Here is a 103,543-nt window from a genome sequence, read left to right as displayed (position 1 = left end):
TGAACACTGTCTAAATAAATGTTTGGCAAGAAAATGTCTTTGTCAGGAAAAAGCCCCCAAACGCTTGTGTATTTTAATGTTTCCACAGTCTCAAGATAATGCACCCTTCCTGTGACAGGCATTACCTTTCAGGAGCTGAGCGTAGACACCAGAGTTTACATTGCAGGGCTGTAAATAGTGCCTCAGACAGCAGTGTTGGGTTTCAGGTGATACCTTTCCACTGCCTGAGGAGTGGCAGAGCGCTTCAGACAGTTTAGGTGGCTGCTGAAATCCTTAAAATATCCTGGGCTGAGCCACTGGAGACAAGTTTTCTTAAGGACTGCAGAATATAAGACAGAAGACAAAACTTTTCCTGCTAACTGGGCCTAATTCTTAAAATGTGAGGAAGTGGTGTTTGCTCCTGAGGCTTGTGAGCCTGGCTGACCTGTAAATGGGAAAGATCCCAAGCATGTGGTGTTGGAGTCAGCTTTTGGTGAGTCTGACAAAATTACATGCATGGAAATACAGTGTATTACCAGTCAAGACCTTGAAGAGGGGTTTCGTTGTGTTCTTTGCTTCTGAAGAGGAAACTCACTCTGTTAAACCTATAGTAATTAGAGTAGTGTTTCCACTGAGTTTCTTAAAATAGTGCAGCACTCTACCATGAATGGAAACCTGCCCTTTGAGCTCTGAATTCCAGAATGGCTGAAAAATTTATGTTTGGGGGCTAAGCCATGGAAAGCTCCTGAAGCTCAGGAAGAGGCCCAGGGTTCCTCATGTCTCTGTACAGACTGGGAAGCACCTGCTTAAGGAACAGCTCTGCCAAGAACGACCTGAGGTTTAAATGAGATGTCAGGATGAGCATGAGCCAACAGTGCACACGCATCTTGAATAAAGCAGATGGTCTGCCGGGCTATACTGAGGGGGATAATGGCCAGGAGAGACAAGGATGGTGTTTCCTTGTGTACTACTTGATGAGTGTACTACTCATCAACATGAGTGGTACCACAGATTCCTGCTACATGTCCACTGTAATGCATCCATTCTAATGGCATGTTTTACATCCTAAATAAATGGGTGAGGAAGAAAGGGAGAATTGCCAAGATGATGTGATATTCTAGTTTCAAGACTCTGCCTTGCTACAGGTAAGACTCGTTTTGCTCCCAGTGCAGTCACGTGTATGTCAGTACCACAGACACAGATTTGCTGCTCAGTTACCCCCCCATAGCATTGAAAACAGTTCAGATTTTGCACTCCAACTTTCTTCTGCTTCATTTCTCACGGCCGTTGAGGCTGTGCCCTTGTAGTGACCTTGGCAATGACTCTTATCACTGTTTCATGCTTTTGTTGGAAGCTGGGTTCTTTCAGAATTCAGGAATGCAGTTTGTAGCTGTACCAACGGGGCCTCAATCATGTCTGTCTCAGATAAAATATAGCTTGAAGACATTTACTGAGTAAGTTCATAAAAGGTTTGCCTTGTCTTTCTGAAACAGCATTAAGTTTCTATCTATAGCTTCCAAAGGAGATTATTGGAAAAGGGGACTAAGACATCAAACCCATTCCCTGAGTATTTGGTCCACTGATTTTTAGTACTGCATGTTCTGCAGAAAAAAGAATATGCCTTCAGTAATTTCTACTTGTGTATATTGGGTACTGAAATAAGTAACATCTCCAATAAGTAAGATCGCTCTTCTTTGCTAGAAGAACTGAAGTTGGAATAAAATGGCAGGAAGCTTATGTGCTGGGTGCTGAACCTGGCCAGAAGAACAACCTGTGCCTGGGACAAACTGGGTGGGGGATGTGAATTTTGAAGAGCTAGGAGCAATGTCAAGCTACTCTTCATTATTCCATCAGCTATTCAATGCCAGTAGCACAGTTTTATATTTGAACCAGTTACAGTCGTGACACATTTGTATATTTAAGTAACCCTTCCTACAGCTTAGGTAGGGATAAAGGATCAGTATTAGAAACAGAGGCAATACTGAACACCTTTACCAACAATCTGGGGATCTTCTAAATCTTGCAGATAGGAAAGAAAAAAAGAAGGATAGGATTGGGACACAATACCTTCTCTGATATCCTCACATAGAAAAAAAATCAAAAAACATTAATGTAAATACATTATAAGAAGCTACTGAGCATAAATACATAGAGTAAGTTATAATAGATTCTAATATACATGGAAAAGAAGTCAAGTGAAAGAAATAAAAGAAGTTAGATAGTTAAAGCATTACAAATAGGATAAGGCATTTTGTCTATTAGAGATTGATTTGCCTCACACTATGTAATTAAAATACTAAAGCTGGTACTGATGAAAGTCTGAGCCCTATGCAAAATGCATTGATGATTTCCATGCAGAGGAAACATGCCAGCAGCAGAAAAAAGTCTCATTCTATTAATTGGCACCCTGGATGGTAGGCCTAGGATTGAGCATTACTTTTATAGCTTGTACCACACCACTCATGCAAACTGCTCAGGAGAGAGCAAAGAGAATGAGTCCCTTCAAGACTTCCCTGCATAAATGGACTTCATCTGCAAAGCCTGTGCTCAGGAAATTTCCACATTAGCACTTGTGATGGTCCCTGTAGCTGTGGCACGTTATCCTGGCAACGTTCAGGGAATCTCCTTGACTCTGTGCAGCTTCTGTTCTGCGCACAGAGATCTTCTCTGTGCAGAGCTGACAACACAGCCACACATATTTAGAATAAACACACTTTGGGCTGCTGCTGGGGATAGTTTGTTAGACATGGTGAGTGCAGAGCTGGGTTCTTGGCCAGCCTGCACCAGGGCCCCTTTGAGCTGAGCAGATACACCCTGAGTTATTCCAGCTGAACGGCTGCTCTGGGGAATGGGGAGAGGAGAGCATACAAGGAACAACATCAAGCTGTCTCGAAGCAAGGATTCACTTCCACAACAAAATAATAACAGCAGGGCTGGAGGCAGCTGCAACAGGGAGGGAGGAAGGTTTTGCCCATTCCTTCCCAAGCCATGTGTTGGGGAGGATGTTTGTACTGTGTGGGGATAGTGAAAGGACAGAGCTACGTCTCAGAGCCTCTCCCACGTAAATCCACACTCAGTAATGGATAGCACTACTTGGACAAAGATTTAAGGAATTTTTAGGAAACCACCTAGCATTAAATCAAAAACATTGTTTCTTGCAGAGAAAGAAAACAGAACACTTGGCACTGTGTTAGGTCAGTGATAGCAGTTCTCACTGTCAGAGTTCCTATTACTCCTTTCATGACAGATTAAAATAATCTGGAAAGAAGCAAACTGAAAGAAAACAATGCAACAGAAATGAAAGCACACTATGGGAGGGCCAGGAACAACAACAACCATGAAAAAAAAAAAACCAGGGAAAGCAGCCCTTTTGTAAACCCCTGTCAGCAGAACAATAACATCTTTGTAACAGCAAAAATAATTTATAGTTTTGAGGGTGCCCTCTAGTGAGTGGGACCCTCGGGTGCTCTGATCTGCTGAGCAGCACTGGTGCATCTCAGGGCTGGCAGGAACAAAACATGCTCTGAAACTCAACCATGCTGTGCTAATTTAAGAGCAAGCACTGGCTGGAGTGACAAGATGGCAGAACCTTCTCTTAACAGCAACATGTCTCAAGAGCCAGCCCTTAATCCTGCATATCACCGGCTTGTCAAATATTTTTTGGATGCATGAACCTCATCAAGATCTTATCAAGATGAGGGCACGAACTCTGTGCTAGCAAGTCCTCATGAAACAACATGCTTTTGTGAACAGATAATGTCTGAACCAGGTGTAGCCCTCTGATCCCAGCTGTAAACATGTCTGTTAAGGCTGATGTACAAAGAGAAGGACACAAAAGAAAGAAAACGGCCCCTAGCCCTTCCAGTAAAAGCAGTTTTATGCAAGGAGGGGTTTTTTTATCTTCAGATCCATACTGCAGAGCAGAGAAAGGACAGTGCAGTTGGGACTGAGCACATGGGGTGTGGCACTTTACCCTAGGCCCACCAGGGGACATGTGCCCACCCTGACAGCCCATCCCACAAAACACAGACTGCATGCTGGCACGTGGCCAACTATATCAGCTACTATCATAAAATTTCCACTTAAAAGAATTTCCAGATTATTTCTTTAACCATTTTAACATGAAAACAATAAAGAAGAACCAGCGAGTTGGCCAAAAGCCACTCATTTTATACCAATTCAACCAAGGGAACTCCTCATTTAAGGAGGTGTAGGAGAAAGAGTCCACCTCTATGTGATGTGCTTTGATATCTTTCTAAATGGCCTGATAATGGAGGAAAAGAAAAAAATGGGAAGTTTTACTACAAGCACATGGAGAGGAGGGCTTTGGTATAAGTGGTGCTGAAGGGATAGATATCTACTTCTAAATCACCAGTGGATCTTCCTCAAGGCTCACTGCTCTGGAACTAATAAAACACTCAGCACCATTCTGCTGGGTAACAATTCAGGAGACAGGCAAGTGAACCAATTCCCTCCCTGCAGGGTGCTCAGGCCTGCTGGTACAGAGCAGACAATTATTTTGCTTTCATAGCTTGAGAAGAGACGAGAGCTGGTCAGTAGCAGATGTTGGTGAAGGTGAGTCTTACAAAGCAATTAAAAGATGTCACCACCTGAGGCTGACTCAGAGCTGCAACAGAAGAGTCCTGCAGTGGGGTAGTGGTGGCAATGTGTCAAATGTGATCAGCCCTCAGCAAAAGTTGGACTTGATGATCCTTGTGATTCCCTTCTAACTCAGAATATCCTGTGATTCTGCAAAAGTGCCCTTAAATTTACTCTTCAGTGGCAGCACCAGCACCACTGTTTCAGCATGAGCTACTCCCTTTCAAGTCTACTTCATATTTGAGATCACTGTTTCAGAGCACTCCTTCCCCACAAGTGGAACAGTGCTGTTTAGCTCTTTCTTCATATTTCATCCAGTTCTCAGACAGCCAGCTCCATCCAGGTTTATCCCATGCATGTTAATGAAACATGTGTGATTCACTGTCCTCTATCCTGACAGGGCTCTTTCCAACTGCAATTGCATTCTGATTAACCAATATTCCCCAGAGAACTTCAGGGACATCAGAATATTTACAAAGTAGTGAATATTTACAAAGTAGTTTCCTTAGACAGAAAGAATAGGCCATGAGTTTACAATATGCAGTTGGAAAAGTCCGCTAAACATCCTTAAGCATGCATTTGCAAGTATGTGCAGAGAAAGCCAAAGCAGAAATCCTTGCAGATAGAGTGGCAGGAGTAAGATTTTTGAGCTCAGAAGGGATTTTTGGGAATTGCTGTGAATTACAACCATGGCTTTGTCTCCACAGACTGGAAGGCTGGGCTCATCAACTCTGCAGAAAAATAATTTTAAAATCACATTAACCTGTATGAAACCAGAGTGGTTGTATCTGCAAACTATTAGCAGTCCATCTCACATAATTTTGGTGTTTGGACAATGCTCTCAGGCATCGGTGGGATTTTTATGGCTATCCTGGGCAGAGCCAGGATGCAGAGCTTGATGATCCTTGTGGGTCCCTTCCAACTCGGGATAGCCTGTGATCCTACAGCCATAGTTAGGCACTGTGCTCAGTACTACTGGTCTTGGGGTTTCAGTAGTTTTGGAAGAACTCGAACAATGAAATCAGATGAGTGTTAGTCCATTAGGTCTTGTGGCCCATTTTCAGCACATTAATCTATGCCATTCTAAATCTTGTGCTAGTATTGGAAATATACATTGAAAATGTAAATTTTTATGAGTTTCTGAATGAAAGGCTTTTAAAAAATACTGATTCTATCACTACTTTTTGAGAAGGTTGTAATTGTTTGGTTTTTGGTGTTTAGAGGTTTTGTTTGTTTCTTTGTTTTTTTCAGAAAGAAGCGTAAGTCTTTACTTGATAACTTGTTTTTGACCAGAACAAAACAAACAAACCAGGAACAAGTCTTTCACCCTTAGCAGACTGTAAGTACATCCATGGAAAAATCGTTCCTGTACTTGGTTGCGATTCTGTCCACAGTACATAGAGGGGAAGTTTTGAGTTCAGAGACCTCTGGAAGAAATAAAACTCTCTTGACAGATCACCTTCAAGTGAAACAAAACATAGCGCCTAAACTCCAACACCAGTTTTAAACTTGTTTGCCCTGAGGAAAACAATGTATTTTCAAAATATACATAGTATGCAGACTGGCTGCCACTTGGAATGGCATCTGATACTTTTAACCCATTGTAACCACACCTGGGGTGCTATAGAGCCCACCTGTAAAAAGCAAATTAATTGCAGTAATTCCCTTTCACAGCAGAAGCTCGGGGAGCTCTAGATTTAGCTGAAACTGGGTGTCAGTCCCCAAAAACTCATTGTGCCCACAAATGGTGAACCCACTCGTGATGTTGGCTGGTGCTGAGGAGCCCACCAGAGCCCCCTGGCCAGACAGGGATTCTCTGGCCTCCTTGGTGGTCTTTCAAAAAGGAAATCCTCAAGCTTGTGCCCATTTTTGTTGGTCCCACAGCATTCAGACAGCCTGGGCAGGGGGTTTAGGCTGCACAAAGAGCTCCGTGAGCCCAGTGTAGTGTGGGGGCCTGCCAAGAAGGGAAAAGAGGGCTCATAAACAAGTTGGATGCAGGACTGGAAAGGATACTAAGTAGGTTTACGGATAAAACAAAGTTGGGAAGAGATGTTGATTCCCTGGAAGGCCTTGCAGACAGACCTCAACAAATTAGAGGGCTGGGCAATCACCAACTGTATGAAGTTTGAAAAGGACAAATGCCAGTTTCTGCACCTGGATCAGAGCAACTCTGAATGTAGAGACAGACTGGGGAACTAGGGAAGGGACCTGGGGGTCCTCACTGATGGGAAGTTGGGTATGAGTCAGCTGTGCCCCGGCAGCCAGGAGGGACAATCCTGTCCGGGGGGCATCAGGCACCAGCCGGGCAAGAGAGAGGATTGTCCTGCTCTGCTCTGCCCTGGGGCAGCCTCACCTCGAGTCCTGGGGACAGTTTTGGGTGCCACAATGTAAAAAAGTATAAAGCTATTAGAGGGGTTACAAAGGAGGGCCACGATGGTGATGAAGGCTCTGGTGGGGAAGCTGTATGAGCAGCAGCTGAGGGCACTTGGTCCGTTCAGCCTCACTGCAGTTGCAGCTTCCTCATGAGGGGCAGACACTGATCTCTTCTCTCTGGTAACCAGCGACAGGACGTGAGGGAATGGACGAAAGCTGTGTCAGGGGAGGTTTAGGAAAAGGTTCTCCACCAAGAGGGTGGTCGGGCTCTAGAACAGGCTCCCCAGCGAAGCGGTCACAGCCGCAAGCCTGACAGAGTTCAAGAAACGTTTGGACAATGCTCTCCGACACATGCTGCGAGCCCTGGGGTGTCCTGTGCTGGGCTAGGAGTTGGGCTCGATGATCCTCGTGGGTCCTTTCCAGCCCAGCATATCCGTGATTCTGAGTTTATAAACAAACTCGAGTCCAAAGCCGGTTTCGCTTTGCCCCGCCGGGACCGCGCCGCCGCTCCGGGCGCACGGAGGTGACGCCTGAGGGGCGGTGGCAGCGGGCGGGGCCGGGCCGGCGCCTCTGCCAACCCCGCCGGGCGCTCGGGACACGGCGGGAAGAGAAATTTTGCGCTGCGGACGAAGCTTTCGCTTCCCTGCGGAGAGAACGAAGCGGCCGCGGTTCCCGAGCGCCCGGGCCGGGATGTGAGGGAGGCGGTGGCGCGGCCGTGACGCGGCGCGGGGCGGGGCGGGCGCGGGTCGTTCCGGCCATGCCGAAGCGCTCCTGCCCCTTCGGGGACGCGGCCCCGCTCCAGCTGAAGACCCGCGTGGGGCTGCGGGAGCTGAGCCGCGGCGTGCGGGGCGAGGAGTACCGGCGGGAGGTGTTCGGTGAGCGGGGCGCGGAGGGGGGAGCGCCGGGCCGGCCGGCCCGCCGGGGGATGTGCCGGCCCGCCGCGGCCCGCGGCCGTGAGGAGCCCGCCCCTAACTCTGCTCTCCTCTCCCGCCGGCAGAGAGGACCCGGCGGCTGCTCTTCAGGGGTGCCCAGGCGTACATGGAGGGCGCGGCGGCCGCCGCCCGAGCGGCGGAGCCGGGACCGGCCGAGGAGGCGCAGGGCGAGGGGCCCCGCTGGAGCGGGCAGCTCCTCATCGGCCACGACGGGAAACTGCGGCGGCGGCCCGCCGACAGGGGTGAGTGCCCGGGCCGTGTCACAGAGCCGCGCAATTCCCTGGGCTGAAGGGAGCCATCGAAGTGCAACTCCTATCCCAGGACACCCCCGACGTTCCCACCATGAGCCTGAGAGCGTTGTCGGAATGATTGTTAAACTCTGGCACTTCCCAGAGTTTAAACCTTACCCACTTCCCTGGGGAGCCTGTTGCAGTGCCAGACCACCCTCTGGGTGAAGAGCCTTTTCCTAATATCCAACCTGAACCTCCTCTGACAACTGGAGGCCATTCCCTCTGTTCCTGTCCCTGGTCACTACAGTGACCAGTGCTGCCCTTTGGCTTCCCCTCCCAAGGAAGTCTGTACTATGATGAGTAGTTTAGTGCTGTATAGTTCTTCTTTATTGACTTTCCTTAAAGGAAGTGTTAGATTTGAGCTGACGGATTTCGGAACTGCCGCGTGTATGTTCTGCTTTAGCATCCCTTTGCATCTTGCCACTGAGCAGAGAAAGAGCCAAGAAAGTTCCAAGCGGCTCTCCCTGTCCCTTCGCATTCCCGAGCGTCCTGCGAAGTGCTGCCACCTGTAGCTGTGCACGGACGCGCCGCGCTCTGCAGCTGCTGGGGCTTGCAGCTGCTTTCTCTGCCTTGCTGTAGAGCTCATCCGTTCTTTACCGTGTCTTTGCCAAGCAGTTCCGCCGGTGGGAGCGTCCAGAGCCTGCTCGTCGTGTGTGCGAACGGCCGATGTGAAGGAGGCGTGTGCGCAGTGTGACCGCTTCGTGTGCCAGAGCTGCAGCAGGCTCTGCAGCTGCTGTAACACCGTTACCTGCTCTTTGTGCTCTGCTGTCGAGTAAGTGCCTTTCGAGTTTGGAAGCTAATTTTAATTACACATGGCCTGATAGCTGGGTGCAGCAGATATCTAGCTCATACACATAAAGGAGTCAAGCTCTTCCCATGCTTTAGCAGCAGTAAAACTGTCTGAAACATGCAAACCAAAATGCCTGTGTATGTGAAGCACTCTAATCGACCATAGTACAGGTCTAGTTCAGCTTCTTACTTAAATGCTGTAGGAGGCAAAAATTTCCTTGCTTTCCCACCAGTAATATAGCATGCTGGCCAGTGCTGAATGCATGCACTTCCAAGGAATCTTAATTTTTTTCCCCTTATTGTTAACAGTTCTGTAGTATAAAGAAATACTGAGTGTGCTGTGTGGGAGTCCCATGGTTTTACTTGATAATGGAATAGTATGCCATTGTTATGTTCCAGAAACAGCAGGCATTCTGACTTTTGTTTCTTCTGGTTTTTTTTTTTTTGTTTTTTTTGTTTCTTTTTTCCCCTAGTTATGCTGATGTGGGAGAGCAAGTTCTCTGCAATGGTTGTTCAGTATTTCAAGTCTGAAACTTGATGAAATAACCCTTGTGGCTAAAACATCCATGAATTTCATGAAGTCTTCTCCTTACAGCTGGTCAAATAATCCTTTTAGCATGTGAATTAGTTATGGAATTTCTATGTTTTATATCTTTATATTGTACTTTTAAATATTGTAGCTAAATAAACATTTATATTTTAAAGCTTTTTAGATTATTTTGAGTCAGCTCTCTCCTTTTCCCTAATTGTGATATGCCTGTCTGGAAGGGACCACTCTGTGCTCTTACCTGGTGTTCCTGATGTGATACAGGATTCAGAATATTCTCTTTGCTTGTGGCTCATGTTAGGACACACTTTTGTGGGATCAGAATAGAAATCAGTTGCTCCTTCTGTGCTTTCAGGTGAGTGTGAATCCATTCTGGACACACAACATTTTCTTTGTGAGCTAACTAGGAAAATCAGCCAGGCCTGAGGGCTTTTCCAAATAAGAGAATTTGCTGATTCTGGTTGAGTTTTTTTTAAGCTATCACAAACATCTTGTGGTTACTGACAGCTTGAATTGTTTTAATCTTTCTGTGGTAACTTTAATAGAAAGAGCAATAGCACACCAGGCTTGGAGCAGAAAATTTTTCTCATTAGTAAATTTTCCAGTACCTTCACTGAAAGGTCTTTTTTGGAAAGCAACTTATCTCTATGAGTTTATCACCCACACTGTAAACTTCATGTTGTTCTGAATACCCACTCGGAAATAGCTCGTGAAGTGGTCTGAAAAATGGTCAGCACTCAGGGGTACCTCTCTGTAAACCAGCTCATTCCTCATTTTCTTTTCAAATCACTGCAGAGGCTTCGTATTATTTGTGCTGCAAGAGTGAAGTAAAGTACTACTGGACAGCCCCTCAAAGTAGTCTTTTTTTACTGATTTTGCTATGTTTCATAAAAAAAGCCACTTTTCATCTGGCAAACCAGCTATGCCTAAGAGAAAACTGCTGATTTGAGTGACAGATTTCAGACTGTAGGATAAAAGAAATAGGTTTGACACGCATAAGAAAAGAAATCCTTGTGGCACAGCTAATGGTCTGTTTCTCAAATTCTTTGCCCTGAACTCCTGAAGCAAAGCCTGCCACTCATGCTTCCCAGTCTTCTCAACTGTAATTGGTATGTTTTGGGAGTAACCTTGTTTTACCTCTTTCCCTCCACTTTAGCCATTTCTATTTGAAGAGATGGAAAGTCCATTGCAGTGCAATTTGAGAGCCTGACTTCTCCCTCGTGGGGACACCTTTATTTGACATTCTGTTGGAGGCATTCTGGGTATTTGCCTGTCAGAATCCTGCAGCTACCCAAAGAGAATGGTAAATGCTTTAGCAAAGGGTGGGGGTGGCTGTTGCTGGAGAGCAGCTCTTCTTCATAGCTGCAATGTCATGGTTTTGGGTGTGTCAGCCACAGTGAGGTGCAGGATGACGTCCTCTCTAGCCTGTGTAGCACTTTGTATAACTATGCAGGCACACTTTAAAAGCACTTTGTGCCCTTCAGGGTTTCCTGAGGGGTGTCACTTCACTCTCAAACATATGTGCCAGCTTAGACTGACCATCTGTGCCAGCCTAGGCATGCTGATGGATCTGGTTAGTTTTCCTGTTCTGCATGTTTTGGAGCCAGTTAAAATGGGAGACTTTACTGGTTCTTACTCCAGTCTTCATTTTGAGCAACTGTGAAATGTGTCTTATCTTCATTCCTATAACAAACAAAAAGTCTCAAGTCGGGTGACTTAGTAGTGAAAGAATTAGTTGGGATGTGCAGGAATTCCATGGCATTATCTGTCTTTTCAAAGCTCTAATAGATGAAGTCAGGATGGTGGCAGATCTGTGGTGCAGTTCCCAGCTGGTATCACAGGGCAGATAAAAATGTTCCCCCTTTGGCAATCATTTTAAACCACAAAGCTGAGTTTTATGGATGGGAAAAACCTGTGGTTTACTGCATTTAGATGTTAGTCTTAGGAAAGAGTTTTAAAACTTGGCTTTGTTTCATTTGAAGCTTTAAGCAGTGAACTAAAGCAATTTTCAGTCAAGCATATTTTCCAAAATGAAACCTTTAAGTATGTGTCTGCTTTTTCTTACTCCCTCCTGAGGGTGAGAGACTGAAAATAATGTTTTGCTTCTAGGCTCTGGGAGAGATGAGACATGTTGTTTACAAATGATTTGTGTTTCAAACTAGTGATAGAAATGTTTTTTTGACTCATTTAGTCACTGCCGTATTTCATAGAAAGCTGTCCTCTGTAAACAATGACATAAATTTCATGGCTTAATGTTCTTATTTGTTATCCTCTAGCTGCTTGAAAGATGGTTGTGCATTAGGATAGATACCCAATGCAGCGTGAAGAGCTGGGAGAAGAAAAGCAGAGGGCTGGAAGAAGGTTAGAGGCTGTGAGGGGAAGGGCAGGAGGAGCACAGAACAGCATGGCCAACCCTTGCATAGGGGAGGTCCTTCATACATGTGAGAAATGGGGTTTAGTGGTTACCACATCTGCTTCTCTGGCTTCAGAAGGTGAGAAAACTGCCTGTGTCTACCAAAAGTCTCAAATATTATTCAGGAAAGATCTTCTTCTAGTCCTGCAGTTCTCAGATAAACAATGGGAGGCAAGACTGGAGAGTGTAAATCTTTATAATGCCTACAGAAAAAGAAAGAAAACCTGTGTGAAGGGAAAAATCTTTGGGTGAGAAATACAAAGGTTTTTCTCTTTGCCTAATTAACTCCTCCTCATGAGGACTTGTCTGTTGCCACTGATCATTGAGCTGTAATAGAGTTACAATACAACACATAGGGTACCCCTAGGACTGTAAATGAGAGCCAGAGAAATTGTCTGGTTTATTAGCTGAGCAGGAAATTTGGTTTAATCCTGTGCTTTTTTGTTGTAATTGCATGTTCTTCCCCTCCCACTCAGTGCAAAGTGTCAAAAATCAAAGTTTTCCTGCTGTTCCAAGGGAAGGAGATCCCCTGAGGAGCCAGCAAATTGATGGGTAAAAATATCCTGCAGTAATGATTTTACAGATGGATGAGAAACTTCTGAGGCCTGTGTATCATTACTGGTGACATATGTCTCAAAGCGCTGACCTTTATGTCCAAAAGGAAGTCAGCTGATCTGATCGGGATAAAACAATTTCTTTTAAGACTAATAACTGAGTCAATTCTAGAAATGTGTGGTTTCATAGACACCAAATATTTAAGGACAGTCTAAGGTGGTAAATTACTGCAGTAGTCTCCAGTATCTCCAGACTGTATTAGAACAAACACACAACATTGTAAAAAAGCTCACTGAAAAGAGCAAATACACTTGAGCTTTCTCCTTCAATAGCATTTGTCCTGTGTACAAAGGAATTCCCAAATACTTTGCAGTTCAGTCCAGAAGTCTGCTTTCTTCCAAGAGAAAAGTGAGCCATTCTACAGGTGATCCAGACAGTGTGAAAATTAAAAATTAAATTAATGTTAGCTCTCCATTCTGTGATTGATGTGTCTTTTGTTTAATACAGCCAGCACCTCAGCCTCTTCCCCTCCTTTTTGTTTTAGTGTCCTACACATTTGGGCCCTGACTTGTAGCCAGTTCATAGGCTTTTTTTTTGTGTTCCTTTCTGAACAGGCGATAGCTAGATGCTCTTGTATTTTTTCTCAGGACAGGGCATAAACTCCAAATAATGCAGGTGAGAGTGAGAGACAATGTCCTTTTTTTCCTTGTGAGGATGGGTAAGGCAATTACGCTTTGCTGCCATCAGCTGTGACACTCAGAAGTGGCAGCAATATGCAAAGAGCTTAAATCTTCTGAATCTTACTTTGAAGAGGTGCAGCCAAGAAGTAGAAATGGAAACAGTTATCTTTGTCCCCAGGTTTGTTGGGCTTGTTTTCATTTGAAAACACTCAACTGGCCTCTGGCTGGATTGGTGAGACAGCAGCAAATGCCAGCACCATGCAAGGAATAAAGACTTCTGTCTTTTATCATGCTCCCTACCAGTCATTAAGTAATGGCTTTGGGTTTTGACAGGATCAAACTGGATTAAAAAATTGAATCCCGGCAAAATTTACCTGTCATTAATCTCCCACATATGGAGTATGTGTACAAACTTGCTTCTACTGCTGCTTTGTAGCTTTTGGTTAGGTGTGATACTGTTTCATCATGGCAAATTCTGCAACTAAAAGCTCTTTGTGCCGTTGTTACCACCCATCTGGATTCCATGAGCACTGATTACCTGGACATGAAGCCTTCTGTGCCTGGGGAAGCTCCAGCTGGGGTAGAGCGTGGCAGAATACCTCCACAGTTTGTTCTGTGTCTGTCAAGCCCTGTCCTCTGTTCTTTGCAGTGCTTTACCATCAATTGTCAGACTAGGCTTAGATCCAGGCTCCTGCAGGAACATGTGGGGCTGTCCAGGGAGAGGGAGGAAAACCTCAAACCAACAGCAGCACTCAGACATGTGCAGAACAAAACTGCTGCAGCAGCACAGTGACTCCAGAGCCCAACCTGGCAGCACAGCCTCGGCTGTGGCAGCTCAGAAGAGGTGAGGACTGTGGGGGGCTGCTCCCAGAGAGCATCCTGCTCCCAGCAAGGCTTTTGAGTGAGGACAGGTAAGGCTGAGAAAGGTCACCTGTATCTGCTCTTTCCTCCACTCTCTTTAGGGTTTTTCAGTACTGGGAAGGTGAAGGTAGCAAAGCTTTGAACTTTTTTTTTGGTGGTGAAGTAGATTGGTTAAGCTATTAAAAGCAGCCAGAAAATGTTAATGACTCTTTAAGAAATAAGTAGGAGCTATGTAATTTAAAGGCAAATACTTGTGGGTAGAAAGTTGGAATAAAATTCTTCCAATTTACTTTTTATTTTACATTATTAAAATTGCAATAGGGTGAAAGCAATCACAGAGCGTTGTATATTTTGATGGCTAATATGCATGCATACACATATATAACTTTTTTGTATAGATACTTCATATTGATAGATATTGAAATACCTTTAGCTTTTGCACTTTGATTGCATTTTGAACTGCTACAATTGTAATACAAGCTTTAATATTTGCTGGTCGTGTGTATTCTGGGCTTTTTTAATTTTGTTTTCTTCCTCTGGGAAAAAACTCAGCTGGAATCAAATTATTTTGTCTTACACTTTTATTAAAAGTTTTTATACTCATGGCTGCGATTTGCATTAAAACCCTGTGATAGATGTTAAGTTACTTATCTCTTACAGAGCTTATTATTGCTTGAACATTTTGTGGTTATAGGATTTACTTTAAATGTTAGGATTTATTTAATTGTATTTTCTTACATTGTCTTTCTCAAGTGTCATAGTTTAAATCATGATCCCCTTCTCATTTATTTGTTCTGTAAGATGCAGATATGTTTTTCTCTTTCTTCTTTCCCTGACAAAGACCCAGTTGAAGGTTTTGAGGGCAGGTGTCCCCTTGATAACCTGCACCAGTACTGTCCTGATCTGGTCTGTACGATTTCTCTTAAACTTGCACTGAATTCCTCCAGCTGCCAGCGGCTCCTTGTGCAGAAGTGCTCTTTAATCTGATTAGAAGCTTAAGATAAAACAAACCCTCCTCCAGCCTTCGCAGCAGAAGTTTCATCTTCAAGTCACAGGGTGGCAGCACGACGTTGGGTTTATGTCTATTATGACCCGAATTCTTGGTTTTTTATGAAGTCCTCACTGCTCAATTGATACTGTAATAACTGGACTGCTGATTTTGAGAGGAAGTGTGTTTTAAAATATTTGCCTCCTAAAGCTGTAGGTCAAATGTTCACAAAACAGATTTTTTTTTTAAATCTCAGATATTTTGTATTGTTCATAAAACATGGCCTGAAATTCCGAACAGACCATTTCACTGCCTGCAAAGACAAGAGCAAAATGTAAATCAGATGCAAAAGCATAAATTGATCCCATTTGTTTCTTTGAATTCTAATGTATCAGTATGACAAATAAGGGTGATTATATGCCAACATGTAAGTTATGTCACACTTTTCTTAAAAAAAACAAAAACAAAAAAAGAAAAACCCAAACCAAAAATTCCCATTACACATTTCTTTGCATTGAATTAACATCCTACTCAAGCTGCTTCTCATAAAAATGTGAAAGAGTACAGTGATGTCCATGCCAAGAGTAGGACTGTGAATCTGGACCAGGAAATGTGCAGTGGGCTGCTGACTGGCAGTGGCACCTGAGGGATGGTCCTGGCAGTGGTGGAAAAAATGGGGAGAGTTGTGCCAGTCTTTGAGCAGAACAGTTTGGGAAATGATGGGCTGGTCAGTGTGACCTCAGTCCACAGGAATGTTACAGTGTGAATCCTCACAAAAGCTGTGTCCAGCTCCACATCCCAGCACAGGAAGGGTGGGAACATAATTGGGAACAGTCACACAGATTCATCAAGGACCTATTACATGTGACCAACCTCGCTGGCTTTTCTGATGAGATGAGATGAGCAGCACTGGAGGAGAGGAGAGAAATGGAGAGGTGTCCTTGCCAGGGGAAAGGCAAACCTTGTCGGGCTGCAGGAACAGGAGGAGCACAGACCCCCCTGTGCCAGAGATCCAGAGCTGCTGCTGCTGCTGCACACGAGGCTTTAGTGGTCCTGGAGACCCTGCAGTGTAGAGAAACCACAGAGGGGAACAAGAAGCCTGGCGACTTCCAGGTTACACATGGGGCACATCTGTGCTCTTCTACCAAAGCACAAGGATTTCATGAGTTTCTGAGGACTGCAAGGCTGTGTGTTGAGGTGTGGTGCTTTTGGACACATTTAGGAGTTTACAGTACTGTTGAAACTCTTCAGCACTCTGAGATCTGCTGCCTTCTTCTGTTCTGAGCATTGATTGCTGCTGCCAGAAATGAGGAACTGCTAAAAGGCTATGAGTATGTCCACTCTTACATCCTGTTTACTCTGCTAGAACTACTGATATGATCAAACTTACTCATATCCTTAGGTGTTTTGGTAGGATGTGCTGTAGAGTGCAGCACTTCACTGAATATTGATTTCTGAACCTAAAGAAATGATTCAATTTTCAACCAAGTAGTTTACATACAGAATTTAATGCACTTTTATGCATTCCATCCCAGTGAGTTTCATTTCATTCATTGGAGCTTGGTTCTCCCACGTTTTCTTGCACTGAGTAATACCTCCCCAAATGAGTAATCTGATTGTTCTCATTTTGCTTTCCATGATAGCAAGATTATTTACTGCCCCAAAACTGATTTTGAAGTATTTTTAAATGCGGTAAAAACAAGCTTAGAAACCTGGGATCAGTTGGGATAACCAGTATAAGGAGTTAAAGTAGAGTAAAATTTAAGGTTGAAAATATGTAGTCAATGTGCAGATATTCATGGTCTCCTCCCAAAAATGTTAAGAAAGCCCATTTGAATATTTCCTTCATAAATTGTTTTCTTTTCTGTTGAGTGGTTTCACTCCAGGTTGTTCTGGAAGTCCTCACTTCTCTAAAAATGAGAGAACTTGGTCTCAGGTGTAGTCACCTGTACTGCTGCTTACAGAGCTGGTTTGAAGAAATTTGTGTACTTAGATGGGTCACAGAAATGCAGGATCTTTCTTGTTCAGCCAGGGCATGGAGTAAAGTGGTATTATAGAAAACCGCTTTTTTCCTGTGACTTTGGATCAGCACTACTGAAGACAAACTTCTATAAGTCCTGAAAATACCTTTTGTTCCTTACGTAGCTCATACTGGAGTGTGCTGTCTTGTTGAGACCAAAAACCAGAAGTTATTGAACATGGAGTTAGGGGGACTTGCTTTCTTCCCTGGTACAAGACTTCACTCTGTTTACTCTGTGCACTCTCCTATGCCCTCCCTGTTGTGTTTGGGACCATTGGCAGAACAGTTTTTCTTACATCTTGCACTGGCTTTGTCCCTTCTGTGCTGTTGCTGCTGATAAGGTGAGAGTCTGTGCACTTCTTTTCCCCTTAGCACTAACAAGTTTCCCATTTGTGAACTGCAGTGCTGTCCTTGTTCTGCTGGAGAAATCATCAGTGCTCGTGATGCTGTCCCTTCATTGCTGCTGCTGCTGCTCCTTGTAATCTACTGCAAAACAACACAACTTGGGGTTCTTTCCTCTTCTTCTTAGTGCCAGACATTGTGGCAAGTGCAGCTTCATGTGCAGGAGTTGTGGCTCTGAGCTGTACCTGAAATGTCTGTGATATTAATTCCATACGTGGTTGCTTCTGCCCAAGTTAAATGAAGACTTCTACCATAAGGAGTGCTGCCAGAAATGAGAGTACCCTTTAAAGTTTAGTAGCATACATCACTTGGACATGAAAACTAGTTCCAACCTTAACACTTGTTCTCTGTATTTTCTCAAGAATTTCAGTTCTTGTGAGGCCTTTAACTTAGAATATTTTCTTAGTTTGCTTAACTCCTGCTACCATCTGTTGTTCAGTAACAACTCGGAGCCAAGGCGGCTGATGGAGATCTGAGTTCTCCTAGATCAGCACTTGGCACACAAGCTTTTTCACAACCCAACAAGCAGTTCCAACAGCTGCATGCATGAATCACTTAAGTTATAGTACCCTGCAGTACCCTGTAAGAATGGGTTTTGACAATCTGGTCAGATGCCACACAAGCAAAAGTGCGATGAACTGAGCTCCTTGGAAGGTGTGAAATAAATTTAAGATTATTATTTTGATACATATTTTAATGCAACACACTCCACAGTTTCATTACTGTTCAGAAAGTTCTTAGACTACCTAGATTGCATGTAAGAGTTTATAATTACTGAAAAAATTCAGTGGGCTGGGGTGTGTGTGTGTTTATTTGTTGTAGCAAACTATTCTGACACATTCCCTGTGGCATTTCATGTTACTGAGAGACAGTTTGCCCCAGCAGTAGGACAGCTTTTCACGTGCTTTCGAGTCAGTCTATATTTAAACCTGTCTCCAGCAGTATTTTATTTCAGTTGTTTTCCTCTGGTTTGCCTAGCTGTGGATGCATTCTTGATTATGATCTGTGTTTATTGAAAATTTGCTGTCACAGAACCATAGAATCATTTAGGTTGTAAAAAACATCAAATCCAACCAATTCACCCAGCACTGCCGAGCCCATCACTAAACCCTGTCCCCAGGTGCCACATCCACACAGCTTTTAAATACCCCCAGAATGATGAGTGACTCCACCATTCCCTGGGCAGCCTGTCCCAGTGTTCACATCCTGCTCTTCCCCAAACGCTGCAGAACATCCTTTCATTCAGAATCTGGCCTTGCCAGGGTACCCCTTAAAGCTTTGCAGGAGGACTGTGAGGATTCCAGGTTGGTTTCATAGCAGGCAGCACCAACACCGAGGGGCCAGTGTCAATGAGCCTGGTGTCACTGGGCAAACGGGGCTGCACAGCTGAGGATCTGCCCCCGTGTGCAATTTGTGTTCTGCTCTAGTGCTGTCATTATTTGTTTAATGATAACCATTGCTTTGGCTGAGTGTTTAACACGAGGCCATTTACAAAGGATTTATGGAGTCCATATGTTTGGATTTCACTTAGCTGCCCAAATAAGGGGGGAGGGAGCAGAATGGAGGTTGATTTTATTTTGAACCTGCATCTGCAGACTAGCTGGAGCCAAGCAGGGTAACTATAGGATGGGACAATATCATCCAGGAATAGGGTGTTAAAACTTCTTGGGCAACTTCCACGGAGCTGCCTGGCAGGAATTCCCCCTCAGTTCCTCTTAGAAGATGAGATCAGTGGGTACCCAGGGGATAATGTGGGCTGGGTGCCAGAGAGGGGAAGCTTTCCCTGGTTCTGCAGTAGGATGGGAAAAAACATGATTAATCTTGAGTTCCAAGAGTTTTATCAATAATGCTGAGTTGGACTGCAAGCCTTTCACGCCTAGGAAAGTGGGTAAATTGGTCTCAGGGTGTCCAGGCTGCAGACTGAGGCAGTGAACTTGAGGATGTGGAAGTAGCTTGGGTTTAGTTTCCCACATTTTAAAGAGTTCTTAAGTGTTTGTAAGAGTTTTAAAGAGAAGATGTAAATATTTTCCATCAGCAATTTTCAGTTAGTGTCTTATCAGGTACTTAACTCTACATTTTTAGAGAACTCTAGATAGGTTAAACTTGATAGTTCATACCGCAAAGCAAAGTGAGATAAAGGGCAGACAAATTTTCTGTTTTGTTTTCCCCAGGTTTTTTATATTTATCAGGTGGAAATTCACACATATTTAGGTATGTCCTGTAACAGAAATGGATGTCAGACAGAAAGGGATAACCAAATATTTTTTAAAGCAATCATTTCCCTTCTAACTCTACTAAAGGAGCCACAGTGTGTGACAAAAGGCACTGGGCACTTATCTCCTCCTCTTATCTGTAGCTGAATTGGTATAAAAAATATCAGTAGGAATAGGAAATCACTTTAAAACTCAATGGGAGACTTGCTCTTTTTTTTGTTTAGGCCAGTATGGCAAAATACACCAGTCAAGAGTCTATATGAAACTTGAGGACATGGATCTGTACGGACACTGTAAGTGTTCTTATGGATTGGGGTCAAATGAAGTCTTCACAGTGACCCAAGGAGCATCCAGCATGAGGAAAATAATTATTTAAAGAGGTATTCTGTCAGTTGATAACACACCCTCTAGAAGGGACTGCAGAAGATAAAGAGACAGGGTAAGGCACAAAGAAAGAATGAAAGAGAGGGAGAAGAGGAAGAAGGACTCCATTGTTCCTTGTCTGCTGGGAATAGATGGGAGAATGATGTCATAAGGCAAAAGGCAAATAAAGAGAACTGGAATTCTGAAAAAAAAAACTTGAAAAAAGGGAAAAGAAACTAAGTAGTGCAGGCTGGTCTCTACAGGTGCCACCCAGCAATCTGCATCCAACCTCCGTACAGCAGGGAACTGAAAGCCCACCTCCATGTGCCAGCTTTTTTCCTGCTCCCAGGAGAGGAGATCTGCTCAGCAGAAGACAGATGGCATTGCCATTGCCTGGGCTCCTGTGGGGGCTTTTTCCAGATGGGGAGTTGGAAGCTTCTTTGTGCTGCTCCAGCCTTCCTGTGCAGCAGCCCTCGGGTGCTTGGGGCTCCACCAGCCTGCGTGCCTGATCCAGTGCTGCTCAGAGAAAACTGCAGCTGAACCCGTTAGGAAAATAAATGGATTTATATCCAGGGTTTTCTTCCTGTTTGAGGTGTCCTTGTTGACTTCTCCTTTCTTGTGAGGAGAGATTATAGAGAGATTGCTAATAAAAGCCAAGTTACTGTCAGTGATCTGAAAAGAAAGTTGACACAACTGTTCTGCACAGGGGAACCCCAGACAGCCCTGTGCCACTCACACACTGACCTCCAGCCAAACTCGGTGCTTTCCTGCACTGATGGGATGCCTCTCCTACCTCAAGCAAGGCACAGTATGAGAGGTTTCTCAAAGTTACCTGAAAAATCGCTGGGCAGTCCAGGAAGCATTGCCCTCATTACAACTCCCTTTGCTGCTTATGGGAATTAAAAAAAAAAAGATCATTTTAAATACCAAGCAGCCACCTTTGATCCCCGCTTCCTTCACACTGAGCAAGTCTCCACAGAAAGTAAAACTTTGGAGAGGTAACCTGATTGTAAGTTTAACAATCAAATAAAGGGAGATACTAAGTTTAATTCCTTTATCTTAGTTACACATTAAATTTATGACCTCACCTGCGTAAATAAGTACATTTTGTTCCGCTTTCTTCTACTTCCTTTCCTCTGCAACTTTCCAATCTGCAGTTGCTCCAAGAGACTTTGTTCTCTCTGCTTTTTACTCATTCTACACTCATTACTGGATGGGCACCAGGTATTCCTGTCTTCCTGTTTAGTTTAATTTCTCCCAGTATCATCAGAATAACAATCAATCACAGCAGCTAAACATATCATATGGAAAACTTACGGTGTGCTGCAACCATCCTAATAATATCACTCCATTTTTTGTTCTGGAAGTTCATTGAAGGGCTAATGTTTTGATCTTTCTGCATATCTATAAAGCCTTTAAAAGTCACTGGAGCAATTTATCAAGTATGTGAGAAAAGTTCATTAGCTATTTAGAAAAAAAAATCACTCAAATGCTCTATGAGCTCCAGCCCTGTGTGTGGGAGAAGGTGCTGGAATTGTTCTCTGAAGTCAGATCTGTGCCCCAGTAAATTAAAATAAAAAGCCAATTTCAGAGTAAGGAGCCTCTAAAGCGCAGCAAGTCCTAATGCAGAGCAGGATCACAGAATCACAGAATAAGCCAAGCTGGAAGGGACCCACAAGGACCATCGAGTCCAGCATGTTTAAGAATGGATTTCGTGTTCATTTAAATCCAATTTCAATGAACTCTCAGGCACTCTGCTGAAGATCACAATCACTACTTTTTGTTCAGATATAGATTTTGTCAGTACCACGCAACTTCCTGGGTAACAGCATCAGTACTGTAAGGACACAGCAGCACAAAGGAATAGATACAGCGAGTTTAACTAAAGATCGCAGCTTTTGGGGAAGGGTCTGTGTGTCCTCTGTGAAGACTTTTCACTCCAGCATAAAAATAATTCTATCTTCTGCAGGGTGAATGTATTAATATGTAGAGAATTTGAGAGACCTTCAGAATCCAGAAAATACAGCAAACGCTGAGTTGCCATTGGTCTTCCTGAAGCAAACTCAAAGCCCCGATGAAATGCAACATTACAGTCAGTTACAGTAACCTGACAAAAGACACGAAGAAAATGTGGAAAACACAGTTACATTTAACACAAAGCCAATCTTTGGGGGGAGGCAAAAAAACCCAGTTACAGGCAAAAAAAACCCCATGTGAAGCAGCACTTCAGCAAACGGGAAACAGAACTGAGCTATGCGCAGGCTGAAAAACCACAGAGGGAAGTAGAGTTTTTACACATGAATACCTTGATTTGGTCTCAAAGAACCCACCACCCTCACAAAACCAGGGTGGCAACCATCAGTTAGAGAAATTTTAAAAAGTGTCAAGCAGGAACTACTGTAACAAATTGCATTTGTTTAAAATGATTTTGGGCAGAGAGCAAGCAGCCATCACCTGATTAGAATGCAGCATATGCTGCAGCAGACAGCGGGCACACGGCTGCACACTCAGCTGCAGGGGGACAATAATCCCGCTCGCTACAGGCACTGTGTGTTCCTTGCGTGTTTCTCCTCGTGGCATTAACCTCCCTGTTATTACAAAAATTGAGCTCAGAGTGGAAGACAAACACTCATTTGCAGCGCTGAAGAAACAACATCCTTTACGTTCGCCTGTTTCTTCAACTGTGTTTTTACCTCTGAATCTCTTCTAGATACAGTGAAATAAACCAGACCTGCTAAATCATCATTTCCCAAACTTCTCAGGCAGATCTGTACAACTTGCACAGGCACTTTCCGTGTGTGGGCCCCTATTCTGCACCTCTGGCTCCTTGGAGTTTGCACTCCCACTGTGGGCTGTGACCTCTGATCTGAGACCACCATCCTACAGCCAGCTACTGGAGATAAAAATCTGTTTTAGCATGTGCTTTCTAAGAAGCAAAGGGTATTTTCTCTGACAAAGATTGAAAAGGCCCCACAAGCACTCAGGAGTATGAAAACACAGTGCTGGTGTACTGAGCACTTCAACACATGGGCACAATCCAAAGCAGCAGAAAACATTTCCCACTAGTTACAGCAAGGACCATGCAATTCAAACAATCCAGGCAAGTTTTTGCCCTCAAACCTCCAAAGACTATCATTATTTGTTTCTCAGGTGGAAAACTGAACGAATTCAAAAAACAGCTAGGACTCGAGGCAAGGATGAGAAGTGGAGAGCACGTGGAGGTCACCTGCTGGAGGAGTGAAGATGCATAACGAAAAATTAAGAAAAAGCTGCTTATTGTACTGGGGGTTTGGGGGGGTAGAGGTCACAGTTTGTGCAAAGTTTTGGAACCTTTGCACAGTTTGTGCAAAAGTTTGGAATGCTATGAACCAGAGTGATATTAATCCACTTCATAGGGAGAACGGCCTGTCATATCCTAATGGGATTCTACTGGATGCTTTAGTTACACCAGGGAATATAAACTGGAATTTGCAGAATTACCTGGCTCCAGCCCATGTCTCAACCCCAAGCAGCACTCAGAGGAGTGTATCTGTTTCAACCACTGCCCAGCTGACCTCAATTCCAGACTGCAGTCACAGGCACACAGAGAACTTATTTATGCGCTCTTGCCAAGAGGCTTTTTCTTGTTTTCCTCCAAGTCCGAATTTACAATGAAGTTCCTGGGCTGTAACACTGATCCACTACTGGTGTTCAGAACCTGGGATGAACCATCTTTGCTGTAATGTGCAGCACCAGAGCAAGATGACATTTTTGAATGTCAGAAGAATAGGGAAGTTTTGGCTGTAGACATTGTTAGAAAAGTTTTGAGGTTTAAAATTAAAGAGCTAAAGAAACATGCAAGATTTAAACAGTCTCAGCATACATGGTATAAAAAGAATCTGAGGTGAATGACACTCAGGTCACAGGTTTTTGCACTAGGATTTTCTGTGCTGAATCAAAATGTAAAGAACACGTTATGTTTGCAGATATACAGCTGTAACAGCCATAACCATTCAATTATGGACAACAAGTAAGGGATTTAGATCACTGGCAAAATGAGGGAATGTGTCCGGAAGATCCAGCATTCAGGTGTGGCCCTCACAGCTCTCAGTTGCTAACAATACTAAGAGTCAGAGATTTATGGCAGGCTTTTTTGAGTTCCATTTTATATAAGGGAATTAAAACAATCCATTAGCAACAACTGGCAGAAATGTAATGAGATGTAATCAGCCTCAACGAAACAACCTGAACCATGCCTGCTCCTGCATTTGACAGAGCAGATTTTCCTGGGGCAGATAAAGGTAACCTTTGCTCAGTAGTGTTGCCTATATTTGGATGCACAAAGCTGTGTTGGCTCAGAACTTGTCAAGACTTGTAGACTTGCAGAAGAGTTTCCTTGGACTTGGTCCCTGGGCTGGCTGGAGATGTAGATGAAGACTTGGAAGCAAAGGAAGGAGAGCAGTTAGATCAGACTTGCTGAACGGGACAGGCTGTCCAGCACCAGTCTCTACAGAGACACAGATCTCTTCTTCCCCTTCCCTCCTTGCATAAACACAGTAAATTGCACTGGGAATTACAGCTTATTCTTTGAACCAAAACACGGGCTGCATGTTTAACGGCTTACCATGGTTGCAACTCTTTTTGCTTATTCCTAAGCACACTGCAGTTGTTCTTGGATGTTCAGATCTCATTCTTTGTGTTCTTGTTTGAAAAAGGACATTCCAGCCTTCTGTAACCACCTCCCAGCTGTGATTAACATTAGTGCCTGGAGAGTGCTAGAGACTGTGCAGCACAGACTGGCCTGAGTGGTGGAACAGAAATACCTTTGCAGATCAGGGCCTTTTGCTGACACCAGGAGGGCAGCAAAACAAGACCAGTCCTCATTCACCTCAAGACAATTTATTCCTGGCACAGGTTGCTTTTCTCTGAACAAGCGTTTTCCAAAATTATCTTTGCATAATGATCAACACAGAGATGAAACAACTGAGGAGGAACAGAACAACCTGAATCCCTCAGTGATGTGCACATCAAACTTGAGAAACTGGAGCAGTTGTTGCATCTCTATAAATTCAGAAGGCTCCTACCACAAGAAATAAGAACCTAACTCATTAAAGCAATTTTATTTAACTATTTAGAGGAAAACTTTCATATCATGAGTAGAAATACTAGAGTTCAATGTTGTTAAAAAGAAGTCAAGATGATGGGCTCTCTGTGCAAGCACAGCAGTGTCTGATGGAGAGGGGAAGAGAGGGCTTTCATAATATAATGCCTTTCAAATAAAAATATTAAATGCTACTTAAATGGAATACATGTCATCATTTTTTATACAGTCAAGAGAATAAAAAAACAAAAAAATAAGCGCAATTTAAAGAACGCAACCTACAATGGAATAACTTTATTTGCAGCAGAGACAGAATAAGACTGCTTTTATGAAAATTACAAAGAAACATGATACAACAAAAATAGGGTGTGGGGAATTTCCCACTAAGATTAAAAATGAAAAACAAAAAAAGAGTTCACTTTTTGAACACCATTATTATTCAAACACATATGAAGTTTCAACCTAGTTTTTTATACATGGGAAACACTGTTAAACTGAATCTTCAAGAGTGAGAAGGCACCATGAACTGTTGGTTGATACCTTTAATGCACACTCAAGAAAGAAGAAATGATCTGGCATGATGCAAAAATTCATTAAGTGTTTATATATATTCATATCTCTTTTCGTAAAAAAAAAAAAAAAAGCGGCAACAAGTCATTACTTCAGTGCCAAATGTACTCGTGTCTGGCTGACTCGCTCATGAGGACGATTTCTCTCTTAGACCTGTGTGGCATTTCTGTACAGTGGTGGAAGTGGGTGATTTTGTGTTGTTGCCTTTCATATTAGATTGGTAAATCAAGCATTTTCTAGGTTCTGAGAAGCCAATCCTATGAAGTATTCCTAGCTTCTATGCAAACGGAATAATTAAATGCACTGTCTAGAATGAAATACTCATCTGTACGGCGTGGCATTCCCACCGGATTCAGTTTGATATGTAATGTCTTGTAGCAGATGTTATAACAAAAATAACTTTTGCTTTTTGATTTACCTCACTGAGGCCATTAATGCTGTTCCTATAGTTGGTTTTCTGGAGTCGGATGACACTTTGCTGTCCAAAATGAGTTTGAACCTTAACCCTCCAGAGTTTGTTCACTTTGTTGCTTATATTATTGCACTAGCTACTAAAGTCTTATATCTTCCTATATAAATCTAATTGATCAGAGTGCAGATTCTGTATTTAGATAATGAACTGTATGAAATAAATAAAATAAGGGGATTTTCTGGTAAGAGTTGCTGATATGTTGAATACCTTAATTATTTTCAAAGTAAACAGTTTTGGTGTATATTCTTAAAAACCTATGGTGATTCAGCATAAAAGCCTTGACATAATACTTAAAGAATGGATTTGTTCTCCTTCTCAAAAATGCATCAAAGAATTGTTTTAAATACAGAATCTGTGAGGCTTCCTACAAATTCATCTAAGTCGTAATACAAACACAGTTTGTAACTTGGTAATATAGAAAGTTCTCTAGTGTCCATTGAAGTAAGGTCCCCAAAATGCAGTCTGTTTTGTTTCTGAATGGCAAAACATTAAGCGGTTCCACTGGCTGAGTAGGAGAACTGAGGAAAATGAGGTCTTCTCTCGTTATCTACACAATCCATGCTGTCATCTGAAAGAGGAAAAAAAAAAACCCATCAGGTAACATTTGCTACCTTTATTTTTATTTTCAGCAAATCAACAATAAAACAATGCATGATAAAGAACTCACTGTGCTAAATTTCTGGCAATTGCTATTTGAGAGCATCAGACATGCTCAGTTATCACAAAAATACAGTATTTTGATGGGACATTAGCCCATGCTCAACTGACTGCTTGCATATACACAGTAAAAATGGAAATGGACATGAGCTAAACATTATTATCAATGATTTCCAGTGGGAATGTGCAGACTTGGAAAAGATAAATAATTTCATTAAACAGGTTTTTCATTTCCAAAACTGGAAAGATGTGAGAAGTTTCACATCAATTTACCAACTTCTTGGTCAAATACATATGGAAAACCCTCAAGTTTAAACTGATACTTTTTCATATGGCCTGAAGAGACCCATCATAGCAAATTATTTCTGGTGGTGTGGAGAACACAGTGGGAAACATTTCGAAAAGCTTTACCTTGGTCAGGAGGAGTGATTGTTATCATCTGTGCTGTAAATTCTTCATCAAAATATCTTGTATCTGTTTCAGATGTAACTTGTGGCTTGAATGGAGGTACAAGCTAAGGAAAGAAAAAAAGTGTCCGTTTACAGATTCTTGCAATGCTGCTTGAAAGAAGTAGAATTTGACATAAACTACAGTGCCTTTTTCTACATTCCTAAAATGCCTAAAAAACACCAGTTCACAAAGAAGGAAGCACATACAGTAAAAAATACTTACTTAGGTATGCACTTACTATTTATGGGCCATTTAAGGCATTTTTCCCTAGGATTTAACTGCACAAAGAAAACTTAGAATCCTAAAATTTCTTCAAGTAATAACATGCTGACCAATGTTTAAAAATAACACATACTAGTTCCCCACATAATTATATGGAAATTGTCAACCTCATCTAGTCAGATTTATGCTTAAGGAGGATAAAATGAGTAAGAAAGATGCTTAGTGATATGAAATTTATCAGCTAACCCCGTGTATCACCACAAAGGTAACATTCACCAAAAAGTTTCAGCTACAGTGCTATTGTGCCCATGCAGCTCACACTGGAGGTCTGACCAACCCAGCAGAATCTAGGCCAAGGCAGCAGCCACACTAAGCTTTAATTAATACTCCTGGTCCCCAAAAACAGTTTGATGTCAACTCTGAATTTCCGAGAACCTGGAGTGCTTACAAAAACCTGAGCCCAGTCAGCAGCGAACATCCTTTTCTTGCTACACCAGGAGCTGCACTCGTTGGGGTTTATTCCTGAGACTCACTTGGGCAGACAGGCTGGAAATCATCCATGTGTACCTAGGCAGGCTCTGGCAAGAGCAGCTCCAGATGGAGCAGAGCAGCCTGACTGGGGCTGGAGGAGGAGCGCGCCTGGGAAGCGGGATGGGGAGCTGGCTGCATACAGATGCACACACTTGGAACATGGACAACTCTGGAGGGCACCGGAGCTGGGATTCAGACCTTGCTCACCTTCTCCTGCACGGGGGGGCAGAGGCAGGATGTGAACAGGGCTCTGAGCCCTCCCAAGCACAGGAACAGTGCCAGGATCCCACTCGCCCACCACCGGGGTTACGCATGGCCATCTTTTAATAGCACACAGCCACACCAGGCAGCAATTTAGGAGCGTGACTGAGGAAGTGTCAAGCTTCCAATCCAAAACTGCAGGGAGAGGTTTAGCAAGGTGGATGGTAAATTGCTCCAACTGGAATTATGCAGTGACCCCAAGACATGCACTTCTGCATTTCTACAAACATGAACGACACTACACTGACAGAAATCGCTACCTGGAAAACATCAGCAAATCTTGAATACACAAAACACCTCCTCCCCACCCCTGACTTTGCCTCCTGCTTGGATGTGAAGAATCATTTGTTTGTCAACTTTCAAGCTCCCTATCACCAGGACGGTCTTTCTGATCTGTTTTGAGAGCACCTAGCAGTGTCCTGTCTTATAAACAGCAATCCAATCAAATGCGTTCATTTTCAATGTAAAGACTGTAAGAAACGTAATGTATACATATGGCAGTGTTCCCACATGCAAAGAAGCATTTACTGTTTAAAATCAATCTTTAAAAATTTAAAGCATAAAAGCTCTGTTTATTATAAAAGAGCACAATTATAGTATATATTCATCATCTTTTTTTCCCAATTACATTCAGAATTCTCTGTGCCCAAGAATGGCTTAAAGCAGCTGGGTACATTACCCTTACAAAAAAATATGAGGTCCTTAGAAGTGGTATTTATGTCCTGCATTTAAAAAGGAAAAGGAAATAGGATATCCCAAAGTCAGGAGTTACTCTGAGCCTTCAAGTCCCCTGAAGCTATTGAAGAGGGAATGCTTTACATTATAATGTTAATAACACCTCTCAATCAAATCACACCAACATATTACATATAAAAGCCCTGTGGAGCAGGGAGATTCTTCCTCATGTAATTCTATCCTCTCTCTCCTTGCAGCAGTTTCTGCCTACTTCCCAAAGCAACCCTGGGTTTGACAGGCTGTGCATGTGTGTGTAGCTCTATCTGTCCTTTTAAGCTAATGGTGGTTTTGGCACTCACAGTGCCCCCAGTTGCTCTGCTTGCTGTGCACAGCTCGGAGTGATTTAGGACTTGGGCACTGCAGCAGCCACCTGAACTGAGCACATTGGAGTGACTCGGAGCAGCAATCCCTAGCCAGCACACATGTGGAATGGGCTAGCGCTGCCTGTATCATTTTCCTTTTTATTTTAGTATCTGTTAAAAGCAATTGGAGACAGATTATGATGCACCCACCAGACATCTTTTCCCCCTAGCTGTCAAATTCTGAGCACTAAAGCTGGAAACAGAGGGGAAGCCGCAAAAAGCTCCAACACTGGCTTTAACAAGCAAATATGTCGCTTTACTGAAAAGCTGTCACTGCAATAGCTCTGCAGTTCAACTGGCAGGGAGGTGCCACCTGTAGCCTCCCACGGCTGCAGACCAGCATTGGTACCCACAGGCTCATGCTGGTTTAAGAGAGAAAAAGGACCAGAAAAAAGCCCCCATGTGATTAAAATCTCTTTGCATATGTTTTGCTTGTGGGTGGGCAAACTACTGCAAATTAAACTGCACCTTCTCTGCACCAGAGACAGACTGCAAGCTTCAAAGTGAGCCTAATAAACATTTTAAATTTGGGGGACAACCCCAGTTATTCAAAGCTCCTTATAATTTAAAGCAAAGCTATGCTTCCAAAAAGTTTAATTACAAAGCAAGCATTCTGGATTACCCAAGCCCGTACTCATACACATAACCCAGCATTACTGGAGATGGTGGGGAACCAAGCTTAGCACACAAACACCTCTCGGCAGCTGACGAAATGCAGCTTCAATCCACGGGACTGCACTTCAGGTAAATGCTGCAAGACCCTCTTTGGACCACCAGAGTATAGGCAGCAACTACTCACAGGCTCTCCATCTGCACAGCATGCCTACCTCAGATGCAAACATTAATGGGACACGAGAAAGGCCAGGATCTAGACTCCTTGGATAGGCCAAGGTCAGGATTAGTCTCAATTAGCACATGGTTTGCTCTAGAAGATGCAAGTATTTGGAATTTCCTGCTAGTTTTCAGAATAATCTGAATCATTACCACTATGGAAGATTTTATGAAGGCTTTTTGAGTCCTATGGCGAAATAAAACATTGCCTCCAGCTTGTGTGATTTCTCTTCTGTTCAGGGAAGTGGTGCTACTATGAAATCACAAATAGCTTTACTCAAAATATTTGAGCCCACTGTCAGCTTTTTACCTTCAACTGCATAAAACCAGCAAACCCTCAAGCATTCAGATTGTCAACTGGGTGAAAATGGGGACAACTTCCTGTTTAGAATAGGAATTCAGATCTGCTTTTCACATTAAACTGATTAAACTCCATGGAACCTTCTCCTGCCCTCATGACTGCATGCAGCTCTCCCCTCAAGGGATGCTTTGAAAGGACTGAGATCTTAATGTCTTATCCACACTTTCAAGGCACAAAAACTTGTTTTATGATTTTTCAGTTCTTTTAGCCACACAGATCTGTGAGGAAGTGAAAGAAGAGAAGGAAACAGAGCCCTCTCTGTAGCTGTATACAGGCACTGGACAATGCTCCCACTGCAATATGGAAACTCAGAATCTGTCAAGTTTCTTACCTGCTCCCACCAACTGGAGGGACAACCAAACTGTATTTAGAGATCAAATGAGATCTGATACCATGAGGGACTGCTGGGGGAAGGAGGGAAATCAGGAAAGGCTGGGATTGTGTGAGATCATGTGGGACCAGTAGATGGGAGCCTTGAATCAGCAGACCCACATTTGGCTGCATTTCATGAGTGTTATGAAAATGTGGTTGTTGAGAATTGAACGTGAGAGGACAACAGCACACCATCCTTAGAGCACAAAGCAGGGCATCCTGGAGGTGTGAAATAGTTACCTGAGAAGGAAGGGGCACTGAGGCACAGACAACTGAGGAAACACATTCTTACACGAAGGGCTGGGCTCTTTGACTTCAGTGGCTCCCACTGAAAAGCCAACAAACCCAGTGGATCACAAAGAAAACCCATGAGAAATACCATGAAGTGCTGACACTTCATAGCAGTCCTTTGCCACACACAAAAAATAGTATTAGGCTTGGATTGATCTAAGAGTCCACACTTGTCTGGACTTGTCTTGAATGCTGACAACATTAGATTGAAAAGGCAGGAAAAATGCAATGGGAAAGAAGAGCCTGTCTTCTACTACTCCCTCTAGGATGTCTGGCTTCAGATGCTCAGGAGCCAGCAGGAACTCTGGGCTTGCAAGGGATGTGTCAGTCAACACAAGAAATGGCAGCAAGAGTTCATAGGAAAAGCCATTTTAAAAGCTTATATACTCTCTAAATTTGGAAGCTATTTTGATTACATCCTATTTATTCAGCCATAAAACCATGTATCTCATTAAGAGATACTCCTATCATTGCAAAGTAAAAATCCAGAAGTAATCTGATTACAGTATATTAAGTTGTTGCTAAAAACAACTACAAACCTTTTCTGTGGAGGGTTTCTGTGTACCTTTAGAGAGCAACAAAATCTGAAACATTTGATACATCCAGAGCTACAATTCACCTTGGGAGAACAGTTGTATAAATACCTTTTTCTCGTATACATCTTGCCAAACAATGCCAGCAAAGAATTTGTGCTGCATGATTTCCTTGGCATCATCAGGACCGCCACCTAACCTGTAGGAGGCAAAATAAGTAATTAAGTGTTTGAGTACAGTTATTTTTTCCAATACAATTTTTATTGCAGTGTACTGAAGAAATTCTGAGTTTATATAATGCATTTGGGAGCAGTTCTAGCATTTGCTGTGTGTTTGGTTTTTTGTGCAAGGCCTATTTTAGGCTTCAACACAGTTCCACTAAAAGATTTAAAAACAGGCTAACAAACAGAATTAGAAAAAATGTCTCTGTTAGACAAAGAAAAAAAAAGGCACAGTTCAAAAACCTGTCCTGTCCTGGGGACCAGAGCAGATCCTGTTAAGTAAAAGGTCTCAGCCACACACCCTTCTCTCTACATTAACATGCAACTACCCCTTAATAGTCTTCTACAGCACAGTGATGCCAGCAGTAAAACCGAATTTGAAGTGAAAGAGAGACAAGGCTTTTTAAGGCAAACTGATTTATGCAACCTGATTTAAATTTCCATTAAAGAAAACAGTTGACAACTGCAGTGATAATATCACAGCATATGCAAATCTTTCCTCTTCCTTGGCTTCAGGAAAGCACAAAGGGTGTTTTATTGACTTGAGGTATATCAAGATAAAGCACTTTTATTCCAAAATAAAACTGTCCACACAGCTTATAGATGCAATCAGTTTAGCTGCAGTGTTGAGCTAACTGATGCTTAAATTTTGCTGTGGAGGTTAAAATGTTCTCTGAAAGACTGAACCACATCTGCAAGCAAAGGCAGGCATTGAGAAAACAAAACAGATACTGGGTAATCAGCAGGAGACTCAGGTAACAAGGTTAAAACAACGCTCAGGTGTTACCATGTTCACCTAGGCTGATCTCTAGGATCTGCCTGTTCTCCCATGCTTGGTGCCACTGGCAAACTGAGATCCTCACCCCATTTCAAGAGCTGGAAGCAATGACTCTACAAGACCCAGGCTAGAGTTATACTGTTACAGACATCAGGGAAAAGGCCTGTTCTCTGGGCCTGAAGCCAAGACCTGGCCAGGCCGCATCCACTGCTGCACAACATCTGGCCCTGAATGTCCTCTGGGCCACCTGTGGTAACTCCATGCCCCAGTTCATGATTATCTGGGGATAGAGGGGAGGGGTTTGGTTCAAAATACCAGAGAAAATATGAAGGCTTTGCTAAAAGCCATTGAAGTGGTATTTTTACAACTTGAGACTGCATGCTCTGGAATGCAGCATGAAAGCACAATACTGTTGGGACAGCACTGGATGACAGTTCAGCGTGGAAAAGTCAAATACTGCAACACTTTGTTCTCAGTGCTCAGTGAGAATGGATCCTGATGCATTCAACCCCTCGGCCATGCCTGAGCACCATCTGCAGACAAGGCAAGCTGGCAGAGGCCACAGCTGTACCAGAGACACTGCAGCACAGGCGTCCGACAGTCCAGGGGCTGTGCTTGCTTCCTTGCCCTCTTCCATTACAGTGCCACAGTGACCTAAGGGGTTTGCTCCTTATCATCCTTTAGGAAATGTGCAGTGGAACAGCTCCCCAGCTTTCCAGCACCTGGGTGACTCTCTCCTCCCCAGGTAAGCTCTAAGACCAACCCAAGTCCACCCTAGAGCCCCAGGGGCCAAACCAAGCTGGATGAGGGCTCTCCCATCTGCCTGGCAGCACTTTCTACAGCTGCAGAGCAGCCTGGAACAGAGACAAACTCCAGGGCAGCCTGGGATCAGAAACAAACTCTGTGAGTAATCATTTCTCGGCTGGCTCCCTCCAGGTGTAGTGGCTTTGCCAAGTCTCTGCCAGACTCCTTGTTGCTTCCACAGCACTATGATGATGGCTGATGATGAGGGTGGAGTCAATCCTCTTTATCCACAGATGTCAACAGACTGCACAGGAGTGCAGCAGTGACTCTGAGCTAAGAAGCACCTGAGTGGTGTTCTGCAGAAGCAGGCAGGAAGGCTGGCTGGCTGCAGCCATGTATGAGTGATTTACAGAATATGTTACCTAATACGAGCCTGTGTTCCATGAAGGGCAAACACATATTCAGGGAAATGCCAAGAAAGACTCCAGATGTTTTACTTACCTTTTAAAAATTACACAATTCCAGTCAAAGTGAATGGTGAAACAACACAAACCTTGTGTTTTGGATATGGATTTATTCCAAAATACAGTTTTGTTTTCCAGAATTATTACGAAAGGTCCGTCTCAAGGACAACACAATTAAATTGGCAACTAGCACAAAAATCATGGTTAAGAACCGGTGAGAATGTAAAGAGCAGCAGGTTTGTCTTTCATATGGACATGCAATAAATGAAGTAAAATGTAGCAGAAATAAGAGCTCTGAAGAGATTCCTGGATAATAAAGTTAAATTCTGCACATTTAAGTCCTCAGATAGAACCAAAAATAGTATATATAGGGCTTGAAAAGCAAAAGCTACAGAAATTTCAGTATAAAAAGGAATAGAACAGAAAGCACAGAGGCCAAAAAGCAGTAAAAAAAAAAAAAAAAAAAAAACAAGAGAAAACATCCCTCAAAACCTAACCAGCAAACAATTCTGGTTATTCATTCAACTTCTATCTACACTTGAGAGACTTTCTTATTTTAGTTAAATCCAAAAGTGAAAATTATTAATAAAGTGCAACATCAATATTAAAATGAAATTATTTTCACATTTTAAATTTTTATGAAACTGCATATTGCTTTTAAGTCCCTTTAAGCGTTTAATGACAAATGTCTGTGCTCCATAAACTGGGGGCAATAAGCTATCATTCCACAGATGTATCATATAGAAATATTTTTTTAAATTTGCTGTACTGTATTTTTAACATATGTATATGAATATAGTCTGTAAACACATAGGAAGATTGCAATTAGTGGATCACATGGAAAATAATGTATCTCTATTTGCCCACGTAGAAATAAACAGTGCTCAGCTGCCAGGTCCATTCCAGCTCTTTAAAAAGAAACCTGCACACTTCTAGTTTTCAGCCCTGTCTTCACATGATTTCTCTGAGTCAGCCCTGCCCCCAAACCTGATTCTACAATGGCACAAACATCCCCACCAGGCTCAAGAACAGCCCAGCAAAGACTGTTGGTGTTCACCAGCTCCAAGCACACAGACTCTTATTTCTCCTTCTCTGATACAGTCAAGATGGGACACCAGTAGCTTATTTTACTCCAGCCCTTACCTTCAGAGGCTTCTAATAGCCACAGGGAGGATTTGGGAGCTGTGTCCACATCAATTTCCTGTGACTGGCACTATCAGCACAGAGAAGCTGTCTTTGGCTTTGAGAACAGCAAGATCTGAATATTCCAGATTTGGAAGGAAAAGGCCAAATTCTTCCCAAAGCCCTGTACCCAGAGTCTTTGGGTGTTTTCCTGCTCAGAGATTAAAACTTTTGGAAAGCCTAATGCAGCTAAGTCCCAGCTCTTTGCTGAGCTTTACTTCCCCACTTCTTCATTAACCACATGCATGTGACACAAACATGGTAGATCCAAAAAGCACTGAAAATGCTCCCACTTTGCAACACCAGTAATCGAGAGGAGTCATGTCTGAGGTTGGTGAAGCTTGGGAAGTCTCTAAAATAGTGATTTCTGGAAAGCTGAGAGAAAAAAATCTTTAAACTTGCCTTTTATGTTTTTCTCAGCTTCAATTTAGATCTCTGTGGGAGAACTGTTTGAGTGTGTCTAAATTGCTGTGGACAGAACTGATTCAGACTAAAATTATCATACACAACAGCTAAATCTCAGCCTGTCTCAAAGCACCTGGTGCAACATGAAGACATGAGCATTTTGCACTTCAGCTGATACACAGGACCCTGAAGCTGTCTGGAGGCAGAAGCACTTTCCTACTCAAGGCACACACGTTTCAGAGCAAACACAAGTCAATTGTCATGTGTGGCTCCAAAACTCTGCATGGCCACAAGGTACCCAAATGTGCTGTCCAAGAGGACCAGCTCCTCAAGGTTACCTCCTCTGCTGGCCACCAGCTAGCTGGGACCACCTCCAGGCCCCTGAAGTCCCCACAAGTGTCACTTCTAACTCTTCCAACGCCAGCAGTGGCTGTGAGGGCTGCAGACCTCCCTGTGCCTGAGAGCAAGGGTGCTCAAGAGCCACCTAACCTTCCTGTAGTAGAGCAGCTGAGAGGACACAGACACACAGCTTAACTACAAATCTCCTCCTTTCACTAGGGAAAAAACCAATGAGTTCAGTTTTCATACAAGTAAGGGTTTGATAGATTCTCACATTCCTGAACATCTGTGACCAACCTTTCATGTGGATATGGAAAGAACCATCATGGCTAGGGAAGAATGAAGTACCAGATCTCCATGTCACTGCAAAAACTGACCACGAGGGCCCAGGGAGCACCTTCAGCTCTTCAAAGCCTAAACTGCAACTCTATGAAGTCATCAGACCTTTGAATAGGTGTTTTTGAAAGGCTGCATCATCTTCTTCTCATTCTTGCTAAATGGCAATGGAATGGCAATGTCCAACAGCACCACAGAGGCAGGTGAAGCAACCTGTGACAAACCCCAGGCTGAACAACCCTGGCCTATGACAGGGACTGAGGCACGGAGTGAAATCCAATGATCAATATTCAGATTAAACCATCCTGAAGTTCTCTCAAGTTAAAAACCTGCCAAGATTCAGAGCTTGCAAGACACTGATTATAAACCCACCCAAGCATCTAAACTTAGCCCAGTTACATGGGGTGCTCTGATCCACGCCCACCTTCACAGGTTGCAGTCTCTGCAGCCAGAGGAAGAACAATAAAAGGTAAAAAATGTGTTGTTACATGTATGAAAAAATGCTCTGATTACCTTCTTTCATTTGATCCATGTCACAAAGCAGCGAAGGGGAATTTCAGGTCACATTAACAGGAAATATTTACAGAATAGATTTTTTCCTTCTTAGGAAAATTAGGGCTCACATTACAAGATTAATAAACTTCTATCAATCCCAAAAGAAACTTCAAAATTCCTTTTCTCTTACAAAATGGATTTCATATGACCAAATTTAGGAAATAGCCATGATTAAAAGCAGAATACAATTTATTGTTCTTCGCATTTTCTCCATATGCCTGGGAGTTTGAGACTGAAGTGGTATTACTGAACACAGTGTGCTAACACTGCTTCAGTATATCCAGCTCAGGTACAACAGGTCATTTTTAAGATTTAATTCACTGATACAGATCACAATTACCTAGCTCCCTGATATTTAACCTAAAGTATCCTTGACACTAAGCTTCATAATATCAACCTTTATTGCTGGGTTGGTTGTTTTTTTTGATGATTTTAGGGGAAGTGACCACATCTCCCAGTTTCCTTTTTCTCATGGTTTTGGCTGTCTCCTCCATCTCAATCTGAAGTTCATCCAAAGTTATGCTGCCAATTCTGACGCTTTCTGCCACAAACATTACAATGACACCAACTTCTGTCCACCACTGGGCACCAGAGGGCATTTCTGTTGAACTACACAGTGGCTCCCCAAAGCACAGACTATCACATTATTACATAACTTTTCAGCGAATGTATTTCAGTAGCTCTCTGGCTGTTTTGTGTCCATACGGCTCCATGAGCGCACTGTGAGTCAACTACCAAGTATGCCAGGCGCCCTCCCCAGCACCCAGACCACCCGAAAAAAGGAACATAACACTACAAGGGCAGGAGGCAGGACTTCTACCTCCAGTGCTTCCAGATCAGTTCTCCATGCTGCCTGAAATGTCCCAAAGTGCAGAGGATTTGCTGAACCTCAACTTCAGTTAAAGTTATGAGAACAGTGACTGGGGAGAAACCAGTATTTTAGAACAGTCCATGATCCAAAAAAGCTTGGGAAGCACCAGTGTAATTAGGCATAATTACAATAAGGCATGTGTGCAGGCTTGTCTAGTCAACAGATATTTCTATCAGCATCATGAAAATCATCTGTCCACTAGATCAGAGCAGCGCTGCTTCCAAGCCTGCAGAAGATACATGTGAAGAAGTGGCTATTTGTATAAAGTGAGCATATTGTAGAGTAATTATTGGCATGGGGAAAATCTCGTAATTAGAAACGAGTGGGCATTCTTTGTTTGTAAACAAATTGCATTTTGTTTCATCAGAGACGCTCCTTTAAGAACAAACTGCAGCAGATGCTGCCTGTGATCGCAGTGATTGAAAGGCCCCACCTGAATAAGCTATGAAAGGGTCACAATTGCTTTTAACCCAGTGCTTTACTGGACAGGAATGCCGCTGGCAGGGGCTGCAGCCAGGCTCGCAGAGCACAGAGCCTGGGGGCTGCTCATCAATTACACAACCTTCTCCTGGAGGTCCCCTCTGGGTTCAGGAGGGGGCGAAGCTGTTGCCACCTTGTACAGGGCTGGCCGTGTTCTGGGCGTGCCCCACTCTCCACAGCACCACCAAGATCAATCCTCCAACATTAAAAATGTGGACTTGCATTATGAGACCTCCCAACAGGATCTTCCATCAAAAATAGTGAAGGAAATAGCCCACAGTGATGACAGAAATCCTTGCTACAAGTATCCAGGTAGTGGCAATCCCATTTTCCTGCTATGTTCACACACATGCATGGAGACTAAACAAACACCAGAAAGTAAACCGGAATTCTCTGCTTGCACCTCACATGAAAGGTTTCCTATTTGGGGCCCATTAACAGTGGAGGGTTCAGGACAGGAGATCAGGGGCAGAGTCACAATATTATTTGTTTTAAAAATGTCTGGGTTGACAAAATGGCAGGTTTTTAAACTGATGTTTATCTCTGTGAAGGTCAACATCCTTTTTGGATCTTGTTCCATTTTCTGTTTGTTAGCCATTAGGGGCTTTTTTTGTTTTTGTTTTTTTTTTTTTTTTTTCTGTTTTTAAATCAAGGGTTATTTAAAAAAAATACAACAATAAAAGAAAAAAAAAACAAAAGGAGGAAATAGGAAAAGTCAATTGAGCACGGTATAAACTCCACCACAAACATGGTACAAACACCACCACCTACTGTCCAAAGCAGGATGCTAAATCATTGACACATACCTAGACAAAAATTCAGGAAAGGGACAGCAGTCTCAACTGCAACAGAAGGTAAAAGCATTTGGTGTAGAGCATCACAGCAGCCACTGGATTCATTACAACCAAAGGGAGGGTCAACTTGCTTTCTCCCGGGCTATAGTTTTGCTTTAATGGCAGCCACCATACTCTGTCAGCAACAAAGCTGCTTCATGTTGCTATTTACACTGTCAGCTCATATAAAAAGTTAAAAATAAATTAGTAGATCCATTTGCTGCATCTTGTTGGATAATCAATATGAATGGATTACAAATTAAATTACAATTTTGTCTCAAATACCTTAAAAAAAGTGCAACTATTAAGCAACAGCCTCACCTTTGCTTAGGATCTTTCTTCAGCAAACCTGACAGGAGGGATTTTGCTTCAGGTGACAATGTGCGTGGAAATCTGATCTCCTCCATAAGGATGAGTTCAAAGAGCTTTTCATGGTCCTGATTGTAGAAAGGGAGCCGGCCACACATCATTTCATACATCACAACTCCTAAACCCCACCAGTCCACTGCACGGCCGTAGTCGTTATCCTCCAGAACCTGCAGATTGTAAGAAAAAGGCTTCTGAAGATACACCCAAACCAGGCATGAACACAGAACCCAAGAAGCAAAATTTACCCCAGCAAGTCTATCTTTCACAATACAGCCAAATCTATCAGCAGAGTATTTGAAGAAGAACCATGTGAAAAGAACTGGAATCCATGCTCACCATCCTGGGTGAGCAGAGGGGGAAAAGGAGGCAGCAGGTATGTTACAGCAGCTTCCTTGTCTTCCTTCTCCCATTCTCTCTCACATTATGGTCATGATAAGCACAACCTTTGAAAGTCCAAAGGCCAAGAACTGTTCTCACATTACAGAGCTAGCTGTTAAACGCTCACTTATTCATCACAAACTGTTCCAAATGGGATCCAAGTTATTAGAAAAACACCAACCCACCAAGGAGACAGTACAGGGAGAAAAGGCCTTCAACCTGTTCCTTCACAAGCAAAAAGCCAAACATATCCATCATCTTATCAACCTGCAATCCAAAGGGGTGGCTCTGCACATCCTAAAAGACCACCCACAAATACTCAATGACTAATCTACATTAAACACTAAGAGCCAGAACAACACTTCTAACATTTGACCGGCTCTAAGGCTGTAAAATGGCAGCCAAATTGTCTGGAAACGTTTCCCCTCCAACCCTTTGCCCCGCTCCAAAGGCACTCCTGCTTCTGCTCAGAGGGCTGCAAACACAGGAACAGTCAGTGGGGTGGATTTCTGCCAGGTCTCACAGCAAAAGGAGCCCAGCACAGTTCATTCTTCCCTTCCCCTGGGTACTTCTACCTAGCAAAGCAGTGGCTGGTGCAGGGACTCAGGACCCCAGCAGCACTCTCCACCTCTCCTGCTTGGCTCCAGAGAAGCCCTGCCACAGTGCATTTCTGATCTTCTGCACAGTGGGTTGCTGAAGGGAGTGGGGAGTGTTTTGTGGCCTGTGCAGTGGATGCTACAAGGACTTCTCTAGACTTTGTGTCTCCTATGCAGTTGTCCGTAGCTGACACCATGATCTCATGTTCCAGACCCTGTCCTCAGGTTTTAGTTATGATCTTTACTCCTTGCACAGTCCTGCACTGAGCTGCTTAGTCTTGCTAAGTGCACAAACCACAACTGCACCACCATCCTGTTTCTTACTGGTCGGTGTCTGTGTGAGCTTTACATTCCTGAGATTCAGAATACTTAACATTCAAAATTAAAAAGGTAAAAGAGCCTAAGTCAGTGCAAGTTTAACAAAAGCAAGATCTTAATGTCTTACAAATCTTGATATAAAGGTTTTGCACATAAAAAAGAAGCATCGAGGCACTTCATGTAACAACTGTTTGCACTCTGCCTCTCTTTATTCACTAATTATTCCCCTTAATTATCTGAACGAGGGAGAGGGCCTGCAGTAAAAATCAAAAGGCTGCCAGGTATTAGATTACCCCACGTCGGTCTATTTACAGCATCCCCGGCCGTATGATTCACACCAAACGACAGCTGGCTGTGCAGCTGCCCCCTCCATGTACACGGCCGGCACAGCTGCCGCCGGCTGGGATTCCAGGAGCCGGGCCCGTCCTTCCCGAGGCACGGCAGCCCTCGGCTCACGGAGATTGTGTGACAATGCAGTTCCCGCTCTGAGTCACCCCGCTCAACCAGCGCTTCCTGTTCACACTCCCCTACACTTGGCTTGCCTAAAATAAAACACTCACACGGCCTCCGATTTGTATTTTTGTTTTTTAAACTGCTGCAAGAGATGCAATAGCAGAGACTGAAAGAAAAAGAAAACCACAGTGGCCTTTGTTGTGCACGTAGTTAATGTTACAGGTGCTTTTGAAATGCAGCAAACACTTCAGATGTTACTTTAAAAAGTGTATTAATACCCTGTGTTACAAACTATATTACTAACTACAACTATTTCCTTCATTCCATTAATTTTAAACAGAATATAAAATGCTTATTTCTTCAATGTTCTTCAGCACAATGAGTGTATCATCGTATTAGTGATTGTGTAGAAGAGAGCAATGGAGTGAGTATCAAAAATGCTCCGTAACAAAAAAAAGATATTGCACTCATCCATGATTTATTGCAAGACACTGGATAGCTGGGGAGCAGTAAAGTAACATGGTCATTTCACTTAAATTAAGGGATCATAATTTCTTAACGAGCAGCTCTAGACTGTTGTGAGATGGAATTCGAAAGAGAAGGCAGAACAGCTGTACACATCACAGCCATTGATGCATCTGACACATCAAAGTTGACATGGGTCAGTCACTGTCATCCATGCGTGAGATTCCAGTATGAACCTAAAAACAACGATGCAACAACTGTACAGACACACTGCTGTGCTGGACTCAAGTTACAAATGCAGACAGGAGCATCGACACCCCTGCTTTTAAGGATGTATGACCTTAAATGCACAGAAGATCACATGCACACAATTTCCAGATTTTTGCATGCTATCAACCAGATGACAAAAGCCTCCGCAGAATTTAACACTCCAACTCACAGATGGGATTTGCAAGTAAGGAAGAGAACTGAGTTAATCAAAAGGATTTGTCCTTCAGGGTTTTTGGATTAGCCAACTCATTATAAATATTAAAAAAGAAAAAATAATAGCAACTAACAGAATAGAAATAACAGCCCAGCTTCCTGCACAGGGAATCCCCACATTCCAAGTTAGGAAAAACCAAAACAATAAATATTTTTAGCACCCTCATAAAATCCTTGATGAGAAACTGAAGTTCAGCAATTGATTTTAAGAGGGAAGCAAAAATAAAAGGCATGTTTATGAATAATAAACACTCTGTCATGCTGCTAATTACTCTCTGCATCAGTAAATCTCAAATTGTGGTGCATGGACCCCAATTTAGATTCACTGAAGACTTCTGGTGATCCATGGAAAAGCTGGCAGTCATCATGAGACTGGCTCCACCTCTTTGCTGCAAGCTACTTCGACAGGTGCCCGTGTTCTTTATTATTACAAAGGACTGGAGGCCCTTGAAAGCAGCTGGGAGTTTATTAAAAAAAAAACAAACAAAAACCAAACAAAACCCAAGAGCACGCTGCCACCACTATGAAAGCAGGGAGCACAAAAGCGCTGATCAGCAAAGATATCAGCTCACAGAAGAAATATTCCTCCTCCACGCCGCTTTTCCATCTTTGTTACTTTTGCACAGTTCAGTTCAAGGCAGGTGTGCAAGGCTCAAGTCTCCCAACTCAGAGGAAAGCTGTGCCAACAATCCATAACCTGCCGGCAGCCCAAGGCTCGCTTCTGCGTGTGCTCCAAGCAGGATGGAAATGTAAATGCCACGGGAAGCAAAGCCCCACTGCAAGGGAAGCAGCCCTCATGCAAGGCACACCACCTTGGCTCGGGCTTCGTGCCCTACGAGTGCAGGAGTTTGCTTCCACACAGCTCGGAGGTGGGCCGAGAAACCAGCGTGTGCCTGCGGAGCACCAGCGTACACACGCCCCCTACAACCTGATCTCACTACTCAACTGCCCCTAACTCACTCCCAGCTGTAACACCACCTCTGTTGCACAACTCACAGTGCTTCCAGGAACAAACTTGCAAACACATATTTGCATTTTGCATTTGAAAAGGAAAACAAACAAACAAAAAAAAAATTGCATTAAAAAAATTCCCCAAAACATACTGTTTGGGAACTGAGATCCCCTGCCTGGATTTATTTCCTCTGAAACTGGAGTGCTCAAATCAACACTGAGAAATATCTTGTGCTTTTATAGTCATAAAACAGTCAGCACTTTTAATGCATGCCATGTTAAATAATGCAGAAAAAGCTTAGTCTGTCCTGTTTCTGAAAGCATGTCACCTTTAACTGTCCTAAAACAGTAAAAGAACTGGACAATACTTCTACTTCTTAAGTGAAGTCCTACTGATAGCCTTTCAACTAGGACAACACATAGCAAGCTGCAAAAAAAGGTAATCTATCATGAAATATCTGAAGTGATTAAAAGGGCTTTTTTTTCTAAATTGTGTACTTGATAAAAGAAACAAGCACTGTTCCAGTAAAATGTACGTATTCCGTCAAGTGGAAGAAACTACCCCGCCAAAAAATTACCATGTATCATTATGCTAAAGATGTGTTCCAGATCATTATGAATAAAGGAGTCTCAGGATGTGTAATTATATAACAGCAGTTAGTGCATGAGCACATCATGGCACAGGAATTATTCTGTACTCCTACTGCTACCATGGAAGGCACGTAAGAAGGCAATTTAACACAACCGCCAACATAAACATACCTCTGGTGCAAGATACTCTGGAGTGCCACAGAAAGTCTTCATTGTTGCTCCATCCTTGATGCCTTCTTTACATAGTCCAAAGTCTGTTATTTTTATGTGTCCATCTTTATCCAGCATAAGATTTTCCAGCTGGGAAGAAAAGCCAAATTAAAAGACAAGATTACCTGTAACATACAGTGATCCTGAGCAGGATAATCAAAGACATGAATTTTGCAGATCAGTTTTGAACCTCATCCTCACTGGGGTCAGAGCCAGAGCAGCTGCCACAGCATGTAAAATGTAAATATACATTTGTAACATTTTCCTCAGTCCTTTAGGGAACATTAAGTAACTAATTTGTAGTCTTCGGATAACCTACCATATATACAGAAAGAATGCAGAACATGAACATTGTATTTATGCTTCTACAATATCATCATCAATAGAAAACCAGTTCTTTAGAAAGTATATTAAATATTCCCCCTCACACAACTTCATCCCTGCTTTTACTCTGATTTTATTAAATAATCTGTACCAATAAGTAATAGCATAAAATAAATAAAACAGAAATCATATGCAAGGTTAAGGAACCGCTTCCAAAGAGACCCTTTAAATGAGAATCACTATATACACTTACTCAGCACATGGTATTCATCCCACCCTGAGCATCTGATTTTTGAGAAAGTCACCAGGTATTAGGACACTTTCCTCAGTGTATCAATAAAGTGCATTACAGGGGAATCACAGTGATATGGGAGACAAAATCCCAGCAGAGATCCCAAAATTACTCTGACATAGTCTGAGAACATTACAGAACATGCTTCATTTTAGACTGCCCCTAAATAAACTACCAGGATCCCTTCATCCTGTTCTGAAAACTCTTCTCAGGAAGAAAGAAAATGCTATTGTTGCATTTTCCTCAAGAATTTCTCAAGTTTGTTTGCCCTGAGATACCTTGTTTGGTTGGGGTTTCTTTTCCCCTTCTGTGCTCCCCAAACAAATGAGTAACTTGAAGCATAGGCAGTTTTCTAACTGCAAGCAGCTACTATGAAAATGATGTGAGCACACTGCAAGGAAGCACAACATCCATGCAGTGCGAACTTCCATCTCTCTGGTAAGACCAGGATTATGCTCCACCATGCAGAAGCACCAGCAAAGTTTTTCTCAGAACATAAGCAAGTGAAAATGAAACCCCTGTAGCCCAGTAACCCTTCACGTTCTCTGAAATGCTGCCAGAGCCACAATAAATGCCTTATGCAACTTCTTGGACTATCAAAGGGTTTAGACATCCTGTAAAGTCCAGCCCAACAGCTGCAACAACAGTTTGGATAAAGTTCAGTCAGGAAAGGATTTCTAATGGTTCAGGATCATTTGCTTTTTTTAAACAACAAACAAAAAGCCAAACCCAAAAAGCCTGAAAATTATTTTTCTACGTACCTTCAAATCTCTATAAACCACATTCTTCTCTGAATGCAGGTAATCCAGTGCTGAAACAATCTCAGCCCCATAAAACCGAGCTCGGTCTTCAGAGAAGACACGCTCTCTTGACAGATGGAAAAACAACTACAAGAACAGTAATTTGTTAACTTTAAATGTTTCTGAATTATGTCTTGCAGTTCATAAGCCATCCTGTTTGGAAGGTGCTATTAAATAAAAGAAAACCCCTTCCCACCCTCACCCAGCTGTGTTCCCAAATATGTTAAAAAGCAGCATAAATTAAATGATTAGATAATTATGTCTCATATTCAGAGATGCACACTGATAACTAGTTCATGTACTACAGTTTTACAAGTTCAGAAAATTATAAAACTATTTTTGACTGAACTACAATTACATATTAAAACTACAGCCTAATCCATGATTTAGAGCAATGTTAATATTCTAACTTTTCCTTCCTGACTGTAATAGCAGTCAGCAGTTTCTAATTCTGCCTCCAAGTATACTCACAATATTAATTTAAGTGTTAAAACTTGTCTGAGAACTAGAGCAACTAGAAAGCAACCTTGCCTTCTTGAACTTCTAAATGTCAGATTACAATATATTGCTGTCATGTAAAATATGAACCTATGCCCAAAACCTCTATGTTCTAAAAATGGAGTTGAAAAAATTAAGTCTTACGTCTTCATATTAGTTAACACCTGTGAACAGCTCTGTTTAATTGGGACAATTTGGATTAATTAGAATTGCAAAAATGGACCTTAGCTAAATTATGTCAAGCAAAATGAGTACTAGAACAGGAAAATCCTAAAGTATGAAACATTACTGTATTTCCCTTACCTCCCCTCCATTAGCATACTCCATAACAAAACACAAGCGATCGTGTGTCTGAAAGGAATACTTTAAGGCCTGAAACAGATTTAAACCAAAACTTAGAAGACAGATCATAGTGACAGTTAGAAAAGCATTTTTAATAGATTTTCAGAAGCAGACATGAAATTTTCTATTTTAGTGAACTTTTTGTCCTTATATCTTATATAATACTTGTATTTTCCTGTTAATCAAATTCCTTGCAGAAGCTATCATCGCCTAAAATGCTGTGAAACAAAGTCCTGGCCCATTAACAGGGACTCAAAGTGTACCAACAGTGACTGAAGTTTCCTCCTCTGGCCACAGGTTCAACTGACAGAAAAGAGGCCACAACCAAACCCTGGAGCACAAGGTTTACCACACTGACTACAAGACCTCTTATATGAAACATGCATTTTCACACACCAGCCCCCTGGCCTCTGCCCTGCTGCCTGCAACTGCTCCCTGCTGACAGCCTGCCAGGGGATTGGCCAACACTGGCAATGCCACTTTGTGAGCAATTCACAAAAACAGACCAGATGGAGGCTGTGATGCAGAGTCACAAGGTGCCTGTGCATAGTCCTGTCACATGTATTCCTGTGGCAAGAGTAACATCAACTTGTTTGCCATAGCATTAAGTTTTTTCATCACAGAATATGCTGAGTTGGAAGGGGCCCAAAAAGATCATCAAGTCCAACTCCTGGCCCTGCACAGGACCACCCCAAGAATCCCACCAGAGGCCCCAGACTGTTGTCCAAATTCTTCTTGAACTCTGTCAAGCTGGTGCTGTGACCACTTCCCTGGGGAGCCTATTCCAGAGCCCAACTACTCTCTGGGTAAGAACCTTTTCCTAGTACCCAAGCTAAACCCAGTCTTGTAGCTAACATCTCAAGACAGCCCTTGTTTTGGATATTAGGGTTTATAAAAGCATTAAAAAGAAAATACTGCATATGATATTTTTGTCTTCATTACAAAGGGTGGCACTTTTAAACCAGTCATATTGTTTCCGGAAAAATGAAGGACAAGGTTTTAGACACGTCAACATTATTGATTTTACTCAATACAGGCAATATTTACTTCTAGAGGTCATGCTTAAAAGGTCTGAGTTCTAGCTAAGCCCTTGTACCTGGCCAAATGAAACAACCAGGATCCTACACAGTCTTTTAGAAGCTTTAAGCAGTTGTAAACAATTCAGAGACAACTTGTAATAAATATTAGAAACAAAATCTTGAGATGGAACTTGGATATATGAACTCAGCCCAGAGAGACTGCTGGCACTGGAGGTCTAAAATGAGAGTATGGATTGACTTTACAATTCAAAAGGAAAGCAGCAGATAAAGCACAGTCCTGCTCTTCTCCTTCCCATTCCACATGCTCCTACCACTATCCTTCGGCTGGCATTACCAGTGCTCTGATTCCACTGGTGAGCTGTATCTGGGAGCTTAAAAAAACAACAAAGACAAAATCAAAGGTTTTTCTCCCCTGTATATCTTCCTGAATTTGTTTGCCACAAAACAGAATCACCCTGACCTCTGCTACAAGGGGGAGACCAAACAATTGAAGGGCAAGGAAAGCAGATACTCCTCTCAGAGACAGCAAGTCATTAAATGGGTGAGCCCTTATGTCAAACCACAGCCTGAAACAGTGTCTTCAACAGGTGCTAAGGACCTGCCTGCAAGAATCAGAAAACTTGAAAAAAGTACTTTCAATTATATACCCCTAAAATGGAAGGCTACAGAACTACACAGCCACTCTGTAAACACAGATCTCAGATGCATTAAGTAAGAAACAAAAAATAAGGAAAGCCTTGGTGGTGGTGATATCAAGTTGCAGTGTGCAGAGGCAGAAATGCTTACTGTTAGGAACGGGTGCCGAGAGTTCTGTAAAACCCGGTTTTCTGTCAGCGTGTGCGCTACTTCATCCTGAAACGCAAGCAGAAGGAAATCAGCAAAGCAATTCCCCAGATCAGGCGTCCATTTCAAACACTAACAGAGCAATTATTTACAACTACCCTGGGAATCCTTCCCATGACTTTGACAAAGGCTGTATCAAGGGTAAACCACATCCCAAAGTTTCCCATCTACTCACCTTTGCTACAATAACTTCCTTCTTCAGAATTTTCATAGCGTAATACCGTCCAGTTGCTTTTTCTTTAACTAAAATGACCTTTCCAAAAGTGCCTTTTCCCAGTAGCTTAAGGTATTCAAACTCATTCATGGTCTGTTAATGATACAGATAAAGAAGAAATTAATTACATGATCTAACAAGAAGTGTATTATTCTCAGACGAGAATTTCTCATTTATGTGAGAATGCATCACATATGTCGCACATGTGGGTTTTTTAATCCTTTTGTTTAGTAGAATTCAGGAGCAGAAATGATTCTTCCACAAAAATGAATGCCAGTGCATCCCAAAGATAATCAAACTATCTACAGAAAACCGTAAGCTTTCAATTAACTGAACACTCTGTTGCATGACTCAACACTGAACTGTACAAGTAACACTGAACATATTAATCCATAGCCATTCTGACCTCTTAGCCAGGGCAGACATTCATTAAAAGGCACATGCTGCTCTCATTCCAAGGATTAAACCCACACCTTTTTTTTTGATGTTCCCCACCTCTCCAGGAGACCAGTATTCTTGTGCTTCATTGAACAGTACCAAAAACCAGAGACAAAATGACTCCCTGTAAGGCCTCTATCTACTTGCTCAATGGGACTTTTGGAAGGGTTTTCCAGTGGTTCATGCACTCTGAGCTGGACACATGGGAGAAATACCAGCCAGATATTCTCATGAGGTCAAAACAACACACAACGCTTAATGGCAAACTTCAGAAAATCAGGCAACTTTGGCTAAAGGTTTACTACAACATCCAACCAACATAAAACACTTCTCACAGCATTAATACGGACCATTCACCTTAGCAAACTTTACATCCATTCATGGTAAGTTACTCAAAATATTCCAACAAGAGGGAATGAGGAGAAAAAGACAAAAGAGATCTCGAAAAGCACACACACAGCTACCAACTCCTGGGTTCCAGCTGTGTCCAGACAGAAACGCCAAGAACAGGTAGGCTCTAGACAAGGTGATGGCCTTGTGTTGGACTCTAAATACTCCTTTGGCCTTCACTGGCCCTTCCCCCAGGTAGGACTTGTGGTCATTTGGCCACTCAGGAGCTGGGTTAGGGGAGAATGGAGCACTGCATCTGGTGTGTCAGTGACTGGCAGCTCTGCCAGGCTGGGATACAGGCTCGGGGGGGTTGTGGGGCACTTCACTGTCTCACCAGGGCAAGGCCTGCTTGTCCCCTTCCCCGACACGCATGCATCCCAAAATGTCTTGAGACATCACATCTTTCCAGTCTCTGAGAACCACCCCATGCCGCAAGACAGAACCACAGTAATGGTACCTTTCCTCGTGTGGTCTAATCTAGCAAACAGAGCAGAAAGAAGAGGAAAGTACACTAAAACTCATATAATGGGCAACTGCTATTCCAATAACCAAAACATAAATCTAGTTAATATCCTCCTATGCAGTTCAGTGCTCCCCACTCCCTGAGTCTCTAGAACTGCAAGTAAGGCGTGACGCACATAGGGATCTGGGGGAAGAGTTCATGAACCATTCCTCCAGCTGCAGTGCCTGAAGAGTCCAGCAGTTTGGTCTGTGATTTCCTGTGTGCTCCTTGAGACAGCACTCCTTTTCTGTGAAGTTTTATACAATTTTATACAATTATTTTTGGTACTTGCTGGACCTGTAAGCTGGGCTCCAAAATAGCTTGGTGAGTTCAATTTAGGATTCTCTATGACTTATTGATATTGCTATACACTGCACTCCTTGTAAAACTCTGTAAGGATCATAGTTAGGCTGTTTTGCCTTTTGGAGTCCATTATCTTATAGGTCCAGGTATCAGCACCACCTGAACAAATATACGTCTGAAATTGCCACTGTTATACCTCCCACCAAGCAGGTTTCAGAGGGGTTACCAGAACCTGTACCCAGGGAAAGAGGAAGAGGTCGGTGGGCACCATGGGAAAAAACATTCAGTTAAATTCTACTACCTAATTGTCTGGATTGCCTCAGGGGTGGGGTCCAATATATAACAACGCTCAGTCATTCCAACCTCCTCAGCACATAATTTTAGTCAAGGTCCTGAGTTTTGACCAAATACTTTCCAACTTTACCAGACTCTTCAGCAGTTCTCAAACCCTAAATATTTTTTCTCTTAATCACTTATGCCTTCTTCATCTACAGCTGGAACTTCCTGGCCCCACTTCAATTCCATTGTCAGCCCCTTTTCTCCTTCATTCCAGTGCCATCAACAGTTCAACATTCCCTTCTTCTGTACAATCATGCCTCATACATTGCTTACCATTACTACACACGTTTCCCTCAATTCAGTAATTTTATACTCTGCACTGAGAAGATAGGAAGAGGTACACAAACTTGTTTCCATCATCATATGAAATCCTATGTGTGAGCTCCCAAAACTAAACTGGAGGGAGGAATCTTTCCACTCACTCTGGCAACCAGAGGGAAAATATGAACATCTGAAAATATTACAGCAATCTTACATAATTATACACAAACATAAATATCTTTAAACCTTTCAAGATAAAAACATGTAAACACTTGATGCAGCAAAGGACAGCAACTCCTTTGTCCTATCACCACTGCATCCTCTCATGGAACACTTCCAGAAGGAGAAAACTTGGTCCCACTCAGACCTACTTCAAAAAGAGGAAGCATCTACTTGACAATCTTTTGTGTTCTCTGCTATAGAAAGTTTCATTGAATAATTAAGTCTGTGAAAATAACCTTAGAACATATAAAAAACGCAACCATCACTAACAAACCTTAAGTTACGTAGTACCTTAACAATACTGATGAACATTCTTAGCCATGTAGGCCAACTTGAGTTAGAGTAGCCAGCCATCCTTTTGAGGCCTTTTCACTTTAGTCAAAATAGTTTTCATTGGATCTACATATTCTGTTACATCCAATTTTGCAAATTCGGACTCCAGTCCAAAAGTCAACCAATAACATATATTTGTTCTGTGTGTGTGATGTAACAGTGGCCCTTAGGGAAAAGGACACCACTCTCTTTTCTTTCTTGCTCCCCACCTTGAAACCATACTTGCTACTACAATTGTTAGGTACAAAGTCCTGCTAGGATGGTCGACTAATCCAGGAGCAAACAACTGTGCTGGCATACTGGGGACACTGTTCTGAAAATACAAAATGATAAACCATTTAACGAATTTCATTTTAGATTTCAGATTTCATTGCAGCTTTATCTCCTACTGGAGTTTCTCTTTTTGATATTGTCCAATACGGTCCCTCTGTGCTCCTCTCTGTCCAGAGCTGACTTTATTCAAGTAATTTAGGTATTTCCAGCTGCAGATCTCACAGCTGTGTGTATAGTTAAGAGTCCTTTCCACTTCTGCTTAAGCAGCTCTTTATTCCACTTCCAGACATACACCCAGTCTTCTACCTGGTCAGGATATACCTGAACATACAAAGTTATTACCAAGACTAAAACAACAAACTTGCACAATGACAAAAGTATTTTTTCCCCAAGGGGCTACGGATTCTGCAGTTCCACCTCTGGGCTCTAGTGGTCGGCAAGGCTCAATACCCACTGCTGCCAGGAGGAGGCAGTGCAGGAGGAATTTGCAAACACGGAAACATTGAGGGTGTTTGAATTCACCACCCTCTCCCACTTTTTGGAGGTGGCACAGATTTTTTTTGTCTCAGGCTTGATCCTTAAATTTTGCAATAAATAACAATAACACTGGAGAAGGCCAACAGGGCACTGGTTGTTTCCTATGCTCTGGTTGGAAGCCCACTGCCTCCCATAATCTCACAGTAATTTGACCACATTAGAGTGGGGAGAGGGATGAGTTCTTCCCTCTCTAAAAAATATACACTCCAACAGGTTTAAACTTTTCACACAATAGGCCACTCCCTCCTCAGAAAGCTTTATTTCACTCTCCATGAGTGAAATTTTCAGAACATTCTCAGTTTTATTTTCTTTAAGACGATTGCTAACTTTCCCTTGAAAATTAACCAATTCTGTTGCAGAGTATGAGATCATCACCATCAGCTCTGCCTCTGGATAGCAGGGCTTGAGGTAGGGGGCAGTAGGGGTTGGCTTTGCTGAGCCAAACCCCTCCTCCAAGGAGTGGAGGGAGGTGACATCAGTGACATCATGCTCAGGGAGTCCCACCTCCTTATTTTTTACTGATGGGCGGAGTTTATGGTTTGGGGAGAGGTTTGGTTTTGTTGCATCCAACTCCTCCGAAGAGCTGCAAGGGTTGAAATCACCTTCAGGGAGGCACAACTCCTCCCCTAAGCTGGTAGACCCTGGTTCATCCTCCACAGCTTCCTCAATGATGTTAATTTGCAACTCTAAAGCTCTTTGGTTCAGCGCAAAGTTGTTTAACAGGTTTCTCAGGTTTGGAGCTAGTTGCTTTTGGGCTGTTAATTCTCACTCCACCCCGAGGCCAACTATTGTTTCAGCCTCCAAGGCAATTTGCAACTTCATCAGCTCTTTCCCTGCCCCTTCCAACATGTGCTTCTTCATCTTTCTGGGCAGCCATTTAGGACTCTGAAGTGGAACCCTTACCAGGCAGTTTTTCCCTTCTTTGACAAAGTTCCAATATATACACCTGTATTTTCTGCAAGTTGTTCTCAGACCAAATGTCTATGCCAAATTAAGCTTCTATACCCGGGATTCCATGACCTTTTTGCCAGAAAACACTGGTTTTGAGCGAAAACTACCTTCTCCTTCTTCGGAGCTGGACACATGGGAGAAATACCAGCCAGATATTCTCATGAGGTCAAAACAACACACAACGCTTAATGGCAAACTTCAGAAAATCAGGCAACTTTGGCTAAAGGTTTACTACAACATCCAACCAACATAAAACACTTCTCACAGCATTAACATGGACCATTCACCTTAGCAACCTTTATATCCATTCATGGTAAGTTACTCAAAATATTCCAACAAGAGGGTATGAGGAGAAAAAGACAAAAGAGATCTAGAAAAGCACACATACAGCTACCAACTCCTGGGTTCCAGCTGCGTCCAGACAGAAACGCCAAGAACAGGTAGGCTCTAGACAAGGTGATGGCCTTGTGTTGGACTCTAAATACTCCTTTGGCCTTCACTGGCCCTTCCCCCAGGTAGGACTTGTGGTCATTTGGCCACTCAGGAGCTGGGTTAGGGGAGAATGGAGCACTGCATCTGGTGTGTCAGTGACTGGCAGCTCTGCCAGGCTGGGATACAGGCTCGGGGGGGTTGTGGGGCACTTCACTGTCTCACCAGGGCAAGGCCTGCTTGTCCCCTTCCCCGACACGCATGCATCCCAAAATGTCTTGAGACATCTTTCCAGTCTCTGACACTGCCTCACAGATCAGGCATTTGCTCTGATTCATTTCACCATGAGGAAAAACACTGGAGGAATCAGAGGCTGAGCAGAGACTGTCAGATCAGTGACCATTGCCAACATGGCAACAATAGGACTGACACAACCAAAGGCTGCTGCAGCCTCAGCTTGGGGAAAAATTTAAAATGCTCCCAACAGCAAACTTTTCCATATTATTCCTTAGAGCTGTGTGAGGAGAATTTCTGTTAGACTGCCCAATACAGTTGATGCCAGGACCACAATAATAATTTTGGTTATCCTCACTAACACGTCCAGGAAGAGACATTCACTGTTTCAGAAGACTGTATCCATCTGATGAATGAGGTGGTTCTTGCATTTCTATGAGGACTTCTCAGCAAGAGCAGGATCTGTTCAGCCAAAAAGATCCAGAAGCCTACTGGCAAGCTCTGACTCAGTGAAGACACTAGTGGATATCTTTATCTATAAAAAATTTCATTGGCTTTCCCAAAACTGAAACGTATTTATGAAAGTGGGTGAGGATGACAATGGTGAGATGAGTGCCCACCTAAAATCCAGACAATGCATGTGCATGGGCAAAGGTTTCATCAATTCCCTTTGGCAGGAACAGGTGGGAACACTTTCGAAAACAGAAATACGAAGAGAACACAATGGGATAGAAAGAAATAAAGGGAAGTTGAAGACAGACACCTAAAAAAGCTCAACAGGCTCTCCTCTGGCACATCCTGATGTCATGGAATGCCATTCCCTAGCTGGCCCTCTGCATTCTGACTTCGTACTGCCTAATGCAAAACCCCCAGTTGTTGGAGAAGTACAGACAGACACTGCAGTGGCTGGCTGGAGTTAACCTAAACCCTTAATCTAGAGCAATTAAATCCAGGGCCCACCCTAAATCTTGCAAATCCACCAGAATACCTCTGCACCAGCCTGCAAGGAGTTTACAGAGTCACAAGGTCCGGCAGGAGCTTTGGTTTCAGGCTCTGTACCACAGGAAAACAGGCAAACCAAACCCAGCCCTGAACTGGCCTTAAAAGCCATCCAGTAAGGACACATGAACTCAGAACACTGGCAGACCCAGACAGGCTCTGCTCAGCTGAGACAATTGTTTCCTCCAGAAGCTGCAGCTACAGCCAATCATGTAATTGTCAGGGGTACAGACACGGCTTGATGTCTGTTTCTTGTCTATATTTGAGAAGACCTAAAAATCAGTCATTCCTGCTATACCCACTTACCACTTTGTGTTTTGGCTTTGTCATAGAAACTTCCATTTCTTCGGCACCTGAATTATCACTGGGAGAGCCAGATCTGAAATCCATCATCTCTTCCTCTTGTTTCTTGAGGCTGTCTGCTACTGTTTGGATGGCTTTTGTCCATTCTTCCCTGGCAAAATATAGGCAAAGACATTAATTACTTGTGGCTTTAGATTACCACCTGCCATGGCAAGGATCACCAAGGAATACAGAGCCACTAATACTCTCTCATGAATCAATGGAAGATATGATGAATTATGCACATTTTCAAGCACTGCAAAAATGCATTTTTAAAATCTCTATTAATCATACTAGAAACAAGAGACAACTGAAGTCTTCCCAGTCTGGACATAATACAAGACTTTTTGGATAACAGAATTTTTAATGGGCATTCAGTCAACAGCTCAGGATATGACCTGGTGATACAGAGATTTACATAACCGAAACAGACTTGCCAAAACCAAAAAGCAAAAGGCTTACAGGATGCACAAAACAATTAAAGACAGTTTCTACATTTCTGTGGTGCACTGAAACACACATCCAACTCGTGGGGACATTATGACACCTCTTCAAACACGTATCCCAAATTTTAGTGGCTGTAGTGACAAGAGATGTTCTTGGAGAAGGTCTTAATGCTCAGAACACTTAGGTTATTCTTTTGTTGTAAAGATGATGACATTAGTACAGCAATTGCTGTGTAAACTTTAGCAGAATGTCAGCAAAAGCAGTGACATTTCATCTCAGGCACAGGTCTTGGTTATGATAAAGTTTCCACAGCTGTTTCAGAAACCAGTGCTCTAACAGTGACCCCTTCAACTCCCATGGAGACCACTTCCACTCCAGTGTCCTTTGGGAGATTTCACACCTTTGGAAGCTACTGAAGTGAAAGTTCTTGGCCTTCAATCGATTTCACCGCAAATTTATTGAACATAAAGAACACAACTCCTAAGGGCTTCCAGGGTCTCGGGACAGGCTTTAAAGACACACACAGGGGCTGAAATCCAGTGGACTATCTGAACTTAAAATGTTTCCTGTCTTTTGTACATGCAGGGAACAGGATGTGGTGATTTAGTTGGTGTTTTCTAGGGACTGGTTAAATTCTTCTCCAAGGACATCCTAGATAAAGTGTTTTGCTACTACAGCAGGATCAACAGCAGCCAATGCTGAACAACTCTGTGCACAATCTGCAGTGCAGCCATGCCATCCTTATCAGTGACCAATTTTTCACTGGTCCTACGAAGTTGGGTTTTTTTAAAGATTATATCTCAACATGTGAGTTTCCATTTATAATGGATGCAAGAGGCAGATCATTCCCTAGAGGAAGCAAAGTCCATGGGAAAAAGTATCCAACACAATATTTTAATAAAAATTGCACCACGTAAGGTCTTTCCTGCCTTGTGTATTTTTATTTTGGATTTTGCCTGAATTGTGCACGATTCATCCAGCCCTGTCTGGGGCAGCAAGGTAATGTCAAACATTCAGAACATTCTCCCTATACTCCGAGCACAGACTGCTCTATTCACCATCACTAACACATTCCCTTATTTACTAGTCATATTTTTATATTCAAAATTATTGCAAAAAGAACTTCTGCACTTTTCTCTCTCCATTTCTTTCAAAAAAGCAAACACTGGTTCTAAAGGCATATAGAATGCTAAAGGCATATTGACCTCCATATCTCTTTTGTTACTGACTTGGTTGAGATCTCGGCCCTCCTGAAGTGAGTATCTTTGATTTCTGGGAGAACAGAATTTCACCCTCAGCTTTTATGTCTCAAGAGTACACAACAGAGGTGACTAACACTCTGAGCCCTGAAGTGTCACAAAGCTGACTTAATTGGCTAGGAGGGAACAAAACAAGACTGAAATACAATCTTCCTCCAAGTGGAAACTGCTATTCACTCCCTTTAGGGTCACTGACCACGAAGTTCCTAAAAGAAACAAGGACCGGTTTATTTTTCTTTGCTTTTAATTTGACTAAACTTTCTTCTGATCATTGTAACAGAATCAAAAGCAATAATAAGGAGCATGTGAAGTGCATGCAAAGACTATGAAAGAAGTAAGTGAGTAATACTGAGTAGGATTTACTGGTCTTCAAAATAAACATGTGCTAGGAACATATCTAGGGAGGACCAGGGTTTTAAGATACCCACTCCCTTAGGACAATGATACTGGAACAATTTAAGTTCAGTTTCTGAAGAGCAAGTAAATATTTAAATACCCTGTAGTTGTATTATAGCTGTGCTGGAAAACTCTTCTCTCTGGAGGTAAGAGATCAGTTCTCCAATGATGAGAGCACAGGATGTAGCTCTGCTCTTAGCTTTGTTTCCTAAAAGATGAAACAGAAATCTGCACCTGCAGCAGATAACTATCACCTTTATTATCTAATTTGCATAAAACATTAGCAATCAGCACTGATACAACTAACTTTTCCTTCAGAAATAGGGTGTCTAAATAGACTTTAAAAGGTCACTATTTTGATATAACTCAACTCTGCCTGAATCTCTTCTCTGTTTCACTTGTGCTCATCCTTCCAGAAACTCCCAGGTCAGAAACCCTTCATTTTACATACCACAACAATTCCAGTGAGAAATGAACCTTACATTCCAGAAATAACTACCTGTGTGCTGGTACACACCTGCACCTGTCCATTTTGGATACCCAACCTAGCAACAATTCACTTACAAACACTGCTCAAAATCCACTCTCTGAAACCCCCCCTTTTGGTTTGCTTTTATACTGGAAAACACACTAAAACTGAAGGCACTCAAAAATTATTTGTCACTTTTCAGTCCAGACGTACATCATCTGATAAATAAGAGCTTCAGCAGAGGACTCACTATTAATGCTGAACACTTGCATCTGCTTCTGCAAGGAGTTTATGCATTAAATATGAATGAAACATACCGCTCCTCTGGAGTCTCCACATGAAATGTTCTTTCAATTACTGTGGTCCACTGGAGGCATCTAATGATAAATGTGTTTGGTTTAGGTCGCTCTGTCTTCATCAGCTGGCACTCTACCACAATCAAGGAAGAAAGAGTCATGGTACATAAGCAGGTTTAAATAATCATTTGTCTTTATTCTTATCTAGCAAACCTTTGCAATTAATCAGCCATAGAAATCTCTGTAAGTACTTCTTTAGGAGACTTGAGACAATTTACTGTGTTGATGAAACCAATAAATAGCTTGGGAGATAGCCATCTAAGCAGCTCTGAAATCAAATTCTGCTTTGAAAGGCTCCACATATGGTCTGCCCATAGAGGTAAGTAGAAATGTGATGTGATAACACAGAAGCCATTCAGACTCGGGTCTCATACTCTAAAGGTCATCCAGAGCACAGCACATGGCCAAAGCCATTTGATAATGTAGCAATTACATACACTGAAACTAAAGTCAAGCCCCCAGGTGGGGTTCCCTCCTATTGACTTTCCCACATAAAACCCTGTCCTGGGTCCCAGGGAGCTGCAGGAGAACATCTGATCATTTTGCAGCAACCTGATGAAGATCAGACTCAGCATTTCCAGTCCTCAAACACTAGAGGGAACATCAAACTGCAAAGGCACCCCCTGAGAAGACCCCGTTCCAAAAGCCTTTGGGAGAGCTGCGGCAGTCAGATACTGCACGGACACGCAGCGAGCAGCTTCCATCCCTGCCAGGGTTTAAGTACAGCCTAAAAAGGCTACAGAAGTACAGCTACATGCTAAGCCACCACTTCCTTCATCAAAATGTTCTGTTGAGAGCTGAGTGTAATTCTTTTTAATTTTTAAACTACATCTACTACTTCAAGCTTCTTAGGATGTTACAAGTGTTTGTCCTTTAAATTTGGGCCAGAAAATGCTCCTGGATAAAGGGTACACTTCAGCTCTACTAACAGAGATCTGAAAAACAAAAGAAAATCAATGAAATAACAACAGGAGCCAAACCACCAATTTTTTTTGGATAAACGTTAATAGAAAATCTAGTTAATTAAACAGATCCTGCTAGAGGAAAGTGAAGAAACCAAGTGAGCAGGAAAAAATATAACTGTGGGAGTTTTTTTCTTGCATTAAACTCTTTTCCTTGCAGTTAATGAAACTGCAAGCTTGCTGTTACTTGGTCTTCAGTTTCTAAACAGACTTCTAAATAAATAAAAAGGCACTATGAAGACAAGAAATTTCTGTTTACTGCTAGAGCTATGAACTTCCTCCACAATCAGTAATGTGCAAGTGGAGGACAGAATCCACCAGAATAACAGTACACATTACTAAGGCTACACTGGTACCATTAGGTTAATTTCATTATTGTGTGAATTTAGAATGCTCAGTTTTAAGTTCCAGCTCTTAATTAGCACAAAGATAAAATATTTACTGCCAGTGTTTTTGAGCACTGTATTTTTGGCAATATATTTCATGCCTCATTTGCTGCTGGAATTATAAGCTTTTCAATTAGTAACTCTGCATTTTTCATTACAAGAAAATATAATTTTTCTTTAATAGCACGCTGAGGTTATACTGCAGCCTACTAAAGCACTCCAGTTAGATAAGAGAAAGTTTATTAATGAGTCATGCCAAGGCTTTAGTGCAATAAATGGCACTCCTTCATTCAGATTAAACAACTTCCACGCAGCGATGCGGCCGCGCTGGGTTCAGCCTTACAGCCACCTCTGTCCTCTCACAGAATGGCTGTGAAAGCCAAACACAACTGCCTGGGCATGCAGCTCCATGAGCCTGGTGCTGATAAATTCCATTCAAAAGATCTCACTCCTGCTTTCAGACCTCCCACCTCCGTTTAGCTACCTTTCTTTTTTTGTTGTTTGTTTGTTCTGCCTCCCGTTTTTATCTGCTTAACGCGATTAGATGAAGGCTGGGATTGTCCTCTAGGAACCTGCACAATGCAGCTGTAAGTCACCGAATCTGGCTGAAGACTGGAAGAACAACATCAGGCTATTTCCTAACCTTGTGCTAATCCAGAGCTGTTCTCCCATACTTATCCCAAAGTATAACATCATAAAGAAATAAACAGAAGTTTTGGTTAGATTTTAAAAACACTTTAGATTCATATTCTGAAGTAGCTGCATAGGTATCTAAACTAGCCATGGACTCTAGATTTAACCATTTAATTTCAGCATGATAAACCACACAAGGCTTTTCCTGTCATAGACAGGGACCAATTACAGGTCACTTTTCCCCTAAATCAGCACTGTCCATTGATATTTGTTAAGCTTGCTGATCCAGCAAATCTTTAAGGCATAGAGCAAGATGAATAATAGAGATTTGTCAGTTAATAACCACTATAATTCAGGAATGTCACCCAGAATTGTTTTGTTTAGTGAACAATATGCTGTCTAATTACCCTGCTCAATCATAACAGCACATATCGAGAAATACAGAAGGCTTTACTTTACCAAAGTGCTATACCATATAGGTTCTAGAAGTTTGAAACTACCACTTATTTCTCACCATGTATGATAATCACATGTATTTTATCAATGAAATGAATGGTTATTTTTTTTCTTACTTTTAAACCCAACTGTGTGCTCTTCACTGCAGTTGAAGTCAGAGAAGCACCAAATCCACGTTCTCTAATCATCAATATATTACTGCAATGTGCACCATTCCAGCAGAGCACAGACAGTTTGCTGTGCAGAATTAGGTCTGATTTATGGCACGTTGGGATTCTGCTATAAAAACATTCAATTTCAAATAGGGGCTGAGGGTCGCTTGCCCACTTTGAAGGAAGTTTTTCCTGCGAAACAGGCCAACATAAGTATTCCCCATTTGCAACAGCGTAGGTACTAGAAACAGCAGCGTGTTAAAAATTATTTCCATTTCTCCAAAGAATCTCTTGGTTCTTTCTTGGCGTTTGGTCTTTTAAAGTAAGTAGGACAGAGAAATTGTTCCTAACAGGAATAGACACCAAGGCATTCAAATGTAAATTACCATTTTGTATTTGAAAGACACTTAGTATTATCCCAGTGACTTTCTAAAATGTCACAATATTTGCTTTCCCAGCACTTAAGCTAAAAGGCAGATTACTTTCGATGAAAGTGTCAAACTCTGCTCCCTATATAATGACATCACACTTAAAACAATAATGTCAAGGAAGAATCTTTCCTGTTCGTGCTCTGGTTTCTTTAAGGAAGGGTATGGAGAAACAGAAAAAAGAAAAGAGGAAAAAAAAAAAGAAAAAGGTAAATAAGGAAAATAGAATGATGAAGAAATAAAACTTTTAGAAGACAAACAAAAGATTATGTTGAAGTGTTTGTTTTCGGCTAACACCACTGGATAGATTCAACTATGAACTGTTCAGGATAGCAAAAGTGAGGGGCCAGGAGCACCAAGTTACAGACCTGCACAAAGGTGGCTCTTAGTAACAGCAGACAAAAATCCAGCCACTAATCTGGCCATCCTGTGCCCTCTGAAAAATGCTTGACTGTAGACACACAGTCCTGTCCCAAAAGGAGCTCTCGTATTGTTGAGCAATTATGTTTTCAGCAGTATAACAAAACCACCACAGTCCATCTTCCTTTCTGACAGCCGGGAGCAATAATCCCTTTCTAACAGGAGCAGCCTCTCTCTCCATGTGGTTTTTCACAATGTACTGCTTTTCTCAGCTATATGGTTTTAAAGGCTTATAACCTAATAGGGAGACATACATGATAATCCAAGATTACAATTGGTATGAAGGCTACTTATCTCACAGATTTACAACTCAGCCTCTATTGGTTATTCATCTGCATGAGCTCTGGAGCAGAACTTTTAGGTACAGACTTTTTTATTCCTTCTACCTTATTAGTATTAAAGTACAGAACACAAACACAAATAAGATTCAAACACTCAGGGAACCATGGTTCATGAGGGTTACTTTGGGTTCTTCTGTATTTGTTTTTTGTTTGCTGTTGGTTTTTCTTTTTAATAAATCATCAACAGGTTGATACCAGAGAAAATAAACTCCTTGAACACAGCAAACATTGGTATATGGCTATTTTAAAAGGAAAATTAGGTGGAGAAAAGTTTATTTAAAATAGATAGCACGCCTCTCTTTAGCTAGAGAGGCTTAGAAACAAGTTTTCAAAAAATGTATGATCAAAACCCTCACAGACCAAAAGGAAAAGGCTAGTGTAGGAGAAAGAAGAGACTGTCAAGCACATGGAAATCACACACTATTTATTGCTAATACATTCTTCATACCCATTAAAGGAAAAGACAGGTGACCATTAGTTGTTATCTTTTGTCATAGCTTTCTCATTAATTATTTCCAACTTCTCATGTGCTAAAAAAATCACTCAATATGAATTTTACACTATAAGTAATAAAATTCCCCTATTAAAAAACCCTTCATTTTACTTGCAAAGATAAAACAGCCTACATTTTTGTACAGCAGAAGAGGGTAAAGATTTTAATCAGAAACATGGGACCACTTCCAAAGAACAGACTGACAAAGACAGCCTGCCATCTCATTAAAAAAAAAAAAAAAATCTGGTTCACTAATTAACAAAAAGAGTCAGGGGCTACCGTAGTCTCTTGGACGAAAAGAAAATACAAAGATTAACTTTTACACAATATTTAATCTTAATATTTAATTTTTTTTTTTTTACAGATTAATTTATTGTCCCTACCTTTCACTGGCAGGAGGCTTTTACAGGGCTGTGCTCTGGCCTGAGCCTTCCTCCAGAGACAGCTCAAATTCATTCACACTAACGCAACATGTTAACCTAAATGAAAGGATTAGGCAAGCAGGTTCAAAGGGAAAACCTGTGGTGCAAAATACATCCAAACAGTGATCCCTGAGATGAGCTCAGCTGGTTAGAGCCTGGTGCTAATAACACCAAGTTTGTGGGTTCCGTCCCCATATGGGCCATTTACTTGAAGAGTTGGACTTGATGATCCTGTGGGTCCCGTCCAACTCTGAGCACTCTGTCAATCTGTGAAAGTGTGGAGGGCACCCAGAAGGGACAGAAGTGCTGGCGGCACTGCCTGCTACTGCCTACATGAGAAATTAAATCCTGGTGGGGAAACAGCTGCTTCTGTGGGCCCAAATCCACAATAATGACTTGCAGCAAGGAATCCCCACTCCAATCTTCAAGGCCTTCCTGACCTGCCACCAAGCAAGAGCCACTGCTAGGAACATCCTCCCACCTACCATCCAGCCCACAATGCCTCTTACAGGCAACTCTTACAACTCATCTATAGGCATGTGCTGCGTCTTCTCCGATAACGCTCTGATGCCATGGTAACAAACCTGTTTATCTATAAATGCTGAGACTGATGGGCTCAATCTGCCAAAAACACACCATATTCCTGTTGTGAAAACTGATTTAAGTTAACCCATTTTAAAGGTAACTTAGACAAAGAAGACGTGATGGACACATTTTTACTCCTTAGCACTGAGCTGCCCAAGTAATGCAGTTAGCAGCAGCAAGAGGATGGAAGTGTCCTCCAAAAAGTGCATTTGTTAAAAGCCTCTGGCTATAGACCAATTACTGAATTAATTTATGAATTATTGGCTTTCTTCTGCCTTGCTTTACCTTCTTGATCTGTAAGAAGATACCAGTCTGAAAAGGAAAGTACCATGTCATTACTGAAATGAAAACACTATGAGAATTCTGCCTCTCAAACAATACAAAAAGCCCCAAATCACTCTTGGAATCCTGCACAGAAGCACCAGACAACAGCATGTCCATTATGTGTTCCCATCATCACTCAGAACAGGTATATGCTTCTACTGGAGGAAAAATAATGAACATTCCCATTAATTCCTATTGCTGCCCAGCCCTCTTCCAGGAGCAGGGTGTTTCAAAATAAATACCTGCTTAATGATCAGCTACAAAGATGAACCCCCTATATTCTGAGCTACCTTGTAATGAGGAGGGAAAGTCCCTACCCTTCCCTCTGCAGAGCTTTGCTTCCAGTAGTCACCAGGAACATGGAACAGATCATTGTTAATAACAGGTGCCACAATGATCTATTTTTAACTGGTGGAACAAGACACAGGCAAATCACGAGACAGGAAAGATTAAGAACAGGAGAAAATAAAAGCTGGAAGTATACAGTGAAAAGTTAAAAACATGAGCAAGAAAAGGAAATTATCTTCAGAGTCTTCTATCACATCCTGTGCTGCAGCACCTGAGCAAAGTCGGAAATGTTTGCATAGTAGAGAGTGCAGAGGTTAGGAGATGTTATTATTTCAAAACCCTTTCGTTGGCTTTGACAGAACAACTATGGGTTTGTGTTCAAAATTAAGATAATCCAAGTGCTCTTCATTAAAACATGTGCTCACTCTGCATTCTCTTATGCTAACAATTAAATAACTCTGACCAATGTTAATGCCACGGGAATCCAGATCTGGTGGCAGAAATACTTCTGCTGTACCTACCCTCCAAGTACATGTACCTGGGTGAATTTTCACTTTAAAGTAATTTGCTGACTAACATACATACAAAACATTAACAAATAAGCCCGTTTTATTTAATAACCAGAAGCACTAAATTACTAGAAAACTTAAAAAACAAGAAAAATAAGCAAAGCATCAAACCTCCAACATTACAATCATTCCTGAGGAACACAGTGGGATTTATCAGCTCAAATAAGCACACTTAGACACAACGCTTTGGGCAGATCTGAATGTTACTGATGCAGCTTACCAGCTATTGTTATAAGAACACATCAACCCCCAAACTGGACAAGGAAGCAGCTGAAAACACTTACGAGCTACTGAGAAGTTATTTAAAGGTGATTCCCGCTGATCCACATCCTGTGGCCGTTCCTTGTAGCCAATGAAGGTGCCATCATTCTTCAACAGAAAATACCGCGGCCTCCATGTTTTGATGTATTCTCCTGGAAAGAGAGGATGGGCAAAGGGAAACAACATCAGAAAACACCCCAAATTACTGACACACCAATAATTTCTGTTAATATTGGAACTATATGTCATCCTGACAGCAGCAGTTTTAAGAACATTCAGTTCAGTCTGATACAAACAGTGGAAAAACACAGGCACTGAGTCACATACTGATAGCGAGGTTAGCCATAAAAATGGGACTTCATAAAAGGTAAACAGCTATGTTTTGTTCTTCCATCTACTTCGATTTCCATTCAAATTCTGCAACATCTGCCTTAAATGCATTTTAAATTTTAAAAAAATCAGAGCAGATGTCCTATGTATTATTTTTGCTATTGTCATTTTTCATACTGACAAGTGGAGAAATTTTTTTCATTTACATTTTGCAGCGCAAGTATTTTAAACAAGAATGGGTAATTTACTAATTAGTCAACTGCTTTATCAAACCAACAGTCACTTTCAGACCGTAAGAAGATAATTCTCTGCTTATGTTACATAACATCACTCACTTCTCTCACAACATCTCAAGCATAAAACACAAGATGATGTATCACAATATGAAGGGGAAAACACTGGATGATGTATAGCCACCACAAAGTCGAAAACAAATATCTACTCTGAAAGATATGCCACCTTTCTTTGTCTGAGGAAACACCCATTGCTCACACCACGCTACTGCTCATCTGAGTAACATGCACAGGTGACACTTGTGTGACTGTGTTACAGCCACGTTCAAAACATTCAGCAGTAGAATAAGAAGAAAAGAGCTAATCAAAACCTCACTTATTTACTGGATTTATTAAGATCTTCAGGGAAGGAAGACAGAAATCCTATCAATGGCTCTTCTGGATGACTGTCAGTGTGTGTGAGTTTTTTGCTTATTTACCAGATCATTGTTTTCTGAGGCAGTCTCTCAAGAACCTCAAATAGCTTCTCACTGTGCCAAGCTGCCCCTCTAGGTCCTAAAAGGTCCTGCAGTGATGTTTCTACTCAACTGAGTCACAAAAATCTCATTCAAGGTGTTATTCTAAACACAGCACTGGCCACAGTTTCCAATTCTGCTCACCCCAACAACTGATTTAAAAATTTTAAAAGCAAATGGTCAACTACAAAGCACCCACAGCTGCGCATCAACCATACCCTCCTCACTTCTGTATGGTTTCTCACTGGTTTGTTTAACACTGGGGAGAAGATGAGGGAGCACACTAGGAGCTGAACTCCTTTCCAGCCTGTGCACCCTGTAATGCTGCCCCGCAGTGGCTGGTGCCCAGTGCCCACAGGTTCACCTGCTGGCAAGCTCTTCAAACAACCAAGAATCATGAGAGGAGAAGGCTCACCAGATTTACTGGCTCTGGCAACCTTCTGCTGCTCTCCTGTTCTCCAAGGCTCCTCTCATACTTTCCCGCTGTTCAGCTTTCCTCCGCTGGTGATTTCTCTCCCAGTGAAGCGCACCCTGCCCCAGGAACTCCCTTGCAGCTGCTTTGTCTCCTTCCTGTCCCCACAGACCTCCTCTCTGTCTGCAGTGCAGTTTCAACCTGCTTTGGGCAGCAGCTGTGTCACTTCTCCATTCACACTCATCCTTTGCCCTCCTGCACACAGAAGCAGAAGCAACCCCTACGCCCACACAACACAGACACGAGTGAGCACAGCCCCCACCAGCTGCTTTCACCTCTTTAGTCCTCACTGGGCTTTCAATTTCCTAATCTAAACCAAAAAACGAAGAGCTACTGAACTGTTAGAGAGTCACAAAGAGCCACCTTTGCAGTGACCATGTCTGCAGAAAACATCCATTTGAACTGATGAAACAAGTATGGGGAAAGAAAGAGGAGAGGAAAAGGAGCACAAACTTCATTGTTTCTTTTAGAGATGGCTGTTACTGCTCTAAGTGTTACACCAACCTATAAGGCATTTACAAAAGTGTCATTATCACTCCAGGAATTTCAGAACTCACCTGTCACGGTTTAACATTTATAGGCAAGGAGGTAAATGTAGAAGGTTTTGTTGCCATCATCTTTTTAATTCTGACCTTAATTAAATGCCGAAAACTTTCTGGGATCAGCAGGAGATTATGAAGCCTTTCACATTCAAATTATCAGTCCAACTCGGCCCAGATCAGTGAGATTACTCCAATCTCATTACTATTACACCACAGATGTGATGAGAAGACACATGGCATGCTCAGCCCAGCTCTTGACTAGAGGTTTGCCAGGTAAGCAGGTTGGGGAGGTGGCTGCCCAGACTATCAGGATTTTGGAACATGCTGTTACATACCTGACTCATTGGCATTTTCTTCTCTTGCATAAAGCACACCCAGGAGACCTAATGACCACCACACACCCCTTATCATATCTGCACTTAGGACTAAATCCAGATTGGATGGGACAAATAATATCTGAACAGGGACAAGACTGAGAGTTTCTACTTCCCTTACTCCCTAATTTATGCTACACATCTTCTCCGCTGGCATTTACAGAGAGGACAATAATTTTTTGCATAAATTATCATCTGGTTATTTGCAGTGAACTATACATAATTTTAAACTGAATTAGACTTTACTGTCATAGGAGACTTTCTCTAAGATTAGATGCTTATGTTTGGCTCTCATACTTTCTTACAGCTTTATCCCACCAATCTGGTTCTCTGTTAGAAACACATCCTCTAACAGGATTAATCACACAGTCTTTAAAATGGTGCATTCCATACATATATAGCATCCTCCTCCACACTCACTGCTTCTGTGTGAAAAATCAAGGATTTCATTACCACCAGCTTTTCTGCAGGGATCATTCTACTTAGATCTTCCTTTAAGCATTGCTTTAGCTGGTTATGGTTACTGATCCACCTTTTTAATTTGTAAATAAGTAATGTGATTTTATTTAAAATTTTTCCACGTCTGGAGCCTAATGAATACTGCAATATAGCAATCCAAAATATTATTGATTATTCTTTTTGGCAAGGAGAGTATGAGGCACAGTGCAGCATCTGTGGTACAAATTTTTGTTATATAACACACTGTGGTTTTACTTCTGCATCCTGAAAAAAAGTGGCAAGACACTGCCTGGTGTGTGACTTCCCAAAGAGATGATCTCCAAGTATAATTTTACATTCAAGCCTGAGCAAGCTACCATTCCTCTGCAGAAGCTCGGAAACACAGATTCACCAACAGTCATCAAAAAGATGTACAAAGCGCATATTGTTAAGAAACAAGTTTATATTTTTATGACTAGCTAAAAGACTATAAATGGCCTACAATCCACAAGGACCACATCAAAATGTGACAGCAAATCTGAGTACTGGAGGCAGAAAAGAAGTTTGTCAATATAAACAAAAAAATAATTATGTAGAACTGCTGGGACAAAGCTGTCTGAAAAACATCAACACCTTTTCCTTCCTCCGATATACTCAGCAAGCTGTCATGCCTCAAGAGTGAACTGAGCTGTTTCAATTTTTGCCCTGTGTTCTTTGTTCCTGTTGTGGTTTTGTTTTTAAGAATCACAAGAAGAAGTTACTTGAAGTCCCTAATATTAGCAGTTATGTAGCCACACTAGAAAGAATCGTACCGAGTACAGTAAATGCAAGCATGTGTGGCAAATTCTATCAGACAACACTAAAAAAAAATAACGATCCACCATGGAAAAGTGAACAATTTACAAAGCAAAACATTTTTTCCTCTGTGATTCATTGCTTGTGTAATGCCCTGGCAGAGCCTTCTTTGTTTTCAGTAACAGAATGCTAACACTGCAGAGACAGGAAAGCAAAAGCATGGGTTATAAATCCTACATATAAAATCCTGGAACCAAACAGACTCCTCTGTAGCTTGCTAGCTTTATTATTTAAAATCTTTATGTATCATTCTGTTTACTCCGAGCAATTTCCAAATTGCAAAGATTCCCAAACTGTATATATCTGGAAACATACACAAAGATTGTTACAGACTGATTTCCCTTTATTGCCTTGTGCCTGCCCCCACACACTGCACATTAAAATACTTAACACACACTCAGAATGTAAATCCATCTCATGCCAGAAAAGCTTTTTCGCTGTAACACATACTGCAAAGCACACTTATGCCTGAATATTTCAGAAAAAGTTAAACACAAAACTCCTTTGGCTCATGAAAAGTTAATTCTACTGAGGATTTACAATAATGCAGGGTTAGATTATTTTCCTCTCCTCCCCACAACAGTATCTCACCGAATCTGGAGCTGTCTACCACTGATAGAGTGTCTAACATCAGAAACAGCTGCCACTCCCTGGGAAGCTCACGGGGTAAGTGGAGAATAATGAGCAGCAAGCACCAGCAGAACAAAAGAAAATCCATCTTTATTTACCAACTGCTGCATGCTTGTTGCTGCATCAAGCTCATTCAAAGCCAACACCACACCCTTTAATTCAGAACAGACTATATTTAAGAAGCCTCTGCTTTTGTTTTAATCAACTCATACATACCAGTGGTTTGAAAAAAAAATCATTAGGTTAACCAAGTCAGCATCCAATGCTACCCTTGATATTTACAAAAGCACCCGACCGACTATTAACTTTCTTATGGCCCAAAGTAACCAAGTAACAAGCCCAGGAGCACTGACAAAGTCTCAGTTATATGAAATGCAGTCAAGTGGCTACCACAAATCTACCAATAAATAATGCATTAAACTTTCTGCTCTGAGCATCACAAGTAGCACCTTTAATTGCATTTAAGCAAAACACTCAAAAAATTAGAGCTTTTGAGTTATGCAAGCCTTCTCTACATTCCCACACGCTCTGATGATGTAGGGCACTCCCTGCTTGTACAGCCCCAGTTCCTGTCCGAGGGAACATGAAAGTTATGCCAATCGAAGCGCTAATGTGCCGCCCATCAAAGGCACAGTGACTCATTTCTGAGCCTCAATGGCCACGAGAAGTGGTCTGCATCCTGTCGGCCTAATAAGGGCTCGGAAAACAGATGCCAATTTCCTTAAAGATGTGAAGCCTTCAGGACTTGCCATCTCGTTCGTGCTGAGGAGTGGGACGGGGATTTATAGTTAGTTCTTACTGCTTGAGTAAACTGAGTAAGTGTCCACTCGCTTCAAAACCAGCTGAAATCAAAACTGATTTGGAAAAAGAAAGCAGGGCTTGAAAACTTGCCTTTGCATTTCTAAAGCACTCGGAAGCAAGCCCTTTCCAAGCGCAGGGAGCTAATTCTGGATCTTAACGACCTGACACTAAACAATTAAGTCTAGGGTGACCTGAATGAAAACTCTCAGCTCAAGCATGTTTCGTTTTTTATAAAAATAGCTGCACAGACACCCACCAGGCTGGTGCACCACTCTTCGCTCCCCGTTGCAAACTGTCAGAACAAGATTATTTAAACACAGTAGATTTTCGGTAGCTTGGGGAAATTAAAAAGAAAGGGAAAAAAAGGTTATGTTAATGTCTTTCCCAACACGCTGGCGGAGCGAGGAGGACCTCTGGTTTGTCTGCCTATTCAGAGGCGCAGCGAAGGGGCTGGTTCTTTGATGATTTTTTGGGGCCCCTCTCTGGACGCCTCCTCGGCCACCGCCTCCAGCGTACAGCTGCAGAGGCGCTCCCTGTGCCTGGAATCTCAATGAGGCGGCTGGGCCTGCCGACGGGGCTGCTCCCCGGTGGGGAGGTCACCCGCAGCCCACGGCCTCGGCGCCAGGCCAGCGCTGTGTGAACAGCTCGGCTCCTCTGTGCACGACCACCGCCACAGCAGGCCAACACAACACAGCCCAGCTCCTCCGGCCTGGCATGGCCTCAACACCCGAACGTGGGGTCCCACAGGCCCAGCGGGCTGACTGGGGTGCGACAAATCGGTTCCTTTCTTCCCCCGCAGGCAGAGGGACGGCTGTGGGGTGCATGGCCGTGACTGACGTGACTGCCAACAGGTTCAGGAGAAGTGCCGCCTCCTCCTCGGTTTCGGCTTTTCTAAACCTCCTGCCGCTTCTCAAGCTCAGGGAGAGCTGCAGTCCAGGGCACCTGCTTTATTAGCATATCTTGGGGGAGTATGGGGAGGGAGGGAGGTGGGCAGCGGAGGTGGGGCCGAGGGTGACGGATGAGGGATGAGCCGTCTGGCCTTCGCGACAAAGGGCGCAGGGGGAGGACAACTGGTCACCTGGCACCCCACATCTGTAAATTAACTCCAGAAAGCAGCACATAGCCTTGGCTTCGGGCTTCCCACAAAGCTCTGTAGAAAAGTAAACGTACTGGAAGCTGCCCCTGTCTGTAGTTACACAACAGTGCAGGTGGGAAGCACCTAAGGAAGGCAGCGGGTGCTCTGATTCACAAAGCTGGCCATGGGAGAGATGAGAAGCCAGATTACAGAGAAAGAAAAAGAGATTCTCACCCAATACTTTCTCTGTGCAGGGGATGGACAACTACCACGTTCTCAGATTCCATCTCTGCCAAAGGGTTTGAGATCACCAGCCAACAACACCACTGCAAGAAGATGACACCCCTGTATTTTTTACCCCTGTATTTCAACTGTATAGTTATGTAAAACTGAAACATGGAGGTTTATATTTTTCTTTTTCTTTTTTTTTGCTGAATTTCAGTTTAGAAGGTCAGAAATGTTGCCATATTGCTTACAGCAATCAATTTAAGCAATACCAGATATTCCCAAAGGAGCAAAAGAGAATTAATCAGCATGTAAAAAACTCCTTACTCCTACCTTTGGCACAGCTTAGTCAGGCTAGTCCTAACCTACAGCTGTCTCCAGTGGGAGAAGATGTAAATGAAATTTCATTAAAAACAGCAGTTTTAAGGATAGCTACATAAATTACAGGAAAATATAAAGTGATTTCTTAAGCTATACTGAAAACAATCTCAAAGTGAATTGCATCTTCACTACCTCATGGTGCAAACAAAAGGACTTAAAACTACCATGAGGTGTCCAACATGATTAGAGAAATCTTCTGCAATAAACTTGCAAGCAACTACAGGATTTTAACAAAATAAAACATTCCTGTAGCAGAAAGTGCCATCATGTATTTCTCTGCTTTTGACAGGTGCTCAACTCTCTCCCATTTTTATAAATAAATAAAAATGACAGAGGAGGTGTCAGATTCACTGAACTGAATTAAGCATACTTAGAACAATTATTTCTCCCCAAGTAATTTTTACCTTGACACTATGATGGAAAATAGCACATGCAGCTAACAAGGCACTTAAGCTAATAAGCCTCTGCAAGTTTTTAAATATCTTCCCTTAGAGGAAGGAGGTAGCTACAGCTATTCCTCAAGCTCAGTCTGAATATGGTCAGTATTTCTGCAAATCAGGCTCTTAAATACACCTCATGTACTTATACAAACAGTGTGACTTGGTCCTCCAAAGATTTTATGTCTACTACAAATATGAAGAAAAATAAAAACTAAACCAGAAACATCAAACACACCACACCCTGGTGTATTTGAATAAGGATGGGCTTTTCTAGACAGCCTCTGAAAGTTGATTCAATGATTTTACCTTTTTGCCTAAGAATCCTTAGGCATGACACTCGTGCTTATCTGAACACACGCCTGATTTGAATATCACAAACCCAGTTTTGTTATTGAGTAAACCCCATCTAGAGACTGGCAGAGTGTCTGAGGAGACAAAGCAAAAAAACATACACAAACCAAAGCTCTTCCAGGACAAATTAAGACTCAAGCAAGGGTGATTTTTAGGATTTGTTTTACTAACATTAAACCTGGAAAGTACTCAGCAGAGGTTCCTCATTAAAATCCCAAAGCTGGTGAGGCTGAGAGATGACCTGGTAGCTTGGGGGGTGGGAGCCCATGGGAAAGCAAGAGCAGAGGAGGGAAAAAGCAGGACACAGCCACAAAGAAAATAGAAAACATCCACGTTGAGGATGTTTTCCTCCACCACTCCTTGAGTCCCTGGCTTGCTCTCCTAGGCTCTCATTACTACATCATTGTGTCATTCACACTGTGAATCAAAATCTCAGGGAATTGTAAAGAAATGGAGGGAAAAAAAAAGGTTCAAGTACATTAGGGGAGATTTATGGAAACAGCAGCATTTCTAAAACATATATGAACCAACTACAGAGGCAGTTTGAAGAAGGGGGAAAAAAGCTCTCTTTGTAAAAACTAAGCTGCAGAACATGGATTTTAATAAATAAACAATTTATGGAGAGTAAGAAATTAACACATTGTATTGTAATCCTTTAACTTCTGGGTTTGAGTCCTAATTTTCAACATAAATGCACAGAGTTGTTTTCGGTCACTTACAGTGAAAGCTCTACCAGTAATTGTGTGATCATGCTGTGCATCAGGAAATTTCTTAAAAGTGCCAAGAAAATAAAATCAATGTAGAATTTTAAAATGTTTATACAAACTGATAAATATTTCATAGAAAGATGAATGAAAGCTAAGTTAAGCAAACATTTCAATGGAAAAAATAAGAAACATTAAAAAAGCGGTGGTGTCTTTATAGGGCTGGGGCTAATTTGGATTTCCCTTCTTCATTTTGTCACTAGCAAGTCTACAAAAGCCTGGAGGAGCACAAGGAGAATATGTTAGCGCTAATAAAAAGTTTCATTTATCTTAAGGCATTTAATGGCCATCAATGGAAGAATTAGGAGCACTTCCCAGAAAGCAAGTCCTAATATTTGTTATCATGGCAACCTCCTGGTTACGCCTCCAAATTTAGTATTCCTCAGATAAGTTTTACTGAGTCACTACCCCAAACTCAGCAATGAAAATCTCCTCCAGATAACAGGAGTGCTGCCTCACTTCAGAGGAATTTTGCAAAGTAACTTAATTACATACTGAGAATTTATTAAAGCAACTTCACCACTGAGTAGTGTAAGAGCAGAACAGCCACCGCAGCTCTGGTGCTAAGCTTAGCCGAGTAACACAGGCATAAGAAACTGCCAAGGATTTCTGTGCCTTGAACTAAGGTGTGTTGTCACTGTAAAGCAGAGCACAGTCCACACTGCTGCTTCAACAGGGTCACAAGCTCAGTCAGTCACACTATTACATCTCATTTATTTTTATAATAGACAGTAAAAATGTTGAGTCTTAATATAATCAAATAGCAAAATTCGTGCTGGATTTCAGTGGTACCACAATTTAGCCCTGTGACATTGAAACATGTCTAAAATACAACTAAAAACACATACATATAATCACAACTATTTTTTAACCCCAAAGATATCTATTATATAAGCTCATTATACTTCTCTCTAACAGCTCCAAGCTCTAGGAGAGAATGCATTTCAGTCACACAAAGATCTGTTTCTTACACAAGGACAAATGAAATAAAGACCAACCTGAAAAAAGACACAATAAAGACCCATCTACCTCGACACTGCTACCATGAATTAATTTACTTGTTGCCAACAGCATCTTGCTACACTAAAGTCACTTTTCATTTTAAAAATAGCATTAAAAATGAACAGTGTATCCCACACAGAAGTGGGAAGCAGATGGACACAGAAGATGGGAGCCTGAATTACATTTTCCAGTCTGCAGTGCCTCTTATTTTTGTTTGGGAGGACATGGCAAAAATTCCAATATTTTCATTCAAACTGCTCCTATAAGCAGTGTTAAAATAAACATCACCCCCACGCTGCCCTGAACTCACACCAGTTTCTGTGGGCATCAAATCTGACACTTGCCTCACTGGATCTTCTGAGGTCAGGGACTGCCGCATCAGCCCCACCTTTCCTCCACACCTGGTTTTCCATGCACAGCACACCACACAACTGCTCCTCACCACACACACTCCTTCATCCACCCGAATCCTGAAATCCCCATCCCATAACCGAACACACTCTCTAGTTCCGTCTTCCCACCCTCGCTAGGGTGTCCCCAAAGAACAGAAGCAAAACAAACTCCTAAACACATCCCTCGCCTAACCGCATTACAGCTACCCATCAGGTGTAGAATTTTCAACAATTACAACAGCTCTCCAGGAAAGTCAGATTGCCACACTTTGGGAACACCAGAAAACCATAAATAAAGTTTTAAACTTTTAAATGACAGCTTTTTGCTTGTTCTTGTTTATAGGTTTTTTTTTTTTGTTTTTTTTTTTTTAAAAGGAGAGAGAAAGCCCTACAGGTCACCTGGGGTAACATTCCTGAAGGCCATCTGGGGCTACGCTCCTGCCTCAGGGACTTCTGGCAAGGAAGGTACAGCCACACATGCAGAAAAGCCTGCATGCAAGCACTGCTCCATGCTTAGTACACCCTGTTTTACAGCATTTCCTGCCACTGGTCCCTGAGCTGATGCTTTCAGCTCAGGTGGCAGCTGCTGGGGGCTCCTCTGGCACTCCAGGGGTCAAGCCAAGCAAGGCCACCCTGCAAACCCTGCCGCTGCCAGTAAGGTGGGAGGGGAGCAGGAGGAGAAAAGGAGGGGAGGGATAGAGGCACCTTTGGGAGGCAGAAAACTGTGCTAGACATGACTTAGATGTGGCTACAATTCTGGCTGAAGTAGCTGCATTGGAGCAGTGTTGACAAAGGGACAAGCTGGGTCTCTGATGGGCAGAAGGGAAGGCGCTGACTGGGCTGAGAGCGCAGGCACGGCAGGGAGAGGCTGCAGCCTGATCCCCACCCCAGGCCATGCCAGTTGTGCATGTGGCCATCACCAGTCATCTCCTGCTCCTGCCCCAGCACCAATGCAGGTAGCTGGAAGCACAGGTTGTGCCCAGTCTGTGGGGAGAGTATGCTCCCACTCAGCACCTCCTTGCTGACACACAGCCAAATCCAGCAAGCTGGAACCTCAAAGTTATATCCTTTAGATACACACAGACACGGAGCTATGTTCCACAGAGCTAACATGGAGCCTTGGCTGGGAGCACAGGGTCACTGCACTAACCCTGCTCCTTCACAGGCACAGCCAACACTCCCAGGAAAGTTTTCCAGTGTCACACTGGCCACAAAGACTGTACCACCCTCTGGTCTGGGGAAGCTGTAAGGTTTAGATTATTCCCCTATTACTGCTTTTGCACATTTATGTCCCCATCCCCTGTGAGAAAACCTTTTTAACTTCAGGATTACAGCCCAAGTATCAAACTAAGAGACAAAAATGTTTCCAAAAAGCAGTCACTGAACACTTAAAATTTTCATTTATGCACAGCATACTAAATGAACCTTGGTCATGGGCAGACTTAGTGCAAATTACAGTTTTCTAAATGAAGACACATTTAGCTATAGAATTTGGACAATACAGGTAACAGCCTCTTCTTTAAAAAAGAGAAAAAAGAAAAAAAGCGAGAGAAGAAAGGACCCAAATGAAAATTACTGTCCTGGTATTTTATTTTGTGGTAAAATTGCAGCTCAACTCTACAAGATTAACTAAGCACAAGTCCACTACTGGGTCACTATCACTGCTTTGAGGAAATGTTTTTCTATACACTTTTCTTCCCCTCATCAGAGAATCCAAATATCCTAGTTTAATCATTTTCCCAATTGCAAAAGAAATGGAAGTCTTTCCAAGCAATGAAGAAATCTAGTTATTTAATCACAGATACAATACAAGATTAAAATGGCTTTGAAAAATTAATCCTTTATGATAAAGTTTCCCAATGAACATTAAATCAACAGGTTCCAAATTTCAGGTATAAAGTCTGATTGAAAATGCTGCTCTGCAAAACTACCACATGCTCTTGCCTGTCCTTACTGAAAATGCAGTTGAAATTGCTACTTCCATAAAGAAATATATCCAATATTAACAGAGTTCTACAAAAAATTCTTTATGGCCAGCAAGGATTGCTGTACTTAACCCAAAGGTAAAATTTACAGTAATTTATCATACAGAAATCAGCTGCTTTGCAGATATGCATATGAGCAGGTTCTGGTTTCATGCTGCAGTTGGAATTTCTACCAAATTTTGCATGGTGGCAATTAAACAGCTTCATTTGCAGTCCTCTATTCTTTGCACCTAATTCAGGACAGGTTGGAGAAACAGGTGGTTATGGCATTTCATTAGGTATGCTTCCATGTCTTAATCCTTGAAAAGGAAACTGTAAACAGTAAGCTGGAAAAAGGATGATGATGAAAAAGCAAAAAAAGACAGGGCTAAGGGAAATAAAAGGATTTTTTTAATGGAATTTCGTATTATAAACATCAATGCCTTTCAGAAAGAGAGCCATCCATATTCCCCCTTTCTTTGTCCTGAAGTTTAATAACATTCTCTCCAAGTTACCAATTTTGAGAAAATCACTGGATAAACACTTGTGTTAACCCAGCTACATGGCTCAGTGCCAAATGTAATGCCAAACTTCCCAGTTGCAAAACGAGCTGTTTTTACACACCAAAGTAACCACGCAGCAGGCCTGCCGAGCCTGAAGACAGCTGACAGAGATGACTGTTGCTGTCCCCCCATTGCACCGACATCCATCCAAATACCAACATCTGCTGTGCTACAATTTACTTTTTACACAACATTTAGCAAAACAGTGCCTCTGACTGCAACATCATTAAGGAAGTAACAACAAATAAATCGCAAAGTCCCATCAGACAATTGTAAAATTAAAGCATAGTTTGCCTTGCATACACTGAGCTTTAGTTCAGACGTGTTGGACTTCAGACATAATAAGCATTAGAAAGCATTTTCTTTTATTAAACGCACAACACAAAATTCCGTAAACCATGACAAGTGTAATCCATCATTACAGCATAAATTACAGTTTTGAGGATATTGACTTGACTCAATCGGCAGAGAAGCAGATGCCTGCCAGGCAGCACAGGCAGCCCGGGACCATCGCAGCAGCCCAGACTCCTAACAGGATTACCCCGTGCCTGGGAGTGCAAGCTCTAAATTCAGGGCCTGCTCCTTTCCAAACACTCAGAGCACGTATTTGTGCTTGCAAAGTAAGGAATTAACATTCCTAGAAACTCAAGTGCCCTTTGCTTTAAAAGCAGGGCTGAGCAAGAGGGCCAAGGCAATCGGACACCACTGCACAGAAGCAAGGTGGGCTCTGGTAGCGACAAATTCACAGCGTGGAGATTCAAACCAGGATTTAGGCTCCTGAGTGCAAGCCAGGTCTGGTGAGTGGTTCCACTGCACTGCCCAACACAGCTCTCACCACAGAAGAGCCTACATGATCAGTGTCCTCCAATCAGTTATCCTTCACACCCACAACACTCAGGGTGCAACTCAAAATGGGGCTGCACTGCCACTCTGACACTGCCACATGGCTCAGGCTTTTATTGGCACACAGGCAAAAGAGAAGGAAGAACAAAGAATTTTAATCTTTAAAATTGTGACCAATTTTCAAAACCAAGTCTTTCTTCCTTCTGTCCTGCAATTCTATGAATGCAAATTGCAATTCTATGAATGCAAAAATAAGCAAAAAAATAAAAAGGAAAATGTCTCACTTTCTTTGAAAAGCAGGTAACTGAAATGAAAAATTTAATGAAAAACAACTTGAATTTTATTAGGCATCAATTAAAGGGTTTTCCCTCAATCTTTCTCCTCCACATCACCCTCTTTAACACCTTTAATAAAAAAATGCATGAGTTACAAAAAGCAACATTTTTTGTTGGAACAATCAGTCCCCCTACATCTACAGACAACGTGTCTGCCAGGAACAACATACCCAAAACTCAGCTCGAGATACAAGAACTTGGCAGACCATATTTCAAAGCAATTTCACCAAAACAATACAGTTTCCCTTAAATCCCTATCAGCTTAATAGTGGAAGACCATAATATTTCAGGCAACATAGACAGGAAGCATTTTGGTAAATTCAGTGGACATTCTCTATCCAATCCGAAAATAGCCAACGTCCACAGCCAGATTAACAGAAATGTGACTTCACCTTAATTCATGCTAAAGGCAAGGGGTTAAGGCTTAAATACTTCTGGGGGTTTTGGCCAGTGTTGATCTGTGTTAGACTATGTACATGTGCACACACACAAATATATATATATGTATATGCCCATTGCAGTACACAGGAGAAGCCGTGCAAAGCACAGCCTGCGCCCAGATCCTCTTCCAGGCAGGGTTTTAGAGGACAGACTCCTCTGTGCTAGCTACCACGTGTTTGCACAACACAAGTCAAGGTCCAATTGGAAACTTATCTGAAGAGTTGCTCCTGTGCAAACTTTAAGTTCTGAACCTCTGAGTTCAGAACTGAAACACTATTTGTTTGTCCATTTATCCCCTGGCACGGTTGGCTTTTTGTCAGACAGATGTATGCCACATGGAAGTCATTTCCCAACCTCTCTGCTCCACCTCCCTCCACACACTCTGCACACACTCTGACCCCTCAGCAATTGTAAGAGAGAAGGAAGTGTTTCTGACAGTTTGCATACTCTTCACAACAACTTTATGCCAGAGTATAAATGTTTTCTCCTGCCCTCCAACCCTATTTGTAAGGAAACAAAGCAAAACAAACACCACTTCCCAAACAACTGAATGCCCAAACCTAGCAGCAGGAAAGGGGAGGGAAGGGGTGGAGAGGAAAGGACAGAGAGGATGGATTACACTGAAGTTATTTTTGTCCTGTTCAAGTGGATGGGCAGAGACAACTAAATATAGAATTTATCAAGGCAGGTGAACAAGAAAGATGACATGAGCCCCATGTTCCAAAGAGCAAGCAATAAATGAAGTATACTTCTACCTTCTGGCCCAAAAAGCTTCCAAAACCAAACTTATTTGCATGAGCAAGATTCAATTGAACAAATACTCAACTCACTGCCTCCTTCCCTTCAGACATGTCACAACGTACATATTAAGCAGATAGGTTTCCTTTCTCTTACCTGTTTGTACTATAAATAAACAAGACTATAACATCCACATTAAAATGAAAGAGCTTCACTCTGCGGTGACTCTGGACAGAAATTCTTTAGAATTATGCTTGCATGTACAGCTGGGTAATAAAGCTTTGCTTTAAATCAAACATTAAGGAATGTTATGTTGTCAGTGGCAACACAAAGGATGTGGTTTCTATGAGATTTAACCAGTTATGTTAGGGACAATTGCTTTCTTCTGGTCACACTGCAGTCCAGGGCTTGCTCAGAGTAACTGCTACCATAATTTGGATTTTGCAAGTGAAAATCCATTCATACGTATTTTAACTCCTTCCAGGGTGTGAGTTATTCTGTGAAATGCCCTGGGTGGCTGGTGCCAGAAGCACACACTCCATTTGGTAACTGTGAGCAGGCCAGGCTGGCAGACAGACAGCAAGAGTCACTCAGGCTCTTGGGCTCATGGAGCCTGCAGCCAAGGACCCAAACAATCACATCCAGAAGGACATTAAAGACTCTCCCTGTCAGCACATGGAAGGAAGGAAACCTTCGAAGGGAAGACATGGCACCAGTCAAGCCATGACTTCAGTGGAAGCCACACTCACATCAGTGCCATAATCTACCACTGGGCTCAAAGAACAGAAAGTTTTTATGTAGAATATTTCCCTTCTTCCATCTGTGTTCCCAGTTACCACAGTGTCCAAGAGCCCCACAGCTTGAGCTGCGTTTGTCCTCACAACATCCCTGTGAAGTAAGGAAGTGCTGTTATCACCACTTTACAGATAGGGAACTGGGGCACAGAGAGAGAAAAATAACCCTGTCCGAGGTGATTGTATAAGGAGGAAGTTTGTGGCAGAGCAGGGGAAAACTGGCTTCAATTCTCGGTTCCAGGATGGTACCCTCATGCATCAGACACTTACCTCTTCAGCTCTTGGATGCTCTGCCTTCAATTTGACCCACCAAGCTCCCCCAGACCACAAGGAATGGGTAATGGATATGCCTTTTAGCAACAGCATTTCCAGCCCAAGAAAAATGGAAGAGGGTATCAGACATAAGGGCTGTTTGCATTCAAAAATCCAAACCTGAACAAGGAAAACAATTTCCAAAATAACCACCACTATCCTGGTATTGTGGGAAAAGGAAGGAAGACATATCAAGTTTTCAAAGCAGAAAATTAAAAACATCCACAGCAGATTCTAAGTATAATTTTAAAATAATTAGTGAAAGTTTAACAGGAAGCTGGTATTAGACATGCATTCTTCAAGAATCTGCCTGCTCTAGAGAGTTTAGGTTATACAACAATTAGAAATTAAAAAAAAAGTTCCTTTGGTACTACAGCTATCTCGTTTCATACACAGATCCAAACACAGGCCTAATGTAGTTTCATATGGAGACCTTGGCTCCAGACTTCACACAATACTGTCTCAGATAAAACAAATTCCAGAAGCTGCATACTATTCAAGGTTTCCCATTCCTGGCTGAGCTAGGCTTCAATCATGCCCTCAAAGACTCTCTTTTTTAAGTGAAACAGTACATCAGGTCCAAAACTTACTCTTCCTTTGGGACTCCAGTTGCAACCATCCAGAGAACCTGCTATGAAATAATTACAACTTAAGGGCATTCATAAAGCAGCATTTAATGTCAACTGTTAGAGGTGACTACTACCCTGGAAGAGACAGCAGAGATCCATCACACTATGGATCACTGGGTTTATTAAATCTGACTCCAAAAGGTGACTGCTCATCTCAATGGCCAAAAAATGACAAGACTGCTACTAATCCATCATGAGCAGGTCTTGATGAATTGACACAGTCATTCAACTTTCTTCCTTTGACCACTGATTTGGTCAAAGGAAGAAATCTGTGAGTTGGAGGTAGTTGAGGATACCAGGTCAGCCATAATGAACTTCCAGGTCACTTCTGCTATCCATGGACTATTCTGTCTCTCTTCTTTCTCTATAAGCTGGACCTCATGGCCCAGGCCTCAACTTTCACAACAGGCTGTTGCTGTAAACTCCAGCCACCAGCAACACAACTTGCATCTAAAGCACACCTCCTCTGCCACAGAGTCTGAAGGAGCTGTAGCCAACCAGCTTCTTCTGAAGGCAGCACCATCAGGCACCTAATTTAATTCCTGTCAGTGACAAAATAGAAGCCCTCCTTGAAGGTGACCAGAAAGAACAGAGCTAGTTCTACCAGACGTCCTGCTACACCCAAATTTCTCTCCTTTCTTTTATACCAGGACTATAAAAAAGAGAAGAAGAAAGGCTGTGATGAGGTTAGAAACATTTCTACTTTCTGACAGCAAGCCTCACAGCAACAAGAGCCAAATAAACAAATGAAAGCAAAATTTCCAGCAGCTTCACAGCTACACAGCAATTTTAGTAAACTAGACGTTCTAGCAATTAAAGCAAAAAACGTTTGGGTTCAGACTCAGAACACTTACAAAAAGTAGTAAATAAGCACAGTTTGTTTATTCCAAGTTTTGAACCTTTCCCTTAAAAATCCCAACTTCTGTATATGAACAGGCCAGCCAACACAGAAAAATGAAAATGCCTGTTGACAACTGAGGAACTGCTATTTATTTTCTCTTTGATGGTCATCATAAGGAATATGTGAAATAAAGCCAAACATCTCTACATATGAAGTTGTTATTCTCCTTCAAAACCAAGTTGGGTTTTGCATGAGATTCCCAATATCCTAGTATTAAACTGGTCAAGAATAAAGAATACTTTATGTCAAAAAGAGCTATTTCATGTATTCTGGTCTATCCTTCCCAAAGTGGGGCCACTCAGAATGCTGTAGGAGAATACCTAACACTAATACTGCATGCAGGTAATTCAGAATTAAGAAACATACAAACACAAGAAATAGAACAAATGCAGTTTTATCAAACTGCAATTTTCAAATCAAATTTGAGGAATAAAATCTCAAGCCTGCATGGGCATATGCCCTCATTTTTATCTCCTTGCCTCCAATAACTGGTCTGACCATTTTAAGAGTCAACAGAAAGACAAGTATCAATACATTCTCTGTGTGTTCTGGGCATAAAAAGGAGAAATGAATCCACTGTTCCCCATGGCTTATCTCACCACATGAATGATGAGAGAAAAAGCACAGGATTGTACATGGTCACAAAGGTATGCATGGGCCCTGAAGGGTGAACATGTATGTAACTACAACCACACATCCTGTTGTGTGTCATTCCGTTTCTAAAATAATGCCTGAAAAGAGGAAAGTCTCCAGAAACATGAGGTTTCACCATATGCACACCCACTCTATTCAGAGGAATAAACAAACCTCTCCAAGAAACCAACAAGAGCTGTTGTCAAGTAGCCCATTCCTAGTAGCCTGGAGCAGCTCCCAAGAAGCTTTCCTCTGGCTATAGGAAAGGCTTCTTAAAATGTGAAGGGAACTTCATATATATCCATTTATTGCATAATCTTACCAGTAACATGTCAGAGGATTAATAAAAAAACAAACCTTATCCCCAACCCTTAAAAGTGCATAAAACTTACTAGAGTGTATCTGAATTTTTCCCCCTGTTTTAGATGCAGCTTTTCTGTAACATAATGATTTGTGTTACTGCAGTACACAGCAACTTCAGATACACATCTGGATCTGAGCCACCTGCTGTACACATGGAACAATGAGACAGTCCCTGCTCTGCAGAGTTGCCTGTCACAGGACAGGGACAATGGAAAGCCAGACACAGACACACACAAAAAGGGGGACCGATACTGGGCATTGCTGGGAACAGCAGTCTCAGTACACACACATTACAAGTTCATTGGGGCCTTTTATAAGCAACACAAGGAGCCAGAGCTTTTGAAGAGGATAATAAAGCAGCACTGCAGCTGTTTACAGGGACCATTTCCCAAGTGTGAAAGGGTAGCACAAGAGAAAGCACATAAAACTGCTTGCTCGCCTCTACGTTGTAGTCACAGTATAGACACATGCTAGGCTAACGGGAGGCAGAAGTTAACATCTTAATAGCAAATTAGAGATGGTAAAAATAGGTATGAAAAGCAAAAGCAGCTGGTTGTGTAGCTCAATGCAACAGAAAAACTAGTGGTAGAGACAAAGGAGCAGCCTAAAGAACGAGCTCTGCTCTGTTCAGAGCAGCACTCTGAATGGGACATGGTTACATGCCAAGCATACAAAGATGCAAGATGATGCAAACCTTAGGAAAGTATATTCCCTCCCTCCATGTTTTGTTTTCCATTTTCAAGACTAACAGTATAATCCAACAACTAGAGTAACTTTGAAAAAATCAACTTTGAGATTAAAAAAGTCTGCAGCTGATCTGCTTAGAGCGGCTGTAGAGCAGAGATAACTCGCTATTTTTCAGAAAGAAATCTGGCCACCTGCTGCTCTAAGCAGAGAAGGCGGGATACATGTAAAATCATGCTTTCTCTGAAATTACAACTGATATTACCCAGGAAACACAGACTAGACTAGGAAAAATATGCATTAATTCCAAATGGTGCAGTGTGCTGAACTGAACATGGCTGGTTAGCAGTCTTCATTCTGTTCTCATAGGTTTGCTCATCTTAAAATAATTTTATATTATTCCCAATGAACAATCTTCTACAGACTAATCAATCTACTTTAGACCTGTGGCTTCCGTTCAAGTCAGAGTGTAGATATTGGCAAGACCGGGGCATCATAAAACCTCAGGCATTAACAAAAAGAAAGTTACATGAGTTATTATGGAAGGATGAAACACCTACAGAACAAAAAGTTCCTACTGCAGCAAGAACAGCACATTCTAACCCAATAAAAGCAATCACAAAGTCTAGGCACAGAGCACACAAGAAATGAGATCAGTCTATGCCAATTACAAGGTGTAAGTTTTAAGCAACTGCTCTTAATGCAGCTGTGCCACCATGGCTGAAGGGAAGACACTGCTCCATTCCATCTGTCTTTAACAGGGCTGTCCTACTGTGTTAAAAATGTGAGGTCACATTTAGCTGCCACATCTTTGCAACCCCACTGCATAAAGGGTAAGAATTAACCCAGCTTGTAAAAGCAACAGTCTGGAGGAAAAATGCCTCATTTTACCTGAACATGCTCAAGCTGGCAAGAACTAACAGTCAGGGAACACACAGAACCCTTTAAAAATACACAGCATCGTTTATTACACTGGGACAGTGCTTTGTGTTGCACAATCCAAGCTTTTGTTTCGAGCAAGAAAATGTTTTCTAAATATTTTGTCACCATGACAGTCTAGCCCTGGACTCTAATTCTGCCCTTGGTTACTCCAGAAAACCCCGGTGAAGTCAACTGTGTTGCACAGCTCATCACTGCATCCCAGGCTGCCGGGAAGGCTCACCTGGCAGTGCGGCCACCAGCATCCTCTTGGGCCTGTGTGTTCTGCACAGCTCTTTCAGCCTGAGCTATTGCCTGCCACAAACCAAGATCTGTATGAAGAAACAGTATCACATGTAAGAGGAAGAGAGGTTTGCAACTATGAAGCACCAAACATCTTCCCAATAGGTTCAGCTTTAACTAAGACAAAACCTACTCCTGAGAGAGCAGAATGTAAAATATTAAACACAGGGACAAAATGAGGCATAGAAAAACATCCCAACTTAGAGGGTCCTGTTCCAAGTAAAAACATGTCTTTCAGGGACATTAATTTGGAAACTAAATCTGAGCAGATACAGCCCAAATCCACAGCACAGTACCAAGAAGAGCAGTGGAGCATTTCCGTATGACTCAGGAAGCCCAACAAACACTTCTGCAGAACAAGATCAACAGGGTGTTTATATACAGCAGCAGCATCATGTGAACGGGTGGTTTAGTTTGTGAAATGAATGTTTGCATTGTCATTAAAAAAAAAAAAAAAAAAAACAACAACTCAAACCAAAAAAACACCCTCTATTCCACACTTACAAGTTTCCAACATAAAAACATAGCAGGGGAAGGAAGTACTTCAGCAGCCAAAATTTACAAATTCTTACCATAACTTTGGCACAGTAAACTTCTCCAGTGTCACAAAGGCCTATTCTTCAGGGGGCTCGGTTGCCTTTTTTTTTTTCAGGACTAATCCACATGTGAAGGCTATTAAAGAACACACAAAATGCCAACAGAAGCATAAACACACACATTTTGTGTGTGTCTGTTTTCCAAGTTATATCTGTTTTTCCTTACACAGATACCTAAGAACACCCTGGAGGCAGGTATTCCTGCTTTCTTGCTTTTTTTGATGAAGCTCAGTGAGCTTTTTCCTTTCCCAAAATGACAGTGCTGCTTTAATTTTAATTCTTTCAAATCAGTGAGAGAGATTCACCCTCTTAAGCTGCACTCAAGCAGTCAGGCTTCAGGAATTTAACAAAGAATGAAGATTTTAATACAGAAGGGGTTTGCTTGTTAGTTTGACTACAAAAGAAATTCCTCACAGTAACCTTTTAATTGTTTGAGAGGCACCTTACTAGAATCTCAAAGAAAATGCTTAATACTCTAAGTTACACTTGGCATTTCTGCACAGCAAAACAAATTCAAGCTCTGAAAGTCAGCATTTTTTCCTCTTATTATCTGAAGCTACAAAAAAGCCCTAACATGGATTGAAAGAAATATAACAGAAAATTCTGCCTGATCTAAGTACATAGAGCTAAATTTATCCTTCAGTTTCCAAAACACCACTTGGAGATTGGGCATTTAGAGTTCTATTCACTGGCTAGAAAAAAGCCAAATGGTACATTTTTAAAAAGTGACTTTGAAATATTGTTATGAGAGCAGGGACAAGCTATGTAAACCCTAAAATTCTGTGGGTCTTTGTATTCACAATTATTGTCACAAACTAAAAGGCTCATATTCCCTACTAAGCAAACATTTACAATTAAATCCATTCTGCACAAAGCATTTGCATTTTGAGATAGAACAGTCAGTTGTTCAGCTGCTGTGATTTAGATGGATTGGTTCATTATTGCTGCAGTTCGTTTTCAGCTACACTGTATAACAAAGGGGTGCCAATGTAGTCGTGAATGGCTTTAAAGCTAAGTATGCCGCTATTCTTCCATGATGATGTAATTTAACCATCTTCCCATCTCTCAGATCAAGATATCTTGACTTTACAGGCTAAACTTCAGCAGAAACAACAGAAACAAGCTGTCACAAGTGTTCAGTAGGCATTATAGAGATACTGCAAGTCAGCTGGAGGTTGTTGCCAGCAGGTTTGCAGTGGTTTTCCACAAATGAAAATGCAATTTTCACCTAATTTTTACTTAGAATAAATGCTTTTCTTATCATGCAAGTGATGAGACAACTTTGACTTCTACATCAGGAGATACTTCAGTTATATACCTTTCAAATGTTCCTGCTGGAGTAAAAATATACCTACATCAGAAAAGACCAGATTTACAGCTATCCCTGATGCAAAGAAAACTTCAAATTGAAAAAGTCAAATAGTATACTACTCTTTCACTGTTTGAAAAATAACACCAAAGACAGTAATAAAGTCACTGATTTCATTGTTTAAGAGCAATTAAAGAGAGAGTGACTTCTTACACAGGCAGACAGTGACAGGACAACAGAGAATGGTTTCCAAGAAAGAGAAAATATTTAGATTAGATGAGGTTAGAAATTCCTTAGGCTGAGGCTGGTGGGGTGCTAGAAAGAGCTGCCCAGAGAAGCTGTGAATATCCCATCCCTAGAAGCGTTCAAGACCAGTCTGGATGGGGCTTTGAGCAACCTGAACTAGAGGAAGGTGTCCCTGTCCATGGCAGAGAGGTTGAATTATATGATCTCTAAAGATCCATTCCAACTCAATCCATTCTATGATTAAAGCAGATAAACCATTTTTTAAGTAACAACTATGTAAAAAGGCAAGATTTCTTTTTAAAAAAACTTATGGAAAAAACCCATGATAAACTGAAGTGTGGTCTTCTCCATACATTGCCCCAGCAGCATAAAGAGCACTTCCCATAAAATCACTTCATCAGTGAATTTATACTGGCATAGGACTCATATCCTCTGCCCAGAAATCAAAGTCCACCTAGAAAACTACTTCCAAATCCTACAACCAGAATTTTCATCACAGATAATCACAACTGGATTCCCAACTGCTCCATGCATAAACTTCCAGAAGAATAATAAACACTTAATACACCTAAATCTATGCAACTACACATTTGAGTCTTGAATTATTCCTTGGTGTTCCCAAATTTTCATTCTACTTAATGAGCATAGAAAGGCAAGGAGACTCCATGATCAAAAGTTAAAAATAATAGAACAAGACAAAGAAAAATCTACATTACAAAGAAAACACTTTCAGTTAGTTAGATGATTGCTATTTATAGATGGTTTATTGACCACTGACAGGCGCAGGGATACATATGACATGTAAAAACACAAGTCCAGACAATCCATGCCTGGAAGCCCCTGTAAAGCAACAAGTAAATAAAAGGCTGTATTCCCACTCTGCAGAGGCCTGGCAATGGATTTTGAGCTGCTTAACAGGTTGCTCAGGGGTGTAACTATTTACTAATACTCCAACTGAGAAGCCCCAATGTAGGCATAAAACCAAAAATATACAGAATTGTGTGCAGTCTTGTAATTTTGGGCATAAACCCTACTCAGTGCAAATATTTTCCACACCAGTTTAACTACATCATTCTGCACAAAGCAGCAATATGTTGTCAATTGTAATATGGCACATAGAAAGGTTTGTATGGGAAGACATAGCAAAATTTTAGCTAAGTATTTTTTCTCTTAAATCTTAGTATTTTAAGAATTTGATAAATAAAAAAGCAGTTCAAGTACAGTTTCATTTCTATGTTTCTATTAACAATGAAACCTGTCAAGCATCTTGCAGATAATCAGAAATTTATGTTTTCATATTGCCTGCTTTCTGAAGTGTAATCAGGATGTGTTCTGTGATCCCCAGACCCTCTGACACAATTGCAGAAATAGCAGGGTACTAATACTGCTAAGACTAGGAGGCAAGAAAAACAAAAACACACTACACATTATTTCAAATCCTCTATTTTTTGAGCTTTCTTACTGACAAGTTATTAAACAGCCCTTTTTGTTCTGCTTAGTCTAAACCATGAAGCAGGCACTTGGGTTATCTTTTCCAATTTTTCTCAATGTCATGAGGACTAGCAGGCTTCTCTGCTTCATGAAGAAAAACAGGCAAAACTTTCAAAATCCTGTGACTTCTACAGCTGGGAACTGATCTATAAAGCCAACATAAACATAAGGGCTGCACTTAAAATTTGAGAATTGCTGGAAGCAGCCTGACCTCCATCAGCACCTGAAGTTCATTTCAAGGCACACAAGTGTCAACCTCTTGAGTCTCCATCAGCAAATAATGCTTGTCTTGAAGACCTCTCCTATGGAGACAGGCTGAGAGAGTTTGGGGCTGTTCAGTCTGAAAAGAGGATGCTCTGGAGAGACCTTACTGCCCACTTTTTACACATACTGAAGGCTTTTAAGAAAGATTAAGAGAGGATTTTTATCAGGGCCCATTGTGACAAGTTATGGTTTTAAAATACAGTAGAGTAGGTTTAGACTACATAAATTTAATAAAGAAATTCTTCACTCTGAAGGGGTGAGGCACTGGCTCAGGTGGCCCAGTGAAGTTGTGGATGTCCCACCCCTAGAACTGTCCAAGGCTAGGCTGGATAAGGCTTTGAGCAACATGGTCTAGTTAGTGCAAGGTGTGCCTGCCTATGACACAGGGGTTGGACTGGATGATCTTTAAAGGTCTCTACCAACCCCAACCACTCTAAGGCTGGAGCTCCCTCCCAAAACAGGTATCTCCTGTGAAGGCTGTGGTTCACCACCAACACAAAGGCCACTTCTCTGGCATGCATATCCTGTGGTTCTCATTAGGAATCCATTAATAAAGCCCAGGCAGAGGAGATTGATTTCACAGCCCCATAAATAACTCAGATGCTGCACTCATTCTCAATATGAGCATGAAATACCACTGCACCATGCACAGAACCACTGACTCCAAAGTGTTATTTCTACATGCAGTTCACCAAAGACCTAGGTTTTGGACAGCACTTCAAAACATGCTCTCCCAGCTTGCCCAAGAGACTCGGGGGAAACAGTAACTGACTTGCCCACAGTCTGTGATGATTGTTTACCACAGCTGTCCTCAAATATGACCATGCACTTTTGAATCAACTGACAAGTTTCACAATGTTATTTGACCAGCTATCTTTTTCACATTTTTGGCTCAACTTGAAGAGGTGGGAGAATAATCCCAGAGGTCTGTAGCATGCTTACCAAGTGCACTCCAAGTCAGTCTTCATTATTTCCCCCATCCAGCTGCAGTAAATATTTCTCACAAAAACACACTATTTCACACCTAATATGGTGCTTTTTTTTTCTCCATTCTTTTTCTTCCTCTTTCCTCACATAGTTTCCTGGTTTTTGTTCCCCCTTTAAGAAGCACATTGTACCTACAACATAATGCATCTGAAAATAATAATCCCTCCTCTGTCTTCTCCCATGAGAGATGACTTTTAAATAAGACTTAACTAATTTTTTTCTTCGTAAATCAGCTACTCCAATATGTACAAGGGGGAAAACCCCACACTGCTGACAAGTATTTAGTTTTTATCACGCTCTCTCTTTTAAAATACATTAAAATTAAATGTTGAGCTATTAAGCAAATCCTTTTTATTTCCGCAATAGATATCAAGGTCTGTTTCCCAAATGAATCTGACAGCAAACACCACCCCAATTTTTAAGAGAATTATTAGTGACACAGAAAGTGTATGAAAGGAGAGACATCACATGTCACCATGTACTGCCTTAAGAGCATCAAAGTCCTCACCAGCTTTTTCAGATGGCAGAATCTCAGGCTACGAGGGATAACCAAGAACAAGTCTGGGCAGGGGAAGCCACAGGCACAGACAAGGAGTGCAACTGATGTTGCTTACACAGTGGCAGCAGCACCAGCAGGAAGGGAAGGAACCTTCCACACAGGGGCTGCAGGGGAAGACATTTCCAAGTGAGGACAAATTTTAAATGCATGGCACAGCACCTTGACTAAAACCATCCCTGCAAGAAAGAGCAAGCTTTATTCTCTTGCTCTCTCTTTACCTCAAAATAGCATACTCACTCAGTACTTCTTTCTTCCTACATCCAAACCTGATGACTTCTCAATATGCCTACTGAGAGAAAAAAAGAACAGAAAACATGGAGGAGAGCTTTTTTTTTTTTCCAGAGGCCTACCTTTCCCTTTTTGAAAAGGAAGGAACCCTTTTGAAAAGGAAGAAAAAGAAAATCAAAGCCAATACAGGCACTTTCTGCATGATCCACTGTATCAAGCATTCCCCGGCTCGCTTTTACAGGGCTTGCAATGTCCTAGATCCCTCATTCTCAAATCCCTTTTAATAGCAAGTAACATTAATCTATGACGCTACCCCACTTTTAGAGATAAAATTGAGACCTAGTTTGTTTCGCTTCTGATGTGCAATAAAACAGAATATGAAAGTAAACTTCCAGGACTGACATAAATAACCTGGGCATCAACATCCCAGCTCTTCCTCTTTGCCATTCAAAAAGAGAGTGCTCAGTCTCACTTCCAAGTTCCAGTCAGTTAACAATCAATGAAAAACACATCTAACCCAGCATCACTAAAGAACTGAAAGTGTTTTGTGAAAATGTTAGAATGAAGACTTTTTGGAAGTAATTTTTACTGAAGAAAGAACCATTTGGATGTCACCCTTCAAAAATGTGAAGCTGTAGAATAAAGAATGGGTTTCATGCAAAAATGTTCTGGAAGACAGTTTTCTGAAAGGTTGCTGGAAAGTAACAGAAACACTCCAAGACAAATAGTGTGCTCTGTGAAAGGAAGATGAGCCATTTCTAGGCTACACCAGCTCTTTCAAAGATGAAGTACAGTACAGTTACACTGCACCAGCTGATTCTCAGTTTCTGACTTCCCCTGTCATCCAGAGCAAACTTTTTACAGTACACTGGATCCGGCCTGCTTCCTATGATCTTTCCACAAATAATTCCATCAGATGAGATTACCCTCCAAAAGTCTAGCTGACTAGCCATTATCAGCTCATATTTCTCCAGATGTTTTGTGATCTCATCCTTTCTTAATGTCTCTAGCATCTTGCCTACCACCAAGGTCAGATTTATTAGTTGACAATTTCCTGGTTCCTCCCCAGTCCCCTTTTCCCAGAACAGGACAAGCAAAATGAAAGCAACCAAGAGCTAGAATTGCAAAACTATTGCCCCTTGTGTTGAAAAAGAGACACACAAGGAAAACCACAAACTGACACAGCTTATCTTTTGTTTCCAACAAGAAGCTCAACAGATTTCCCTATAAACCCAACCCTTCAGCTCTGAACCATCAGAGAAACAGAATCAGCTTCTTTCCCTCTGTCACAACTTCCCCACTCCATTCTTTGTTCAGCCCCACTCCACTCAGCTTCTTTCCCTCTGTCACAACTTCCCCACTCCATTCTTAGGTTCAGCCCCTATCTTGTTTCTTACCTTTCCATTCCCCCCAGCTTTTCCTCTGAAGCAGCTGTGCCCTCTATAGCTGGCATCTTCAGAGTTCAGATGGCTCTTAGGATCCTTTGCATCAAGTGCCACAGCCATTCTTTGAAATACAATGAAAGCCAGATGATCCTTGAACTAATCTGAACCTGAGGTTCTGACTACAGAGGTCACCAAGACAGTCCATCACTACATCCCAGGGACAGACAGAAGCCAAGGTAAGAACAAAAAAACACCCCAAAATAAAACACACACACACACATACAGAAAAGAGGTAGGGAACATGGTGAGGACAGAAAAGAGAGAAGAAAGAAGAGGTGAAGAAAAACAGCAACACCAAAGACTCCCTGGCTTAAAAATATATCTGGCCATACCTTGTAAAATCCTCTTTTGATTCACACTAACAGAATACTCAAAGTATGAACCTGTGCTCAAAATAACAAAGGTAAAGTTCACCATCTGTGCTATTCTGCTAGAGAAAAAGAGCAGCAATCAGCATTTTAGTCCTAGTTTGTATTTTACATATGGATCTTGCATCCACTTTATGCGGTGAAGCTATAGCAAGAAAAATCACAATGGGCCAATTGTTATTTATTAGGTTGTCTGTATCACTCCATTTATTAAAGAAATAATTATTTAACCAAAAGAATAAAAAAGGTATTATATCCAGAAGTGGAATAGGTATCTTATGTATTATTTCTCACTTTAGGGTCTCTATTAGTTTGGATCAGCTTGTAAGCTACAGACTCCATCAGTCAAATAGTTTTAACTGCCTGAAGTCCATAAAAATTGGCATTTGCAGGACATGTTATGGTTTTCATGGTTAAAATTACTATGTGGTGTTAATATGCTATTTAAAAACAAAATAGCTCTGCATTTCCTGCTAAATATTAATGGATGAATACACAGGTCTCTTCAGCTCCTTATAATTGCTTCAGATTTCTCTGACTGAGAAATGGTGATTTTTCAATTTCCTTTTTCAAATGTCAGTGTATATTTTTCCCTCCTCCTCCTCTTTCCCTGCCTCCAAAAGACTCCTTTTTTCATACAAGTTTATGCCCTAATAAGAAAACCGGACATACTAGGGAGGACAGAGATGACAGAGTATCAAAATGCACAATCCCCTCTTTGTTAGCCATGCAGAAAGACTTTAAAAAAAAAAAAAAAAAACAGGATGAAGACTGAAAACAATAGAAGGACCTTTATAAACAGGGACCAGAGCAGAAAGATGCAAGAAATCCAATGAGACCTTTAAAATGGATCAGTAAAGCAAGTAAAATACACTTGGGCACACCTCTCTTCTCCAAAAGGTTCCCCACACACAACCAAAATTAAGGATCCTCATGACATACATTCAGAAAACCTATAATCTCAGAGCTCAACAAGCAGCAATTTGGGCAGATAATTTTCTCCTTCTCCCCTCATATTCAATCACAATTATAGCACCTCTGCATCGAACCATTTCTCCCATCCTTTCCCACTAAACAAAACCTTCAGCATCACACAACCAGGGACTGCACACCCTGGATGTACACACACAGGCTGGATGCGCAAACCACAAGCCTGAGCTCCTTCACACCTCCCACCTGTGTGCTGGAACAGTCCAGCCATGCAGGTATACAAAGAGTGGTCACAAGAGTCTGTCCTTGCTGGGATTTGAGTAACAGCACCAAGCACTGCCAATGGGGAAAAGGATGGGGAGGGCAAAGTTCATCCATGAATTCTTCCATTTCTGCCTGGCTGTGGTTAGACATGTCATGGACACAACTGGCCTCTGCACAAACAAACATCTGCACTACTGGAAGTGGAGCTTCCTTCAGTGACTGACTCAGACAACTGCCAAGAGCTCTCTGTCAGGCAGCAATGTTTAATTTCATTTCTCCATTTGTATGGACAACAAAAACATAAACGTAAAGCATGCTGACAGAAGAAAACAACTACATAGTTCTAGAAAGCCCTGCTACTTCCCTGCCAGGCTGAAACACCTGCTCCTGCTAATGACGGCTTTATGCTTACTTACACCTGCCATCCACAAGGGCTCCAGAGCACTTTGCAGCTTGATTTATACATACACAAATCATTAAAACCACCAAAATTAAGCCACTGCTGGGGTGAGATGTGGCAACTGTTTAACTGCACACAGACTGCTCAGGACAGGAACTATAAGAGACCAAATCCAACTAAAGCTAGGGGGGAACATTAGGTTGAGAGAACATCATTGCCCAATCTGGATTTTGGCCAGTCACTACCTAGTATACTTGCATGTGGAAAGCCCTAGGATCTTTAGAGGACATATGCAGTGCAACCTTTGGTTTTATAAATGATCTAAAATACTCTCTCTCTCTATATATATATACATACACATATATACACACACATATATATATGTTTCTTATATCTGAAATCCCCCCTTTAGCAGTCCCTCCCTGCACTAATTATTGTTTATGCCTTGACTTCAGAAGCTCACCATATCAGACATCAGTTTTGGAAACATCCTGTGGTTGAAGCACTTGATCTAGCAGAGCCAGCAAACTGATAGTGTCTGGTAATAAATGTAGATTATTAAAAAAAAAAAAAAAGATGCTTAACAAAATACACACATATACAGAGTGGATAAGTTACTCCCCAGCAAAGACAGAGCCAAATGAACTGAATTTGCCAACCTATCCCTGAACAGCTACAAAAACCAAGAGATTCCCAGGGCTGACACCAGCAGGCTGAAAAGAAAATAGAGCATTGCTTTCTAAAAACGTCCTCACTAGGACAACACCGAATTAACAGTTGCAGAGTCAATGGAGTGGAATGAAATAGGTGTCACTGCACATACCAGGAGGGCAAAAGGACATTGGGAAACAGGTTAAAAAGATTAGGAAAGCTGGCATCCAAAAAATGCCAAGGTATGTTTAACAGTTTAGGAGTTTGGGCACAAATTTGCAGCACTGAATATGTGGGACATGCAGAGTAACATTTTGAAAATGGGAATGTGCTCAGCACATAATCTCATCATAATATTATCAGCAATCCATCAGAGATAATAATCTGTTTCTCTGAGGCAATTTTAAAACAACAAAAAAAAAATCAGATCAGGAGATCTGGGCATCTTTTACTAAGACCTCCTCCAGAGGTCTCCTTACTTGAAAGTAGCTTTATCGTAATCCTAGAAACAACAAAAATTCAGTTCCCAAAACTAAACACAGACAAACCTGAAATACAACATGATTGTTTAAAAGTTTCAGACACATGTGCCTCTGAATCATCCTGACAATGCCTTTTCCATATTGTTTAAAATAAATGTTTCTCCCTCAGATTTTTGTGCAGTGCTCCTCAAAATAACTTTTTTTTTTTAATTACAGGTAAGTGCAGGAAGAATTGCAACAACAGATGGTTAAAAACACTCAGCCTGAAAACATTGTTTAAAACTAAAAAAATATCTCTGATTTGAAGAGTTTCTTGATTCATAAATGGGAATGGGAAGTGTAACTCTGTTTCTTTCTTCTATTTAATCCAAACACAGAATAGTTCTCAAATACTTTGTCAAAACAAAGCAGCCTGGGTACACCAGAATTACTGAATGAGCTAGTTAAGCTAATGAGTGCAAAGGTGTTTCCAAATGAAATAAACCAGAACAAAAAAAATCCCCCACATCCCCTAAAAAAACTTGAACAAAACATTTGTACATCAAGCATCAATCTGCTAAACTACACTGCATATCCAATTGTTAGAAGTATACACTTCCACCCTCTTAAATACACATTATCCACATGTTTTCTAAATTCCTAGGTATTTCTTATTGTTGCCGAAGAACCACCAGCCTTTACCAAGGTGATGATAATGCATTTCAAATTTCTGCCATAAATAATTATGCTACACCTTTGCACCTTCAGGCAAGTTGCTGCAAACCCTCTAGAAAAATCCTGAGTCTGCAGAACCATGTAAGCTTCCCTACTGCTGGAGCACACAGACTCTGGTTTTGGTCCAAAAAAATGACACTATCATGGAAAGTACCTAACACTGCTCTCTCCTTTCCAAGAAACAAAAGTAGAATACAAAGGAACAGGTAATACCCTATAGAATCAATGCTGTGGTACTCGAAAATGAACTCGTCCCCAAAAAAACCAAACCCACTGTTTTGGGAAGAAAACATGTAAGAAGGCAAAAAGCCTAACCATACATGTGACTGTCTTTTCAGTTTTGCCACTCTGCCAAGAATAAAGACTTTTTATAAAAATCAAATGCCGTTCATTGTACAACCAAAACGCACAGAGTGCAGAAACTCAAGGCTGCTCTTCCTGTCCAGGACACTGCTACCCACAGCAGTTCAGACACACACAGAATAGCACATTTTCTAGCAAGTCTCTGCAAGAGCACAGCACTGCTCACAAAATACAGGCATATTTTTCACTGTTCAAAAACATTCATCTTAATTCCCCCTTCTAGTACAAAAAGGAAAGCTACAGACCTACATACAAACCAAAATTATTTGTCTGACCTCTAGCACTCTAAGTAATTTAATCTCCTTCACTTGCTACCTTTATGATCATTTCCAAAGCACTTGACACCAATTTTTGGTGAACACATGCACACACATACAAGAACAACCCTTATACATGCATTTTCTAAAGCTAGAAAAAAGTCAGGTATGCTACCTATGTTCTGCTTCCCACTAGAATGAACAGGAAAATAATGGATTACTTGAGGACATGCTGCTAAACACCAGTTTAGAGAGGGAGGGAATCATTTTACTGTCCAGAAGGGAAGAGTCACTTACCTCGTTTGTGAAGCCAGCCCTCCTTCACTATCGCTACTTCATTCATAATGGCAGGAATGTCTCTTGAAAACCAGATTATGGCAAAAGATCACTCAGCTGAAATTCTTGAACTCCAGCAGAAGGTTCCACAAGAGGGACGAGGGTTTTTCCTCCGTTTTCCTCCTTTCCAGCTATTTCTAAAAGGATCAAAAGAAGAGTACACCATCATTTCAAAGCATGTCGCAGATGTACAACAATGTATACAACAGGGAGTAGTTTTCATTGCTGCATTGTTGGTTTGGGATTTTCTGTTCTATTATTATTACAAATCTTAAACAAGGGCTTAGCTCTCCACAAGAATTTATCTTGGCGGGTGGAGGTGCCAAAATACAGGTTTGCTAAAGTCCTACTTCTTCACTGATTAGGCTGATCATGGGCAAACTCACAATACTACCAGGTGCTGTCTGAATTACAGGTGGATTCAAGACCTTACCTAGTAGACCTCCATCTCTGCAACACCACCTCATTCTTTGCAACAATAAAAATTCTGAAATATCACAAAAAACAGTTTTCAATGTTTCCTGGTAAGGAAGACTTCCAGAAAATCTCCTGGAAGGTTTCTTTACAGCCTGATAGTAGTCTATTAACCAGCACACAGTGTGTCTTAGAGATAAACCTTTGACAGTAAATATTTCTATCCTGCTTCAGATTTTCCTACCTTCAGTATCATCCCCTTAATCCCATTCAGATCTCCTTGACTCCCCAAAAAGTATCTTCTCCACCTTTGATATTTCTAACTTCTACCTATCTTAGAGGTATACAAACAACCACAGATAAGCTCATGTACCTTACTGTTATCCCAAATCAGCCCTTACAGCACCCTGATCAATTTTACTGCTCTTCCTTAACCATGCTGCAGTTTGCTGCTGTGTTTCTCACAATGAAATATACCCAAGTACAACTTGGGATTTTTACCCCTCTGTTTTATGAGACAAAATCCCTCCCTAAATATCTCAAGATTGCCATTTCTTATTGAAAATGTGCCTTGCTCGTGGCTGACTACCACAGAAACATTCTGTGCATTTCTCTCCCTCACTGAATGTAATCTCTTCCCAAATGCATTAGCTTTTATTATTTTTCTAAATTGAATCTGATTATTTTTCTGCTTGTGGTACAAATATTCCCTATTTTTTTTTCATTCTTTTGTACTCTCCAAGTGTCCATGCTGCCATTCAATTTGCTATTACTTGAGTGATCAAAAAAACTAATTGGTGACAAATTCCCAGCAGTAACCAATAAGTTTAATAAAACAAAACCCAGCAACATTTGTAAACTGCCACCAAAGACCTGGTTTTAACTAGAGTCACTCACCTACCACAGAGACATCCCATTCCCACCTAACAAATATATACCATCTCTGCATGCATTTGGCACGTGTGCATCAATTATCTCTGAGCATGCAGGTGATAGCCATCCATCAGAAACTAGATTAAAAAGCAACTAATTCCCCATAACTCACTAAGACACAACACTGGATGGAAGAAAACAGGTGGTCAAAATGAATCCAACCTAGAACTGAAACCCCAGCAGGGGCAGAGGGCTTTGTACTACATCTGAGTGATCTGAAACAGGCAGCATTCAAAGCACAAAGCTCGAATCTAAACAAGTTGCATCACTGCCAGGAGAAATGGAAGGAGAAAGGAGGTCACGCCCCTGACACTCTGCCTACAAACCTACAGTTTGTTACTGTTCCTCAGCTTTTCCAGTTAACAGTTTATGCTGAAGTTCTCCCCAGAAGCAAGGTGAGTTTGAGTTTTTTTTCCAAATTACAAATCTGCCGATCTCACTAGTTAGAATTATCAACTCCATGAAACAGATGTTTGCCTGAGGGAGGAAAGATACACAAAAAATTACATTGGAACAAGTGACATGCAGTAATTCCTAATTTCATAAATAAATATGAGAACACTGTATGCTGCAGAATAGAGACCAGTAATCCACAGCTGCCAGAGATACCTTGGAACAAACTCCCTGAGCTCCAGAGCAATTAGGATGGAACCTGACAAACACAGCAGGCTTCTTCCTTTCAAAATGGCCATGCACAATGCACAATAGCCATGCAAGCTAGACTTGCTTGCTGATGTCAAGAGGAGAGTAGACCTCACTTAGAGGCTTGAGCAATTTGCAAAGTGTTGAACAAAACCCCCAAGATTATCACAGCTTGAGTATGGAAATGCAACACCCAGGTGTGAAAATTAACGCTTCTAACTTTGTGTCATACAGGGTGCAGGGACTGTGCAATCCTACCCCTGCATCCTGAACTCAACCATTTAGAGGCACTGAGCAATCAGTATCCTCTCCAACAACCATACATAAAAAAGGAAGCTACAAGACCAACTAGACTGTAGAAAGGGCAATGCTGTTATTAAAAACATGAAAAAGCATGAAGGACCAGAATTCTCCAATCTGCAGCTAACTTACTCCAGGTTTTCCTGTGTTAACACTTGCCAGGATTATAACTTGGCAGCTTCCTGCTTGTCATCAGCTAAACTGTCATTTAATAATCCAAATTTGAATGACAACAGAGCCAAAAAAAGCAGATCGACTAAGAAATACAAAGTTCAGAGGGACTATTTTTTCTACTCTCTGTGGTGTCCAAGCAGCTTGGACTGCCTTTTCCCTGCCATTTCTACCCAAGAAATACTTCCCACTTGCTACTGAAGCTGTGCTGTCAGGGATGTGTCTTTACCTGCCCTCCTCCTTTCAGGGGAGAGGGGTGGTGAAGGGGGTGGAGAGTTTTGTAAAGAAGCCATGGCACAACAAAGTGGAAAAACATTAAACACTTCCTGACACCAACCTGCATCACAGGTCCCACCTCAGTCCTTCAGTCAGCCATGTCAGAGCACTTACTTCACATGGAGAAACTTAAGCTATTTTTAATTTGCAATGTGAAGAGCTGGGAATCCCTTCTCACTGTCTAACAAGATGTCCATAGGCACAGCTCCAGCAGCAGCAAACTCCTCTATCTACTGTATTTTAAAACACACATTCAAGCTGTGCCTAATACATCTATTTTAGTAAGAGACGTTATTGAAGACAGTGGCAGCAAGCAAGAGTAATTTCTTGGAATAGAAGAGCAAGTTAACTATAGGTCAATGTACTACTGAAGATGTGTAAACCAGAAAAAGTTCCTTTTCCATAAAATCCTTAGAGGGGAAAAAGGAAAAAAAAAAAAAAAAAAAAAAGAAAAGGAATGATTACAGTCCTCATTTATGGCCATCTAGGAATGGTTCCCAGTGAAGAGAGGGCATCTGAGGTAAGTATGACCTGGCTGCTCCAGTCTATGTCTGCACAGGACTGAATACTGTCAAAAGCTAAACAACTTGGTCTTTCTCTTAGTCTTCTCTTTGCTTGTTTTTCAATACGCATTTCTGTAATACTTTTTTAACACTGCAATAGTCCTCACGCAGCTGAAGTGCTGTAAATCATGAACGGTATGACATCAGCATTGTGACACCGGTTTTGCGTACATATTAATTCCTTAAAGGTTATTAAGTTTATCGTAAATAATGAGATAACTCACTTCCGTACAGGAACTTAACTCACTTTAAGGAGTCAGTCAAACCAACCATCCAACAGAAGGTGGAGCAGAACCCCTTTTTCTGTATTTGGGAGAATCATGTTAGAGCTCCTCTCGTTCTCTTCTATACATTATCCTCACCTTCTTTTTTCTCTAAGAAAGTAGAAATATTAATCTGTACTTCCTGTCCTCTTTTCAATGTAAAGCTTTTTATTTGTTTCCACTCATACCCTAGAGCAGATCAGGAAGAAAAGGAAGTCTTTCATTAAGCTGAAGCTTAAGCTTATGGGATGCAGGAGCACCCATGGTAATCACCTCATCTTCATGAGAGAGAGTAAGCAAGGGACTAAAGGGAGACTGTCCCACCAGCCTCAGTCCTGGCATGTCAGACTGTGTCTGGGCTGCACTCATTACCCAGATCAGAAAGCAGATTACAAAAAAAACATTCCCCTGGGCTAACACTTTGCCCTGTCCCACCACCAGTTACCCATGCCCACTGCCCTGGTGTGGCACATTCGTGATTCTCCCAGGACACTCTGAGCCCAAACATGCTGCACATCCTTACATGCTCTCATAATGCACAGCAGCAGGACCAGGCAAAACAGGATCCAGCTGCCCAAGTTTGCCTACTGTGGCCACATGACACTTCCATGAGAGCCGACGGGGTACACGGGAACTGGACTGGGCCAGGGCGGTGCGTTCAGGCCCGTTACATGGGATGCCACGAGCAATCTACTCTCTCTTCCCAGTGCTCCCAGCTGACAGCCAACGGCACCTAAACAGCCCAGACACAACAAAGTTGGGCTCCAGCCAACATTTCAAGTGGAGCGTACAGATAGATGTTCCCACCAGGCTTTGACCAGCGAAGTACATCTCCTGCGTTACGCAAATCCTGCCCTGGCTGTTTCACGGGAGCAGCAGTGATTCCAATGTGCTCAAGGCCCTCTGAGCCTGCAGCAGCTTCGCACCATGACCCAGTTACCAAATCTGGGCAGACAGCTTTCAAGGAAGCTTAGAAGGACCAGGTTGTGCCACCATCTTAGCTTCCCTCACAAAAAGGCATTGTGGGCCACAACTTAGGTGTGGCCACCAGTATTTGCTACTATGTGCTGTGTGTGTCCAATGACACCACATCTAAACTGGAATTTCATGGCAGCAAGTGCAGCAGATCACAAGGTTCACAAAGGACTCTCAGATACTAAGTTATGGGGGAAATGGTAATTGGAAAACAAAAAGCTCTACAGCCACATCCCCCCCCCTTTTTTTTTTTTTTTCAATCTGTTAGCCTAATCTAGGTTTACAAAACTGTAATTTGAAATATTTGTGCTCTCCTGCCTCTGCTGATCAATAGACAGGAGGTTAATGCTGTTCAGGTGAGGGGCCACAGTTACGACATCCAGCTGTCCATGCTGCAAACACAACAGTTTGATAGGACAAACTAAGCTACCTATTTCAAAACTGAGTGATGGCAGAAAAGTGACTTCTTCATAAGCCCCTCTGCAGCCCAGACAAAATCTTCTTTATGTTCCCAAACAAGAACAAGTCCTTTTACAGTTTATGCCCATATAATTTAAGAACTGTGCTGCTCAGAACTTTGCTGCCAACCTGAGATATATTTAATCAAATTCCATTTTGAAGGATTTGTAACTGAAGTTTTGTTCAGTCCCCAAAGAAATCAAGACAGTTGTGTAACTATTTAATCGTTAATGTAATCACTTACAGGACATTTTTATAAGACTATGAAGTGAATACTGGAGCTGAAAGTGACTTGTGGACACTGGATCAATTTTTAAATTTGATTTACTGCTGCTGCACACCAAAAACAGTTCTATAAACACCACACACAACACAAACGTTACTATTTAAAAAAAATCAAAGGTAGTTCTACCGTGTCTTTAAATCTGCTAACTCAGACAAATGTTGTGGCTGTCACCATGAAACTAACTACTACATGAAAGTAATTACTAGTCATGCAGTATGTCAAATTTATTTACGTGCAAACAAATATTCTTCAGCATAAAGTGTTAGTAACTCCCTTTTATAACTGCATTTTGAAATGTACATCCCTCCTGTGGTATAAATAAAACAAACAAGTGCAAATCATTAATTTCCTCTTACATGATAGAGGTGGAAGGAAAACAAAGCAAAACAGTTAAATATTTCCCACAGGGGTGGCCGGGGAGGGGGGCACACACCACCAATAAGGTGCAAGCTGTATCTGCATCACTAGCGTCCTGTCAGTAAAATAAATTGAAAGTACCAGAACGTTTATATGTTTGATGATGTGTTTTACAAAGAAACAGACACTAGTCCTACAAGTCTCTAAGAACATCTCGGCAACTGCTTCACATGGGGGGACGGGAGTGGGGGGGAATTCTGCAGACAGCTCCCTACACCTCTGCAAAACACGACTGCAAAAAAAAAAAAAAAAAAAAAAAAAAAGAAAAAAAAAAAAAAAAGAAAAAAAAAAAGAAAAAAAAATCAAGTCCACAAGCGCTGCACAGCCACCTACACACGCGAAATGCCCACGGAGGGAATCACACCCCCGTCGGCAAACACTCAGTGGTCCGCAAAGCGGAGCTGGGCTGAACAACGCGGCCGCAGAAGACAAGAAGAGAAAATGGGGGCGGGGGAGGTGGGAAAATGGGGGGGCCTTCGGCTACTTTGCTCGCCGCTGTTTCACAAACATCGCAAACCAACCCCCAGCCGCCCCCACCGCCGTTTCCCCGGGGGATGCTCGCGCAGGGCCCGGGGCGGGGGCAGGCCCGAGGGGAGACCCCCGCCCCGCCGCCCTCTCACCCACCACATCCCCAGGGAGCCAACAGCTTCCTGTCCGCTCCGGGCCCGCCGGCAGGACGGACCGACCGACCGGGGCCGCCCGCAGCCCGGGCCTCCTCGCCCCCCACCCCGCCTGGCCGTGCCCGGGGGCCGGAGGAGCAGCCCACACCCGGGGAAGGCGAAGGGAGAGCGGCCGCCCCCTTTCCCGGCCCTTCCCTTCCCTCCCGGCCCCGCACAATGCGGCCGCGCCGAGCAGGCCCCGGCCCCGGCGCTTCCTTCCCCCAGCCCTTCCCAGGCGGAGAGCGGGTCACTTACATGGCTGGAGCCCGGGGAGGAGGCGGCGGCGGCGGCAGGGGAAGGGAGCTGGGGAGGGAGTCAGGGGAAGGGGAGGGAAGGGGGGAGCGAGCCAGCGAGCGAGCGAGCGGGGGAAGGGGGCGGCCGGCGAGGCGGGCGGGCTCTGCGGCGGGCGCCGAGCGAAGGCCTCACTGGGCTCCCGGCAGCCGCCGCCTCCTCCTCACCATCCCCGGGCGGCGGGGCGGCTCCTCCTCCCCCTCTCGCAGGCGCTCGGCCCGTGGGGTTCGCACGCCCGCTCCGGCTGCCGGCTCGCCTTCCCCGCCGCTCCGCCCTGCGAGGCCGCCCCTCGCCTCGCTCCGCCGCCGCCTCCCCCCGCAGCCCCGGGCCGCGCTCCCGCCGCCCGGGCCGGGCTCGTTCCGCACGCGTCTCCGCGGCGCTCGCTCACACCCTCCGCGGAGCGCCGGCCGGGTCCCGCCGCCGCTTCCCGCCCGTGCCGAGGGGCCGCCCCGCTCC

At 42.2% G+C, this 103,543-nt stretch overlaps 2 protein-coding genes across 2 annotated transcripts; one reads left to right on the top strand and one right to left on the bottom strand.

The window, feature by feature from the left end:
* The first annotated feature begins 7,493 nt into the window (after window positions 1-7,493).
* Window positions 7,494-9,666, top strand: SIVA1 (SIVA1 apoptosis inducing factor). Its single transcript, XM_068192246.1, has 4 exons — window positions 7,494-7,826; window positions 7,949-8,125; window positions 8,789-8,945; window positions 9,436-9,666. The coding sequence occupies exons 1-4, from the start codon at window positions 7,709-7,711 to the stop codon at window positions 9,491-9,493; spliced, it is 510 nt and encodes a 169-aa protein (XP_068048347.1). The 5' UTR covers window positions 7,494-7,708; the 3' UTR covers window positions 9,494-9,666.
* Window positions 9,667-25,363: 15,697 nt separating this feature from the next.
* On the bottom strand, window positions 25,364-96,541 carry AKT1 (AKT serine/threonine kinase 1). The gene is made up of 13 exons (XM_068192269.1): window positions 96,400-96,541; window positions 64,331-64,459; window positions 57,549-57,660; window positions 54,625-54,772; window positions 48,069-48,200; window positions 47,837-47,902; window positions 45,972-46,040; window positions 45,132-45,257; window positions 43,716-43,844; window positions 39,262-39,476; window positions 31,844-31,931; window positions 27,195-27,297; window positions 25,364-26,694 (listed from the first exon to the last, which is right to left on the bottom strand). The coding sequence occupies exons 1-13, from the start codon at window positions 96,443-96,445 to the stop codon at window positions 26,615-26,617; spliced, it is 1,443 nt and encodes a 480-aa protein (XP_068048370.1). The 5' UTR covers window positions 96,446-96,541; the 3' UTR covers window positions 25,364-26,614.
* Window positions 96,542-103,543: the final 7,002 nt, after the last annotated feature.

The sequence above is a fragment of the Anomalospiza imberbis genome, chromosome 6 (assembly GCF_031753505.1).
Source record: "Anomalospiza imberbis isolate Cuckoo-Finch-1a 21T00152 chromosome 6, ASM3175350v1, whole genome shotgun sequence".
NCBI classification, from domain to species: Eukaryota; Metazoa; Chordata; class Aves; order Passeriformes; family Viduidae; genus Anomalospiza; species Anomalospiza imberbis.
This window is presented reverse-complemented; position numbering and strand designations above follow the sequence as displayed.

Coding starts and splice junctions, on each gene's coding strand:
- SIVA1 (XM_068192246.1), top strand. CDS start 7,709: ATGCCGAAGCGCTCCTGCCCCTTCGGGGACGCGGCCCCGCTCCAGCTG. Junction 7,827..7,948: donor GTACCGGCGGGAGGTGTTCG/GTGAGCGGGGCG, acceptor TCCCGCCGGCAG/AGAGGACCCGGCGGCTGCTC. Junction 8,946..9,435: donor TCTTTGTGCTCTGCTGTCGA/GTAAGTGCCTTT, acceptor TTTTTCCCCTAG/TTATGCTGATGTGGGAGAGC.
- AKT1 (XM_068192269.1), bottom strand. CDS start 96,445: ATGAATGAAGTAGCGATAGTGAAGGAGGGCTGGCTTCACAAACGAG. Junction 48,201..54,624: donor CAAAGCCAAAACACAAAGTG/GTAAGTGGGTAT, acceptor TATCATTAACAG/ACCATGAATGAGTTTGAATA. Junction 31,932..39,261: donor AAGAAAGATCCTAAGCAAAG/GTGAGGCTGTTG, acceptor TGCCTCCTACAG/GTTAGGTGGCGGTCCTGATG.